We start from the raw sequence: 144,179 nt of genomic DNA on the forward strand, positions 1-144,179 counted from the left end.
CTTCTTAATAGGTCACTAAAATTATGTCATTATGTGTCCAATGTAATATTAGTTTTTTATTAATTTATTTATTACATTTTTACTACTCGTTGTCTACTAATCTAAAATTTGTCTTTAAAATAACTTAAATCTAGGTATGTTATGTATCTAGTAGAACCCATCGGCCCTATCTTAGTTTCTGCTCTAATAATGTTTATATATTAACACTGCTATGTTTCTATTAAATGAGCATCACTACACTACACTAGTCAAGATTAAAGGATTTGATTCTTTTGACTCTGTGCCCTATTCTACTGTTGTCCAAAAGCCTTACTTCTATAGTGACATGAGAATAGAGTCCCTGCTCAAGTCTCCTTGTGATTCTCTTGATTCTACTGTTACTCAGCAGTCAGTATGTGAAAGTATCGGTGTAAGTAATAATTCCTGTGGTATCTAAGTACAATATTTCTCAGGACTTGGTTCTGGAAAATTTGTATTGTACTTATATTAGTTTCGGTGGAATATCCCCATAAGTCAATTTCGTATTTCTATATAGGTTTTTATACCTCCTAATAAATAGCAATTTATTATGTACTTGTAATTATGATTTTCTCTCAATTAACCTACATCAATAATTAATTTCCTATAATATAAATAATATTGGTTGACCTAATTTGTTCATTTATTTTCCCGTTATAGTAAATTTAGAAATCAACATGGATATATAATTGAATACTAATATGATTAAAAGTTTAATAAAATAACTATAAAATTTCTTAATACAAATACTCATTGTGCTTGGAAGCAGTTGGAAGGGAACCCCTACATTTTTAGTTGAATGTTCGTACACCTGAATATATATTTCTTTGGTGGTCCACATAGCCTTTCGAAACCATGTACCAGTCAAATCAATGCGAGAGTCGATCTGAACAAGTAATAATCGGCAAGTTACGTGTCTGTTGAGTACGCGGGTCCAGCAGGACTTTATGAGAAAAATATCGATATATCAATAAATATCAAAACAAAAGTTCGATACTTAAATCGATTTTTTTCCCCTGGTCATACTTTTCCAACCAAAATTCACTTTATGTCCGTAGGAAAACCCTAATATTTTCATATTGATATTTTGCTTTACAACTAAAGCTTCATTTAAAATTAGCGATTGTTCTTATATCGATATATTGATATTTTCTCTGCATCCCTACTTGGCATTATTAAGCTACTGACCATCTTTCAGTAAAGACCTGCCACTATCGGCTCCCCATTACCTTTTCAGGTAACACTGCGCTGTTCTCCCATTTTCTCTTTATATTTTCTACATTTTATATAACAATATATAAAGTTCACTCCATATAACGTTTACTGTTTCATTTTGTATTACTTCCATTCACCGAGCCATAGTCGAGCCATCTCGTTTGAAAATGGTAACAATATTCCAAGTTTTGGTTTTTTCATATCGCTTATAATCATCTAGAAACAGTTAACTCATCAACTATAATTTTTTTGAAAGTTTTTGTGAGTCTTGAAACCGAAAACAACAAATTAAGATATAGTGGAGCAATATCAGCATGAGTTTGTCAAGGCGTTTGATGCGCTCTGACTACAGATTTCTCCAAAATAAACAACAATAGTAATGGATGTCGAAAAATTATATTGAGCGTTCCATGATTATGAGTACGTATACATCGAATAACCCAATAACGCTAAAAATAAAAGTGTTATTTTCTATTGAGACATGTCAAAACAACTGAATTTAACAGTTAGTTTATGTTGTTTAACAGTTTATACACTAAGATTTCGCTTAAATTTTACATTGGAAGATCATCGCAACATAAAATTGACAATTTCTTAAAATGGTACATATAGTCTATTCAAAGTTATTTTGCACATATGTCATTTAAATTTGTGACGTCAAAACGTCGCAATGTTGCCGCATCAACTGTGAGTTTTAGTTCAGTTTGGCTTTGACATACAACAAAATTCTAATCTAAACAAAAAAAATTGAACAAAAGTGTTATCAAATATAATTTATTTTATCATTATAGTACATCAAAAACTACAATTAATTATACAGCCACAATAGTTAATAGGTTAGAGTTATAACCTATTATCACTATTGCTTTAAAGAATTTTGCATACGTCTGACAACTGGACGACTTTGACAGGCTCATTCGTTTACGTGTTCTAACTAATTGAACAGCATTGTGTCTCTTTTTAACTAAAATAAAATCAGAAGGAAAATATTGTCTGATTCTAAAACAAATTTAGAAATTGCGGCAGTCAATAGATTAAACATCGTGATGACGTATATACAAATAAACTTTGAATAGACTATATCATAGTTCTATTATATGCGATATTATATATAGACTGTTATATAGGGGCATTGATTGTTTCTCTTTCCAAGAAGTGCGCTTGATGGTTTTTATCAAATACAATTTACTTTCTCTTTTGTGTATTTTTGACGTGTTCTTTTTCTATCGATTTGATTCTTTTTTTGACTAAATTTTTCTGTAAATCCTTTAGAATCTTCGCTGAAACATCCATCGTTAAATTGAGATAGTCTTATATAATGGAGCGTCTTTTTTCGGACGAAGTCAACGAACGACTTTCGTTCAATCGAAGACATCGTAAACAATAAGAACAAAAGCCGGCGTTGTTCCTGCAGCCCGGTCTACGTTTATCGACTTCGGCGATATTTAATAACTGCAAACCATTCCGATTGTTATAGTATGTAACATATTGGGAAGATTTTTCGGCCCGTAACGGTATCCTCGTGGATAAATAAGATGGCATGACGCTACAGAAAATAAATAATTATTTTCTCGTCGAAGGTCGTTAATCCGCATCGTGAAAATAACACGAATTAATACAATAAGGAAAGAAATTGATTTTTTTCGGAGTAACTACGATCACCCCGTTGATTTGTTGCTTGAATTTAAAAGTAACAGAACTGTTGATATTAAAATTTAACGGAAATTTTTTTCTAAAATGGGTTTGATTTTAAAGAATTTGTCGGTGAAGCTTTGATTGTATTTAGTCAAATGTTCAAGCAACTGACAAAAGTTGTACTTTTCATAACAATAGTATATATGTACGACTTTGTCAGAAATCTACTTCTTGTAGCATAGACAACTTTCTACTGTTCTGTTATATTTGGATCCATTCTATTATAGCTTATACTTCCCGAATTATAATTAAATGAGGTTAAACTTCAGTTAAATTTAATAGTAACCCTTATGAACTTTATAGAAGTTCGTATAGTTTTATTTCCTTCGATCTTCTGATTTCCTTTGTGCTCTCCAGTAGTTACGTTGCTTCTAAGCTGCTATGATTTAGTAGCATTATTTCATGTTTTAGTGCGAAATTCTAGATAAGTTCGTGGATCCTTTTGATGTAGCAGTCATTGTCACAAGTCATAGTGCAGGCACAGGCCATAGTTTAGTTCTTCTCTGACTTTGTAGCATTAACCTTAATAACCGAAGATCTTTGTATTGGTAGTGTTGGAATACCAATCTATATTATGTTTTAGTACAACCAATCTCTTTAATTTTACGTCAAGTTGGAAGTATATTTGGACTAACCAATACAGTGGTTTAATTTTTAGCCTGAACTCATTAACAAATTGTTTAACGTTATTTTGCTAATATAATCCACCAAAAATACCATTTTAAGAAGAAATGCTTTATTCTTTGAACAGTTTATTGACTAAGGCGACCATTGACTGTCCAAAATCAATGATAGTTAAATGGAATCTGGTACATAGGCTATAATGGCTAACCCGACAAGGGTTACTTACCCAGACAATGTCCATTTTTGAATGAATTTTCTGTTCACTCACTCCTTAATCGCCACATCACAGTGATCATTTTTCAATATTTCATAATCAAATACCCTCTTCATATCTAATCATATAGATAGAAGATGCATGTTTTCCTTAGGTAGACGTCCTGTGCTGTAGCCAAGAGGCTCGGTTCACAGAACCTATTAACGATATTTTACAAGCAAGTTTTGCAAGCAATTTTCCTTAAAGTGATCACATCTTTCACGTGTTTCTATTACACATTGCATATAATCCTTCTCACTGCATAAGTTCAAGTAATTCTAGACCGTTATTTGAATTGAGTGTTATTGATTATTGTCATCCTGAACTACAGACGTTTTAATGCCTTAATCAATGTTTTCGTGTCAAATATACAGCGGCCTATTAAAACTTATCAAAAGGACCTTCTATGACGTCGTTTAAGAGACTTTGATTTCCTTATATCTTCACCACTATATATCATATGATTATATATTAGATATATATCATATACAACATTAATAGAGCACTAGATCATATTATATATAATATTTAGATGCACCTGCCTATTATTGTTTTTCTATTTTAATTCATGTTTATAGATAACATAGATAGTGTTAGTTGTCACTAGCTAGTATCTGGTAAGTATCTTGTACCTTTTCTGATGGCATGTGAAAGGCATAAAACAAAAACATGCTACCTCATCTTTTTTTGAACTTATAAGATCATTGAAGAGTACAAATAGAATACCAAAACACTCTTGCAGTAAAATATATAGTAATCTTCATAGAATAATATTGCAATAATAAACAATGCTCGTACATGACAAATATTTGTTATTTTTATTACATTCAGAATGTGACAGAAATATTCGTTACAATTAACGTCTGATGGGTTGGTGAAAGAGCTTCGTGATACTAGATACTTTTTCTTGGATTTCATGACATCATCTATTCTCACCGTATCTAAAAAAAATTGGACAACTCGTAGTCTCCCAAAATGTAGAGCATTCAGAGCGTTAAAGGCAACAACTAAGCCCTGTTAAACCACAGATAAAATATATATGATGCTTAAACAAAAATTATTTCATGGATGTAGCATAGATATTGCCTACGTTCTGATATTATTTAGTTTTCTCTCATTCAAGCAATACATATTTTTTTTATTGTACTGCATAATAATATGTTTTTCTTTTCTGTCAAAATTTAATATACCCTTCTTCAGGGATTAATAGTTTAATTTAACAATATATCGATTGATTTTCTTTGTATGTACGTGTTTTCTATGTTTCTTTGTATCTATTTTGATTAAATATAGTGATATTTTTTTAAGTTATAGGGACATTACTTAGAATATTAAATCGTGAACTTTAAAAGATTCAAATAATAAGAAAACTAAACAATGAAAATTATGACTGTAATAAGTATAAGTAAGAACTTGGGCATTTGTACTAAAAATAATTGATTATAATAACCTTAGAAGGCTCTGAAATTTACGGCCTTATGTAAGATCTCAAAACTGAGATTGATCTTGTTGGAATATCTATATAAGATGTATCTATATAAGACATAAAATATTTATAAATGTTATAATTAATTGTTATTAAGTTTTATTTAAACATAATAGTAAAACTACAAAAATTAAAAATTATTTATCAATGTAAATATTGCTTTAATTCCAAGTTATTTAATATAAAACTATTACAAAATAAAAAATAAAATATAACTAATAACTATGTTTTAATATAAATCTTGCAACCTAACGAATGATAATAAAACGAGTTATTAATGAACTAGTTATTTTATTTGTTATGCATAAAAAGCACATGGCGCCAGAAGTCCCATTACTTAATTCTTCGACTACCATGTACTGTAATAAGAATTTAAAATATTAGATAAGATCGATCTGATTATTCCGCAAAATGATGTGTAACAAAAATATCTAGTTAAACATCGCTGATCTCAATTGCTTTTTGTACACACTGAAAATGGAAGCCGGAGCCTGATGATATACTGTAACGAAGTACTATAACGAAGGCTTAATTTCAAATTAAGATTCGCCTTTATGCCTCACACGCATCAATGTGTCGCAATTTGAATATTCGTAGAATTTGAAAAATCGATTATTTATAATTAATTTTTGTACAGATATTTATCTTGTTTAATACTTAGGCCATCAACATAACAAACGATGCTGCTGGTCTTCCAGAAAATATTTTTAGTTACTTTTTTTCACAACCATATGTAGAACAATCACTGTTCTTTTCTGATTCATTGAGAGTGCAAATATGTCTCCGTCTCTAAATAAATTAGATTTGTAGATTGTAAAAATAGTCGTATAGTCACTTCATAGCTGAGCCGGAGAAATATTTGGCCTTTGAAACTCTATTATCCAACAGAAGCGCTGATATCAAGAGAAAATGATATAGATCCGAACTTCTAAATATCCTGGGTTTGAGTCGAAATTTTACTACCATTTCTAAATTAATTAGCATAGATTTAATTATTTATTTATTTCTATTATATTAAAATATTAAATAATTCAATGTATAGAGATGTTCAAACACCTCGATCGCTCAAAATTACATTTCAAATATTCATTACGTTTACTATTTGATTTAAACAAAATATGCTGCACTTAAAATAAATAAAAACCGAGTTCAAACTCTCAAAGGACTTTCGGACAGCTTAAATGTTCAACGAATCCTGGAAATTTCGAATCGAGTCAACTATTTCCAGATGTATACACGCGACTGGAAAGATTCAAAAGGGTATAAAATGTTTACCAATCAATCAAATCAATAACATCTTATATTATATATGCTTAGTGAGCCCTGTATTTATCAATTAATTAAATGCTGTTGTTCTGTTGTACTAGCATTATTACATAAGCAAGACGAGTACGAGATTAATTCATCAGAATATATTTCCCAAATTTACCAAGTTGCTGTGATTTAGTAATCTTATTTCAAATTTAAAGGCGAAATCTTGGTTTACTTCGTAAATCCATTTTATTTCGAGGTCGTACAGTTTTTCATTGGTTACGTAGCGATAAGCATTGGTAATTAATCGTAGAACTTTGCTTTGGGTGCGTTGGATTTAGTTGTTTTGATGATAGTATTGTTTGATGTAGTGCAACTCCATATTTACACCCCATCCGAATAGCTTTATGATTGACTGATGAAACAATCTCTTTGATGTTATGTCAAATTGAGAGTATATCTAGTATTGAGAGTAGTATGAGAGTATCATCGAGATTAATTCCTAGGTATTCAGCTAATTATGCTTCCATTTTTCAGCGTCTAGTCCATTTGTAGATCCTATTCACTGCTACTTGTATTTTTTCTACAGCTTTAGGCACATATACATGTTTTGCCATTATAACTGTGTCGTCGGCAAATGTTCTAAGTACTCTTTTTTGTAGTTTTGTAGTTTTGTAGTATCAGCAGTGTAGAACAGACGCTACTACAGTAATTGACTGAAATACTATTTCCAACTGTATATAATATTGTAATATCACTATGGTACTATTAACTTAAGATTTGGTATGATTACTTGTAGTAGTCCTATTTCGAAGAGTAATACAATAGGTATAAAAATTTATCCCACTGTTACTTTGAGCATTAAGAGCTTCAATTTACTGAATAAATGATGAAATGGCATATTTACTTATTAGTTTCTTATTGTCTTACCCTATTTTCACATAGAAGTTTACAATGTGCAACATCGTAAATTAATTTGGGTTTGCTGGTCGAGGGTTCACTAATAATTAAAGTGTTATCGTCTTTTCCTCGTGTTGTTGCTTCTCAAAAAGACAAACGATATGAATGTGTTTATGCATTATACATTTGATGCTACCTTTATGGCACTGGTAATTATATAAAATTAAATATGTTTTACATTTGTAGCAGTACCCATATTATTGTGGCAGTACCCAGATAACTGAATATTATTGTTATTTGTTTTCATATTATTTAAAACAAATATCTCTCTATAAGTCCCATAGCAATCTACAAATCTAGTGTTTGTATATTATAACATTTTACTAATAATTTATAACTTACACACGTATTTTTTATATATTTTTGGTTAAGTAATACGTTATTATATAAACTAATTGAAGAGTAATGGAAACATAAAATTAACCTAAATTAAACCCTATAAAACCTAAGCTAAACGTTAACCACCTAACGATTACTCTCATAAAAAATAGTCACTGAAATGATAGATAGAAATACCGAAAATTCTAAAGTATTCAAGTATGCGTAAAACAGCATAAAATGGTGAAGACTATTGCATACCAAAATCTCCTTAGTCGATGATCCACCATTTTCAGATCAATTTAACCAATTTAATTGATTATTAACCCAACACTCTTTTTTTGAACTCTTTTGAACTAATAAATAAATAAAATATCGCAAAACTAAAGATAAGTCGGAATGATCTTACTTCAGATCGATAAGGTTAAACCAGTCGTATATATGATTGATGCACCAATTACTTATTAGATCGATCTTCAAGTGGATAATACATTATTAAATAACATCTGATTTATAAATTAAGATAACATGAAATCTACCATCTAATAAAGTTTATTCATCTGTATATGTGGTGAGTACAAGAAATGTTTTTATATTCTTTATAAATTTATTCGAGTTATTTAATTTTTCATGGAAATATAACTGAAAATGTATTATGAATTGTAAGTTAAAGGGAAAATTTTAAAGACAGTTCAAGTTATGTATAGTGTCGAATTCACTAACAATGCAATAAAATATATTCGAGCATGATTTTTAAAAATGATTGAAATATTCAGTACATCGTTTCGACACATCAAGGAAAATGTCTGGGTCTATTAGTATGAGCCTGAATCGAAATAAAAGAAATTAAGAAGTTTCGGCAACGAAATTCATTTGTGTTCAGAAATCAACTGGGGAAGTAATTGTACCAGTATACATTGTAAGTTGTAAACATTCTTTGTAGACTTAGTTTACAATTAAAAGAACACTGAAATTAGTATTTTAAAGTACGAATTGCTTCAACGTCCAGCCTATTGTTACTTATTATTTACCAGGTGTACGAGATTTAATTTTTTACACAAACTAGCAAATAAATATAAAACAAATTTGAATATAATCTAAATAAAATTATCTCTCCTGTTTATTAATAAGATACACTATATCTCTTATTAAATTAATATTTTCAATGGTAATTTTTGAGAAACCATGTGACAACAATTCAATTAGTCATATTTTTGATATCTTGACGTATCTAGCGAACGTCACCAGGAAAATGTTTTATCTTTCCGCAAAGGCTTCAAGGCTTCTTTTATGAAAATTCGTATAGGAAATAAGCAGCGATTTTTTTTGTGCAAATGAACTTTGAATATAATTGAAATCCTACACAGAGTGCTTTTAAAGCAACCATCCCACCGCACATGTAACTGATTTATATAGGGTGTTTCACGGAATAGTCATTACTATGCAAAGAATAATACTGGTAAAGATAAAAACAATGGATTTTCTTTTTTTGGTGGGTCTGGCCGTTTAGAAACATAAAGAGGATGTATTTAATTATAATTTATTTTCTTATGGGTATTCAAGTTGATTTATTGATCATGACGACTGACAGTGGATGTACTACACAGAGTGAAGTATATTTATTAGATTTTTTAGAAATGTATGAAAATATATCAGACTTGTCTCTCTTATTTCACACCTTTTGGAGTGCCTATAGTCTATTTTCCCTGCTAACTTTTCTAAATAATGTGATAAAATATATTTAAAATCAATATTAGAAGTATTTTAGAAACAAGAGTATCAGTCAGTTACATGAAATTAGATTCAGGATGGTACAAAACTACATGGTACAATAGAGGATCTTTCTACGAAACGAAATAATTTAAAACATTTCTCTAACGGTCAACTAACCTTACTTATTGCAGATTTCTCATTCATCAAAGCGGGAATCTAGTTTGGAATATTAGTATTTTACTAATACTCTAAAAATATATTCTTAACAACACTGCTTCACATTTTCACAGAGAATATATTACGCCAAAGATAGATAAAATATAGTACTTAGTTCAGAATAATAAATTTAATATTCTTCAGATTGGCCCCTGGACAAATCATTTCATCAACACCTTTCATATTTAATAGAATTTAACACGTACAGAATTACAGATTCTCAGAGAATGGTACCAAAATACATACTTCCATAGATATTTAACAATAGTAAAATAACAATTCTCAAAAGATATTATAAATGAACATTTGAATTAATGTTGAATATCTTTTAAATTTAGAATTGAATGTTTTGTAAGAAGGTAAAATAAATACCCTTAATTTGATTACATAGCTGATATAATTTGGGTATTATAGTTATATTAAATTATTAATATTATTTAGAAATATAATAGGCTAAAGATAAATATGACACTTCCATTAGCATTGATTGTTGCTTATTTTAAAATGGTTAAAAGGTATCGTCTATACTATATCTATATTGCATAATATAGAGAAAATAATGTTATAAAAAATCAAATATATTAGCGTTTTTTTTTATGCTGTTATTCATATCGTCTCTATTTCTCTTTTATTAACATTCTCATATTATTTAATAATGTCAGACAAGTATGTCCATTTTCTTTAACCAATTTTGGGATATAGTCATTCGACACTTTATTTCATTCGATTATACCCTTATACCAAAAGTTATGACTAAGAGAAAGTATAATAGAGCAGCATTTTCTCAAAAAAATAGTATTGAGTTATTTTGTCTAAAACAAATTGCTCTATTCTAATATTTCAGGTAGGAGTAATTCAATAACAGCCATCAAAAATCACATAGTATATCTTTGCAAGGCAATTGAGGAACAAGAACTCCACCATTCCAAAATCCATGCTAAATGGTCTTTCGGGATACAATGGTTCCTTTTCCATGTCACAGTGTTTATAATGGATTTGCGAATGCGAATCACAAAATCGGTTGAATGTTTTGCTTTTTTAAATAATACCCTAAATGAAACTGAGCTAGATTGATCATAATTTGATTATACATAAAATTTAGCTAAATCTACTAAGCTATAGGGTTTTTCAAGTTTTATAGCAATATATGATGGTAATATAATTTTGGAGGCATCGGCTTAAAATGTCCATTATTCACTGATGAGTCATTGATGCCAAATGACTAAGATAAGCTGTATAATTGAACAGTACGTCGTAAATTTGCTAAACAAACAAATGAAAAAACTGTAGTTACAGACGAACGTATTTTGAGATGATTAGCTAATACAAATTAAGGATTATGTTTTAGTCATGATCAACATGTCGTTCCAGGAATATGCACATAGTGAGTGCCTCAAGGGACATTTTCATTAACAATTTCATTAATCGGTTAGGAGATATGCCGCGGATTGGTTAATATTTCAAATCTTGTTTCATTCCATTTGAATATCGACCCGCTCTTATTGAATATTCTATTCTGCATGTTAGGTGGTTAGATGTACGCCGATCATTTTGTCACTTTAGTAAGATATTTACTGAGAATAATTTCTAAAATATATATTAATCAAAATATTTTCTGTTAATTTCTACAACAATGTCGACAGAACCATCTTAGTTTAGCAGCACTCCAAACATCATGAATACATTTTAGTACTTCTTTTACATTTCAAAATCCTGTGCTGGATACCCTAATAGTCACTATTACTGCTATTGACGCCATTGACATCGACAGGCATCTGCAATAACAGTTCTATTCGGCTTTAGCAGCATAAATTATACCTTGCTGATTCTATCATATTCAGTTCAAGATTTTACGGAAATAATAATATTCCTGCGGTGCCGATGGGAGTGGTTCTCCTGAACTAACCCATAACTTTTTGTACTTGGGATTGTCGTAACATATCCACTTTTTATCAAGTGGTATTTTTAGTCAGTTTGTATGATAGCCGTTATCCATAGTTTCAGATCTTCCCCATTGCAAATAGACATCTAGAAACAGTGTGTTCATCAACTGCTAAGCTGTCTCTGCTGAATATTCTTTGAGAGTTTGAACTGGGGTCTCGGCCAATAAGTCCAACAGTTCATTGCCTTCGAACTTTTTAAATCCTCCAGGAACTTGTATATCGTTGAAACTAATGCCGACAATTAGGATACGAAAGAACGAATGAATGTCGAAACTACAATGAAATATAATCAAATATTAATCTTACAAGAATATATGAATTAATTAACTTTTATCGGACTTGGACTGATTTAAATTGATCTAAACCCAATTATATTTAATCTGATTTCTGTGTTACAAGCAAAATACAAAATGAAATTTCAAGCAAACTATTTTCTATCAATCTGTGAAGGAAAAAGAATGCAAAAAACGGAGATAGTTTAAACGATTTATTCATCAAGGGTTTAAAACTAATATTTCTCGACGGGATTAAAAGGCACAACCGGCCAGAGCCTCGTGTCTCGCCCTGTATACTAGACGCGAACCTAATCAAAATACCTATGTAGATTAATCGGGTTCCATAAAACAGCCTTGTACCACGTCACTCGCTACGACCTCTGACTCCTTGGCGGGGAAGTCGCCTACCACGCTGATTATTTCGCGACTCCCAGAGCATGCCGGCCCGTGCAGAAGCCGTCCATCGGTGAGCTGGAGTGCGCGCGCTAGTCATCACCGCCAAGTGATAAGGCGACGGTTCCGAACGTGAGACGATCGAGCACCACGTCGAAGAGATTTCCGAACGATCAGTACGACTACGAGAGGGTGGTTCCTGTCAGTCGCCAAATTCTCTAGCCATGTGGAATTACCGGTGTTTTTATATTTTGGTAAGCTTTATTTATATTCCTAATATTATTTAGTATAATTTGATGAAATATTATTAGATAATTATAATTAGAATTAAATTGCAATAAAATTTATTTCAATATTATAATGTATACAAATATAATAATAATATATAATAATTAAACAAATATAATGACAGTAGCAATTGAAATAAATAAATAAATAAATGTATATATATATATATATATATATATATATATATATATATATATATATATATATTATTAGCAACTATTTTAATCATCTGGCATTCCTACAGACAGAACTATTAATGTTATTATAATAATAAGTACCTTAAATTGAAACAATAATTAAACGTATTATGTGTATAAGTGAATAGCAGGATACTTGTTTTTTATAGCAAATAATAAGGTAAAGTATTCAGTATGATTTATTATTTATTTGTACTGTAATCCTAATATATTTAATTAAAATATTAGTAAACATTACAATTGGAATTAAATCGTATTATAATTTGTTTCCATATTTCCATAACATATAATAATTAAATAAAAATGATTACAGTAGGAACAGAAAATATAGTCATAAACTTATAAAAAAATTTAAAATATATATTAATATATATATTTACTGCATTATTTATAAATATTACATATATTACATAAATGCAATACACTTATAAGAAATAAATTATGATCTGTAACGTATGAATATTATTTACGATTATTTGGTTATTAAGGAATATATATTAATTAATAAAATTAAATGGAATTAGGTCCCATAAGATATGAATTTAGAATAAAGTTTAACTAATTAGACATTAATTTTTATGATAAAAATATCCTTAATTAAATTGAATTATAATTTATTTCAATATTATAATAACAATATTATTATAATAATTAAACAAAAACAATTATAGTAGAAACAGAAAATATAGGTCAGGATATAAGTATAATTATAAGCTTATGAAAAAATATTTAACTTACAAATTAAAATATATATTTACTGCATTATCTGTACAAATTTTATATATATATTTATAAATTCAATACACTTATTACAATTAAATTATAATCTGTTAAATTATTTAAGATTATTTTATTGTTAAGGAATATATATTAATTAATACAATTAAATCGCATTGGGTTCTATAATTTATGTATTTAGTGTAAAACATTACCTTGTATTTATGATAATATCTAGTTATATTTATTATTTGATATCTGTTTGTCAACTATTTTAATCATTCAACAATTTTATTACAATAACAAATAACGCGACCATTAAATATATTTTGTATATAATAAATCAATATGGTATTTCTTTTTTCATAACAAACAATAAGTTAAACTATTCAGGATCATTTATCATTAATTAGTGCTTAGAAATTAATTTGATTGATTACTAGCAACAATTTTAATTTAAATAACTAATATAATGCATGATTTATAGAATATATATATTGTTTTAATTAATTATTCTATTCTATTAAGTTAATAGGTTGTTAATGTATATTAATGAAAATTAATAATATATGCATTTAAAATAAAATACTGTTAACCTCGTTCACTATTCACTATGTACATTACTGAATAATTGTCATTAAATTATATCATAATAATTATTTAACTATTTTTTTATTATTATAACTATTTTATAAAGTTAAATCCATTTTTGTCATATATACACATTTTTATTAACTGTTATACACTATTGTTCCAAAAAAAGGTTTATATTGTAATAAAAAAAAACACTTCAAAAATTGTATGTGTTTTCAGCCTCTTTTCTTTTGTATAAAATTTAGCTTAAAGCTCATTATTATTAAATTATAATCAATAATCAGTAAATTATATAATTTATGAATAAAATTATTTTTATTATTTTTAGAAAATAGTTTACTAAAAATGTATAGCCTGTTACTACTGTTAAAAATTGCAATCATTTATAAGCAAATATTAACATTAAGTATTGTTTACTAAAGATGGACAATTAGAGATATAATTATCACCATCATTAGTCATTTACTATCGGCATTTCAAATGAGCATTTCAGAAAAGTATTTCTTATGAATATTTAGTAGTTATCCTCTTATGATTTTTCTATTAAGTATAATCTTAAAATATAATATTAAAATTATTAATAACTTCATAATTATGACTGGTAGAAGTATTTTTCTAGAGGTTAATTCATGATGTGTCATATTTTCTTTGAAAGCATAAACTGTCTCAGATAGGGCATTTTATTTTAGTTACTCCTCAATACTTTGTTCTGAAACCACTGAATTATGTCCATATGGGTTTAAGCATTTTCTTATAAAACAATATTTTGTTTTATGTTGAGAGGGCAAAACTTCTTTCAAAAATAATTGTATACTGATGGTCAAATAGCTACATTTTTCTAAATTTATTGTGCAGTTTTTATTCCTCTTTATATGAGCCTTTCAGTGCAGTTTTGCCACATTTAGAAAAACCGCAGAGCAAATTTTTAATTGTTCATGTAAATTTAGTCTACAGTTAAGAACTTTGATAACCCTCTGTTGTATCATCTATTAATAGAGAAGGTCAATGGATGTTGACTCTTGGGCCACTGCACAGCTTATCGGATGGCCAATACAATATCATCAGGAACTGCTTCATTCTTTCTGATTTTTTCAATGACCCTTCACAGTTGATGAAGTTAAATCATCAATAAGTTCAAGGATAGAAATCCTAATGCACATAACAGTAATAAAACAAATAATATGTTTCTATATTTATTCTTGGAATGTGATGATACACAGTAATTAATAAGAAAATTAAAATGTTTGCATACATTTACTGAATGAATTAATATGTAAATATAAACTAAATGAAATAAAATAATCCAATACCAACCAATACGCATTAAAAATACTATTAGGTATTTAAAATTAACATAGAAAGTTATCTGGGTTAAGTTCAAATAGTTTATAGTTTCAGTTCCATTCGATACAATGCCCTCTCGTTACTATAACAAAGTGTATATCGATTTTTTCACTCACACCGACAGTACCAGTTAGTTTTATGTTGTTTGATCGGCACAATTTTTAACCGAATGGTATCCTTGTAAAATATATATTCATGCTGAAGAAAAAAATATCACTCCTAATGGTTAAAAAATTACATCATCCGTATTTATAATCGGTTTTGTATACATTTTACCATATTAGTGCAAATATTTCAAATATTTGCTTACCCTCAGGTTATACTTCTTCTGCGCCACTAATTTATGTAATATTATTTTAATTTTAATACAATGTTTGGTGAAAGAATGGTTATATATACCATCTTCCTAGTCGGTTATTATTTCTATTTTTGAAATCTTCCTTAAGTCCATTTTATTACGACATTTTCCAGACTTCCGTCCTTTTTAAATTAGCGTAGTCTTTTAGTTTATCCATCTCATTTTCTCTATAAACTCCAGAACTAACTATCGATAGGGTCTTTCATCCTTATAAATCGTCTCTGCCTTATATTCATTCTACCTTCTTTAAATCCTAAACACATTTTTCACTAATTAATATTATATCCAATTCAGCCAATGCCGCCAAAAAGCATGAGATTGGTATTTCAATACATTGTACAGCATTGGATGTATAAGGTGAGGCAAAAGTCCCGCTACCATTTTGAGTGCGTATCATCTTTGTTATGTTACGTCTAGCTCAGTTTTGCTTTAGCCCTTGTATTGTGTAGACATTCAAATTTTATTATGGAAATAATTTTATGAAAATAATCGTTTCATTATTGCCACTCAGCGGAAATTTCATCCATGGTAGCAGAACTCTTGCTCCACCCGATATAACACAGGCATTATATAATGCACTTGCACCAACTTGATAAAATATATCTTTTGGTACCCCCCCCCCTTTTCCAGGCTGAAACGACCTCATTCGTCGTTATAACTGATATATATAATTAAGCAGTTATAACTTTTGTCCCCATACGACAGTATCCAGTCGTGCGTTAACTCAAGTTCGCGAATCAATAGAAACGCCGGGTCCTCGTGCCCAATAACGGCTGCCCGATCAGCGGGTGCCATGTCCCCAAATTCAACGCAGTAGCAGTAGCGATCCACAGGGGTCAGCTGTGAGGCGGTTTCGGTTTAGTGTATTGGTAAGCCCAGAGGCAGTGCCACATAACCCGGTCCAACTTGTCACTCTAGGGCAAGTCTCCGAGACTAGGTATGCGTCATGCATTCCACCGCCTGGTTTTAGGCCAGAACAAAAAAAATTAAAATTGCAAGCGACATCTATTAAAAAATTGCTGTATTTCGTACTCCATCAGTAACTGGAAGTATGAATTAGATGTGGGAAAGATAACAGACCATATGATCAATTCATCCAATACGATGCTATAATGACTGATCTAATTCTAGTTGATACAGATGCTGAGGCTTTTAGAATTTTTAATGACATATTCTAATGACGAAACGATGAAGTAACTAATGAAGAAGAGACCAAAGTATAGACAACTGACGGATCGCCTAGTTAGTGGATCCAGTTAGAGTAAGTGCACTAGTAGCAGTATGGTATAAAGGCATCTTCTACAGAAATAATAAACGCAAACAGCACAGCTGCGATATCTTTTTCTTCTCTAATTGTGCATATGGAACAGAGGAACTATTTCAACACATACATAAAATCCGTATATTTCGAATGCGTATTTTACCATGTGGTTCTAAAACTTGAACACTGTTTCAGTCTGACATTGGTAAGCTTGAGGTTTTTGAGATTGTGATGAGACGTAAACAGAATTGTATGTTAATATTGGACTGTAAATATTTTTGGTAAATTTAAATTTTTAGTCCTATCAAAATAATAATTATGTAATAGTAATTTAGCACATGCCGATAAACCGACTGGAAATTACCGGATGTCATTTGAACACCGATTAACACCAATACGTAAACAGATTGCTAAAATAGACAAAATCATTTCGTTATTCCATCGAACATCTACAATTTCCGTACAGTACTGCTCGATTAGTCCGTTCTAGATCAAAGGCATTCATTTGATTCATTTATAATGCATGTATAAAATAGAGGACACAATATGTAGCGTATTTACGAGAAAACTCAACAAATTACCGATGATAAATACAAACGGCGTATTAAATGCTGTATTCTTCAGTGAAATAGATGCGACATCCTTAGAATAATAAGAGAAAAGTCATTATTAAACTGGTAAGAACTGTTACAGTGACGCTTGTACGTATGATTTAACAACAACCGGATTATTAAGAAGGACAAGGTCCTGGAAAAAATCTATTTGGGTTGTAAATTATCAATAAACCTTCTTATAAGTATCTTTTAACGTTATTTTCTAACTGCTTATATATTTAATTTGTACCCGTTTATGTTTAAATTAATTATTAATTATCATCATTAGAAATATTATTCAAATTTATTTTTTTACAAAGTATAATTAATTTATTGTAGTGATTTTTATAGCTAAGGCCTTCCAATTATTTCTTACTTTGAAATTGAGGCATAATTAGAACAAAATATAGATATAAAATATAACTTGAAGCTAAATATTTTTATAGAGTCTATTTTAACGGGGGTCTTGATTCCGCTAGAGCGTGGTTGTTATTTTGTGTTTGTGATTATTTATAATTGTGATTGTCCATAAGGTAAGAGTGTAAAATCCGACAAGGAAAATCAACTCAATCACGACAGTAACCAGGCTGGGTAAGACCGAATGGCTTCTGGGATTATCTCTTAAATTGGTTACTTACCAGCCAGTAAGGTTAATATCAAGAAGTCTACCATCTTAAGCAATGGATCCAGTACAGATAAATTCAGTTGATAAATTACTTTTAATATATAAAAATAGCTTCAAAATTAATATAATTATTTATACTTAAAAAACAGTTGGTATCATTTAGTTTGAAGATGTAGAACATATTTAGGATGCTTTTGCTTAGCTTCTATTCCTTCGTTTGACAATAAAACTAAAAGGTCAGAAGTAGCTAAATCATAGTAAATAGTACCTACGATTATGTGTTTATAGTTTTGTGGGATAAATCCAATATTAGCTCCGGATTAATTTATTTCTATAGCCAAAATACTGCCTTTACACCTGGTAGAATAACCAGGAGATGATAGTCTATCGCTGTGATTATATTTCAATCATGATCAATTATTACGGAATATTACACTCATTATACATATATCATTTTAAAATCAAAATATTTAATAAATAACGCAACTATAGTTATAATAATTATCACTTTAGTACTATTTTTCTAATTTGTATATACTGATAGAAAAATGTCATATATTAAATACTGTACTGTATTAATTTTATTATTATTAAATATAATATTATATTAATCTTGATAAATGCCACATTATTGTAATATATTTTCCTTTCCTTCTGTATTTATTTTTTTGAAAATATAAACGGAAAATATATCTTTAGATTATTGTTACGAATATACCATGGAGCATCAACAATACCTCGCCGTACCTTGTTTTGATTTTCTTTATGATATTTATAGATTTGGCTGGCATAACCCTAGATTTGAACACCATAAGTCCTTACTAGTTTCAAATTTGCTACTGCAATCAATATTTGGTGACCGTTCACTCTGAACTGCAAATTTCTGTTCAAATTCAAATAAACTATACTAATTTACAACAGCTTCAATCCGCCTTTAGTGTCCTTACATATTGAACTGTGATACATATTCCAACACTCACTAAATAATGTTGTTTTACGATTATCTGTTGATTAACACCGGATTGGTTTATCTCTATACCCAAAATAATGTCTTTATACCTCGTAGAATAGGTGATAATCTATCGCTGTGATTAAAATTCAATTATGTTCAATTATTAGGGAATATTACAATCATTATCTATATATCATTTTAAAACCAAAATATTTAATAAATAACGTAATTATAGTTATACTGATTATCATATTCAGTACTATTTTCCTAATTTGTGTATACTGACATATAAATGTCATATAATAATTTTATTATTATCAAATATAATACTCTATTAATTCCTGTATAGTATATAAATGTATAAAGCATATATTTAAATGATTTTGATAAATTCCACATTATTGTAATATATTTTTTTGCTTACCTTCTGTATTTATTTTTTTTTGATAATATAAATAGCTGCAACGCATAATATTTCTGTAATAATTTTTAGTTAAGATTGATACTATATACAGATTTCTTTCACAGATTGTTGTTACGAATGTACCATGGAGTATCAACAATACCTCGCAGTACCTGGTTTTGAAATTTTTTTATGACTTTTATATTAATTTGGCTGGCACAAGCCTAAAGTTGAACACCATAAATTCATACTGATTTCGAAATTTATTGGTAAAGCTGAAGATTATTATATACTGACAGAGCTGTATATCTACCCAATAACCAATCCGTTTCTTTATACTTCCGCTTGAGTTCTTCACGTTTTTTAATATGTGGCTTCCACCTGAATTTAACAGCAAGGCTTATGGTTTATTATTTTGTTGTTGAAATTAATATGCAATTATTTATTTTGATTCACTTTGATGTGTCATATTTTACTCCAGTATTTTATTTCGGTAGCATCTGAAATTAAAGGACTGGTCCCAATACATCTCCCTGTGGAACACCTGTTTGTATTTCCAAATGTTAGGATCTTCTTGTTTGAATCTGAAGTATCACTCAGTTTATACATGAGGTGGCTTGTCTGGCTTAGGAATCATAATTACTTCAGCCACCTTCATCAGTTGTAATACTAACCATATTGAATTCTGAAGGAGGCATTTATTAGGTCAATGATCTTAATTTTTAAACATTTTTCCGGTTATAACGGAAGCAATTGAATTTTCATCTTCTTCTGTCCTTTGGTACAGTGTAATGATTAATACTTCATAAGTTCATCCATTAATAATAATATTATAATAACACAATGCTATTACGAATTTGTTGGTTCTAAAATGGTAATAAAAGCGTCATTTGCTATGGTATCTGGTCCCAAAGAATTGCGGTTGCTATGGAATGTGCACTCTTATATAATTAACACCAATACGTGCAGTTATTTAGTGATTAATCGAAAGAGTGCACCAATTTAACTTGTCCTCGTCTTGTATCCTGTGAGACCGAAAGGAAAATCAATTCATATGTATGACGACTTGTACAGAAAGCGAGAATGATTATCAAAATGCCCTGCTTAACAATCAAGGCCAGTTTGGTGATAGTCCACGGAAAAGTCGTGTATTATCGCAGGTAACGCCCGTGTCGTCCGTAAAACCGTTTCGCTTTCACCGACACTCTACTACCAACCTAGAGGCGAGCTTAATTATCTTCTCATATTCAGTCGATTAGCGTGAGGTCGCAACGGCAGCAGCATCCTCGTACGAAACAGCACATCTGATGCAAATATCAAGGTCCGGAGAAGCGGGTCCATCGATTGATGGCTATTTAGGCGACATTCAAGCCCCGCGGATAAGAATTCGTATAAACCATCGAACGAATCGGATTGTTTTGATTTGGTGTTAGCGTATTTCTTGTAAAAATAAACGCGTGATGTCACGGCAATGCAGTATTTTGTAATAGATGAATTTAGGAATAAAACGAAAGTCAAAACAAGAGGTTTTGTAACTGCTTTAATGGTTGAAGCGTATATTTTAAAATCTCAATTTAATATAAAGGTTTTATTTAATAAAATTCTACTAACTAATTATTATTATCGAGTTTTACCTTAGGCATTTTAATAACCAAGCTTGTTTGGCGCAGAGGTAAAGGGGACAGGACGGTTCACTTACTGTTGCGATAGTCGCGGGTTCAAATCCTTCTGGGGCACGGTCGTAAATTTATGTTTGTGATTGTTTAATATTTGTGATTGTCCTATGCATGAGTGTAAAATCCGACAAGGAAAATGATCCCAGTAACGTCAGTGACAAGGCTGGGTAAGACCGGATGTCTTCTGATGATTTTTAGGTTGGTCACTCGCCAGTCGGTAGGCTTAATGACGAGGACCGCGGTTCGGATCCCGCGTTAAACTGTAGGTCCAATCATGATAAGGTATCTTATTTTTACCAACTTGGGTTTTAAAAAGTAAAAGGATATTAAATGATAAGATTGTTAAATTTATTTTAAATACTGTTTTACTCAAAGAAAGAAGACTAGTGGAGCTGCAATACAAAACAACACTGACTGTTATTATCTATTGGAAAACCGACGTAACCCATCTCACTCGTTCATCACCCATTCAGATAGCCTTTTCATACAGTCAGATACGTAACGTTTGTATTATATAACCCCTCTCTCCTAAAGGGATGGTCACAGGAAGGCATGTCATTATCCTGTCTAGATGGCTTATAGATTTAAAATTGTTTTTGAGTATGATGGCTTTGAGGATTTTCAATTCACCTTTTCTAAACTTGCAGCTGCGATGTGTTTGCCCAAACTTCACTTAACTACACCAAGGAATGCTTCGAGTAACTACGGAACCAGTGTCTATAGAACATATATCCGTCTTTTCTTCAGCATAATTAATTTGATACCGGTTAATTGAATGAATGCAAAAGAGACACATCAGACGTAAAAGCTTTTGCCAATATTTCAATTTTTTAATAAAAAATACAATGCAGTCGATACTTAAATTTATTTCACATATTTACTACTGTTTTAGTTGTCAATATCGCAATTTTAGCTATAATTTTAGAAATAATTCCAATAAAATTTTCACAAAAACAAATATTATTTGTTTAGTCAGAATAAATATATAGGAGTACCCGTTAGATGAGCAGTTGACATTTCAAAATGCTCATATTCCAACACTTACTAAATAACATTGTGTACGCTGATATTTCATATATAACTTCGACGTCATACCCATGTTTAGAACAATACCAATGACATAAACAATATTTACAAAATTTAAATATTTTATTAAAAGAGCGAGAAATAATTTTAACTTTACTGTTTATATATATATATATATATATATATATATATATATATATATATATATAAAGTCTCCTTTTACAAAGTATGGGTTTTTCTGAACAGGGCCTAAAGTTTAACGTGGCGTAACGTTTAAAGTGAGCTCAGAACCATAGTCCTCAACATTAAGCCTACCGACTGGCGAGTGACCAACTTTAGAAATCATCCCAGAAGAACATCTGGTCTTACCCAGCCTGGTTACTGGCGTGACTGAGATCATTTTCCTTGCCGGATTTTGCACTCTTGTCTAGGTATTATTGTTGTCGAAATTTTGTTAAAGGCACTAATTTTTTGATACAGAATATAACTCAAGGAAAATATCATCAAGACACCTACAAGAATACTAAACACGTAAAGCCAAGGCAGAAAAAATCTATGGAAATTAGCTGAAAACTACGGTCAAAATAAAAATAGTCACAAGGAAGAAAGCTTCTATTTAGTATTATTCTATTGAACATCTGTCTGTATTAATATTCTATAGTGGTCTTGGAAGATGTGTCAACAATTATTTCTAGATCATCTATAAATTGGAATTATATTAGAAGCAAATAGGTTGAAAATCGCATATATTCGCAAATTTTCGAGAAAAGGATAACTTCTTTAACTCCTTTTTTATAGTCATATTATTGCAGCAATAAATAGCATCCAGTAACAAGTGTTCGTGTAATTTAGTTCTATTTTAATTGGGCCTAAAACTCCATAAGACCGTATGCATTTATTGTATAAAAAATAATAGGTTGCACTGTAAAAACTCATGCTAACACTATTTGAATTCCATATCATTTCTTAGCCTCTTTTTGACTCTAGATTCTAGATTCCTTTTCACAGTGATAAAAAAACGTACAAAATATATTATTTTAAATAATTAATGTGCGAATACAACACCAAAACTTTTTTGAAAGTGAACATTCTAGTCAGCAAATGACACTTTTCAATATAATTTTCACAGCCTTTAAACATAATTTTACAAATAATCATTGCACGATTATTTTTCTTATATATAAATAGTAAATCGACAGGTCCAAATAAAATTATATTGAATTATTAAAATTGGTGGCGAATTCCTGACTCCACATTGATTGGTAAGGATGGTTCGTAAATTTATTGAACAATATATTAGTATTTCATACTCGAGAGGTCACTATTTAATGTGTAATCCAAGATAATAAGGTAATTTGCTGATTCTTAATTTTATTTCGTATTCTCGTATATATTCTTAATTTATGTTGGATTGGTTGGCGCACATGTCATAGCAATTGGATGGTCCTCCTACTATTGTGACAGTCGTGGGTTCAAGTCCAGCTAAGGAATAATTGTAAACTATGTCTGCTGACTTAGTTGGCGCAGTGGTAACATGGCGCACGACAAGATGGTCCTCTTGCTGTTGCAATTGTCATGTGTTCGAATCCTGCTGAGGCATTGTCGTAAATCTATGTTTATGATTGTTCAACATTCTCATGTCGTCATGACCCCAGTCACTCCAGTAACCCGGCTGGGCAAGACCGGATATCTTCTAGGATAATCTCAACGTTGCTCACTCTCCAGTTGGTCGTCTTAATGCCGAAGACTGTTGTTCAGAGCCCACTTCCAGTTAAACCCTAGTTGGTAACAAGAAGACTCTAAAATATTAAACAAAATTTTGTCTGTGATTGTTTATAGTTATAATTAATAAGGCAGGAGTGCAAAATCCAATAAAGAAAATCATCTGAATCACGCGAATAACCATGCTGGGTAATACCGAAATCTTCCAAGATGATCTTAGGTTGGTTACTCGCCAATCATGGTCAGGCCATGATTTATATCCCACAAAAAGAAAACTTAAAATATTAAAACAAATTATTTGCTTGTACTTGTAATATTCCGAAATCCAGATACAATAACGAGAGAAAGTATTACATCAACGCTTAAGGTGCAAAATAAACAAACAAACAATCGAATCCAATTTAAAAACAATTATTTAAAAAAAAAGAACGAACACCATGCGTTGTTTTTTTTTATCGTCAAAGATCGCGAACGCCACAGATAAAAAAATCTACCTGACCGACTCTTAAGCGCTATTTAATCGTACGAAAAATTCACTTAATGTTTCCCATTTTGACTTTCTTTGGATTATATAAAACACTTTTACTAGCGGCGCTGTCTTTGGACTTGGGCCACACCCGACCGAAGTTCTCACGAAGTCGATTGTAGTCATTAACGTCGAAAAAAATGAATGTATAAAGGAAAGTTTCTTGAAAAAAAAACTCATGTGCGTGTTTTTTTTCCTCTCTGTTCTTGTCAAGATATTTCGTTAAATATGAATAATCAACGGGTCAGTTAGGACGACCGAGGTGAATTGTTTTGTCGTCAAAGTCGACCGCGTGTTTTATAGTAGTTAGCCCTGAATTATTTTTCTGAAGACTCGACTTTATTAAGAGTCGATTGGTTCTTGTTTTTTTTTTGTTTTGAGAAAATCGGACGGCTTAGAAGAAGATAATCGATGGTTTTGAAATGCTGAAATAATTCTATATAATTAACGGTTCTTTGTTTCAAGAACGAGTCAATAAAATCCCTTATTTTTGAGAAAAAATAAACGCAGTACGGAAACTATTTCTACTTTAATCGGTTATATAATATTATCGATTGGATAATTATTTTTCATGAATATGTAATTAATTGGATTAGTCAGTTCTTTTAATAGCTCAACTATGTCTTAAAATGATATCAGAAGAAACGAAATGTATGTTAGTAGTTAAACATCTGTTATTGTTGACTTCTCAGTTATATCAGCATTCTAAATAAAATTCTTGGAACTTAAGAAATATTGAACAATCTTTTATATTGATATAAACAGTCCTGTATTTTTTACTCTATAACATAATATTATAGAAACTGTAGTAACTTTATGTTGCTCACATTTAAATATTTTACCATGAAACAAGAAGATGAACACACAGAATTACATCCATTATATTCGGTAGTTCCACAAGACGATATACTGAGTCCCATATTGCATCTCCTATATACAGCTGGCCTACATCTTGACATATATTACAATATTAAAGAACCTGCAATCACACCTTAAAATACCATACCTGCGTAGAAGAGCAATATCAACTCCCAGGCAGAACCATATCAGTTATATTGGCTGAAAATGCTGAAATCCAAGCTATAATTTTATTACAAAGTATTGTTGTACTTAGGACTATTTAGTCATATGGAATCCCGCTATGGAGTGCTGCTAACAAGTCCAGTGTAAGTGTCCAAAATATAAATGTTCAAAAATAAAATGTCATCTGTTATTGTCGATGCTCCGTACTCGCTAATATATAAAATGTCCAGCGGGGCGTCAATAATGTCAAGGGATATTTGTCATTATGTGACAAATATCATTCAAATCAAACCGAAAAAAATCAGATATCATCATCGTTCTTATACTACTAATAGCGATTCCAGAAATGTAACTTTTTGTCGATTCATTACCACCAAATGAACTTGATGTAAGTTGACGTTGTTCTATAGCCAACGTTTAAAAAGTGGATTCCCAGTGACTACTCAGTTGATAATAAAGATTTATTATTTCGATTCTGAATAACAACAGTTTAAACAGATATCCTAATTCCAGGAATGATTTTGAATGAATTAAGGATTTTGGAAATACCTGGAGGGTTATTTTTGTAATATGACCTCTATTATTATCTATATATTATTTTATCGATATTATTATTTTTAACATATTACATGCATATAAGTTTTTGTTTACATATATTACTGCTCATTTTTTTCAAATTCAACTTTATATATACAAACTCTATCTACAATATCTAATGTACATAGCCTAGATCAAAAGCCTAGACCTTAAAAAGCCTATGCACATGACAGTTTTATAATACAGTGTTCATTAATTCGTCTCAACAACAATAACAATTAAAAACAATAATAATAAAAACTAGTGGTATATTTTTAGTGATACCATAACTGATATTACATGTTTTCACCAAATTTCCTGCACCTGAGATCTATATATGTTTATTATAATTTTATAAATAACATTTTATGTTTATAAACTTTAGGAATGATCCAGTTCTATAATATGTGGTATCATTCATTCGTATTAACAATAATAACAGTAAATAAGTAACTTTAATAGTGATAATTTTTATTGGATTAAATCTTTAGTACAATAGCTATTATAAATTCATTTCTTGCTACTTTTCATTTGCATTAGAATCAATTCTTAATCAAGACGAGTTCAGAACAAATAGATCAGTTAATGTGGCTTCACGCTCTTCAATCTTCCGTTTATTCGTTCTGTTGTCAAGGTGCAAGTATTTTGAAACTAAATAGTGCAGCAATTTGGAGTCGTCTGACCTATTCAATTTGATCTTTGATGTTTCTTTCATTTAATCTACCATCCAGATAGACGCTGAGACCTTTCGCTGATTCGGCTTGCGGAACTAGGCAGCCTTCAAGTAGTACAATTTTAGGTTGCTGAATTAACATGGACAAACTACGACGATTGCTATTAAGCTGTATTTTGCAGCCACCAAAGAATTTGCGGATTTTTTGGCTGTGTGTTCTATTACTCTAAGTAGACATTTTCTACCAAATGTTCCAAATGGTGTTTGTTTTGTTACTAAATATTTAAAAAACACAAAAGTTAGATTATATGAAGTAATATAAACGAAACAAACTATAAGAATGTTAAAAATATAGCATTAAGCGATGTTATAATAAAAGCAAGTAATGTTAAGCACAAAAAAGTTAGTTCATGTAAGTCAACGTAAAAGAACTGTATAGAATACCGAGTCACTTAAAATAAGCTATGCTTTATCGACTTTTTATCAAAATCACATAAATTCCTTCCCATATTGTTTATACCATAATAACATTAAATCAAAATATTTTCGGTTTGTTTCGTGGCTTTTTTCGAACCTTTTGACACGCCACGCCCTAAAAATAAAAGAAACCCGGACCGTCTTGCAAAAATATTGAAAAACTGATGATTACGAAGCACATTCGGGATGCTTTTTTCCCCATTTTTGCATCATCATCAGAAGGCGGTGGCCAGCATCCCGGGATTCACCTTGACGAGTCGAATATAGATACTATAAACTCAGACAAAAGCATGTTAATCAGCCTCGCGGACAAATAAATAATTCTATGAATTATCCGAAGGTTCCTACCTTATAATTGTACAGTATTCGGTATCTTACTTCACATCGTTTACATAACGTTGTTCTTTATCTATTGTTCTGTCTGATAATGAACAGCGTCGTTTTGTTTTCAATGTTAAAATTGTGCGTTATTACATAACGATATAAACAGTGTTTTTGTCCATAACTGGCGTGTTAAAGATCTCGAAAAGGTATACCTATTCATAGACGGGTTCATATATGAGTAGCCTGGGGATCGCTTTCACTTACAAACTTTTTTCGGGTACCGGATATTAGACGGCAACGTGTTCGAAAAGTGGTTCGACCCGGTGATGTCTATATCAAAAGTTGAATAAGAAAATGTGAGGAATATCGATTGTGTAAACATTGTCTAAATGTTTATTACCTAAATAACGAAATAAACATCTGGTTTCTGACCTACATAAACTTTGAACTATTCGAATATGTCACATATGGTTCTATAATGGTATAAATATCCTAGAAACATAATTGGTTCATTTTTAATATGTTATTCTGAATCTTCACTTATTGTTGTATTTTTGGAGGAATGTATAGATTCTATAGCGATGCATAAAAACCTTTTTTTTTATGGAGAACGTGCTTATTATCTACTTGACAGTAATCAGGGGAATATTACAATTATTCTTTTTAAAATACTTGGATTATTTGTATATTTTTGTTGTTCGAACAATATTAATTTTTTTATACACAATACTATTTCGCTCTCAATTCAGTGGAGACACTCGAACGCCCTTGGTCATGAATTCGAATCCTTCTAGGACATGGGTGTTTTTAATGTATGCTAGTAGTTACTAGCATACATTAAAGTTGTCTATGTTCCGATATAGACTATATCCTAGTTGTCTCAGTAACCAGGAGGTATTAGAATTGATCTTTCCTCCTTTGGACGTAAATTTGGTGTCTCCAGGGACTGTGGTTTTGGAAAGAACGTTAAGCACTCAGTCCAAGTCGAATACAGATATCTGTAAAATGTTTTATTTAACTATCTTTTAATAAAATAAATTTTTTATGCGTTGTTCCAGTAACACTAGATCTTAATGTGTTTATATTATAAAAATAGTTTTCATAATAAATGACAACAGATCTATCATTTTAATGTATAAGAAATCATATTAGAACCAATGATGGTAGCAAATGTAAACAGTAATAGCCCACATAAAAGATCTATGAGCATAGCTCTTAATATTAGAACTATTTCTATTATAATGTTGATATAAAACATCTCCAATATTTGTGGTAGATTAGATATTATGAATGTCGAAAGTAGGTTCTAGTAACATTTACTACGAACTGCTTCTATGTTTTGTGTTGAATTGTTATTTCGAATATTTTTTCTATACAAGTAGATTCAGTATTTTCTATACAAGTAGAAACAGCCCTATTATGTATATTGTATAAATGAGTTTAAATTTATGAGAATCCTACTGAAAATATATTATGTAGCGTTATGTATCTATACGTATTCTTTTTTAGTTTTTAATTGTTCCAACATAAGATATGTTTATGAGAATCTTCAGAAAATTAGCAATTAATAGATACAATAAATAAATGGACCATTTATTTTCTTCGTCAGAGCAGGACAACTAGAAGATTGTTCATCAATGCAAAGACTTTCAACTAGTTTTCTAGTTTTCTAGGCAGAGAAAATGTAATCAATAATTATATGAAATCTACACAGTTTTAGATTGTTGTTATTATTATTGTGATGTAGTAACGAATAAACGAAAACTTACTGAAATATCTTTGCTTAATTAGTAAAACCGTTTCTGGCTTCTTTCAAACCACCAAACTCTTCTCGTACATATTAAAATATTTTTGTAAAATGCTTCTGCTGCAGTTCATACACTTTATGGGTCAACTTCAATATGAATATCATGTAATTTTACTAACAGACATCATACTGTAGAAAGAAGAAAAAGAGAATCTTTATATATAAAAGTACCTTTAAAACGGATAATTTCCGTTCTGTTCCTTTATTTTCAGCACAGCAACACACAAGAAAATTACTTTGAAATGTACTAGCCCCTTCATGTATATAATATTAAAATATAATTTGAAAAACTTTTTAATAATGGTCAAGAAATAGCCTTTAAACACTTAGAAAAACGTTCTGAAATGATGCTATTAACTCAAGCCTTCTTACTTTACTGTAGTTCAAATGTACCTGATACACTTTATCTGCTAAATATATAATTTTTTACCGAAATTCTGGTCTGCTGAAGCTTTTATTGTGTTTGGATCTATATAGACATCAATTCCGTCAAATTTTCTTGCAAGTAGTTAGTTGAATTTCCGTAAACAAAATTAACTCCTTTTTTGGTTTTCTTTCTTGAAATTTTGAAATTCTGAAGTGCTTAACAATCAGCGGTCAAAAAACAAAAATGTAGAAGTTTGCACAGTTTTGCATAAAATGAATTCTATCTTCTAGACTTGTTGAATAAATATAGATATAATGATTTTTACAACAAAATGATTGTAGTTTATATATATTTTATTACGTATAAAGGGTTTGAAATAAAAACACTTTTATTTCACTTAAAAAAAACAATTTGATTTATGGAAAGGTGTGGCGACTGTTAAACGATGAGCACAAAATGATATTGAGAGTACAAATCTATTTTTAAACGACTTCAAAAAAGGAGGAGTTCTATGTTCGACTGTAAATATTTTTTTAATGTATGTTCGCCGATTTCTCCGTCAACTACGGGCCGATTTTCAAAATTCTTTCTTATTCTTTAAAATTCTTATTTCATTGCACCTCCGAAGTAGACCCGTTGGAACCAAATCAGGACCTGTAGGGGTGAAGAAGAGAAATCGAAAGGAAACATCAAATTTTTTGATACAACGATTAATAGGTGCATATTTTATTTTAAAACGTTTTCTTTTGTTTGTTTTCTTTGACATCATTCTTAAACACACATGAATACACAGGGACATATCAATCGCCCAATACAACATCAATATGTCAATCAATCTGAATTAATATCAGTATTATTTATCAATTTTGACTAATCATTTTTATCATAATTTTCCCTCTCTGGAAATGTTCGTTCCATAATTTTCATTATTGAACACACTAATATATGTATAAGTGAGAAATTTAAATTTTAAAATTGTCTTAGTCGTATTTGCTTGATCTGTCACCATGTGGTTACCTCGGCAATAACAAGAAATAATTAAATAGATGACCAACAAATTTGCGACATGAGTCACATCTAGGGTTAACCGAAAAAAAACCTGCATAAATATTAAAACCCCATCTGTTTTTTAACAAGTTAATCATCTCCAAGAATCGACGTACAACGGGCTTAATCATCCGCCTCCCACTAATCGTAATAAATCGATTTTGATTCGAATCACGGCCGACAAACGGTCATCAATATTTCCTCGTCGATTGTTCCTGCAATATCTGTCTGATTAAATATTTAGTTTACTGGGTCTCTTGCTGTTACGCAAACCGTATTGTTCATTGTTGAGATAACGCCGCGAAAATATGTAATGATCGATGCCCATGACTCAAGAACGGTTTTGTGGGCCTCGAATTCGGTCCGAATATGGATCTGATAGTGTATATGGGTTCGATGTATTGTCTTCGTTATTGTGATGTTCCAACCCACAATTATTTATATTTTTAAATCAATTAAATGCTCAAAATGTTCAAATAAAATAAATTAAATTGAGTTTTGGATTGAAAACCATCAATTAAGAATCAAGGTGGTATAACAATTCTTAAAGAGAAACGAATGACATATGGTACTATAATTGAAAGCAATCTTCTTAGTTATGTCTGTCTTAAAATATTACAAAGATTATTTTTATTAAACGACTAGCGACCCGCTCCGGCTTCGCACGGGTGCAATGCTGATACTAAATTAAATACACTACAGAAAAAATATGAACGTTGTATATAAAAACATAGCGGCCCGCTCCGACTTTGCACATAAAATATATATGCCTATGTCACTCAATGAAAACATGATTAAAATCGATCCAGTATTTTTGGTTCATTCATTACTGCCCTTGGCCTGCACGCATTAAATTTGGAGTAAAACAATTCCTCTTCCCCTATACTTAACTATGAAGATTTCCTGCTATCTTTGGAATATCTAAATTCATACAATTTTTATTACATTACACATTTTTAAACGCAAATTTTAAATTTGTAATATCTCCGAAAATATTTGTTTAATTTACATGCTGTAAGGAACCATATTGATCTATATTAATTGCACACTGTATTTAAGGTACTTAATTCGATAAGGATTAATGCCGTATTGCTTAAAATAGCTTCGTAAATAAGCCATTTTCTCACGTAAAAAGTAAACAATAAAAATGGTTAATGTGGGTTATCCCTAAAAGATAAACATATACCATCGCGGACTTTTTTGTAGACCTTTTTATGGTGTACAATACTGTAGTACATTAATTTGATCTAACTCGTAGGGTTAGGCAGCGTTTTTGCTAATTGCTAAATAAGCCTAAAAAAATAGGTTAATTTACGACATCACGTTAGAAACCTCTAAAATTAGCAATGTTGCCTTAGTATATTGTGCATGTATTATACATATAAACCTTCCTCTTGAATCACTCTATCTATTGAAAAAAACCGCATCAAAATCCGTTGCGTAGTTTTAAAGATTTAAGCGCACGTAGGGATATAGGGACAGAAAAGGCGACTTTGTTTTATACTATGTAGTGATTATGATATGATAATTCGAATATAATAAGTATATTTAAAAAATTCTTTGATATATTTTAACTTTTAACCAGAATATTTTTTAAATCTGCTTCAATACTAAAATCGATATCTTGAAAGATAGAACAGTAAATTGCTACCAAAATTACAAGCTATTTGAAGCAAATAATGTTTTATTGGGAATGTACCAATCTTTATAATTTCATCAAATAAATCTTCAAATCTTCAAATGTCTTTTCAGGTCAAAATTTCATATGGTGTTTTTGAAACATAACGAATAATCAACAAAATGAAAGAAAAATTACGTCGACATGTGACATAAAATGAAATATGGAACTATTCTTGTACTCCTCAGTACAACAAATCACGAAATTAGTGAACATCAGTAAAGTGAGTGAAAACTATCTAAAGTTCCAAAAACACACACATCGACTGGATATGTTTTGAGATATGCAAAACTATTTTTATTAAATATTACTTTATTATTGATGACTGAGTGAAAAAAAAAATCAATTAAACAAACTTGAAATACAAAAGAAACTTTCTTCTGATTCTGTCAAGTGGAAAATATGATGATGGAAATTAAATAATTCCTTCAAACTACCTTGTGGTGTTCTTAAATGTTATTTTGATAGTTTGACAAATATTTCTGTAAAATGGTATAAACACGGTATTAAAAAAGCGTTATACTAAACTTGAAAGAGAGTATATTAATGAGTAAAGTTGAATATTGTTATTTAATTATTTAAACCCGCAAATTATAGAATATTTTACATTATCTTCATAACCTGTCTTATAGTAGCTTGTTATCTGTCACTTCTTACATAAAACATAACAGATGCGTGATTTCATTTCTGTAAATTGCATCAATTTACATTTTCCGATATTAAACCACCATTATACCCACATTTTTATCATAAAATGACGCTTAATCTGATAATTATCTATAATTAGAATTAGTCCCTCGTTGCCATTAAGTGCTGTATGCAGAATGTTGTATAACAACCCTGATATGAAACTGATAAGTCGAAATGGCCAGGTATAAGGAAAGTAGGTCACTGTGTTTTCTAGAATTCCGTGGAACTACGCCTTTTTAACATACTAAGGATATATTTTTTATATTTGTTGCAGTTTGCACGTCCTTTGCAATTAATTTAATTGAATTGACATGATTATAATGGGACCAGTAATGTGTGACCTCAACATAATCCCACTTGTTCAATGTCATAGAGCGTCATAGTATTGTACTAAAAGGAAACGAGTTAGTTCTATATTTGGATAGATATTGAATTTATATGAGTAAAGAGGATTTTGTAATATTATCTGGGATGGAAGAAATAAGCGGAATCAAAATGTATGTTAATATTCTATAATAAAAAAGCATAAAATATTAGTTTAAATTGAATTATAATATATTTCTTTTAACATGTATATATATATATATATAATATGATTTGCTGTTAAAGAATGGATATAGCTTTTAGACATAGATACAAAACTTAGACATTACAACACTGTGATCAAGTGCCGGAGTGCCTTTACGGAACTGAAGCTATCACATTAATCAGAGAAAGAGAGAGAGAGAGAGGGAGAGAGAGAGAACAAAGAAAAATTTTTAGATAATTTTTAGGTCCAGAAGGAACAAAAGTTCAGTAAAATATATATTCAGATATAAAAGCCCGGGCCACAGTTTTATGGGCATACTAAAAGAATGGAACCAAGCAGATTGACCAGACAGGTGGAACACAGGTGAAATTTTGCAAAGCTGACAGTCAGGCTAAGGTTGAAATAATAAAATGGATCAAAGGAGGGTCTGAAAGGAGCCAAAATAACATAACAAAAAATATAGGATAGAAAAGCTTTTAGTCGGAAAGTTTGCGACTAGGAGGTGGACTAGGCAAAGAAACCTAGGAAATCTGGAACCAAATGGTCAGATGAACGAAAAAGTGCACAGTCGGGCCCAAACGTGCATAATAATAATATATTTTATAAAAAAAAAACTTGGACACTCTTAATTTTACATGTTTACACTTTAGTATTTAAAGGTATAAATTATATACTAAGGATATGAATACAAGCACTTGGAGTTTTGTAAGAAATTAATATAGTTGTTGGGATCTAAATACTTCTCAATGAAAAAATAGATGTCCGCGACCTTACTGGACAAGCCAATATATATTTTTTGAATTCTATATAGTTTCAAGAAACTAAAAGTTCTACGGGATCCAACATTTCTTTCAATATAACAGGACATTTAGGCGTTTTCAAAATGCAAGTAATTTGTAACAAATGTATTATATATTCTCAATCTTTATCTGAATATTTAATAAATAAGTAATGTTTTCTAATAATCTGAGTAATGTTAAATTTAGTAATTATTTTTTTAATTTCTATACATTAAATATTGTGTTAAAATTTCGAGCATTGTTGATTTGTTCTCTAATTTGTAGTAACTATATTGTATGATAACATTTTAGAACTAAGCTTTAAGAAATCCAACAACCTATTTACATATAAATATAATTTTGATAATTATTAGTTGGTAAAAAAACACTGAAGACACTTGAATTAAAATACTATAATTACTTTTTATAAACCAGGTGAAAGAAAAATGTTTCTCATGGTAGCGATTTTATTATCTATTTTCTATTAAAGATGCTGCATCAGGATGATATAAGATACTCAATAATTATTGAATGGTTTTTTATCTATGTTATATTATTTATTATTAGTTTAATGCCATTGACGGATTTTTTGTATCAATTTATAAGTTGTTTATAGTTAATTTAATCACTTTGACATGTTTATATTGACACCAGGAATATATAACCTCTGCATTAAACCCACACGCTAAAAAAACACGATTTCGTAGTATTTAAGAAGAGGAAGTCTGGTTTAATGCAGGTGAAGAAGACTTTCTAGGAACTCTCTATAATGAGTAACATTTTTTTAAATATCCCATGGTGGTGCCTGGTACATGAGACACGTAAAATGCCTTTTAGTTAATCATGCTTGGTGTTTGAAGATTTCCCCCTTTTTTATGTAAATCAGAGATACAACAGAGGGGGATTTACAATGTTTTTTGTACCAATTTGCTGTGATTTAGCAAGACTCATTGTGGTGTTCTTCGTTGGTTACGTAGCAATAAGTATTAGTAATTAAACAAACAACTTTGCTTCTATAGCGTTGGTTGGAAAGCCAAATTGAAGTCGAAATTGGATTTACTATTGGCTGATAAGTCAATCTCTTAGCTTCAGTTACAAACTATTATTAAATGTCTGGATGATGAACGGTTTTCGTAGGAATTCTTTCAAAAATCCAGGTAATATACTATCAATTCCAGGAGTCTTTTTAGAATTGAGGTTGTTGTCAATTTCCACGGCATTTACCACTAAAGAAACCAGCTATTTTGTATTGAGGCCGATTTTAAAAATTTGTTATATATTATTTATTGTGGTTAACTTGTGGAAAATATTCCTGACAACTTGTGTAACTTAAGTTAGTGTTACTATATTCTTTACAAAAACATTCGATATATGCACTGCTCAAAACTGGAGTGTCGATCTTACGACATGACTTTTGAAACAAATATTCCTTCTCAATTTTACACCCGAAAGCTTCATTTCAAAATATTATTGTATTTATGTTTTATTCAATGAATCATTCCTTCTACATAGTTTCATTTCAAAACTATTTTAGTTGTTTAACGGTTACTAAAAGATAGTTATGAAAACTTTCCAAATTTACTTTTTCCATTCATACCGAATATTTGTAAATAAAACTCGTTAACTTTGATTGCAAAATATAAATTAGATCATTTCGGTTATTTTATTGTTTTCACAATTTCGCTTTTTATACAGCAATTAAGATCAAGTTCGGCTACTGTGTTGCAAACATGTGCTTTTTTGCTGTTGGGTATTTAACTTGAACATTACGCTGCCCAAGTTAATCTTAAATAAACGAGCGATTGTCAAAGGCGGATTCGGACTTTTTATGTCCCGTTGTTCTAACGTGTCTAATTTCACCGTAATTGTGTAGTGGATTGCTACAAAACTGTTACAAGAGGCTGACACTTAACCTTTGATCATTATAAAACAGTAATTTGGTAGTCATTAGTTGTTATTTCGAAGTCTTTAATTAACAGTCTTATAAATTAACGTAGTTAATACTTAGTTTTTATAATGACAATTTCGTCAATCACAATTTCGCCAATTACAATAACAATGGCCAATTAACAATTTTTAAATATACCAATTTATTATTCTTAGTATATTATTATTAGTTGTTGCTGAATAACCTATTTACTGAATGTCTACAGTAGCAATGTTCATGTATTTGCTAAGAGTGCTATTTTATTTTCTTTTGAATACATTGCATTACACTACACAAGATCAAATATTGATTCTTTTGAGTATGTGCCTTGCTATTCAATTTCTTCTTCCCTATATCTAGGTGTACCTATGATGCCTCTTGGGACTCGGGAGGTTAATTTTTTTACTTAGATAGACTTTTTTATTTTTTTGCATATATAAAACTTGCCATTATATTAGTAACTTGGAGCATTATGCAAGATTCTCCTTTTTTCATACCAATTATCAATTATTGATATACTCCTTTATTTTTTTAGTTATTTAAGGTCTTTCTTCTCTCATCTTAAATACAAGAATTGCAAGATTATATACCGTATTAATATATATGTTACTAATATTCATCTAGCATTTATCAATTCCAATCAGAGTAAGTATAAGAGTAAGAGTAAGATTTTTCAATCTAAATCATCCAGGAGTATCCAAAACTATACCAAATTCTTCTTTAGTTTGTAGACTATTTTAATTTATATGCATTCGTTCAACAACATAAATGCCAACTGAAGCGATTTTTGACATGATTGGAAACGTTCAGCAAAGAAATTATCTCAAATTTTGTTTTAAAAATGGATATTACGTTTCCCAAGAATTTCAAGTCTTGAGGGTGTAAATTGTTGATAATTCTATATTTCGATTAAATATCTTTGATTGGCGGATTCAATAGCCCGAATAACGCTGCTAAATGTAGGCGAGGATGAACGTTCTTGTATCTTTTAATATCGCGTCAAGCAAACCAATAATTTTATTGTCATTGAATGATAACTATAGACCTGACTGATACAATCGCTTTGTCATTTGCAGAAATCAATTGATTTTAAAAGGTATCTTGGTTTCAAACTCATCTCCTTCAAAATCTCTAGTTAGTTACAGAAAACTCGTTCTCTTAAAATCGTAATCATTATTTTGGATTATTAAATTATTGTCAACCATTACTACTATAAGAGATGTGCTTGAATGTAGATATATATTTTAGAATTAAGTGAATAACATGCTAAAAATTAATCTAGACTAAGTAATGTCCCCAAAACAAGTTAAAATAATGATGACAGTTTTGTTCATTGGTAATTCCTTCCATCAACTTGTAAGATCAAACTGGTACCAAGGATTAGTATTTGAATATTATGCGTAGTTTGCGTCTTAGGAAGCTGAAATTATTGGTTTTTCCATTACGATAACGATAATTTTTCATCAATATTTTAATTGATATGACTCCAAAACCCACCTATTCATCGGACTGAGTTCTGCCAACTTCATTCATTTTAGAATGTTTGTCATAAGTGTATAGTGATCCAAGCAGGATTACTGAAGCTGGCCAAATTTAATTTGGAAAAATATACAATATGTTCGCGTTTTATGCCAACAGTCCGGAAACAGAAATATTTTGCGTATTCTCTAATCTGAAAGTAGAAAAGTGGAAATAATTATACGTTATTATCAACAGTGTTTTAGTTAATATTTTTTAGATTTTATTTTGATCATCTAGGTAGAAATGATTAATTTCTATATAGTGAGTCAAGAACAACCGAGAAAACAAGAACGTTTTAGTTAATTTTATTTAAATACTGTACTAATCCGTAGTTTTGCTAGTATTTAATTGGATAAAACGAAGTGTTTCGTTGAATTGTTGATCCTTCTTAAACAATCGTCCCCCAAATATGTTTTTCTGAAGATCTTCTTTAAAACTATGCTTCAAAATAAAAATATCATTTTTTAGTTCAAGTTTTCAGCTCAAATATCATTGCTATACCATCATTAAATCCTCAAAACAAGAAATAAAAGTTAATATGCTTGATATGACTTGTTTGGTATAAGTTTTGTTGTTCATAACTAAAAACAAATAAAAAATATATGTGACAGTTTTATTAATAACAAGAATGTCTCGACAGTAACTAATTCTCTGTAACAGGAAGCATTTTGTAATAATAACATGCTGAAACGAGGAAATAAATCACATTATCTATTTTTCGTGCTATATTAATGAACATCGAGATCGCAGCTTTCACCTAACGACGCAGATTTATCGATATTACCAGTTGAGGAAGAATTTCATAATATCGCGAATTTTTGCAACTCTTGTGAACATATTCTAATCGGTACTGGTACGTACTTATGTAAAATAGTAGATGTAAAAATTTAGCGAGGTATTTTGCAATAAATAATGCCAAGAGTGTGTTTCGCTCTATGTTGAGTCGCTTTCCGCTTGTATTTTTCTAGTTAAAACTTATTATCAACTAAGTTACATAACAGAAATCTAATTTAAATTCTGCAGTATATTAAAATAGCTTTACATGCCAAAGAGCGATGTTTTTAGAAACTAGAACTTTGGTTAACCCTTGCTGAGATATTTATAAGTCTGAAAACTTTCTCGATATTAGGCTATTTTCTTGATCTGGTTACCCCAACACTATATAGCCAAGGCTAACTGATTGCGGCATATCTGCATTTCATACATCGGTGATCTCGTCAATCTTTGGTCAGTTTCTTGAAGGTTCAGTTTAGAAACCTACACTTCTAATAATCACGTCAGAATAAGATAAAATGACTAATGTGCAGATTTTGAAACACTCAATAGTATGATGATAGTGCCAAAGTAATGTCTTTGGACTAATATTGTACTTTCTTTATATCACTGTTATCCTTAAATGTGTTCCGATCAAATGGCTGATCAAATTTTCCTGATATTATTGCCTCAATCTTTACAGGTACAAGCCTACATATATGGATTTTACTGTATGAACTGAACACAATAAAATAGTTAGGCAAGACTCAGTAGCCAAGCCCAAATAGAAAGAGCAGATTAAGAAGAAACGAGCAGAACTAGGTATAATGCTCAAAAAATATTAAGCCCGAAATCTTACATTTAGACTTTAAAAACATTCATATTAAAGAAAAACTACCAGCTACTGAATAACTGGTGGTACCATGTGTTTTCTAATTTAGAAAACAAAAGCTCAAGTTCAAGATTATTTCTTGTGTATTATATAATGATAATAACGGAAATGACGGTAACAAAAATATTCTTTCTGTTACCAGTAATAACGCTGCTAACCTTTGAAAAGTAAATGTAAATATTAGATATATTTGTGACATTTTGCTTACTAATAATCAAATAACCAAAATAATAACAATAATATAAAATTAACAATAATAAAAATTGTTCATCTTATTTGGTCATTTACTTTACTGCTGATGTTCAAAGTTATTTTAACTATATAATAATAATATTTGAACCTCCAAAGACGTAAACCGTATCTTCTTAGAACAATGATCAATGTAAATGCTTCTGGTTTTTTAAATGTAAATGTAAAGTTGATAAGCTGTTAAAACGCACACAAAATTATTTTCAAAAAAATATGAATTCAATTGATAACGTTATTCCACATAATTATTTTTAAAGATTTGACATAGTACATTCAAAACAATTAGAGAGGATTTAAAATATCAAATAAACAATGAGATTAGTTGGATGTCAGAATATATAAATATGAATAATAATGTGAAGAAAATCCAGTATGCTATAATTTAATATATGTAATTGCTCGTGGGAGACACATACGTGTTGTTTTCCTATATAATCACTGATACCAACCTACAACGAAGTCACTTATTTGAAACTGCCCACTGTTGTCCTTGCCGATTTTATGTACAGCGTAAATGTTTTTTTTTGTTTTCGTGAAAATTAATATCCAGGTGACGAATATCATTGTGAAATCATATCAATTCGTAGGGTGTAGTGTTAGTGACAACAGAATTAATCATTATTTCAAGACAGGGAACCACCTATGATTATTACGCGCATTATTATGAAATCACTAGTAGCTAGATGTGTGCTAAAAATAGAATATATTTCAGCCTATATGATTTAAGAAAGATGAAGATTAATAATAGGTTAATATATAAAGAGTTATTCAATAATACTTTTTTTTCCGCTAATAATACTTTTTTTTCAATATCCCCTGCAGTAGTCTAATTCTCTAACTTATCAATTACCTCACTGTACTAGTTTTATGGAAATCCGTTTTATGTATGTAGACGTATATATATATATATATATATATATATATATATATATATATACATATATATATATATATGTATATATCGTTACAATATTTAGCCATTTCATTAGTTAGCTTATTATACCAATAATACGTAAAAATATGATTGTCATATTATATATATATATATATATATATATATATATATATATATATATATATATATATCATATCATATATCATCTTGATATGTATGACGAAATGGATGACTGAAGATATATAATGCTCAGATAATGCAATAACTAACACATTATCATAAGAAATGGCCATCTTAATTGGCCACTAAGATAATATGATTTGATATCGCTCTATTTTCGTTGGAAATATGGAATTATTCATTCAATTGCAGCGGTGTTTATAGTATTGTGCTATATAACATTTTGATCTGTAAAAATTACATATTTTGTTTTCGTGTTTAAAGGGTTTTCTCTTGCTTGATATGCTTGATGCCGAAAACTTTTAGCAGTAGGAAAAATATTTTAACATTTTTAAAATCATTATGAATATCTATGTATAGTAGATAGGTTTAATATATTCCAATATAAAATTACTATTTTTCTAATACATAATATTGGGAGGAAATCCCAAGCAAGATGGTTCTGGGATAAACTAACTTAAGCCAAAGTTAAAAATAATATGTATATGGTTGGTGTGCTTTGTTGTCTAATGATTCCACGTTTATGTGACTTTGTAACATTCTTTCATGCTTTATTACGAAATATTGGTCATACGAAGTCATGGTTCAGTCCTTTATTGGTTAAGAGTTGTTGAGCGGCGATAATTAACCGAAAGACTTTTTTTGCAGCTTTAATTACTAGTCGGTTTGATGATTTAGTGCAATCCCGTATTTTCTTCCAATAAGTCCAAATAATTCGAAGTATCTTCCAAGTAACTAGGGCGGTTATTTAATTTTGACTCATTTGTGTATCTTGTTGACTGTTAGCTAAAAAGAGATATATCTTGTGTCGTGAATTTGTCCAAAGAAAATCATCCAAGTACTGTTTCTTTTGTTATTGTTTATCAATTGGACGTTCATAAGTTCGACTTCGCTTGGACAGATCATATTGCAGTTTTAATCTGTTAAATTTTGAATTTTGCTTCAGATTACAATTTTTCTTTTGATATTCCTACATTATTTATTGAAACACTTAAATGTTCATTCATTTGTGATTTTGCTCATTCAGATTTATGTTTTAAGTTAAAGTTGGCCGAGAAATTTAGTTTTCTAATATCCATAAATCAACATTATTTAGTTGGGTAATATCAGAGCTGGGTATTAAATTGTACGGGAAATTGGCTTATAACAAGTGGCTTATCACAAAAAAATTTTTTAATGATTTTCTGCACTATATAAACATTTACTCATGTTAGCTGGTTTATATTAAATTGACCTCACAAACTATTACCAGATATTTTGATTTTTTTATGTATATATAGTTAAAATAATATTGTAAATATATAAATAGGTTTAGGTAGGTATTAAGCAAAATTGTGTGTATATAATAGAATATAAGTGTAGTAGATCGGTTAGATAATTTTTTTATTTTAATTTAGTTATTACAACGATTATTATGTACATATTTTATTTTAAAACTTTTTGTGTGATATTTTTTTACTTTTTAGTGAGTTCCTTATTATTTTTTGAAGTCGCGTTCAATTTTTTTGTTAAAAATATTTTATTAAGAGATTTCAGTACGGGATATCCATTCATAACTTAAATAAAATGTTTCCCTTATATACCCGGCATGATATGGCGAAATGAGCACGAATAATACATTCCACTTCGCGCAATTTTCACCTTTTAATGGTGCAATTTCTATCGGTTTAATAGCAACGAGATAGTGACATTTCAGAAATAGGATTAAAAAGAAAATAAGCTTAGATGGGCGACCGCTCGACGATGATAATGGTTTTATATCATTCCCAAAGGCCAATAAGCTGTTTGGAAACCAGTGTATCTGATTAGGTATTTCTACTTTTACTAATCGGCGTTTTTTCAGTTCAGTGACGTATGCGATTATCACATTTCGTCCGAACTGCAGTGCTTTTCTTTCTCGCTTAATATCTCGCCCCGTTCACTATTATATTGCATTTTAGTTTCTATCTTAACGTAAAGAGAAAATTCGAAAGAAGATTTGAGGAGAATTATTGTTATTAGCGAAAGTGTACGAAAGTTTTCGAATGTTTTTTTTACGGATGACCATAATTGATGTAGTAATTTATGGGAATTTTGTTTACTGTTATTATAAAATAAATATTTATAATAAAAGTATTAGAGGAGATAATTTTTAGAAGATTATATAAAAAACTGCGTCAAAAAACGAATTATTTATGTATAATTAGAGAGGACTGTATATATTTTATTGGTATTGTAAAATTTCCTGTAAAATGTATTTTAACAAGACGAGGTTTGGGCAGTCCATGATGACACGTCAGTCAACTGAACGCCAGTCAGTGACCGAATGATTCAAACTACCCTTCAAAAATATCCGAAATCAACGTCTCGGCGCTGCTGGCACGTGTTCAACATCTGGGATAGTATTTTTTAGGTATTTTGTAGGCCGCTATTCTAAGATGTTAAATTCGACATGCCTTAAGATCATTACAGTATAGTCATGTGTTAATTGACAGAAAACTTGCTGAAAAAGTATTATTACTAAAAATTAAATAATAATTATAATTTATTACATTATTTTTTTCTAGCTTCGTTCTACTATCTTCGTTCTTTGAGTTATTCGAAGCACATAGACAAAGTCAAATCTAATCTGACTCAGATATATATTTAATTCAGCATATATTTTGAAATATGGTTGTAAAATATAAACAAAAGGCTGAACTTCAAGACAGTCTTCTAAATGTAATAGAGTTGATACTTCTCTTATTCTCTGAGATTAATATAATTTAATTATTACCATTGTTTTATGTACATATAATATTTTGTTATGCATAATTAATTAATTCAGTGTGTCAATATGGCATTACACAGATTTTCGTGTAATGTATGTTCAGTGCAAAAGGTATAGATTTTTTTAACAGACTTTGAAAGCTCCTGGTGAATATAAGCGTTAATAACTCCATTTTGATTTGGTTTGGTCCCATTAGATAGAGATATTTATAAAGATATTTATGAGGGCCATTGCAATTATAAAATTAATTAATAAAATCTAATTAATAAAAATAACAAAATTTTACATTTTCGGTTTCACATGATGAAAACTGACGTAATTATTGAGGAGTTCTTAAAAAAAATATAAATTTCTTGGTGACATCTGCATTTTCGCTAACATTTATGTTCTAACTCGGAAACACTCTATTTTATCTAATTTCGTTAAATTAAATCAATTTTTTTAAATAATTAAATTGTTATAACTACACGAATCCCAATAATTAAAAAAATTAATCTTTGACATTTAGATGATGTTTTGTATTGTTAATAACATAATACAAGAAATATGGCAGAAATTAATTATAGAAATTTGGTTGTATATGTTTTTCCTGTTGTTCAAGAAAATATATGTTATCTTAATGATTATATAATATAAAATATTTTTAACAAAAAAATTTAACCGACTTCAAAAAATAGATAATAAACTCACTACAAGTTAAAAAACAATTAAACTTACATTTTCAGTTAAAACAAACGTTTTAATATAAAATATGTACATAATAATCGTTGTAATAACTAAGTAAAAATAAACAAAAACTTTATTTAACCTATCTATTACACGTATTTTATATTCTACAATAGACATAATTTAGCTTAATACCTACTAAAAGCTATTTATCCAGTTACAATTTTATTTTAACTACTACCAACTGATCAGTTTGAAGTCCGTGTAGGTATTTTATTTTTGTCTTTTTAGTGTTAGATATTTACTTAATAAAGTACGTAGTTATGTTATTAAGTATTACAATGGATAGCCCAAGTAAATGTACAGCCCGCATGAGGAAAAATAGATATAAAGAAACAATGATTGGAAATAAGGAGCATTTCAGGCCCCGGGGTCCGCTACCTATTCCAAGTGATTTGACAAATGTTCCAATCAAACTTGTATAAAAAAAGCTGCTGTCCTGTTGGGAATTATATCACCGACCTCCGCATGTCAGCTCAACGTTCTAACCATCACTCCATAGAAACAGTTGCCTACAAAGTTCCTCTACAATGTCTCATATGATATGATTATTGCTGAAAAAGTAAATTGACTGACTTTTACGGGGAACTACTTCCGATTGTTCGTCACATCAGTTCAGCAATAACATTATACACCAATATCTGATTATTTTAGATAAAAAATATATGAAAACACTGTACGTGCTTTTTCCACCTCGAAAGCGCACTCTTTCGAATAAGATAATAATTTTGAAAATCGGTCCATAACTGACGGAGAAATCGGCGAACATACGTTAAAAAATATATATACGGCCGAACATAAAACGTTCTCCTTTTTTTGTAGTTGTTTAAAAATAACTTATTTAGTGATTTAAGGCATACAAGCATTTCATTAGGGCTGCAATATATAATTAAAATAATACTAAGTAGACCAAAGTTAAATAATCAAATACATATAAAATAGGATTCCAACACAAATTTCAAAATTTCAAAATATTCACAAACTACAAAATGCCAAACATTCTATAGGTAAGTTATTGAAATTAAAGTAAATATAAATTCAATATAATATCGATCAATATCAATATAAAAGTAGATACAATATAAAAATTAAAATCGTAAACAAGAAGATAGCTAAAAAAGACATTATACTAGCTTTATCATAAAAAATAGTGCATAAACTATATTATAAAATTTCTAAAGATAATGTTTAATGTAATTAAATTTAAAATAACTGGGGTTAAATAACACATTGTAAACCTATTTAATTAACATAAACAAAAGACTTACCACAGTAATTTGTAACAAATAGTTTTTGCTCTTTTAAAAATATAAAATTTGCTTCCCAAAGATTTATGTTTAGAGAGAACTTTATTATCTTATGTTATGAGGAAAGGTATTGAATGAAAAGTGGCCAAATTCTAGTGAAAGATTCACAATCTAATTCTAATTGGTTTTAACAATTGCAGAAAGCAAAATAATAATGAAACAAAATTCACAAACTACCTGATGATGAGATATATGTAATTTTTATAGATATAATTTTAAGACGTATCTCCAATCTTATTTAAAAATTTACAACAAATAGACGTAATATAATTATGTCGAATGTATATTTGCTTCATAAATATTCTATTCCTACGCCACTGTAACTTGCATCAAGCCATTGCTGCTGTGATATAAACTTACTTTCATACAGGTTAGTGTTGTGTTTTATTACCAACCGTTGAATAATGTAACCGTAATAATGGTTGAGGTCGAATTTTGTTTGGAATAATGAAAATGGCCAAGTTCAAAACGGTTCTACGTCAGATAAGTAGTACGCCCTGAATAATGTGCTTTTCTCCGATTGTTTTTCTTTTGTTTGTCATCTAGTTGCATAGGTTACGCGTGCTTGCGCATACATATTCGGCACTATTGTTTTCTATGTTTATTTGAAAAGCTGATGACGTTATAACAGTTTAAACAAAAATATTTTATGTTCTATAAGAAGTAATAAATTAAATTCATAACCATAAACTGTATTGTTAAGTGTTGTGTATTATGTTAATTATTGCATAAATAATGCAATTATGGACTCCTTTATCACTAAAAGTTAGTTTAACAGGATATACTGTCTATTGAGTTTTAGTTTTATTTAAACTAAGTATTTTAAAAGAAATTTTGTTGTTTTTATTTTACGAATATTAATAGTTTAATACTTCAAGGGTATTTTTTGTCGCATGTTCACAACAGTAAAACTGTTTTTGTTTGGCACTAAAATTGTGGCGATAAAAAGTAGCATAATAGCGAGCAAATAGCGTACTAATAAAAGACAGTTACTTATATCACAATGTATAATGCCTGCGAAAAACTGGTAACTGTAATTTTCTATGAATTGTTATAAATATGAAACAATATTATTACAACCGCTTGGTGCTCAATTAATTGTCTTTTTTAAATTATTAGTTGTATTACTACGATGGAATAATATATCAATTATCTAGTCAGACTAGTGAATAACATTGATATTTCAAGACTAAATCTGAGTAAGATTAATAAAGTATATTAAAACTAAATAAGATTAAAATAAGTTAATATTAAATTATTTATTATTAGAAGAACTTGATGACATACGCATTTTATGCCAACACAACTTTCTTTTACACCAATAAAAATTATCTCACTAATCAATCTTTAAAATCTCTAAAAAATATTCACACATATATTATGACTTGGTGAAAATTAAATAAATTAAAATCATATTTGATCATATGTAATTTTTTGAGATCTAGTGAAAAAATACTTTCTAATATATATATATATATATATATATATATATATATATATATATATATATATATATATATATATATATATATATATATATATATATATATATATATATATATAATTTTACTACCTGTCATTAAAAGTTGGTATAAACATAACTATTTGTTTCAAAATACTTTTTCAGGTGCTTCAATGTATTTGATCAGCGATATCTATTTGAGAAAGTGCTAATTATTAATATAAACAACTTATAATTTATTAGTTTATTTCTTATGTATTTTATTTCTTAAAAAATTTTTATTTAAAAATTTTGTAACTTATCTGCTTTACTAATTTATTCATTAATTAACAACATAATAAAACGCTCGAAATTACATTTTCGATACCCACTACATTTCTTGCTTGATTTGGACAAATCCATTGAGTAAAAATATGAAACACTTAACTAACGATGACGCTGCTTCAATTACAAGTTTTGAATTCAACGACTTGAAAGTGGTGATTCTGATGTCAATGAAAAAGAGCAGCCTGTACGGCAAAAAAAGTTCAAGGCTTAACAGGGAGGAAAATTCATTATTGTAAGATACAAAAAGATCAACAATAGCAAGTAACAGACGCAAAGTCACACCTCCTAAAGGTTGTGAAGAGTATGAAGATTACCATTTCAAATCAATTCAGTGTAGATTGTCTCGCATACGGTTTCAAAATGTTAACAAAATGCGAAAATTTAATCTCTACCAAATCAACATCGTTCTTTGATCACGGTATCTCCATGTTATCAGAAATATTGTAAAAAATTATAGAAAGAGATAGAAAATGTTTTAATTAATATACTGTACCAGTTTTTCTCAATAATTACGTTTTTAAAGTGAACAAATTCTCTCCTTTGTTATTTTGTCCCAAAAATGTGCGGTTCAACTACTTCAATTTTAAGGTAATTATAGACACATTCTCCCGAGCTCCCAGTATATGCTCTGCTTGAACCACAACGATATACCAATAACCATATTCATAATAAGGTCTCTGAATAAGTTTAAGCCATTACTATATATTATTTGCAACTTTTTTAAACCAACAAGTCTTGAAACCAGTGTGGGCTTATGGTGTTGAACTAGCCAAAGCAATGGAAACAAACAAAAATTCTAAAACAAGATACTGCGAGGTATTCTTGATGTTCCATAGTACATTCGTAACGACATCATGTATGAGGACCTGAAAGTAGAAACTGTCGATAACATTATCAAGGACATATCCAAAAACGTGAACAGAGGCTCTATCAGCACATCAATGTTGAAGCTCCTAAAGATAACAAAAACCTATTTGACCTAACTAGGTGTGTAAAGACAAGAAAAAACTTAAGTATTTTGTGATTTTAAACCGTAGCAAATTAGAATACAATCAAATAGATTATTACTATTTACTTGCTAGAGTGATATAATTTTTAAAAAATCTAGATGTTATAAAACAGCGTGTAATAAATCTTCTTCGCAGTTGAATACAATAATAGTACACAGATTTATTGTTGATAGATACTCATGATTTTTCGTCATCTTCTACCAGATGTTTTAGTTAATATTCATTATACATGGAGCAACTTCGTAGCGTATGGCAGGATTTTTCATTTCCGGGGTCCCTTTTACTGTCGTCTTTTGACATAGATCTTAACTTACTGACTCACTGGCATAATGTTGAAGACAGTGGGTAAGTGCCTATGCTAAGCACTAGCAGTACGCAGTATGTGTGAAAGTATATTATGAATATGAAATCGCAAGAAACATTATTTTAAATGAATCGTATACTCTTAGTGATAATTGTCTATATTTTGCAACTAAATTAAGATCTCACTGAATTAGAATAAATAATAAAATAGTTGTTTGTTTTTACTTATGTATTTTAAAGTCTCCTTTTACCAACTAGAGGTTTATCTGGACTGGACTTAGAGTCTAACGTGAGCTCCGAACCACGGTCCTCGGCCAACGGGAGTGACCAACTTAGAAATCATCCCAGAAGACATACGGTCTTACCCAGCCTGGTTACTGGCGTGGCTGGGATCATTATCCTTGTCGGATTTTGCACTCTTGCCTCGGACAATCACAAACATAAATTTACGACCATGCCCAAGCAGGATTCGAGTTCGAATATCGAAACAGCAGGTGGACTGTCCTGTCGCCCTTACCACTGCGTCACCAAGCCGGCAAAGTTAGTTCTTAGGATAACTTGTAGCGATCTTGAGCATGTCGAATTTTACATCGTGGAATAACGGTCTACAAAATACCCAGAAATGTAATCCCAGATGTTGAACACGGGCGGGGTGCCAACTGGAACCCGACAACGAATAGCTGGCGGCAACCCCGAGACATTTATCTGGGATATTATTGAAGGGTATTTCGGGGATTCAGTGCTCAACCCTCGTTTGGTTAAGACGTGCCACCATCGACTGCCCAAGCCTCGTCTTCAGGTAACTCCGCTGCCATCCGTTTTATTATTTGTATTTTCACATTTTTTTTTTATATTGCCAATAAATAACGGTCACATCATGTAAACACCACTGTTTCATTTCGTTTTACCTCCATTCACCGAGCCACATCATTTTTACCCTAAAAACTTAAAGGAGCGTCATTCGTTTACTCAGTCAATTGTTATTGCGCTTTGAATATATATATATATATATATATATATATATATATATATATATATATATATATATATATATATATATATATATATTCAATATTATATATGAATTTCTACTTCTGAATATGGACACATTCGACGCAATAATTGAAAAATATAATGTTGCTGAGTATTCAAATCAATACTAGTGTCAAATTTACGACCATGCCCCAGCAGGATTCGAACCCGCGACTATCGCAACAGTATGTGGACAGTCCTGTCGCCTTTACCACTGCTCCAATCAAGCCGGCAAATAGTTATTGTAACCCTCAACCAACGATAGTATATTTAAAATTAAACAGTTTTCGATCAATTTCACCTGACATTAGAAAGTTAATCGGGTCCGAAAAAAAATCGTTTTCCTCCACCTCATACGATGATGTTATCGCTGTTATTTCAGATCTGTAATGTGTGTTATGGGAAAATAATTATAAATGCGGTCACGGTACGGGTTTGTCGTATTGAATCTCATTACGAACAAAGGCCTTATTACGTGTTCTTTTTTATCGAAATAATGGGAAAAACGGAATGCAATCTGTCAATTACCATTAGATTTCCCGTAAAAGAACAAGACACTCGTTTTTTTTTTCGACCAGCGCACACACATTCACACACTGTTAATAGACGAAATTCCTTGTGCTTCGAACATTGTCGTCGCGAACGAAACAATGGGCCTTTCACGGCGTGTGCTTTTAAACAATAATTTAGGTAGTGTGTGCGTTTTTGTCATTCTAGCGGCAATATGCGATGGAATGCAATCGACAGGTAATATATTCTGTTTAATGAGATCTAATTACTCTAAATACTATATAATTACATTAATAAACATTTTTTTAACACAATTGAAGATCGAAATTAGACTAGATAGATATCCAGAAACCGTATTTTGTGATATCTCTACCATTTTCTTCAGGCTATTAGAGGAAGAAACCTCAGCTAGGATGGATGATCTTTATTTTAAATATACAACATATTAATACTCTAAAGTGCTTTGCCAGATAATGTCCTGTGGTCGAAATTCGGCCACAATTTACTAAATTAATCATGTTTCTTTTCATAGCAATCGCGTTTTTTCTTTCATAAAAGTAAAGGGAATAATTTAAAATATATTAAGTATTGATAAGTTTAAATTACTACACCACTGAATAATATAACAATTTAACCAGAACTGTAACAACTTCAGAGCATCAAATATAATATAAAAAATCAAATATAATAAATGAATTAATACATGTTCGTATATTAATACCAAGAATATATTAATAAAACAATTTTTTAATAATTGAGTGCAAAATATAAAAAACATAAAAATATATAAGTTAACATGATTTTTTCCTTAGGTGCTGAAGGTGTATTTAATGCTACACTATTTGTTAACTGATCGATTCTGAGGGAAGCACTAACTAACTAGATGTAGTATATTTTCGTCTCTGATGTCATATTACCATATTCCATTTCGGATTTTCCTCCATGTCATTTAAACTTTTTCTACTTTGCAATGATGGTGTAACCATTTTGTTACAGACGTGTTACTTTTTAAATGAGCATTTGAGCATTTTTATTCCCGATAGAAAATATCTAATGTGTAAACATTATGAAATGTAAAGAAACCACAAGACTTTTCAACAGCGGTACAAACGTGCACTGCTCAACTATAACTCAAATCTATCTAATATAAACCAAACCATTTAGTCTACTATAAACACACCGTCTCGTTCCTTCTTTGATGATCTCCTCTATTTCCCAAGCTTTTATGACTACAAACCGTACACCCTGAACTAAAAGCTTTTGTCCATATTCTAGTAGGCTATGTTAGTTCACAGCAATTTTAGTCAGCCTTTGCTAGCCTTATATCGTAGACTGTGATGCACGTGTCGGTGATCCCCGAACTAAGGGTGTTCTTCAAAGCATGAATATGTCCTAATTGTAATAGTTTGTGTCTAGGTGTCTTTAAGTACTTTCCACCTTTTGTGACCTTAAAGCTTCAGCTGTAATACCTTTAACTGAACTCGGCTTAACTACACCAAGGAATGCGCGGAGTAACTGTGAAACGATTGTCTCTTTCCAACCTGTCTTCTTTTCTTAATAAATGATTTGATTCCAGTTAATTGAGTGAATTTAGAAGATAACATTATGAAATGTGAAAGCTTCAAAACAACAAAAATGTTTATTTTTATTTAAAACTAATTTATTTTATGGAAAGAAAAGCAATATAAAGGGATATTGCAATATAAATACTTATAACCATACTATATATAACCGATACCGTATTATCCCTCTGAATGCACAAATTCGTATTAGTCGTGCAATATAAGAGAAATATGTTTTGAGGCTTTTTTGTAACTGTTCAAATTTGTTTCAAATTTTTTGAAAATTGTTCCAAGAAAATTAGCATTGTTTTTACCACATGCTAATTAAATTCATTATGTCCTTTCTTCTACTGCTGTTTGTGAAATAAAATGTAAGCAAATCCCAAGATTTATTAACATTTTTTTATTAATCTGTTACTAGTTGTTGCCGACTAACCTACAATTTGTCCTTACAATAACTTAAATCTAGATATGTATATAGAAGGGACCATATTGGCCCTATCTTTGTCTCTGGTATTATAATACTTATGTATTAACAATTAGGTTTTTCTATTAAATGCACCTCACTACACTACACTACATAAGTTCAAATGGTTCGATTCTTTTCAGCCTGAGTACTGTTCTGGTATTCTTGAAGAGTAGTATTACTTCGATATCGATATAAGAAGTTTCCATGCAATTCTCTTGATTTTCTGAGCGATCCTGAGTCGGTATCTGAAGATTTCAGTATAAGTAATCAGTCCTGTACTATCTTGATGCAATACTTCTCAGGACTTTGTTCTAGAAAAATTGCATTGTATTTATATTAATTTTCTCAGAACATCCCCATAATTGAATTCCGTATGCCCATATAAGTTTAAATATTTGCTTGCATAATAACCGCTTATTATGTACTGATAATTGTGATTTTCATCCAATTAACCAACACATTTTTCTCTATTTTAACTCCATTTCCTTCCTTCTAGTGAAGTTTTGCGTCAAGATATTAGTATTTTAAAAAAGTCTAATCATATTTCGTTATACCATGAATCCAAAAGAAGTCTAATGAAGTATTTAATAACATAACGAATCCACAATAATATCGTAATTTTGGAGGGTAAAACTATTTAAAGATTCAGATTTACTGTCCCTTAGTTGAAGAATTACCAAGAATTGTAATAACGTCCAAATCTATGTAATAAAATAATTTTAGCAGGTTAAACAATTTGATATACATGAATTAACCAAGTTATTTAACAGCATCCTATATAAAGGAAGCTTATTTCTACAGTCACTGTTAATTTCAATAACATTTAACTATCTAAAATCCTTTTCCCATGCATTTATTATGCATTCGGTCATATATATAAATAACTCGCAATACTTAGAGCTCCCTCCATATGAACATTCTACCGAGAGATATTCTAATGCACGTGATTATAATTTTTCATAATTAATTAAAATATGTTCACGTCCATATTTCATACTTCAACATCGTCATGTTCAATTACTACACCTTCTCGAAATCTATAAAATAAATTTCTCCATTTTTTATTACAATCAATATTCGATAGAAAACATCAATTGGATTTAATTCGAACGAGATATGCATGAGCTATTCCTTTATTAATATAAAGAGATAACAGTTTTGCTGAAGCGCCCGTCTATCCAACACCAGAAAAAATGTAAACGCCTGTGAAATCGTAAACCATAAATAATCGTCTCTATTTTATCAATGTTATGTTTTTGCTGGTTGGTTTTTGTTTTCCATAACCGTTCTTTGTTGTTTTTAAGATCGAATTCTTCTTTTGCGGTCTATCTCGAGATATTTACAGGGAAATATCGACAAAACACGGAAAAATATCTTTTTATATCACAACAACATTCATTTGTTTATATCCGACAATTTAATATAACAATAGATTAAGAAGAACTATAAAACGACAAAGAAGAAGATCCTACCTCTTTTTGAAGAAAAATATTAGTACATATACACAAACATAAATATTTTCATTGACCTTTTAATGTCAAAGATTTTATGCAAAATTTTTCTTTCATTTCAACCAGATTTTTTGCATATTAACCTTTACTAGCAATATAAATATATTATATAAATACCTAACCATAAGGATCTATAGAAAATCAAACTTCCTATTTTTCAATGATATGCACATTTTCATCACAGGTAATTTCACATAGGTAATTTTGTACTCACAATCATAGAAAATACCATGACGGTCAAAATGAACACGCCAGAATTTTTTTGAAATATACACAAATTATTGTTTACGATTATGCGTTAAATTCTAATTTAAATAATAAACACTCATCAAGGTTATTAGAATAAATGATGTTCGCAACTGGATTTTATGTATTTCTGTTAGAGATGACTGTATATTAATCAATGTAAATTATCTGTAGGACCTATTTTAAAAACATTTTTAGAGTTTTTTTTAATAATTGTGAGCGAAAAAGAATAATATGTTTGCCCTTTCTGAACGAATTATGTAAACGAGAGTTATTTTTATATTTTGAGCTCTGGAAATATTAAATTTTATTAAACTCCATCTGATGTTTCCAAGTTTGACCTTTATAACCATAACCATCAGTTTTATCATTTGAGTAGAACTTTTTATGCGGATTATCAAGACTTTTTTTGACATGAAACATTGATGCTATAGGCCAAATTAAATTGCAAGATCAAGAAGAAGTCATACTAATGGCCAAGATTCTTGGATATTAGTATGACTAGAGTTAATGAGATATTGCATGAACATTTAGCTGTAAAAAGGATTTATTCACGTTCAATAACGCATAATTTGACAAAAGTTGCCTCAATCGAGGAGGAAAAAGCGTTACAAAAATTGATTGAAGCACATGTAAAAGTGTATTTGATGATCATCGAAAATACTTCGAATCGCAGTAAATCTATTTTCGTTAATACATTGATGTCTTTTATGATATTTCATGTTCATTTTATCCTAAAGATTCTTTTCAGTTTTATTTTCAGTTAGCAGGAATTATGTAGAGTGACAATTCATTCGATTATATGTTTTGAAAGATTACAGTAAATTCTTATTGATTTTTGAACTAAATTAATAAACTCTTTGGAATCTCATGAGGTATCCCAACAATCAAACCTAGTTCGATGGTCGGTCATGGACACTATATATGTTACGTTTAATTATACATCTCGCTTTTGAAGTGGAATATTACTTATGTCTACAACCAAATATTCTAAATGATGAATAAATACTCTACAATAAAACCTATTTATCCTCTATTCAACGTTATTATGTACATACGTCATTTCAATTTGTGACATCAAAACGTCGCAATGTTGCCACATCAACTCTGAGTTTAAGTTTGGCTTTCACATACAACAAAATTCTAATCTAAACAAAATAATTGGACACAAATGTTAAATATAATTTACTTTAACATTATAGTACATCTAATAAACTACAGTTAATTATACACCCACAATAGTTTATAGGTTAGAGTTATAACCTCTTATCATCATTGCCTTCAAGAATTTTGCGTACGTCTGACAACCGGGTGACTTTGACAGGCTCATTCGCTTACGTGTTCGAACTAGTCAGTCAGCTTTTTGTTTCTTTTTAACTATAATAACATGGGAAGAAAAGTATTGTCTGAGTCTAAACGAATGTACAAACTAAGGCAGACAAAAGTAAACAACTTGATGACGTATGTAGAAAAAAATTTTGAATAGACTATATTTATATAGAGTAGAATAAATATTTAAATAATGAATAATTGAAAATTTAAATATTGAATAAATGCGAATAGATGCTGACGGCATACTACTAATATTCGGTCGTTATCAGGATGTTAATAAATATGTACATCTATATAATTTATTTCATGATGAATACTATAAAAATAATATATCTTTATGGATTAGTATGCGTAAGGAATATAGAAAATACACCTGTATTTTCTAATTCTACTACACGCTTCAAGAGGGTCAGAAATAGCATTTAGAGTAGTTTAATATTGGATGGTATATTTCTATGCAATGCATCCAAAAATGTATTAAATACTATCGATCTCCTATGATGATTTCGTTCGGTTTACCTCCACCATCTTCCACCGCGTCGAAGCCTGCATCTTCACACTCTTTCAACTTTACTCAGTCTTTACAGCTTTAGTCAGTTTTTTCTCAAGACGAGATTTCTTTGAATTCGCATAATTGTTGAGCTTAGTGTAAGACTTATACACTATACAAATTCATATGTTTAGGTTCACTTCAATATCCTGGTTTCCTGCCTGTTGTCCAATAGCTGTATTGTTTCCTTGCTGCTATTGCTGCGATTTAGTATCCTTCATTCATATCTTACTGCAAAATATTTAATAACTTTGTAAAGTATTGATACGTATTGGTGATTAATCGAAGAATTTTGTTTTGGCATCATTGGACTACTATTTGATATGTTTTAGTGCAACCCCATATTTAGATCAAATAACCCCAAATATGATTTATAACTAACTGATAAATCAATCTCTTTGATATTAGGTCAAATTGGGAGTATCTTCTATCTAAACAGTACATAATAGTTCTTACAAGAACACTGATTTGTTTATATTTGTATAACAGACCATTTAATGTAATAATACATTTAGAACAACGATGATACGACAAAGAATATGATTCTACTTCTTTTTTAAAAACAGTATTAGTGCCTATACACTATACAAGTTCGTGTGGCTTGATTTGCTTCAATCTTGTGATTTCCTGCGTGATCTCCGGTAGCAATATTATTTCCATTCGATTTACTTCCACCAACTTCCAAGTTGTCCAAGTCTGCGTCTTCACACCCTTTCAGCTTTGCTAAGTTTTCACAGCTTTGAGATTTCTACAAAAGAGATTTCTTCTTGTGATTTTACGCGTGATTTCCGGTAGCCATATTGTTTCCGTTCGGTTTATTTCCAAGATCTTTGATAACTTCGTAAATTCACTTGATTTCGACATTATCGAGCAGTTCTTTGTTGTTACATGGCGATACGTATTGGTATTTAACAAAGAATTTTGCTTCGGCATAACTGGACTATTATTTGATATGATGGTTTAGGGCAACCCCATATTTGAACCACATAACCACAAATATTCTACATAATTGACTGATAAATCAATCTCTTTGATTTTAGGTCAAGTTTGGAGTACCTTCTGCCGAAACAGTACAGAATGGTCTCCACAAAAATACTTATTTGTTACAGCACACCATTTAATGCAATAATATATTAAGGAGCACTGTGATACGACAAAGAAGATGATCCTACTTCTTTTTTAATAACAGTATTAGTACCTGTACACCATACAAGTTCGTGTGATTTGGTTTCAATCTTCTGATTTTACGCGTGATTTCCTGTAGCCATATTGTTTCCGTTTGGTTTATTTCCAAGATCTTTGATAACTTCGTAAATTCACTTGTTTTCGACATCATCGAGCAGTTCTTTGTTGTTACATGGCAATACGTATTGGCAATTAATGCTTCGATATAACTGGACTATTATTTGATATGATGTTTTAGGGCAACCCCATATTTGAACCACATAACCTCAAAAATGCTTTATAATTACCTGATAGATCAATCACATTGATTTTTGTTCAAGTTGGGAGTATCTTCTGTCTAAACAGTACAGAATGATTTCCAAAAAACAATACTGTTTAATATATAAAATATATTATAAATAATAAATAGACTATTTTAGGTTATATTATTATGTAATACGCACATTCTTCATATTCATTCATTCTTTGCAATCTTACGACGTAATTATTTCGTCTCTCGTTTTCTCTGCAAGAGATAAATATGTATTAGGTTACGTTTGCGAACACGATAAAGGGATTTTTTCGTAGTGATTTACTTTCTCCTCCAAGTTTAATGTTAAATGCGAAACGAAATCAGACATAACTATTCATTGGCAACGATAGTCGACAAATTATGGAGATATTTCTTTTGTGTGAAGTGAATTAAACATTTTTTGCGATGAAAAACAAACACCGCAAGTGCGATTTGTATAATTGGAGTGTAATGATTTGTCGATCATATTTAATTAGAGGAAATTTAAATTGTTTGAATTTATTGCCGGACACAAAGAAATATCTAAATCAGATATGTGAAGGTAATTATTCTTAACGGTTTAATTATCTAACATTCATTCTTTAATATCAGAGAATGTAAAATGGTTTCGAAAGTGCTAGTGATATTAGAAGTTGATAGTTATTATAATCTAGGAATTATATTATGTAAACGGTTGATAAAAATAAATAAAACCAAATTGTCTTACTCTAAAGAATTTCTCCTGTGATCATATGGGATAAGTAAAAGAGTTTTTGCAATATTATTATCAACATATTTCTTGTAGCTTCAAACAATTAAATTTTTTTGGTATACCTCTGGTTCTTTTTTTCCATTTTCCACGTAGTATCCTAATCAGCTAAAACAAAGCTCTACGATTAATTACCAATGATTATCTCCACGGAATCAATGAAGAGCTGCATAATTGATTATATTATGTATATATAAATTTAGTTATTTTAGGTCAAGGAAAAATGTAATAACAGGTCTATTGAAAAGTCCCCGGCCTGACACATGGATGGTGCCACTAGAATTAAATCCATCTGTTTTTTAGTTAGCCTTAACACTCAAAAATGCGCGTATGAATTTGACAGCGGTCGGATCATTAGTTTGTGAATTAGAGTGAAGCAACTTTTGTTATTTGTGTATGAGAAAGCTCTGTGCAAAGTGGGTGGCGCGCAAGTTCACTTTTGGAAACGTGGCTCCATCATTTCATTCCGAAGTCCAATCGACAGTCATCCGAGTGGATTGCACACGATGAATCCGCTCCAAAGCGTGGGAAAACGCAACAGTCGGCTGGCAAGGTTATGGCGTCTGTATTTTGGGATGCGGATGGAATAATTTTCATTAACTACCTTTAAAAAGAAGGACCATCAACAGCGATTACTATTACATAGCGTTATTGGACCGTTGGAAGGACGAAATCGCCGAAAAACGGCCGCATTTGAAGAAAAAGAAAGTGCTGCTTTACCAAGAGTGTGCACCGTGTCAAAAATCCATGAATTGGGCTTTGAATTGCTTCCTCATCCACCGTATTCTCTAGATCTGCCCACCAGTGACCATTTCCTGTTCGTCGCTGGGAGCCAGATTTTCATCTCAAAAGAATACTCACTGGGGAGCGATATTTTAAGCAAAGAACAAATCGTACACTATACCATAAATGGTATCGAAAAATTGGAGGGTCGCTGTAATCAGTGTATCACCCTTGAAAGGAATTTTGTTGGATAAAAAAACTAATTTTGCCAAAAAATGTGTTTTACTATGGTAGGCCGGGGAGTTTTCAATTGACCTGTTATAGTTTAACTGATTTGAAATTGAATTGATTTACATTCTTGATATAAAGGTAGTCTTTTATTAAATCAGTCAAAAGTTATTTCATTTTGAAAATGAAGATTCCTGAAAGTCGCTTTCGTCAGATTTTGCTATTTTATTAACGCAAACGAGAAAACTTGTCAGTGTCAGACAGTGTCAGATTTTGTTTTTGCAATGGCCATTTCGATATTAAAATTGAACAATTGACTGTACATATCTGGAGGATACAGGGACTTCATAATTGAATGTTTCTAAATATATTTTGCCAATTTGAATAAATGAGATAGATTCTAGTGTCTTTACGTGTATTCTAGAAGCACATAAATTATAGTCGGTAGTGATAGTATTACTTCCGTTCTTCTAAAATCCGACAATTAGTAAACCATGTTATTATTCGATCTTTAACTTAATATACAAGTACTAAGTGTTTAAAAATGTACAAAATGGATTCTTAAGAACAGGTTTTTTTTCAGAAAAATATATTTTTCGAGAAATCAGAGAAAAGGAAACGCTTAACACATATTTAATTTTATTTATAATTTAATTATAAACACTAATATGAAATTATATTGAATTATAAACAATCCGAAATATTGAAGTATAAACCTTTTATATTATAATATTTAACTTTAACTTTTATTTAACTTTTATATTTATAATATATTCGTTAGTTCCAATAACATACATAAAAAAGCGAAAGTGATACAATTCAAATCACCATAAAAACACGATAATAAATCAACGCTATTAATAATTTCTACGGCATTTTATTATCCGAAACTAAACTACGAGGAAGCGTTTTAATTTATTCCTCGATGGTCGCCGTCGTTAATGATCTTGACTGAGCTCGGCACCTTAAGACATTCGCGAATGCCCAGCACGTAAAAAGAAATTGAAATTTTTATCATTTCAGGTCACAACGAACAAATAAACAATGACAAATCTCGCGATTCTGCGTGACATTATGACGATTTCCCTTCCTTGTATAGACCTGATTTTATTGCTCTATTATTTTTAATGTTAATTGGATTGGATTGGTTCGTCATTGAATTATGATTATAATCATGGATGATATAGTTTCGTAGAAATCGTTTATTGCATGGTTTTATTGTAACATTGTTGCAATAATCGCGACGGCTTAATTGAATCCAAGACATACTGAGTCTGTAACAATAATGGGTGCAACAAAACTAGTTTTATTTATAATTTTCATGCATATATTAAATATAGGCCATTTTGATATATGACATTTTGGCACTGTTCTGGTAAATTCATGAGTTCAGTAACTTTGGAGATTTCTGAGCGATAACTTCACTGAACCAAATGCTTTTCTCACCAAACCTTTAGCATTACATTCCTTGGCTTCACTGTGGGCTGTTCATTTCCACTGTATGTGAAGCTTCTCTAGATTGCCCATTGTCATAATCACTCTCTTAAAAAATGGCTCAATCTCGTTTTGTTTCAATAGTAGTTCATAAAAGAAGGCACCAATGTTTCCCTCAGTTACCAACCCTTTTCGTTTAATTATTTGTTCGGTATCTGCTCTTCCTGACTATATCTTAGCTATATCTTAAATGCGTTTAAAAAATCCTAATATCCTAGTAGTTTTTGATATTATTTTCATTCTCAGCATACCATAATACATAAACATTATTTGATCAAAGAGCTTTTCTGTTCCAGACCTGTATAAATATAGAATTATAAAAATTAACTTAAAACCATGATTATATTGCACGTTATCAATTACTATTGTATATTTAACTTTTCACCTAACACCAATTCTGACAATATAATGAAACATATAATTAAAATTAATTGAAATATCAACGGATGATTTTATTTTATGCCGTAATATTTTCATTAATTCAAAAACGATTACACAATAGCATATTTTGCGAAGACCTTGTTAAAATATCAATAGAATTCGATTCGAAATAACCTTGTTTTTTTTGCTCTTTCCTCAACAAATAGTAAGTAATCTCAATTAGCATCGTTTCCAATGTCATTGTCAATTTTTTTCTCCGTCCAATTCCCACGTACCATTGCCGTCCGATCGCCGAAAACCTATGCAAATAAAAACATGAACTGTTTGTTCGCATTTTCTCGGTCAATTTTACTACGGCAAAGCTCGAACGGATCGGTTGATGAAAAAAATCGTAACCGAAAACATAACAACACGTCCAAATATATATTAAATAATCGAACGCTATTAAGGCGTAGGTCGATGTTATCTGTACTCCGTCTAGTGGTGGGTAGGATTTCAAAATTCCCTGTACCAAATATGGGGGACGTCGGCTTGCCTCTCGGCGAGAAACGTTCTACGTTTGTTTTTGCAACTTTTCCAGTCAGCGCAATTGAAGCGGTTTCGTGTTGGGCAACGACGTTCAATTAAAGTAAAAATCTAGTTAGGAATTTCGTAAATATCGAGGAAAAAATCCAGTTCAAGGGCGCTCACTGTCAATGGTTAAAACCCAGCTGGGTTATAACGCAATCACTCTTAAGATGTTAAGCGTAAATATGGTATTAGCAGAACACAAAAATTACCACGTATTTATTCCGATACCACAACCATGTCCATCTTTCTCAGATATGCGATAACATTCGTCTTCTTTGGAGGCTATGCACCTGATTCCCGAACCAATGGAACACTTTCCGGTACTTTCTTTTACTTATACACCCATCATCATATGCGTCTATTATAATTCAACTACTATAATTATAATTTCAGCTAAAGATCTTTGGCAATTACAATTATTCAGTTAAGTATTAACAAAATCAGTGAGTTAGTAAAATTGGTCATGTTTATTCACTTATAGTCCGTCCAATAAAACATGTCAACAATGTTTTCAATCATCAAACGACATAAAAGTTCAATTGAAAAGTCCCCGGCCTACCATAGTAAAACACATTTTTTTGGCAAAATTAGTTTTATTTATTCAACACAATTCCCTTCGATGAATTACTTTAATACCTTAATGGTTATACACTGATTATAGCGACCCTCCAACCTTTCGATACCATTTTTGTAGTATTATTTGTCCTTTGCTTCAAAATAGGTCTCAGTTTCGGAGATCACCTCTTCATTCGACGAAGATTTCTTCCCAGCGAGCATTCTTCTGAAATCTGAGAACAGGAAATAGTCGCTGGGGGTTAGATCTGGAAAATGCGATGGACGAGGAAGTAATTCGAAGCCCAATTCATGGATTTTGCCATTATTTTCACTGACTTGTGACACGGTGCATTGCCTTGATGAAGCAACACTTTTTTTTCTTTAAATACGGCTGTTTTTCGGCGATTTCGTCATTCAGACGGTCCAATAACGCTATGTAATTGTCGCTGTTGATGGTCCTTAATTTTTCAAGATAGTCAATGAAAATTAGTCCATGCGCATGCCAAAATACAGACGCCATAACCTTGCCTGCCGACTGTTGCGTTTTCCTACGCTTTGGAGCGAGTTCATCGTGTACAGACCACTCGGATGACTGTCGATTAGACTTTGGAGTGAAATGATGGAGCCATATTTCATCCATTGTCACATATCGATGCAAAAATTCGGGTTTATTACGCTTGATCATCTTCAAGCACGGCTCCGAATCATCAACTCGTCGTTGTTTCTGGTCAAAAGTGAGCTCGCACCCACTCTGCACAGAGCTTTCTCATACCCAAATATTCGTGATTAATATGATGATACGTTCAGTTGATATCTTTAGAGCGTTTGCTATATTCAGTTTCAATTTACGGTCATTTAAATCATTTTGTGGATTTTTTTAATGTTTTCGTCTGTAACAACCTCTTTTGGGCGCCCACTGCGGTCACCATCTTCGGTGCTAATTTCACCATTTGGAAACATGGCCCACCAGTACTAACCCAAATAGAATTCTATAGACTGATTCAGTTATATATTCCGAGGCATCAGACATTTGTTTTTAACTAGGATAAAATGAGAATGAAAAATCTGCTCGGTGTTTAACAATTTTACAAACTGTAATTGGCATTATTTCATTATTTACAAACAATTTTATTAATATTATCAGCTTATTTACCTCATCTTAGTTTCCAGTCACTATCATTGCATTATACAATTTCTTGCTTTCAGTAAGGATTTATTATTAGAACTGCAGAAGGATTTAATAAGGATCTAATATTAATCTAAATAGTTTGTAGTCACAATATTGTACTTTCTTAATAGCGGATACCTGTGAAGCTATATTATGATTCATGTTGAATTGAGTTAATAGTAAATGTTCGTAAAAATACAATGTATAATAAAACAGGATAGTTTGGTGAATATAATCTCATCTTGTCATCACCTATCGCACCTTTACTTATATCAGCTGCTGTAAATGCATTTATAACCAATGTATAGTGTCGTCCCTTTCAAGAAAATTAACAATGTCTTACAGATAGTATTTAATTTGAGATTATGGTAAGTACAGCAAGCCTATGACATAAGTCAACTTTTCAGTGTCATAGAATGATTCTTAAGTTCATAATATTAAAAGTATTATTTTTAAAGCATCCACACGAACATCGTACCTTAATTTCAACGGATTATTATTTGGGAAGGTTTAACACGAATTTCGAAATTCTATTCTTTCCTGGAACCCATTTATTTTAAATAAAGGGTACTACAAATTCACTTTTTACATAAATCTTACGCATCAGTTAAATAATGTGCTCTAATATGTAATTCGTGATGTGTTCAATATTCAGATTGACCAAAATATATGGCTCGTTAAACCTTGCTTAAGTGGAGATTCAAATCTATAATATTAAATAATTTTGAGGGCTTGTTTTACAAAAACTTTAATCCAAATATAATTTATTAATTTTTATTAATTAATGATTTTTATTTCCCAAGAAATAATTAATTATCAAACAATTGAACAATTGAAAGCAAAGCGGGTTCTGCTACTTAGACGTCATTCTAAACTATCAGTATACAGTTGGCGTATGGAGCCAAATCTGGAAATACGTCACAAAATCCCATTTTAGTCAGGCAGGCATTTTTAAATTTTTAATTCTAATGCATCATGTTACACGTAACATATGACAGCTATCGTATTTATAAGGTTTGTCTGTTGTTAAAACTGAAATTACTCATTAGCCTGCTTGACAAAATTTTTATATAAAACAAATCATTTCTACATTGTTTTATTGGAATGTATTGTCATTCTTAGAGTAGAAACGAAATTATTAGTATCTGATCAAAATACATTAATTTACACTTAGAATGTAATGTTTAGTCGATCTTTCTTAGAAGGAGAAACTTTTTCAACGTTTTCTACAACATAATTGCAAAACTTAAAAGATTAAATTACGTTTTACGCGTAAATTCACTATCTGTTTGAAAAAATATAGTTTCTCAACACACCTTTAATTAAGATACAGATTTCTAATTACTTAGCATGATATAAATATTTAAAAAGTACGAATAGAGATAGAAGTTTCGAAAAATAACAAATAATTTTGTAATTGTTCCTTTTGTATTTCCTTCCTGTTTTATTTTGGTTCTCACTAAATATCTTGCCTGTATCTACAATAAGTTACTTCAGACACAAACACTTAATTTATTTTATTAGCTATCCCCAATTCTAGTACTGGTAGTAAAAATGCTCGTGTACTTACGTAAATCTATTTCATTAAAATGTCTATGAGAATGCGTCATTTCAATTCAGAATATATATCATCCTTATTGCTCTTAAATCTAAAATATAATGGTAATGGAGAATGGCCATTTTGATATTAAAAGGCTTTTTTTCTCTTTTCGTATTTATCATAATTTTCAATATAATGATATATCTTTTCTTGTGCCCAACAAGCCATATTATTAATTATTATTAATTATTGATGACTAAATGTCATTGCAGTTAGATTTAATAGAGTAACTATGAAGTTCCAAAATAAGAAAAAGTATATATAATTACATTCTTGTATTTAAGGCGCCTAAAAATTGAGTTTCTTTATTACATGTCTGTAGAGTGCAATAAATTTAATTGAATTGAAAATCTACAGAATCCGTTGGAGTTGGTTTTATGTGAGTTAATAAATTGACTTAATTAGTACAAAATTGCTTATTTGTTAAATTTTAATTGGTCTAGTTATATGAAATCATATATGAATAAAGTTTTAGTAATTTTTAGGTAGATCGAACAAAATAATATGACCTTATTAGAGAACATAAATACATAAATAGAGAACATGGGTTTTTTTTATTATAAATACCTTGAAAATCGCATATCTCTAATAATACTTGTTCAATGAAGTCATATTATGACACGTTTCCTAGATATATAGGGAGCGTAGTTAATTTAAAATTTACTGCGCCAGTCAAAAGACAATCCACAAAATATTAAAAAAAAAGATTTCAGAAGATAATTCTCGTCAAATTCCTCGTTTGCATATTTACTTCCTAAAAGGAAAACGCCCATGAAGCTTATTGTATGAAATTTATGTTAATGAGTACTTAAGTGAATGCTTTTACTCGGGAAAACATTCAATGAAAATGTTATTACTATATTTGTAGATGACACTGCAACCCTAGCCATTGGAGATTATAATACTAAATCTACTAAAGAGTTACAAAGAACTATTGCCGAAATACAATGCTGAACAAAAAAAAATCGCATCAAGACGAATCAAAATAAATCAATGCATAGTGATTTCACCAACAAAAGAATCAAACACAATCCGGTATCAGCAAGTAGTCCCACATAGAGATACAGTCAAATATCTTGTAATTACCCTTGATGTTAAACTCAGCTGAAAGCCACGTATTAAGAACAGGTATTTAAACTGAAGTAAAAAAAAGTACTGGTTATGTTCATCTCTATCAGCATATAATAGGCTTTTTGGATTATTAATAGGAATTTGGAGTTATGATGTTCAACTCTGGCGTTGTACAAGCCAAACCAATAGAAATACATACATTTATACAAAAATTTCATAACAAGTTACTACGAGATATTATTGATCTATAGATTGATCCAGCTTCTAGATAATGATGGTATAATCAAAATATTAAAGAAAGTAAAACAACTTCGTCTATCTTTAGGCTTTTTTTAGCTTTAAATTAGAATGAAACAAATGGCATAATTTACTAGATTACTTTAATAAATAATTAAAAATGTATAAATAGCAGAGTATATTGTTTTTATCATATACATTTCGTTATCTTATAAATGGTTGAAGGTTTGACACAGGCTCCGTCGCAAATTACATCAATCCAACGGTACCAGAACTCCAAGACAAAAATTACGCCTTTTTTTCGATTTCGTTTCATAACCGTACAAGTCATGAAATTATTCGACATTGCTATTCAGTATAACTGAACAGGCGCATTTTTACCGACCGAAGAAAAACACAATTACCTTTCCAACACCGATATATTGCAATAAATGCATACCGTATTCGTGAACGCCTATTCATAGCCTTCTAAATTTAGTTTATTACTGTGTAAATTTGCTGAAATCATCGAACCATATCGATTTACGCCGATTATCAACAAACGAATAGCTGAAAACAGTTGCAAGGTTGAATCGACTTATTAGTATGTACGGTCAGCGCTAACATTGATTATTAACACACGTTATGGGTCTAATAAGGATGACATTCGACTACAATCAAGAACTACGAAAAAAATATTATGGTGCCGCGTATATTGTGGTTTGTAATGGTCACGGGTTCGATTCTATTTTATTATTCATAGTCGTCAATGTAATGGATGTGTTAAAGTAATTTAATCAGCTGAAACAAACAGAATTTGTTGCAGCCATATGAAATTCTGTACATATATATATTTCGTTTCTAATACCTACACAGGTGTTTATATGTTACATTAATACTCCGAATTTCCATCAACCTTTTATTTATTCCAAGAAGAAAATGTCATATCTTGACGATATTTTGGCAGAATCACATCCATCATCTTCATGTCTTGTTTCTCTTTCGTTATACTTTTCGTTCAGTTCATCATATGACGTTAAGTTACTCGCTTCAACTGATGAAACGAGTAACTTAACGTCATTTCTTTGTACAGGGCAGTGATCTTGGCCCATTGTTATATCTATTGTATACAGCTGACCTACCGACCATATGACGATACAGCGGTTTTATGATCACACGAGAATCCAATATCAGCCACAAGAAATCTCCAACTTCATCTTAACAAAGTCGAATTGTGGTTGAAAACGTGGCGTATCAAAGCAAATGAGACAAAATCTACCCATATAACATTCACCCTTTGTAGAGGAATATGTCCCACACGTTGTTTCACAACACACGTTATGGGTCTAATAAGGATGACATTCGACTACAATCAAGAACTACGAAAAAAAATATTATGGTGCCGCGTATATTGTGGTTTGTAATGGTCACGGGTTCGATTCTATTTTATTATTCATAGTCGTCAATATAATGGATGTGTTAAAGTAATTTAATCATCTGAAACAAACAGAATTTGTTGCAGCCATATGAAATTCTGTACATATATATATTTCGTTTCTAATACCTACACAGGTGTTACATTAATACTCCGAATGTTACATTAATACTCCGAATTTCCATCAACCTTTTATTTATTCTAAGAAGAAAATGTCATATCTTGACTATATTTTGGCAGAATCACATCTATCATCTTCATGTCTTGTTTCTCTTTCGTTATACTATTCGTTCAGTTCATCATATGACGTTAAGTTACTCGCCTCAACTGATGAAATGAGTAACTTAACGTCATCTCTTTGTACAGGGCAGTGATCTTGGCCCAATGTTATATCTATTGTATACAGCTGAGCTACCGACCTCAAGAAACACTACTGTTGCAACATCATCTTAATCTCCAACTTCATCTTAACAAAGTCGAATTGTGGTTGAAAACGTGGCGTATCAAAGCAAATGAGACAAAATCTACCCATATAACATTCACCCTTTGTAGAGGAATATGTCCCGCAGTAAAATTGAATAATCATGGACTTCCGCAAGCAAATAACGCTAAATATTTGGAAATGCATTTTGATCGACTTTTGACATGGAAAAAACATATAGTGACAAAACGCAAACAGCTTGGATTTAAACTCAACGAAATGTATTGGCTGATAGGGTGTAAATCTAAATTATCATTAGATAACAAGGTTTTGCTGTATAAGGAATTCTCTGGTAGCACTAGCAAATATAATATAGATATCCCCAGTGGTTCCAGAATAAAGTGTTGCGAGTCACCGTCGATGCCCCATATTATATGTCCAACAAACTGATTCAACGCGATATCCCCTTAGCATGACGCAATGATAGTGAAGTACATCGACTCAAACGCAAACTACCATACGAACTGATTAATAGACACATAGGGTAAAATTTAATCATCTCTAGAATAACTTAGATTAATCTTTAGACTAAGTTAGCATAGACTTTAAAATAAGTTAGAATAGTATTTAGAATACGATTTATATTATAAGTTGTACAGCAGATTACTTACTGAAGTGATCTTCTACATGTTAATATGGTTATATTATATTATATAACGGAGATCATACAATAATACTTCTAATAATACTAATAATACTTTCCGAGCTAATAGTTCTGCATTTTCTGCTTTTAATTTAATTTTGTAACGTATAATCTCTTATAGTTCAAACTATGTACCCCTCTTCATTGACTGCTTTTGTTCTCGTAATTTATTGTCTACTTTTATTGTCATACAAAGCAGTCACTAACTATTTTTACTCCACATCTCACTCTTCTGTTCACAATCTCTTTCATGTATCCTCTTTTTACCGTCTCTTTCTATAGTCTTTGATTGTCCAATTCTGCTTTTACTTTATTTATATATTAATGGATATTTTTATGATCAAAGAATGTACTTGATTATCATGTTATGCAGAAGTTACAAATCGTTTACCTTATACCATCCCCCTTCCTACTTTACTATTTTAAAATCTCCCAGAATATATATCTTTTCTTCAGATTCATCAGTTTTCTGTGCTAAATCCCCCAGAACATTTTTTGTTAACGATAGTATTGTCCTGTCCTGGAGAGTATATTATTAGATTTTTTTCTTCCATTATTTGTTTTGCATCTTTAATTTTCTCTTTCTTGTTTTCCATCAGCAGTAATATTATTTCTCAATATATTGTTCATTTTTTTATTTCTTGTTTCAGTTTATTAATTCCTCCTCTACTTCTCTTTTCTTACGCGTCAGTTCTAGTTTGTTCCAGCATTCCGCCACCAAATGTTTTCTCAATTTTGTGATTTTATGGTATTTTCTCTCCTAAACTCTCATCTCTATATTGAGCTCGCTTAAATAATACCTTTTGTTGGCATCTTAACAACGCCCCCCAACCCCCCCTCCCCCCCCCGGCACGTTTTCTTCTAATCATTTTCCATTGAATATATCATGTCTCCCTATTGTTTCTTTCCAGTTCAGTAATTTTATTTTATGAAGGAATAATATTTAAGATAAAATGAAAGTTTTTATATTCTTTCTATTCAAACTATTTCTAAATAGTTTAGTTATGTTCACAATATTGAGACATATAATCAACATAAATGCATAATATAATCGACTCGTTTTTAACACAAGAAATAAGTGATTAATTTCCAAAAAAAAATTGATTGATTAAACAAAGAAAGAACATGAAACAAAATGTATACAAAAATACAGTTTCAAGCAGAATATACATTCTCATTGGATTAACAGCGAGAATGAGACATCCTACTAACGTAAATTATGCACAAAAAAAACTAGTCGAAAAGGTCAAACTGGCGTTCTCACAAAATGTCGTGAAAACAATTCTTCCATTTTCATCTCTGACCAAAATATTATATATTTTCGTGCTTATAAAGCATGTTATCGAGACCTTGGTAATAACCACCTGGAAATTAATAAATTCGTGGCCAATTAGATATTCAGAATTTTAACGATGTTTTAGATTTAGTTTTGAATATACTAAGAACGTCAATAGAACAATTCTTCCTAATAAGTTTTAAATAATAATTACGAATTACGAGGGAAAACTTAAGAAATGTACACATGTTTGAAGATAATGAATAAAAAATAGAGCAATTAATTAGTTGAATCTTATATAAGTATTTTGTTATGGATGAGATTAAGATTTATCTCAATGTGTAACATGACACATCCTTGGTAGTTGAGTTCACCTCACAGTGTTAGTTATAATGATTATCATTGAATTTCTTTCGCACCGTTATTATTGAGCCAAATTCCAAACCAAATGCGAACTAAATTATTCAATAATAAGGTTTGTGTGACTTGATGATCATTGTTTGTCGTCTATAGCAGTCTTTAGTTTCTGATAATGACCAATGATCCTAGTTAATATAATATTTTCCTATGATCTATCGATTTATTATAGACTTATCAATATCACTTGATTAATTAATATAGTGGTTTAAAGTATATAAAACGCATCAGCATTTTTGAGAATATCTACAATATATAAAACTAACAAAGCTTGTTTTGAAGCTCATGACGAACATTTAGTTTCAAACAACACCTTCTTTGGCGTAAATGTTGCCTGTTGGAGCGTAATTGTTTCACAGGAATTCACCACTACCTTATTCCCATATTACTGTCGTGCACTTATTTATAGATTTCATATAAAATTTTCTGTGGAATGTTACCTTTCGTACGCGCTAACTATTGGCTTCAATGAGTAAATCTAACCATGAGAAATATAAGTTTAGAGCTAGCAAATATAAAATATCGAAATTACTTATATCTCAACCTTATATATTTCTTGATATTTAACGCAGAAGTTGCTACTCGTGATGTCCAAATTATTTGAGAAATTAATATTAAAACATGTTCAACCATTAAAAACCAACCATATAAAAATAACAGATGTCCTGCTTGGATTTCGAAATCACTCTGAAAAGAAAAGATACACTGCCCTGCAATATTCCTGCAATATATAACGTTTTACAAACTTTTAACCGGGTATAGTATTTCGGTCTAATCGAAAAGACGAGCGATTTTTTACTTTCTGTCAATGCTTTCGAAAGAAAATTTAAAATTTCACATGAAAGAGAATTATTAATATTTGAACCTATTTTTTTCTTGGTTAGAGTTCGGCAGGGTAGTATCTTGGAACTATTCCTGTATCTCCTCTATACTGCTGACATCCCATTAACAAAAGCAAAGAGCAACACTGTTATTATAGCAAAAAACGTATCTCTGCGTAGGGTTATAGAAAAATTATTAGTGGAAATCAGCAAGATCCACAAGTAAACTAGACTTAAAAATATATCTTAATAGCTCTAAATTGCCCATATCACTTTTGAGGTAAAATCATAAAAGTGGAATCAGCGAAATACGTCGGTATTCATCTCGATGTTAGGTTAAATTGTAAATATCAGGTTAGATAAAAAGCAGAATAGATAAAACACACAGTAATACAAAATCAAGTAAGTATACTAATGAGTTGGAAGATACTCCCAACTTGGCCTAATAGCAAAAGAATTGTCATTTAATTAAACCTGGCTGGAGTTTCACAGGGTAGTGTCTTGGGACCACTACCTGTATGAGCTTGATGCTGCTAATATCCTAACAATAGAAGAAATAGGAACATTTACCGACGACACAGTTAACATAGCAAAAGATGTATCTCTGTCTAAAGCTATAGAAAAACTACACAAGCCAAGACACTCTACACTGGTTAGTCGGAAGATACTCTCATTTTGACCTAAAATCAAAGAGATTGGTTTATAAGCCAACTATAAAGCTTATTTGGGCCTATGGGTTTAAATATGGGGTTGCACTAACGCATCAAACCAACTAGTAATCCAACGCTGACAAAATAAAGTTCTTTGATTAATTACCAATGCTTATCGCTACGAAACCTGCAAAGAACTGCAGGATGTTCTCGAAATCAGAAGGGTTTAGGATATTATTCAAGATTTCGCCCTAAAAGTGTAAATGTATTTATTAAATCACAGCAACATGGAAGCAATACAGCTACTGGATAACACGCAGGAAATCAGAAGATTGAAACGAACTAAACCACACGAATTTGTATAGTGTAATGTGTTTATTATTAACTTTATCTTAATTATTAGCCTAATTTAATTTTAATTTTAATTTATCTTAATTTCGTTAACTTTCCAAAAATATTCTAAAAATATTTTACTTTCTTTTCAGTTATTATATTTCGATGTTTTAAACATCGTAAATGGATACGACACACCACAGAATCCTCAATACCATATCCAGACAGACGAAGGGCCCGAAAGATACTTCAGGTACCAGACGTTGAGCGGCCAGTTCCGTAAAGAAAAACGAATGGAAGACGGTACTGTTATCGGTACATATGCTTGGATCGACGATAATGGTAAGATTTAAAATATCACATAAATTATATATAAAAAAGCTTAAGAACAAACGGTTTATTTCGGACTTAAACTGATCCGACAACAAAGCAACAAACTCGAATTTTGAGAAACAGAAGAGCCAACGTCGTCGGCTTTTTTTTTCGTGGGAATTCTGTCCGAATTTGTTACAGATCGGCAGATATTCAAGTCGTACGCTGATGTTCTATAAACCGTGAATAGATATAATATTTCTCTGAAATTGGCGATGAGGGATTTTTTTCAGTTGCGAATAACCGACCAATGAAACAATATATTTTCTCAGCATAAATTAAGAACAAGTTTTTTGGGTATAGCTTCCACTTTTTTGTTTAAATTAATTTTGTGCGGATATTTTAAGATTAATATGTGCCTAATCAAACAGATATTATAACAGATTTAAAACTAGATCAAGAACAAATTACTAACGTTATTTGTCTTCACATGCTTTTAGAATTGCAATATTAGCGTTTCTTCTTAGGGTTTTCAATAAATTTGAATTTGTAATTCTGAAATGACTTTGTTCTTTAGTTTAACATTTCTCCACCTCAATACACATATTCCAATGTCTAGTTACACTTTATATTCGATATGCTTAGTACAATCTTATTTAATAAAATTAATTTTATTGCTATTAGTCTGTTGTTAGTACAAACTTAAACTAAAGTCAGGAACACTTGTGTATATTATAAATTTTACGAACAATTTAATGTTAGTTGTTTCATTTAAATTCTGATTTCCTACGTGTTGCCCAGTAGCTATATTGCTTTCAAATTGCTATGATTTAGAACCTTGTTCCATGTTTTAGATTGAAGTCTTGGATAACCTCGTGAACCCATATGATTTCGAGGTCATTATGCAGTTTTCCGTTGGTTGCGTCACGACAGGAATTGGTAATTAATTGAAGAACTTTGTTTAGGCAGCATTGGATTACGAGTTGGTTTCATGGTTTTGTGCAATCCCATTTTTGAACCCTATAATTCCAAATAACGATTGATAATTGACTGGCAAACCAGTCTCCTTAACCTTAGATCAAGTTGGGGTTATCTTCCGGCTTATCAGTATAGTTGTTTGCGTTTGAGTACTTTGTTGTTATTGTTTGAAACTTTGTATATAAATGAATATACTCCTTGTAAAGAGTTTTGCAAGATTCCTCTCTGGACTGATTTCAGCGATTGATTTCTAAGCTGTGTTTCCATGTAAAATATTGATGGGTGACATACATCCAGATCATATTATTATACATTAATTCTATGAAATCATTTACTGTTTTCTGCAAATATTTTATGGTTTGGTATTCGGCAAATAGCAAACTGACCATTGTCATATCAATTAATTCGAAACAGGTTTATTTTGCTATATATTTTCAAGAAGAGTTTTTGAATAAATTTCTTTAGAATTCTTTCCTTTAAATATTTTAACAAATTAATGACTATGGTTATTTATTTAAGAAATAGTACCGTATAACGTATCTTGAATAACAATATATCTGTAATATTCTCTAGTTAAAAATAGTATTTTTATTTTATATTTGTAGTTGGTTGATAGTTGGTCTCCGCAGTGTCTGTAGATTTAATGCTGAATATTATAGTCCATAGTATACATCAAGCAGTACATCCAAACCCTAAAATAATTCAAACCCTTGGTAAAAATGTAGGCTCTAGAATATATAAAATATTTGTTTAAAATTCATCTAATTATATAGGTACACAAAAGTTGTTAACCCTTTTTTCCATCAAATATCATTTTTGAAACTGCATTCGTTTTTGATGACTTTATTAAAGTAAGAAAACTTAAAGTTCAATGTCCATAATAACCTTTAAATATGTTCAATTTTGTGCTACTAAAAAGAAACAAACAAAACTACATGATTTCGTTTTCTGTAAACACACGTATAGCAAAAACCATCAATAGATGATGCCTTTTTCTGGTCATATTAGATAATTTAGACTTAAATGTAAAATTTCAACATTATAAATATTAATCAATATTATATACATTATGTTCGATGATCGTCCAGTTATCAAATGAATGATTATATAGCATCGATTCTGTTCTCTAACAAATTTACGGAACATTAAGCAGTGACAGTTGCTTTATTTCACGTGTGATTCCAATGGTGACATTTCAACAAATTTATCAAATATAGTCCTTTGCGTCCTTACCTTTGCGTCAATGTGTAAAATATCACATAAAAATTAGGAAACATAAGACACCCTTACGGAAGTGCTTTTAAAATGTCTAAATAATATGTATGAACAGAGCAAAATTTCCATTAACAATTTCTGTTCACCCAAACAATATATAATAAAGCATTTAGCATTTTAGAATAGAAAATGTCAGCGTTTTCAAATTGCAATAGGTTGTAATATCAATAAAATTAACTGCCGTTTTGGCTACATGAATTACTTACAGTGAAACGTTACTTGTTTGCATAATATTTAATATACCAGCCCCCAGGTTGTTCAATGAGTTCCAAAAGCGGAAATTAAAGGCATATACAGGTTTTTGCCATGTAACTGACATAATGTTTTAATGTAATTTCCTTCAGCTTTAATATACCTGTTACAATGGTCTTTCAATATATGGATATCGCATCTGTACTGATTTATACACTAAAATACTTTTACCAGTTTAGGGGTCATCATCATGAATCCATAATCGGCTCTTGGGAAGTATCTATTTCTCTACAAATAACTTCAAACTTTTTTCACGAAATCTCATCACAGTTTTCAGTTGGACAATACTAGTTTCCTATTCGAGCATTGGTTTCTATAATTTTAATCCTTAAGGTGCTCACTGAAACTTTCATCTAAATGATCGATTTCACCACAGTCTATGAGGCTTGCGTCTCTGGACTTCTTTTTTAACTGAGAACTGTTTATTTTCGAATCTTAATCGAATGACTTCATCTCTAATACGTTAAAAATAGATATAGTTTAGACATAAAGTAAAGTCCCAGTCCTAATCCCTAGTCCTCTCGAAGTAAAAATAATTAAATTGTGGATTTTTACTGATATACACAAAAGTTGGAAATAAACAGGAAAAAAAAAGGAAAAGAATGTCTTGTTTTTTTTTGAACGTCTATAATTTGTTGAAAATACTAAAATAAATCGGAACTAGAGATATCATATCAACCACTTCGAACAATTTATTTTAAAGAAGATACAAACTCGTTAAGTCCACCAACCTATTTAAAATTCCGTTTTTAGATACTGCATCACTAAAAGAGCTAAAAATCTCCGAAAAGTCCTCTTAAGGACATATTTGTAAATAGTTTAGCTTTGAAAATATAAATAAAACTATTTTTCAAATTGCTAGACTAGAATATCCCTTTAATTGAGATTTTAGTTCCACTCTTGGGATTATATATTCCTCGAACTCATTAAGCAAGCTAGTATATAGAACGACAAAATAACCGTTTTCTATATAATCTATATAAATATCAGATGATATGTGATTAAATTTTAAATTTTATTTTAGGAATATTGAGACAACGTGACTATATCGCTGATAATGCTGGGTACAGAATCCTGAAAGCAAAGAATCTGTTCGTCGGTCGTGACGTGCCTGTTGCTGATGCTATGAAAATGGCTAAGAAGCACCCCGCTTCTGCTGGCACTTTGGTATCATCCAAGGCCCCAGCGCCACCTGTAGTTTCTACTGTTTATACCCAACCTACAACCACCGGTATGTTAACCAGGTTTTATCACTGTACGGATTTTAAAATTATTTTATTCCAGTTTCTCCAACTCCTGTCTCCGTCACGCCACTGCCCACCATTTCAACTACCGGAACGCCGTGTGCTTCATGCAATACTCCACAGTACACCACTCCTAAATCAGATATACTTTACAGTTCATCCACGCTTGGTCCTCACGTGGAAATATCGAACAACGCTCTGCCATCATCGACGAACTCACCTTTCGTTAGTACGACCGAGAAACCTTACGTTGAAATCACCCCTGGAAGCATATCCAGCACTTTGGGCGTGCTTAGCAGTACTACTGAAGCTCCTGTAACCGGATTACCGTTAGAATACCTGAAAAACGGTGCTCATTCAGTTAATGGACTGCAATATCAAGAAACATCAACGACAAGCCCAGCACCCCTACTTCCAGCAGGTGTACAGTACTCACCATCTCCTTATGATACACTGCCAACGTATACCGAACCAGACCAAAACTCCTTAGACATAAATCCTTATGTTAGTCCATTGAATCACGGATATGTATTCCACAATGGTCCTACGTATCCCATTGATAGAAACGGACACACTTACAGGGGCAACAAACGCTACTCACACCAGAAAATCGGGAATGGTTATGATAAACAGTACCCGGAGTATGACGGAATATCTGTAACCAACGACGGCTTCAGGTACTACATTCCCAGAGCATACCACGAAGAACAAATTAAGCCAGACAATGAAAAGTCCGGTAGTTTTGGATATGTGGACCCGTTCGGTATTAGGCGAGTCATCTATTACAACGCCAAGCCCGGACAGGGCTTCCAGCACCGAAAAAACAATCGCTACGTGGGCTTGAACGGTACTCCTTACGACCCGAGGCCGTACTAAAAGGAAACCGTGACTTCGAGGGCTGTGATTTTTGTATTTTCTTCATCTCCAGATGGTGTGACGCTTACGACTTGCCAGGAAGCCAGATACAATATGGGGTTAATGTTAAGAAACCATTATATTATTCTAGTTTGGGTTTGTACCTAACTATCAGTTAATTGACTTAACTGATACCGAATATTAGGAAATAACGAACAATTTAGTAGTTGACAATTAATTTATTAATGTATTAGAATACATATAGATTATAGAACTTTTAACACGATAATGTTGCTGTAGACTGTAGGTATTTATTTCACAATGTGTCTTAATCGATAGGTGCCATAAAATGGATTCTTCGGATTAAACGTGGATTCCTTTAATGGTCCACAGAGCTCTAATCCAGGAACCCATCAATTGTAGATTTTTGTGGTCAATGTGCCAAGACAGCTTTAATCATCTCGCACGTGAGGTGTTCCAGAACAAAGATCTGCAATCTTGGTTTTGTATATAGAGTTAGTCGCATTAAATATAGTGCACAATGTTTACTAAAATTGTCCCCTCTAGTTGACATTTAAGAAAATTAATCATTGGTCAATAAACAATATACTTTCTAACAAAATTTTGTTATTTTAATGAATAAAAATAGTTTATAACAAAAATATTATTTTATTACCGCATTCTAAACCTGAGTCACCTTATTACATAATACTATTATTATTATTATATTTATGCATATTCACAAATATCAAGAAACAAGCCGCGAATTCCATAAAACGTCAGAATGAATCCTCGTTACACCACAGAATATCAATTTAAGTTTCTAAAACTGTTTACTTTTCGAATGAGTAGCGTATTAATGATTTTGGTGAACTTTCCACATGTGCCGGCTCACGTCTTTCTACTTTTACTTTCGTTGACATAGTCGGTCAATATATCAATTCAATATCCTTGTCTCATTCAACATTATTGAACTATCATGTTATCGAGTAATTATATTACCGTATATTTCATCATAATATATAATCTAATTTGTCCATTTTATTTATAATAAACGTTGTTTATATAATTTCAGTAATTGTAAACAAATCTATAACCAAAAATAAACAATTTTTAAAAATTAGTCATGCAGCGACATCTGTCCCTCACCTGGTACACTAAGCAGTACTTACAGTATTTTAAAATAGATTCCTTTGTTTCATTTAGTTGTATTAGTGGTGGTGGTACCATTAGCAGTATCAGTACCAGAGAAGAATTATTTATTATACAAAATTCATCAAATATACTAATAAGAACAAGTTCAGATTAATAACTACGTTGAAACTATAGACTATATTGAGCAACAAGACACAATATATAATAGAACAGATTCTAGCAACAAGAGATAATCAATGAATCAGATCAAGATGTCAATTACACCCTCGGATTTGGGGATACGATTAAAGAAAGAAGAAAACAATATAAAATCAGAAACCTCTTGCAGACAAAAGAAAATTTAATATATAGATTCAGTAATCAGACGAACCAATTATTAACAAATATACATAGAAATGCTTCGAAAACTTCGATATAATATATAGAGCGGATAAACAGGTTTCTGGTGTAGAAGAGAATTGGAAATAACCTCAAAATTATTACATATATGACATATTAATGCTAGTTTCAATAAATCAGTACTCCTTTTTGTAATATCAACAGTTTGGTTTCATATATTGTCGGTTTTATGCGATGTACCCCACACAATAACTTAGTAAAAAACAAGGACCACGTGGAATTCTTTATTTACAGATACTGGTCCGACACCACACAAGGGGTACCTGGCCGAATACGATGATGCCAATTATACCAGTTGACAATCAACCAGTGTAAAGTATAAGAAGAAGAAATACCCTTCGGTGTTGTCGGTTTTGTTTTTGGGCTTTGTGCGCTGTATAATATGGCTGGTTGTCTAAGCCGCCACAGTATATTTTGCGAAGCGACATCTAACATCGGAGGCTTCTAATACCAATATCTATCAATATATTATAGTTAACTCTATGTGGTACTTAAGTACAGGTACCACAAATACATACTGTTGTAGAGACGTTATACAGATGGCGCTAGTAAAATTGTGTTAAAAAAATGTTTCAAATGAATGATTATAAATTTGTTAATATTCTATGCACAGTGTAACAAGATAGTGAGACACGTTGCCAGCAATAATTACATTAAAGAAGCCCCGGAGGAAATTTCCATAGTGAATATTACTGAAGAAAATGTTGTCTCGAAACAAGTTGTTAATATAAAGACTTTGGGTTTCCAGAAGTATAGGGACTAACTAACAAGATCGGTGGATATAAGTTTTGACTAAAATTATTGAAGAATGTTTAAACATTAAAACTGAAGAACTCTGTAATGACAATGTGAGATAATTAAATTTATAATATATCAAAATTCATTCAGTGGAGTAACATTGAAAGATAATTGGCAAAAAATGATATTGAATATTGTTTAATATTGTCTGTTAACTTAAGTGATACTTAAATTCTTTTACGAAATCAACGGTTACAAGTAAATCCTAATTTAACTTTTTCACGTTCCATGATTTAAATTTTCCTTAATACCAAATATACATTAAAAACAAAGTAATGGTTGAAAATATTCAATAACCACCGCCACTATAATTTCATTCTCTTAAACTTAAACCAAAATTTTCAAGATACGATAAATTAGTTCCAAGTCAATTAATAGGCTGTTTTTCAAGTTTTGCGAACATAAATATATACAAGCTGGAACATCCAAAATTAAAACTCATTCGTATATTTGCGGCTGTTCGTAGTTGAAAAGTAATATTCGAAACGTGTAAAACATAACAAACCATGACAAGAATAACCAAAAGAGGTTTAGTATAAATCCTACGCATATCATTAAACAGTTTGGTTTACTATCATAACCTTTAATGAAAGGAATAGATAGAAATATGAGTGAAATAAGACGAAATAAGAAGAAATAATATATTCGAATTAAGTTAGATTAAAAAGACGTTAGTAATAGTTTCTTTACCACACAAAAGATATTTTATTAGGGATGCATCTTTAAAATAGTAAAACAATAAACTCAGAGAACTTAGAGAACTTTAGAGAAATATTTATAGAAGAAATAAATCTTTTTTCAACTAATGTATCCAACGCACACAATTGATTTTTTTTAAATTTATTTATTATATTGTTACTAGTCGCTTCCAAGTAACCTACAATTTGTCTTTACAATAGCTTAAATCTAGGTCTCTGGTGTAATAATGTTTGCGTATTAACACTGCTGTTTTTCTATTAAATGCACCTCACTACACAAAAGACCAAGTGGTTTGATTCCTTTGAACCTGTGTCCTGTTCTGGAGTTATTCAAGAGTTATATTACTTCAATATTGACATTGAGTCTTTCCTCATATCTCCTTCTACGCAATTCTTTATCTCTGAATGACAGTGGGTATCTGAAGGTCTCGGTTAATCAGTCCCGTAGTATCTGGGTCCACATACACAATTGAATATAACCACTGCAAAAATCAGTGAGTTAAAAGGCCAATTTTTGTGATATTCGAACCACCCTATTCCTCAATTTAGCTCTGTTTAACTTAATCTTTTCCCTTCTCAAAATTCAAGCATGTACAATACGCTAGTTAAACCATAAACATATATAATGAGAAAATGTTGTGTATTAGGTCTTTTGATTTTGATGAAAAAAGAAACTATTAGATTCGATGGTTTTAACATTTTATAACATAAAATATTTGTCTTAAATTTATGTTAAGTCTTTAAGAGTATCGTGGGACGCTTAAAATTGCATTTTGCAATATCATTATTTTTGTTGTTTGTATTGAAGAAATCTGCTTTCGAATACCATCATAATTTTTTTATGATTGTTGGTTTTTGTTTGAACGATTGAACGAAGTGGTGGTTTTGATTGCATTGCAACTAGAATGGAAAGTTATGCCGCGCTCAGCGTAGTCACCAGATATAAAGCATTTTGATTACTATCTATTTAGATCGATGTTGCATAGTTTGACTCGCGAAAATTGTTTTTTCAAAATAGTTTCGCCATATTTCGAGAAATATGAGAAAAAAATCATGGAAAAGATTTTGATTAATGTATATTTACCAGTATTTATCAATAAACGCGTTTTTAAAGCGAAAAAAATATCAGAATAATTGCAAGCACGTAATATTTCCGCGATATTTGTTGATTTTGTTAATAATTATATATATAGAGCTTTTAATTTTACACAATGTTGCATTTAATTCACACGTGAAAGCCCGTATAAGGCATTTCCACCGTGTTTCTTCCTGCATAGCCGACGATTTTCCTTTAAGCAACAAACAATAGAAGCTCACCGAGCAGCGCCATGAAAAAATCGCATACAAAAGAAAACCCGTCGGCGTATCATAATATGCAATTAAAAATTACAATGATACAGTGAAATTCAACCGAATCCGTCGATTAAGAAGGATATTCTACCGTTTCGCGAGCGATTTTCTTTGCCATTTTCACAATCGGCCAGTTAAAAACGTATAATTTTTGCCATTGTTGTAGAAAGTCAAACAATTACCGAGAAATCGGTTAGATCTTGATAGCGGCACTGTATATTTTTTCATTTCCACCGTTGTGTTTAAACCGATCATCTAGCTGAATTAATTAATGTTAAAATGTGCATTTGCGAGGAAAAATTCTAATGGGTAATCAGTTTCGAAGAGAACGGATGGGAAATTATACGGTTCCATCGTTGGTGAAACGGAAAGTATAGAGCAAACATGGGGGAAAATAAAATTCAGAAAACAATTACGATTAACTGTTGGTGTAATTTAAGTTTGAAGTACAAATAGGCATTTTAATTGTAAAATATATAAAAAACGGTTTGGCAAATTCAGTGGTCAAGGTTATAGAAATATCCTTCTGCGGTTGTTGAATGTGATTGTCCATCTCAGCATATCAGTAATCAAGCTGGGCAGCTCTCTAATTTCGTCAGCCAGTTGGAAGCAACCCTGATAAACCTAGTTGGAGAAAGGGAATCTTTTGCATGCTCCAAAAATAGTAGTTAAATAAAAATCTAAAATTAACATTTCTTTCCTTTTTCAAATAACGTACTTTTGTACCAAAAATTCTCTTTAGTAAATTTGAGCTCCGTAACTGCAGTGGTTAAGGCAACAGGACAGCTTTCCTATTGCTGTGGTAGTCGCAGCTTTGAATTTTGCCAAAGCGTAATTATAAATTTACATTTGTAATTATTCAAAGACACTAGTGTAACATCCGACGAGAAGAACCATCCCATTCACGCCAGTAATCAATCCAGTTACTAAAAAATCCGAGAGCCCATGCATCTTTTGGAAGATCGAGAGTTTTAGTGAGAAAACTGAAAGGTACGATGTGAAACTCATATCTTAAAAAAAGCCTTTAGAATCTGTGGCTACTTTAAAAATTTATTTTAATATCGTAAATGATAAGTCATAATATTTAAGAGGCGGTACATATACTGAAATTGGAACGATACAAAGAAGATTAGCATGACCTCTGCGCAATGATGACGCACAAAATTGTGAAGCTTTCCACATTATTATGAAAGAGCGGATTACTTAGCCAAGAAAAGGGAAGGATCACTTACTAGAGATATGAAGCACCACTCTACTAGAATTTTTAGACATGTAGTTATAGACTCAGATAGGATCTCACAGAAAACAGCAAGCTATGGGAGGTGAAAAAAGAGTATTATCAAGGCCTTAACACTACTGAAATCAGCAGACGCAATCAGAATTGCTCACTGCAAACTGACCCATGAGTTTCTCATTAAGGAAAGAACTCCACCACTGTGAGTCGAATGTGGTTCCTCGCCATCTATCAAACATGTACTAATCGAATGCTGAAGATACAACTCGCAAAGATGGTTGATCAACCTGAGAGAGACGATGGACCAGTGTCTTAGGCTAGAGAATCTGCAAAAGCTGATTAATTTTCTAACCGTAAAAGGACTACTGCTAGAAATATAATAATGTGCATCTACGATTATCATGCATATTTGTTTGATTTTTTTGTATCTTGTATCCTTATCACTGCCATGGGTTGTACGACCATTATATTGTAGCATTTACATATTCTACTGGTCATCTTGCAACATGCACCCTTTATCCACACATTTAACCCTAGAGTTTATATTCCAACCATGTATTTATATTGTTCTTTGCATTTTATACTTGTAATAACATTGCATAGTTTAAATGATAACTGATACTGTAAATGTTTTGTTTATTGTATATCTATAAATAGTCCCGGAGGTTGATGGGTCGAAAACATATAAATAAATAAAAAAATAAATAAATATTCAAGACTAAATTATTTAACACTAATGTTGTGCATTTTATAGCGCTTCGGCGATTTTTCTTTTCAGATATGTAAAATAATTATTTATTAGCCAAACAATTTATCATTAGTACCCATCCTAGGTATAATAAACTCTAGAATATTATATAGCTATATACTGCACGTAATACTAATTTAGATATAATTAAAAACAATTTAGAATTTTTATTAACAATTTCCAAAGTAATTCTACCACAACTAATTATATAGAATAATTTATATTTGAGGTATTTCAGCATGAAACTCTATACTCCATAATATACTGATTAATTATTGTTGTTATTCTTGGAGTGACTGGAAGAATGCCCATAATATCAATAATTAAATTACTTTTATATATTAAAATAAATATTATTGTTCTATAAAATCAGAATACTTACATGCATAATGCAATGATTACGTAACTTCTACAATTGTCTTCAATTATTTAGCTGCAGAAATATTTTCCCCTCATGTTCATTCTTCTTTTTGAGATTTCAGTTTAGGGGTATTGGACACCGAAAAAAATATCTTTAAAACTTTTAAAACTAAGTACCTAAATTCACCAGACCTATAAATTAAGTACCAATTTTAAAGGTTTATTACAAGTTATATTTAATTTATTTTGAAAAAACATCAAGAAATATCAGCTAAAAAAATATCGATATATCGATAAATCGATATTTTTATTAAAAAAGTCTACACATAAAATACATCCATTGTTCTTAGAATCACATATAAATGCGGAGTTATACAATACATTATACATATGTATTTTGTATGCTTTGTAATTATAGCAATTAATATTATTATATCATCAAATGAATAATATATTCTTGTGTATTATATTTAAGTTGCTGTGATTTAGCAATTTTATTTTCTTTTGAGGCAAAATATTGGATCACTTCGTTGATCACTCTCCATTTGATTTCGAGGTCATCGTGCAGCTCTGTGTTGGTTACGTAGCGATAAGCATTGATAATTAATAGTAGAACCTTGTTTTGGCTGCGTTGGAATACTAGTTCTTTTGATGTTTTAGTGCAACCCCATATTTGCACTCCATAGGTCCAAATAGGCTTTATGATTGACTGATAAACCAATCTCTTTGAGTTTAGATCAAGTTGAGAATATGTTCCGACTAACCAGTATAGTTGCTTAACTTAACTAATTTGCTCTGCTTCTTGTCTCACATAATGTTGCCAGTTTAACCCACCATGTATATTCCCATGTATTTAGCTGATTCTGTTTGAGGAATCAGGCATCCGTCAGGCGATATAATTAAGTTTTTGTCAATTCGCCGCAACGTAAAATTAACATGGACAGATTTGGAGCTATTAAGTGTTTTCAAGTCTCTAGTCCTTTTGTAGACCTTATTCACCGATACTTGTACTTTTTCTTCAGCCTTAGGCACAGATACATAGATTGCCATGACAACTGTATCATAAGGCAATGTTCCAAATACTATTTATTTTTGTTGTTGTTAGGATATTAGCAGTATAGAGCAGATTTAGGAGTGGGCCAGTTACAACATCCTACAACTCTTCTTTTTCCGTGTTTTCTCTTCCGCGGTACTGATATTGCCGTTACTGATAAACTGATAAGCTGTCTGGAAGTGTTTTGGGAGTTTAAGCTCCAAGCTATCCTGCATTTCATTGACTTCGAACTTCTACTGGCTGTTCTTTTTAAATGACATCGATATCGCCTCTTTAATATCATTGAAACCAAAACTGAAAATTATGATATGACTGAGCAGCATCACCTTAAGTTTGTTAAAGTGTTTCATGGTCCCCAACAGATTTACTCAAATCAAACTATGAAAGTAATGATGTTAAAATGTATACTCAGGATAATTCTATTATACTAAAAGAAAAACCGGTGTTCTGTATAGATAAATGTCAAAATAATCGAATGTAAGAGTTAAGTTAATTTGTTTAATAGTTGTTTACTTAAATTCTATTTTCATCATATATATATCGATGATTAAAATGCATGTAAGAATCTAATGAATATCTAAACTCTTTGGCTATTTTTCTTTATAAATTCGGCATGAAAAAGTGGTAATTACAATGAGACCATATAAACTTCATAACAGCTAAATTGGAAAGTCCCTGGCTTACTATAGTAAAACACATTTTTTTGGCAAAACTACTATTTTTTTATTCAACATAATTCCCTTCCAGGGTGATGCATTGATTATAACGACCCTCCAACTTTTCGATACCATTTTTGTAGTATGATTTGTCCTTTGCTTCAAAATAGGCGATTCAAATTCGGCGATTACCTTTTCATTCGACAAAAACTTCTTCACAGCGAGCATTCTTTTGAGATCTGAGAACAGGAAATAGTCGCTGGGGTCCAAATCTGGAGAATACGATGGATGAGGAAGCAATGAGGAATAGGTCCTTCCTTTTTCAAGATAGTTAATAAAAATTATTCCAAGAGCATCCCAAAATACAGATGCCATAACCTTGCCAGAGGACTGTTGCGTTTTCCCACGCTTTGGAGCGGGTTCATCATGTGCAGGCTACTCGAATGACTATCGATTGGACATCGGAGTGAAATGATGGAGCCATGTTTCATCCATTGTCACACATCGACGAAAAAACTCAGGTTTGCTATTTCATTCAATTTCAATTTACGGTCATTCAATATCCTTTTATGGATTTTTAAAATATTTTTATCGGTAACAACCTCTTTTGGGCGTCCACTGCATTCATAATCTTCGGTGCTCATTTCACTACGTCTAAACTTAGCGTACCAATCCTTAATGGTTAATTTTCTTGGGGCAGTGTCCGGAAACTTGGCATCAAGCCAAGTTTTTGCTTCCCCTGTATTTTTCCCTTCAAAAAGCAATATTTTATCAACACGCGAAATTCCTTTTTATCCATTTTTTCACAATAACAAAAGTTGTTTCACTCAAAATGCTATAATTCACACACTAATGATCCGACAGCTGTCAAATTTATACACGCATCAATGAGGGTTACAGCTAACTAAAAAACATATGAATTTAATTCTGGTAGCGCCATCTATGTGTCTTTTCAGAGACTTTACAAGTGACCTGTTATAATATACTAAACCCTTTAAAAAACAAGTAAAATTTCATTGCCAAAACGTCAAACTCTTGCAATCGAAATCCCATCCCTTCATATAATAATTCACGAACTAATTTAAGGCCCCAATTAATATTATTCCGATCAATTCTAGCCTCCCCGATGGCCTTAACCCTTCCACCACCACCACCCCTACTCTTCGCGCAGACAAAATGATACCGCGCAGTAAATTATGGAGCCCATCAGCAAAGGCAATATCGTATGTTCGGAATTAATAAGACTGTCGTAAAAAGCGTCGGCTTTGTTATTAAGCCCTAAACGAGCGCTTATTATCCTGTTCGTAGCGGCCCGATCGAGAGATAACACGGTAGCCATGGATCGGATTGTGGTGGGGGGTGTTTAGTGGCTGAACCGTGAGGGTAGGGCAGGAGGGGAGCGGCAAAATAGGTAATGATCGTGTTATTTTTGTTTTCGTTTTTCTTTTGCTTAGGTTGACCACTGAAAATAAAAGTGATTATGTCCGTTTGGTTTTATTTTGCAGGATATAGCGAAAGTAAAAAGCAGCACGGGATAACAGGGGATTTTTTGATATTTTGACTGAAGAACATTTTTTATATTTACAGAGTGAAATATAGACAAACAATAAATAACGTTTCAGTTCTTGTTATAGACAAACAATAAATAACGTTTCAGTTCTTGTTACTACTCATATCAGATAGATATAACGTTTTATGTCGATTAATATAGAGTTTGTAGTCTTAACTCTCTTGCCCAATGTAATAATTCTGTCAAAGCTTATTTTTACCTGTCTTGTATACTTTGTTTACTTGCCATATACTCTTTGCCTAAATTTTCTCATCAATTGAGTTGTCTCCTCTCCATATACTTTCAATGTCAAGGCATTTTCTAATTTCGCTGCTTCCCATCTGTCTCTCTTCTCTTGTCATTTTTTGTTGCATCTCTTACTCTTCTAAGGTATTTCATTTTTACTGCCTGCTTGCATCTTGCTTCCCTTTATAACAATATTCATGTCTCGGAACTGAATGTTAGAGTTGGCCTGAAAATTGTTTTGTACATTATCGGTTTAGATTCGTTTCTATTTTCTAATGAATTATTATTTATAGCGAAGTCCGTAAATATTTAAATATATTTACTTGTTCTATTCCTATATCATCAATGTGGAAATCTATTCCTTCCGGTTCTTTCTTCGTTTTCCTTTTATTCGTTATCGTTCCATGTTCTTTAGTCACACATTCCATTTGTTTAAGATATTCTATGAGAGGTTTTATCAGAAAATACTCTTACCGATACTTCTACTTTTCGATATTTTTAAACCGTGATTCATATTATAGGTACTTAAATTCGATTTGAATTTAGAAAAGCATAAATAACTTAAATTACAAATACCCGCTAATATAGAGAATACCAAGCTCAATAATTTTGAGGAAATTATGTTAACATGTTATGTTTTGTATGTTAATTGTTAAAATTATATTTAGTATAATTTTTCTTTACTTGTATATACTGCTTGCAACGATCCTCTAATGCGTTTTCTAGAAAACACGCAAATGCAGCGTTATTATTTCAACATAAATTCGTATAAGCGACGAGGAGCCCAATTCACAACACGCCTTAATTTCTAATTTTGATCTCAGAATCATAACTATAAATCTTTATGGAAACAATAAACATAATCATTTTAGTCTTTTTTGGGACATAGAATAATGAATTGTGAAAGATATAACAAAATGTTTTTTACTTATATTGATATTTATTAACAATCTAGTATCACTACATAGTATAAAACAAAGTCGCCTTTTCTGTCCCTATATCCCTATGTGCGCTTAAATCTTTAAAACTACGCAACGGATTTTGATGCGGTTTTTTTCAATAGATAGAGTGATTCAAGAGGAAGGTTTATATGTATAATACATGCATAATATACTAAGCCAACATTGCTAATTTTAGATGTTTCTAACGTGATGTCGTAAATTAACCTATTTTTTTAGGCTTATTTAGCAATTAGCAAAAACGCTGCCTAACCCTACGAGTTAGATCAAATTAATGTACTACAGTATTGTACGCCATAAAAAGGTCTACAAAAAATTCCGCGATGGTATATGTTTATCTTTTAGGGATAACCCACATTAACCATTTTTATTGTTTACTTTTTAGGTGAGAAAATGGCTTATTTACGAAGCTATTTTAAGCAATACGGCATTAATCCTTATCGAATTAAGTACCTTAAATACAGTGTGCAATTAATATAGATCAATATGGTTCCTTACAGCATGTAAATTAAACAAATATTTTCGGAGATATTACAAATTTAAAATTTGCATTTAAAAATGTGTAATGTAATAAAAATTGTATGAATTTAGATATTCCAAAGATAGCAGGAAATCTTCATAGTAAGTATAGGGGAAGAGGAATTGTTTTACTCCAAATTTAATGCGTGCAGGCCAAGGGCAGTAATGAATGAACCAAAAATACTGGATCGATTTTAATCATGTTTTCATTGAGTGACATAGGCATATATATTTTATGCCCGTGCAAAGTTGGAGCGGGCCGCTATGTTTTTATATACAACGTTCATATTTTTTCTGTAGTGTATTTAATTTAGTATCAGCATTGCACCCGTGCGAAGCCGGGGCGGGTCGCTAGTATAAAATAAACCAGTGGTGTGAGAACGGGACAATTTCTCTACGGATAGGACATCCAGTCAGTCATAGAAGTCTAATATAGAAGAGAGCTTGAGATCGGGAGACCAGATGAGTTATTTATTCTTCTGTTCGTAGCAACAGTAAACAAAGAGGATAAATTAGCCCACCCGAGATTAGGTCTCCAGATTGATATATACATGACGCCACCTCCTGGTCATGTCCCAAGAAGCATCAATTTTCATGTGTCCAAATTTTATGACAACCTGATATTGAGTTTTAATCTTTAGTTGACAATCTATTATGTCACAAAACGATGATCAGCGATGATAAATTGAACAAATTTCGCTTCAAATCTAAGCACCTTTTAGCTTAGATTTGTCTAGATACAATAATTACTTATTACTTAATTTGCTTATTATTACAAAACACGAAAAAGAGATGGACTGACCTAAAATTATCACATTCGAACGAGAATAAATTTGAATTTTGCCTAAACATTTGTATTTTATTAGTTGAGGCTCGCTTTACCTACAAATATTGAAAAAGAAGGGAGAAGTCATTGTGTTTTCTTAGAAAAAACTAACTTGCTTATTATTTATAAATATTATTACCTTGTGATTAAGTAGTGGTTCTTAATAATTTGTTGGAGGGGATGCAATGAACACAATGAACTATACATTTTGCCATTATTTTCTTTTATTCAGTACTAGCGACCCGCCCCGGCTTCGCACGGGTGCAATGCTGATACTAAATTAAATACACTACAGAAAAAATATGAACGTTGTATATAAAAACATAGCGGCCCGCTCCGACTTTGCACGGGCATAAAATATATATGCCTATGTCACTCAATGAAAACATGATTAAAATCGATCCAGTATTTTTGGTTCATTCATTACTGCCCTTGGCCTGCACGCATTAAATTTGGAGTAAAACAATTCCTCTTCCCCTATACTTACTATGAAGATTTCCTGCTATCTTTGGAATATCTAAATTCATACAATTTTTATTACATTACACATTTTTAAATGCAAATTTTAAATTTGTAATATCTCCGAAAATATTTGTTTAATTTACATGCTGTAAGGAACCATATTGATCTATATTAATTGCACACTGTATTTAAGGTACTTAATTCGATAAGGATTAATGCCGTATTGCTTAAAATAGCTTCGTAAATAAGCCATTTTCTCACCTAAAAAGTAAACAATAAAAATGGTTAATGTGGGTTATCCCTAAAAGATAAACATATATCATCGCGGAATTTTTTGTAGACCTTTTTATGGCGTACAATACTGTAGTACATTAATTTGATCTAACTCGTAGGGTTAGGCAGCGTTTTTGCTAATTGCTAAATAAGCCTAAAAAAATAGGTTAATTTACGACATCACGTTAGAAACATCTAAAATTAGCAATGTTGGCTTAGTATATTATGCATGTATTATACATATAAACCTTCCTCTTGAATCACTCTATCTATTGAAAAAAACCGCATCAAAATCCGTTGCGTAGTTTTAAAGATTTAAGCGCACATAGGGATATAGGGACAGAAAAGGCGACTTCGTTTTATACTATGTAGTGATACTGCTTCGTAATATGAATAAACAAGAAACCAACTGCAATCGAACTTAAATAGTCTTTCAACTTTTATAAAATTGTTGAAACAAATAGTTTTAAATAATTTGTTTTTAAATAGTTTAAAGTTAACTTTGAAGAATCAAGGAGAAGCAATTCAAACCGACTTTTGGAGGTAGAAAATGTTAATTTAATTAAAAGAACATTTGAAGCGATGTTTAACTTCAAAGGGAAAGCAGGGAGTCCAAGCATAGAGTAATAGAGATGCAACTCAATAGAGGACTCTGGCGCAAAGTTTTGCTTTGCCCAACATCCAGAGGTCGCATAATTGGCCATTCAAGTAATTTGATTGGTTAATTTAAATCTCCATTATAGGCACCTGTAAGAAAAATATTTTACTGTGAAAACATTTGATTGGCTCATTAGTAATGCTTGGCACGTGACAGCCTGGAGGTTATGTTTAGTTGACCAATAACATTTAAATAAAAAACTATTTTTTTCTGAAATTAATTTATTAAATAAAATTCAATTAAATATAAATATATGTAAAAGTAAATAAATATAAATATAATATAAAAATAAATATATCTCTAAGACATATTATCGACGTGGCAATATCGTGGGATAAAATAAGAGTTTAAAAATTAAAAATGAATCAAAAGAAGAGGTTAAAAGAGCCCTACTGACAGTATAATCAAACCATTTTCCCGGGCATAAGATATTGCCTTGGCTCGTCTATTCATGTAGGATCATCTGGAATTTCAGCTATAGAGTCATCCCCCGCTATTATAATTATTTAAAGAGCCCTCATATTCTTCCTTCTCACAATTTCCTAAAGGCCAATGAGATGAAAAAAATTAACTTATGTTAAACGATTCCAAAACATACTAGCCGAGGATCTGTATTCCTGAATCCATTAGCTTGATCCAAAAAGAAACTGTCTTGGTTAAATAGCCTTAAGCCAATATATTTATATGGATAATTAAACTTTTTTTCTTTAATGAAAAGAACCCCTCAAGTTAGTTATTAAATTGATCTCACTTTAACAAATTTGTTCTTACTTAAGCAATAAATTTTACAGCAATACTAATCGTGTACTGAATATCGGTTGACCTACTCTTAATAAATTTGCATTCAGAAGCTACTATTTATTTTATTGGAGCTGCAACTATTGATCCAAAAAGAAAAGTATATATCCGTTTGCATAGCTTCTTTTGGTAGGGGATTAATTTCTAAAATTAAAGAAATCAATATTTGATGTTTGAATATATGTGAGTAAACTTAGCCCAACTGACAACAACAAAACATGCTATAACGATCATAAATTTCTTTGATACTTAATACAATCGGTTTGGGATTTTTAACATTATCAACCATTGTTTAATGACATCCAAATACTTCTTCGAACGAAAACGATTCTGTATTTCTTCAATATATGTGCATCCGGATACACAACACTTCCTAGATCAATAATTCACTTTACTTTTTGTACTACCGACTTACATATACTAATGAACTAATAATTTAATCTCTAAACGTACTATTCCTTATGACACCCATACTGAAAATGGCTCTCAAAATAAACAAATAACAAACGTACCATAGAAACGAAGTGAGCCTATCATATAGCGTAGCGATTAAAGCAAGTAATAAGTTAAAAGTAGCGACCTCTACATGTTGGATATCGGGAAACATTTCTCCAAAATTTCCTATTAAGTTAAATTTCTGTTTCTCTATGAGTCCAAGCAATTATCATTCTGAATAGGATCTAGTAAATAACAAGTAATAAACCATCATTATAATCAAGTTGTTGCTCTAAATTACTCTAATAAATTAATATTCAGTCTTCTATCGGCTTCTTCTAGCTTTGTTAGGACTATCTGCATTTATATATTGACAATTATATATAAAATAAAACTTCATCCTCAGCGGAGAGCTTGTTGCCATTGACATCATTGTTAGATGTTCTGAAAGGGGTTAAAAAAGACTCCTTGAGAGAAGTCTTTATTTTGAGGGCGATGGAAAATTTTCACAAATCCGGAGAGATGAATTTACCAAATAAGCGGTTTATTTGGTGTATCTAGACTAAGATAGAAATATAGAGCAAAAAACAACAAAGTGTATTAAAAAATATGTTTGAATACCAATTCAAGCAATGAAAAGTTTTTATTACAACCACAGATTGTACAAATATAGTTACGACATTTTTATAATTTAAATTTAATAATATCCTTGATAGAACTAATATTATTTGAGACACAAAAAATAACCTAGCCAAATATTATGACAAAATGTTTATAATTAAATAATATTCGGGCACACTATTCCTACCATTGATACAGCTGACAGAATTTGTCGGTTATTATTTGCTTGATTTTGATTGAAAAACAAATAACTAATTAAAATAAATCTAAATAAAAACTAAGCAGTTTTCAATTTTAAATAAATGCTTTCATTTTTATGTAATTATCTGATGATAAATACTGACGGTAACAAATCACCTTAAATAACTAGCTGCTTTAGGAAACTAATTAAAAAAAAACTCGTATTTAGAATTTATAACTATTTGTCTTTTTAAATTTAGAGTTGAATTAATTAAAATAGAAATTATGTAAATATAAGAACGACTGCCATTTATTCCGTTTTTCGCAAAACTCTCTTAACAGTATAGAGTTAGCTTCAAGAGAAATTTGAGCAAGTCACCTGGTTAAGTTCATCATTCAGAAATATCAGAACTTCTACAGTAACACTTCTATGTATGATTTTACTACGAAAGTGGCAAAAGGTCATCGATATCGGCACATATAAGGACACACAACTGTCGAAACTAGTGTTCTCCTGTTCTTTATTAGATGTATAATATGTTTCCAGATTTCCTCATAAATTAACGCACCAATAAATGACGTTAAAATTGTTTGGTAGATGGCGTTGCAATATAGTTCCAGGATATTATTTATATTCTAAGCATTTTTCGACTAAAAGTACATATCATAATAAAATCACTAAATGGATAATACTGAGAACATTTTATAGTACTTGTGTTATTGTGAGTATGTATTGTACTTGAGTCCGCTAGTACATATAACATTATATTATTGACGACTATTAATAACTGTATTTAATCTCTTTGAAAGTATATATGTACTTGTAAATAAAGATTATTAGAATTATCACAAATTATCTCAGTGTTTAAGATTTCGTTAAATTCTTGGCTATTTTTTTCTAATAGTTATGGCTATATACAGTAAAACAGTTATAAACAAAATATATAAGACATTTATAATCCTACTGAATTATTTTAAAAATTGGCTTCAACATTCAAGTAAATAAAAGTATTAATAGATTTTTCGTGTTACTAAAGGAAAACATAAAAGTAAGTCACATTCTCAACAAAGCCGAATTGAAATCGTTTTATTATATCTTTCCCTTTTTATGGTGAAAAAAAAGTAACTCAGAGCATTGCGTGTATCTGGAAAAAGAGAACAAAAAAGTCTTGCCGGGTATATAAAATATTAGGGTAACATTTAAGGGCTATACTGCATCTTTCAGTTTTTACATAATGCATCTTTTATGAAATCTATTTTGTACGAAAATTTAATCTAACTAACATGATCTCAACTATTCTACCAAGTCTTCTTTATATATTTGTGTTATTCTTCAATACAGTATAAAAATAAAATATGCTTAATTGAGCTGAAAAAATTAGACTTTAATCTAAAAGTATTAGTAAAGAGGAAGTTAATCCTATAAATTAATTGTTATAACAAGGAATAAACATGATTTTTTAGAATTATGTACTTCTAGATAATAAGGTATTTGGGTTTTTATTCAGTTTAATGCACATGAATGAGTGTAGTCGAAAGGGTAAAATTTGTCACAGAATAATTATCTCAGATTAACAAAGCGGTGCCTAAATAATGAATGGTACTACTATCGTTATTGATGTTTTACAACCTTAGACTTAGACTATTAATTTTCTCAACACATAGCAGCCCAACAAATAAAATCTTCACCACTCAATTTTCTACAAGTTAAAATCACTATGATTACATGATCTTTTCTTGATAATCGTTATTGATATAATGTTGTTGATTAATATATTGATATCCATCCAAACTAAATATATTTTCGTCCGAGAAAATTACATGACGACATTTTCAATGAGATATGTTCTTCGGCAAATTACAAGCATTCTTACTATTTTTTTTACTTAAAGATGGTTAGACTTATGAGGTTTATAGGCATTTATGGGCCTCCATTATGATATTTACTTCAACAAAGACACTTTTCACAGCTGAAACGTAATAAACAACTAAAAGCTTACAAAATATCATTCTATTTACATAGCCTAATGTCTACTTATTATGGTTTATGAGATAGATTAATAGTATATGAGATAACCAAACATTATATAACTATATAGAGCATCCCCAATATTCATCATATCGCTCACTACCATTAGATGTGCCTTTTTCGATTTGCTTAAGTCTGTTCACAAGAGGAAATGCGATGTGATATAAAATCTAGAAACATTATTAAAATAACTTCATACGAAATAGAGGTGCTGTTTAATAAGGTGTATTTTAGGTAAGGGAATGTCTGATATCGTCTATATATACAGACACAGACGAAATACACAGCATAAATATGGTGACAACACAACTAACGATGACAAAAGAGTTGGATCTTCGGAAAGGGTAACTAAAGCTTCAGTAACTTTAAAATCAGTGCCTTCTTCTCAAATGCTATTATAGATATCTACTACCACTTCACAACATACCACAGGAACCAACTCCGCAGCAATTTTTTTGTTCTTATTCCAGATTGACCAACTAGAACCAAAAGGTCTTTTGCTGATATCCCTTCGGGTTCGGGATAGAGAAATTTTGCGGGGACAGAGACCCTGGGATACTGTTGGGATTTTCGTAGTTGGTTTAGCTACCGGGATTTGTGAATGCGTATTATTTAATCAAGTTGTTCTTCGAAATTCTTCACCAACGGGACGCCTGATTGGAGGTGAGTGTTGACGTTCCTTATAAACCATGGAGTACTGAGTAACGCGCGGACATTTTTGAACTGAAACACTTTGAGTAGTGCAAGTTGTCTCTCAGACGTACCTGTGCTTCGCAGAGAGAAACTGGACGGTCTAGCATCTTATACAGAGTCGCTTTCTGGGGGATTAGCAGTGTACATTTTCTGTAGAGAAGTGGAAATAGTAGACTGTACACAACATTGTCTTTGCAAATAGCGTGCTGAATTAGAGCTGATCATCACATCACAATACCAAGTCGAGTATAAACAAACAGTACATTTTAACTAGCACAGAATGAAAATAGTTGAAGAGAAAAGGGAGAACTTTTTTTTTGATAAATAATTTTTGCTTTTAAACATTCTTTATTTTTATTGAGACTATATATGTTTGCTATGTTTTAACTATTTATATTTTATATCATCCAGACAGCGTATTAATCAGCAAAAAATTTTTCCAAGAGCTTTTTGTTGGGGTATGAAAATCTGCCTGAATATATACAAATTTTTGTTATATGAAGATTTTGTTTACATTTGATTAGCATTCAAGGATTGTAAGCATTTTGCTTTTATTGTTAAAGAAGCTATGATTGATCACCTTCCCAGTCCGCAACAACTATAAAATCATCATCTTCTTTATTGGTACTATTTTTTGCTTTTTATTGGTACGTTTTTTGTAATTTGCCTTTAAGGCATGAATTGCAGAATATTGAATTCTTTGCTTGTCATCTACTGTAGTAATTTCTGACAACAAACGCGTTTTGTAATTACGGTGGTACAAGAAACCAATGTTCTATTTATTTCAATGCTCTATTTATTTCAGGCGACAGTTCAAAAATTTATCAAATATTATTTCTACGCTATCTTTCGTATGTAATGCAATAACAGCAAAATACCTCAAATTACAATCCGACAGACGATATAATCTAGTTCATATAGTGATTGAAGTAGATATATTAAAGTTTGCCATAGTAACAATTGCTGACCTGGATGTAATCTAAGGTAAAGAAAATGTAATCTATAACTGATAAACTGTTAGTTTTAATCTGAGTTTGATGGATCAGAAGGTTGGATTTACTACTCTCTTCTACCACCCGATTCATCAACATGTCTACAGAGGGAAAGACACCTGAAGACACCGCTTTTCTTTCTTAAATGGAAACGTGTGCTAGTAGATAAAAAAATAAAATTGTTACGACATTCAAACGCACTCCCACTGACGTTTCTACAGCATATGATCGCATAGTTAAAAGTATTATTGATATCACGTTCGAATGTCGATGATATTCGACCTTTATTAATCTCATTGTAAATGATTGACGAGGAGATTGAGTTCTAGGTGAACAAGTGTATATGTTTGTCTAAGTTAATTTCCTACAAGTCGTTATCTGTGATTTGTTAAATAGATCGTATATATAACTTTTATATAAGTTGACAGATTATACTCTTAAATTTCATATTTATACATATAAATAATAAAACAATAAAGAAACCATTAGTATTTAACAAACAACGAATATACTCCGTTACTTCATCTCAACGATTGATATATTTAGCGTTCGCTATTTTGCTTACGAAAACCATTGAGTGATTTTCTGTAGAATGTAGCCGTTATAATAACGCTACATATATTTGTGTCAAAAAATTTTCGAAGCTGTAAGTATTTGAAATTCATTTGAATTTCTTTGAAATGGAAATTACATTTTTAAGAAGTAATTGCAATATAAATACGTATATACAAATTATGTATTTAGTTATAATTATTATTAATTATTAACCATTAGTATTTAACAAACAACGAATATACTCTGTTACTTCATCTCAAAGATTAATATATTTGGCGTTCACTACTTTGCTTACGAAAACCATTGAGTGATTTTCTGTAGAATGTACCCGTTATAATATCGCTACATATATTTGTATCAAAAAAGTATTTTTGAAGCTGTAAGTATTTGAAGTTCATTTGAATTTCTTTGAAATGGAAATTACATTTTTAAGAAGTAATTCCAATATAAATACGTATATACAAATTATGTATTTAGTTATAATTATTATTAATTATTAACCATTAGTATTTAACAAACAACGAATATACCCTGTTACTTCGTCTCAAAGATTGATATATTTGGCGTTCACTATTTTGCTTACGAAAACCATTTAGTGATTTTCTGTAGAATGTACTCGTTATAATATCGCTACATATATTTGTGTCAAAAAAGTATTTTTGAAGCTGTAAGTATTAGAAGTTCATTTGAATTTCTTTGAAATGGAAATTACATTTTTAAGAAATAATTGAAATTTAAATACCTATATACAAATTACGTATTTGTATTTCAGCTGTGTATTTTAAATACATGTAATTAAAATACTGACTAGCACTAGTTGTAGATTTATAAATATAAATTTGTTTATTATTATGTAATGTTACTCATGATACATATAAAGATCTCAGTTTGGACACAATGTGCGGAGTAATGAGAACATATATAAAAAAGAGCTTTCAGCTAATTACTGGATTTAATATTTGTTAATAATTACTGAAGGACAGATAATTAAAAGATTGATTACTAGCAAAAAAATAAATGATTGTAACCTAAACTGTTTTTTTATTTTACTTTTCCTTACATGGGTCCACTTCCATAACTCTCCGATATAGTAGAAGAAACAATATTGTAAATTCAAGATAACAAAGACAAGTTTAAGATTATATACAATTATATACAAATATATGAAAATACAATTATATGAAAAGTGCTTATTTTTTTTCAAAAAAGTTTGCGCCCAATTCATGTCGGACTTTGGGTGCTCTCGCAGTCGAAAGAAACGTAAGAGGGCGGGAGGTAGTATCTCTAGCGTCACTAATATGTGTACCATATTCCGTATTTACTTATTACAGAGGCATGATGTGTTTTACATATTCCTTACAACTGACTCGTTTTGCTATATTTAAGACGAATTTATTTATTAAAATAAGAGAAAAAAAGCTTACTTGTATATTGACATGTTCAAAGTCAAGACATAAATGGGCTCTACATGTGTCATGTCATTCTTGATATCTTCAGTTCTGGAGGGTGAGTTTATTTTATTTTCTTTTTTTTTAAATTTTATGAAGTCATTCATTAAGTTATGCGTTACGTTTTGTAGTAGCCTGGTAGAGTGGTAAAAAACATCAATGAAGTTCGCATTGCCAATAATTTGGAAGAAACCAAGCGGCCAACACACAAAATGTTATTTTTGCATTGCAAATCCACTTAAAGGTAAACATTCAGAAAATATTTCTTATCCAGATCGACCATCGATATTCGCCCCAATACCACAGACAGAAAATAATCCTGAAAATGCTCTTCATATATTGGAAAATCAATGGCTTCTCGAGGTAGCCATCCATCACAGAGTTTATGTATATCAGTGCATCTTAAATAAGAACCAAAATTACCACACCTCGTCAACCCTGAAGATATCAATAACAATAGGATACATAAATCTTCCAATTTAACGGAATCATGGTTAAAATAATGGAATTTCCAGTACACTGAAAGCATGATGGGGGATTATATTTGGGGGTTGATAAGAGAAACTTTTATAGAATTTGATAGGAAAAGTTAAACTGTTCATTTTTCAACACTCGGACACTATTTTAAGACAAATAAAATTTAGATGGAAGAATCATTTTATGTACTTAAATTTCGTAAATTTTAGGTATTTCTTTAAGTTGGTTTTTAACGTTTTTTTCACAAATAACTATATCTTGTTTTTATTCATATTTCTAATTATAAAGGCAACAAAAATTAAGTTCACATGTCCCAAGCGCAAAGAACCAAAATGCTATAGACGGGTATTATATCACAAAATCACTTTTTAATTTAGTTTAAAGCAGAAACACATAACGAGCATCGCCGGCGACTGAAAACCATGATTTTAAATTAAATATACACGCAAATTAATTTGTCGTAAAAATGGACCTCTTAAACCCGCTCGCCTCGTAAAGCGAACAAGGTAAATATTAATTTTCCAGCCGTCCGACTGAAACCGACAAAATGGGAACGGAACAAAAAGAGACGACGAAAAATCCCAACGAGCCTCTCGTTCAATCCAATTACGCGAAACGTCTAAAAACCCCGAAAAGCAGTAAATTCCCGACTACGTACGTACATAAACCCCATTACCGAGAGAGGGGTCCCTAATTAGATTCAATAAAGCTCGCGTCCTGACGACGAAGCGTCCTCTCGCGGCGCGCCGAGACCCCAAAAAAAATATCGGAGGAGGAAAACAGAAAAACTGGAACGCGGACCGGTCATGGCGCGACGCTGCGCACACCGAGCGGACGACGATTGGTGGAGGGTAGGGCGCGGGCGAGTGGTGATTGGTCGACGGCGACGGCATCGCTGAACCGGCCCACGCCGTGCCATTGTTGGGCGGGGACCAATGACGAGCGGTGGGCGGGGCCGAGCCTTTTAATCTTGGGTAAATGTTTTTCCAGGATCAGTTCAAACAGGACCGAAGCTAAACACACACGTACACACACGGCGGTTGTAGTTTGAAGTGAATCTAGTGGTGACATGTTGTGACAGTTCTTTTACGTTGTCGTAGTGCGTTTACTGAGACAATGCCGCGCCCCAGTAGGGACAGTTATGGTGACCAGAAACCTCCGTATTCCTATATATCGCTCACGGCCATGGCGATATGGAACAGTCCGGAAAAAATGTTGCCCTTATCGGAGATATACAAGTTCATCACCGACCGCTTCCCGTATTACCGGAAAAACACTCAAAGATGGCAGAACTCGTTGAGGCACAACCTCTCCTTCAATGACTGTTTCATTAAGATCCCCAGGCAACCGGATCGACCAGGGAAAGGGGCTTATTGGGCGTTACATCCTGCAGCATTCGACATGTTCGTCAACGGTAGCCTGTTGAGGAGGAGGAAACGATTCAAGCTCCTCAAAAGCGACAAGGAAATGTTGGAGAACGAACTAGCAGCATTGACCAACATCAACCGTCTATTCTTCACACCACCAACAAATCCCGCGGAAGTCATAAACCCAGCGGCGTCTCTAGCACCCACTATAGTACCACCCATAGAGCCACCATCACCGACACTAACCAAGACGGTACCCGAACAAACGACCTGTATTCGTCCCAAGAGGGCCTTCACTATAGAGTCGCTAATATCGCCGGATAAACCGACGCCAGTTACACCAAATACCACCCATCACCTTCTCCCGCACGTACACCCGTGGATGTTATCCTCGTGTTATGATCTCAGTGCGTACGCCACCCCCATGTTGATGCAGGCCCCACCCGGACACTACGACTTCGGCCTGCCGAACAGCAGCGAGGACGTCTTCAGGGTGTCTCAGTTATAGTTGTTCTCACCTCCCAGAGACTGGTGCTGATGGGGTATGTGTCCTGATCATCCAAAAACATCTCCGGCTTTCCGAAAAGGAACTATATTCCTCCTCTCTCTATCACAATCAATCATCCGAAACCCGCTCTATAATTTGATATCTCAAAAAGCCGAGATACTAATAGTTTTTTTTTCGAACCAAAGCTACCAATTATATCCACCGCTCAACTAACTTAAAACAAGTTCTCTCCGTTAATACTGATACCCGAGAAACATCATTTTTTAATTAGCCTAGCTCCATTAGCAAATCCGATATTGTTTTTTTTTCTTTGTAAATATTATTCTATTGGTATAGTTCCTTAATAAAAGCTTTATGGGGGGTTTTAAGGAACTCGTCAGTTGTTTGCAGCCCCTCATAACTTTGCATAACTCTGTTTTGTATATAATAATATTATAAAAATCGAAGAAAACAATAACTTAGACTTAAATCAATGTGATAATAATACTTAAGTTATACGATTGTTGTTTTTCTTTAAGTTAGGGCTTTTTCGAAGCGTTCTTTTCCTTGTACATATTACTGTAGAAATGTAATAAATTTTACCGATGCCTAGATGTTCGTTAAATTGAACATGAAAAGGTTTTATGTCGCGTAGCTCTTCGCTGCCGAGTACAGGCGTTAATGAAGTACTTTTATTGTAAATAATGGATAAAGATATTGTAGCTGTATTGATGTTAACTTAGTGGCTCTGTCTCTCTCTCTCTCTATTTCTCTCTATGTACCATAAATCCAAATTGCATCTTATTTAAATATAATGAATTACGATGAAGCTGCTAATTATATTTGTTTTATTTCCTATCCTAATGTATCCATTAGCTGGTCCAACAACAAAATGTATATAATTAAAAAATAGCTTAACTTGAAAGGTAATTTTATATAATTATTATTAAGATTATTTGCTTGTCTCTAGTTCTTTTTTACGTTTAAATAACCTACAAAATATGTATTCTCGATATGTGCACTGGAATTAAATAAATTCCATTACTGAAGTCCCAAAACTAAAAGTTCCTTAATCTCTAACTGAACTATTTAGTTCTCCTTGATTAGATGTGAGTTAATTTCACTTACAACTAAATCTCAGAGTTGCGGTGATCTGTGTTGAATGCGTACATCTGCATCTTCTTTTCCTTCTTTGGAGGAAAACATTTAGACAGCCTTCAGTATAAGAAAGCAGTTTTGTTACTGATTTGACATGATGAGCGTATACAATTTTATTTCTTATTTAGCTAAAACTTCATTAAGCAGATACAACAGTTGTTAACGTACTCTTTTTACTCTCCTAAAATATTTATATCTGTAAAATTCACTGTTGGACATGTTTTATATCGTCATCTTAATCAACACCAACTCGATGCCGACAGTTTATTAATAGTCTCAGAAAATGTCGAAACTAAAATTCAAATTATAAATCATTTTAGGAAAGTGGCCTAGTACATCTTCGAATACATCTGAGTTGAAAATGAAACGGTTTTTTGTTGCGTAGCTCTCCGCTGCCGAGTACAAGCTATAATGAAGTACTTTTATTGTAAATAATGGATAAAGATATTGTAGCTGTATTGATGTTAACTTAGTAGCTCTGTCTCAAATGTATTTAATTAAAAACATAGCTTAATTGGAAAGGTAATTTTGTATAATTATTAAAAAGATTATTTGCTTGTCTCTCGTACTTTTTTACGTTTAAATAACCTACAAAAATATGTATTCTCAATAAATACACCGGAATTAAATAAACTCTATTCTTAAATTCTTAAAACTAAAAGTTCCTTAATCTCCAACTGAACTACTTAGTTTTCCTTGATTAGATGTGAGCCAATTTCACTTACAACTAAATCTCAGAGTTGCGGTGATCTGTGTTGAATGCGTACATCTGCATCTTCTTTTCCTTCTTTGGAGGAAAACATTTAGACAGTGTTCAATATAAGGAAGCAGTTTTGTTAATGATTTAACATGATGAGAGTATACAATTTTTTTTCTTGTTAAATTAAAACTTCATTAAGCAGAAGCAACAGTCGTTAACGTACTCTTTTTACTCTCCTAAAATATTTATATCTGTAAAATTCACGGTTGGATATGTTTTATATCGACATCTTAATCAACACCAACTCGATGCCTAAAGTTTATTAATAGTCTCAGAAATGTTGTAACTAAAACACTTGTTAAAACATAAAATTATACAAATTAACTTGTCACAATTAACAATGCTTTTTACTTACTTAAATTTATAGTCTATACTTTGATGTAACAAAGATCCCGAGAGTCTTCATCTTAATAAAAAATTTCGGAATATTAAATAATGTTAACTGAATTGGAGTGCTTGATAATTGAAAGGATAAAGTTTAGTAAAAATTCTCCCATATTTCCACCAAGTAAATAGTGGATTTTCCAAAATATAATGGAACGAAATCACTTTGCTGCATATTTGCTTCTAATAGCCAATCTTCTTTCTTGCTTCTTCATTGCTCGACTTCAGCATATTAACAGAAACTATCAACTGAAATTTTTTGCAATAATTAAACTATATATAAAATTTTATTATAGAAATGACAGTGTCCCATTAAGATATATATTAAATAAAATAACCTCTGAAATATTGTCCAAAATTGTATATTGACGGCCGTGTATATACATTCCAATAATACTGTCATGATTCATCTTTAAAAAGAACAAATACTATCTCTAATGTTATTAAAACAATATTAGATAGATTTATCTACATTAAATTAATATCATTTGACAAATGCTTTTGAGTGTCTTAATTTTTAATTTTGGAAAAGTATAAAAATTGTTAATGTTCAAATAAATATCATAGATATATCATGTACAGACTGATTTATAGTTATGATAAAAGTGATATAACTGATTTAGTTGAAATATATAAAGGTCCTGTAGTGTATTATCTGATATTAACCGTTCGGCTTCACACATAGTTCTGTTTGGGTATTAAAGATGATAATATCTAAAAGATTAGGGGAGATAGAGATGCATAGCGTTTCCTGAAAAAAATTTATTGAATTTTACGCAGATATTATGTTTTTTATGAAGACAACTTAGTTATTATATTGCTTTTAAGATATAAGCAACATATATTTAGTATACATTATTATATTTAGTATATTGTCAATACCTATTCATTTCACATATATTCTAATCATTTTTGATAACTAGTGTGAATAATGTCACTATCATCAATATTTATACCCTACCGATCAGTGTCAGATAAAATTTTACATTCTCTACCCTTATGTGTGTTTTGAAAATAGCCTTATCTTGGTCATTTTGTTGATATTTTTATTTTTATTCATTTTCTAATTTTACTTGGACTTTAAAATTATTTTTCATTGACAATATATATCATACAAGCAGAAAATTACTAATATTAATACATATTCATAACTCAATTTGTTTCTATGGATTTCATAAAACTTCTACAACCATATATAGTAAATTAACAAGTAAATTAAAGTATAAATATAGAATAGTAAACATAACCAGATGGGTATATTATGTGAAACCAGTGTATTGATCTTCTTGTTGTTTATATAAGTGGTTTGAAACTGTTATCTAATTGATTTTTAATTTGATAGCGATATCGCGAAATGAATAATGACATCAAAAAAGTTTAATAAACTTTTTAAACAATTGTCTGGTTAGGGTGAAGTTCATATTTAACGTCAACATTTTGGGAATGTAAAGAAACAAACTAATTCTGATATCCTGTTCGCTTGAGAACTCATCACCGTAAACACCAAACTATATTCAATGAGTCTGAACGACAATCTTCTCTCAACTTTGTATCTAGGATATTAAATAGACTATTACATTTCAAATACACTATAGTATGGCTTTATTGAATAAGAATTACAAGAGATTTACGATCTCAAAACTATCTACAGGGAAAAAACAAAACTACATTTTCCTCAATCTTGTATTATTTTATATGACACCACGTAACCCAGTGTTCGTTCCATTATCTACATCTATCTTATAAAAGTGCTCCGAAAATGCCTATAGCCACTTCTATTTTTAGTGAATTAAACCTTCTCGTGTGCTCATCGGCAAGTGTTTTTTCAGATATGATGAAGACATTATGGATGTGATATGGCATTTTCACTAAATCCTTGAAGAAGCGTTTCTAGTTCTTGGACAACAGTATTCTTCACTGTTGGATTGTTAACACAACGCCTACCAATTTGCGCATCCGGATTGATTACAAAAATAAATTTGTAAATATTGACGATCAGCATCTAGTAGTTGTAACAGCGCTCCTAATAAGTGATAATGATTGTCTTTGTATCTACAATGGTTTATTCATATTATTTATAATAGGAGCTAAAGCAGGTGTATCATAAGGAAGTGTACTGGGACGAATGATTTATTAGAATATTATGATGGCTACATTTGCTGATGATACTGCGATTATAGCTGTCGGAGACAATAATGAAGAAGCCTCACGAAAATTACAACAGGCAAGTGACAATATAAATAATTGGACACAAGCATGGAAAATAAAAATTAATGAAAGTAAATCTGTACATGTGCAGTTCACCTAAAATCAGACTGTATAAACACCAATAACATTAAATAATACTATCATTCCATATAGCAACAGCGCTGAATATCTCGGAATGAATCTTGATGCAAAACTTCGCTGGAAGGAACATATTAAGAAAAAAATAAAAGAACTGGAATTGAAATATAGGAAAATGTACCCGCTAATTAGAAGAAAATCACAATTATCAGTACATAATAAATTGCTTTTATATAAGCAAATACTGAAACCTATATGGACATACGGAATTCATTTATGGGGATGTTCTACAAAGAGTAACATAAATAAAAGACAAATTTTTCAGAACAAAGTCCTGAGAGATATTGTGGGTGCGCCCAAATACTATAGAACTGATTACCTACATCGAGATCTTCAGATACTCACAGTCAGCCAAGAAATCAAAAGAATTGCAAGGGGACATGAAGAAATACTCCATACCTATGAGAATTTACAATATTAGAATAGAATTTAGAATATTACAGCTTTTGGATACCACCAGAACAGGATACAGACTCAAAAGAATCAAACCATCTGATCTTGTGTAGTGTTATATAGTGAGGTACATGTAATAAAAAATACAGCAGTGACATGTATAAACATTATTTCACCAGAGACTGAGATAGGGCCGATGGGTCCTCCAAGTTATATATCTAGATTTAAGTTATCATATAGACAAATTGTAGGTCAGTTGGAAACGATTAGTGATCGATTGAAAGTGATATTATGTTTTGTACTGTCTTGTATAGTAAGCATTGCAAATGACATTATTTGGAAACAACCATTGTATTTTTTAATGTTGCCCAAGAACTTGTTAATATTATTTGCACAGCAGTAACAGCGACAGTAACACTTTCTTTGGAATAACAAATTGTTGTTATTATTATTTTCGTCGCAATTATGCCCTACTGTCTAATCATACAAACCTTCTCTGGATTTTCACAAATAATTCAAAACCAAAATTAGCCAAATCGCTCTAGCTAATTTTTGTGAGACTAATAGACAGCAATTCCTATCTATAAAAGATGTTATTAGAGGTATAATCCATAATATGTGCACAAAATAGAGAAGTTTCAAAAATATATACGATCTAATCAAGAATGTTTAACAAAAATATGGCAAATGTTATATTCGTAACGAAAATATTTCACAAAAGCCCGGTATAGAAACATAATTAACCAGATAATACTCTAAATTATACAGTCGCTCGTATTAGTAGCTTTAAACTACATTATTAATAAATCAAACTAATCAGGCGTTCGTGTTATTTTCATCTAGCTTATTGTCTTTTTTGATAAATTGCATTTTACTGTCTTAGAAGTATAATATCGGCGTGAAAAAAGAAACGGATTCATAGAGAAATAAAAGACCAGCGGACTGATATTAATTATAAATATGATTGATGGTGGTAAAATATTCCGGTAATTATGATCCGTGGAAATTGTTGATAATATAAAACGTGCTGAATTAGCAACAGAGAGCAGGGTACTGCTTCGTTTCTTGTTTTCGGATCGGGCGGCTATGCAGCGTAATATCGCCTGAATGTGTTTCACGCATTTATAATGATTCACTGATCAATTTGTTGTCGTTAATGGAATTTTAACTTGATATACGGCGTGATTCAAAACTAAACTAAGGTTTGGGAATCTTTTTTGTAATTGTGGAGCATTCAAATAAATTAGTTCAATCTATTATGTTCTTGTACGTATTATGATAATTTTTTCACTTTTACAATATTGTTAATGAGAAATATTAATACAATATATATTGAATAAAATATTTTCCAATTTCCAATTTCCAATTTTTGGCAACATATTCCTATTTTTGTAATAAAACAGCAAAATCGTATTGGAAAAACTATGCTGATTTCATTTTCATACTTCTCTGACATTTCGAAACCGTATGTCAGCCAAGCGTGATACGTCAACCTTAACAAGTGGTGATCAGAAGGCGCTATGTCTAATAAATACGCTGGGTGCTGCAAAACTTCTCATTTGAATTGCAACCAATTATTCCTCACAACTTTTGCAATACGTGCTATTTTTTGTTCATCTGACATCGATAGACATCTGCAGTAACAGCTTCATTTGAACTTAACATTGCTGGTTAATATAACGCAGCAGCAGTACTTTAAGCTTCTAAAAGTGTTCGATGGGCTGCGGAAGCAGATGCCTTCAAATCAAACAACAAAGTAATGAAAGCTGAAAACGCAATTTTGAGCTTCCCTTGATTGACATCTATATACTGAATAACTTAATATTACTATATGCAAAACTAATATTTTATGTAGAGAAATATTAAAACTATCGAGTTTTAAAATTTCTAATAATTAGGTTTGGTTGTTTAACCATACTTACGTTACATACATGCAATTTTCTCAAAAATATTACGGCTTCACATAATTGACGCTATTATTTGTATAAAAATTAATGTTGTAATATTGTAGTAAACTCTTAAAAAAATATTACTATTCATAATTTTAACATAAATTGAAATTTACCTCCAAAAAAATGCACGCTCTTTAAAGGTATATTCAAGAGTTAGTAGCTCTTGAATATAAAACAAACAAAACTGTTTCACTTGGTCGGTATAACCACCAAGATCTTTATGTCATTACTACGGTAGTTCAACAGATATTCAGCAACTGAATATCCCGCTGGAATACATCTATTATAATAGGTAATAGTAAAACACATTTTTTTTTGTAAAATTAATTTTTCTTAATCAACATAATTCTCTTCAAGGGTGATAAACTAATTATACCTATCCTCCAAACTTTTCGTTACCATTTTTGTAGTACAATTTGTCCTTTGCTTGATAGGATGATCCTTGCAAAATAGGCCTCCGTTTCGACGATCACCTCTTCATTCGACGAAAATGTCTTCCCATCGAGCGCTCTTTTGAGATCTGAGAACAGGAAATAGTCGCTGTGAGCCTAATCTGGAGAATACGGTGGATGAGGAAGCAATTCGATACCCAATTTATGGATTTTGCCATCGTTTTCGCTGACTTGTGACATGGTGCATTGTCTTGGTGAAGCAGCACTTTTCTTCAAATGCGGCCGATTTTCGGCGATTTCGGCCTTCATATAGTTCAATAACGCTATGTAATAGTCGCTGTTGATGGTCCTTCCTTTTTCAAGGTAATTAATGAAAATTATTCCATGCGCATTCCAAAATATAGACGCCATAAACTTGCCAGCCGACTGTTGCGTTTTCACACGCTTTGGAGCAGGTTCATCGTGTGTAGTCCACTCGGATGACTGTCGATTGGACTTCGGAGTTAAATAATGGAGCAATGTTTCATCCATTTCATATAACGACGCAAAACTCCGGTTTATTACGCTTGATCATCTTCAAACACTGCTCCGAATTATCAACTCGTTGTTTTTGGTCAAAAGTGAACTCGCGCGGCACCCACTTTGCAGAGAGCTTTCTCATACCCAAATATTTGTGAATGATATGATTTACACGTTCGGTTGATATCTTTAGAGTGTCTGCTATTTCATTTAATTTAAATATACAGTCCTTCGAAATCATTTTACGGATGTTTTTAATGTTCTCGTAGGGTAACAACCTCTTTTGGGTGTCCACTGCGTTCACCGTCTTCGGTGCTCATTTCACCACGTCTAAACTAAGCATACCAATCCTTGACGGTTGATTTTCCTGGAGCAGTGTCCGGAATCTCGGCATCAAGCCAAGTTTTTGCTTCAACTGTATTTTTTGCCTTGAAAAGCAATATTTTATCATCACGCCATCTTTTTAGTCAATTTTTTCACAATAACAAAAGTTGCTTCACTCAAATCTCATGATTGGCGAAATGTTGCCATGGTTACCACACACCTTTGGCATGTAGTGAAAACGTGCTTTTTAAACATTTTTGAGGAACAATGAAGAAATATAAAGAAGTAAGTATGTACAATGGTGAAATTAACAATGTTACAATATATTCTTGTTTTAAATGATAAAAGCTGTAGAAATAAATTTCGAACCTTCATTAACCAATTGAAAGCACTTGTCAATATTTTCTAATTATTCGATCTTGGACAACACACAAAAATATTATTTGTTGTGATTCTCTTAAAAATAAATCCATCAATTACTTATCATAAACGTTTTAATATACTATTCCCTCCATAAAATATAAATTTAACGCCTCGGTCTCCCAGAGAGATCTGAAAACAAACACAAGAAACAAATTGAAATGAACTGGAGCAATCAGAACAATGACTTTAGTTATCTGATAAAAAAGGAACAATATAAGAAGCGAGAAGTTCCACCTGTTAAAAATAAATCAAGTCCGACGCTTAATATCTAAAATATCAATGTCTTTTTATAGGTCATTACCTTTATTATAATTTGTTGTTAAAAAAAACTGTTCCTGCTATATGAATTAATTAAATAAGAGCGTCTAAAATAACGTACTATGAACATGTTTTTTGATGTAGATTTATGTCGGGTTGGTAGTTTAAAAGATTAATTTAACAGTTGCGTGAGACGTACTTTTTTGAAAGGCAGGGGAGAATTTTTTTGGTCATTATTATTTTTGATAAACATTTTCACAGAGTAAAAGGCTATTGAAATTTACTTTATTATATCTTGCAGCAGATATGCTTATTGCAATCTTCATTTAAAAAGCTAAAATCGATACAGAAACCAGACGAGCATTCAATAGATACGTCAGCGTGTTTTCCCAAATTAAAATATTCTGTTGCTCTGCGCATTTTCCAGCAGCTTTATTGCATCCACGTTTTTGTGATTCATTTTGACGTTATTTTATATTTTGAGGCGAAATCTTGGATAACAAAATTTCACTTAATTTTAAGATCATCATTAATTAGCCAAAAAACATTGTTTTGGTAGCAATGAATAACTATTCGATTTGATGTTTTAGTACAACTCCATATTTGATCCACATAAATCCAGAGAGACTTTACGATTGACTGTTAAACTAACCTCTATGATCTTATGTCAGTTTGATAACAACTTTCGCCTAACCAGTAAGCAGTAACCTAGTTCAGTAGTTCTTTGATTTTGAGTCTGATCTGCTCTACTTTTCGTCTAACGTGATTTACACTACTACTGTAATAAATATATCGATAGCATCACAAAAGCAATAATTTTATTTAACTTCCTTTTTAACACAAAAAATGCTTTAGATCCGTCCAATATGAACGAATTCATTATTTATTTAGGTGATACTTTCCTGAAATTATTATTACGATTATCGTTTATTATTTCTACATCTTGAGAATGTCTCTAAAATGATCATTCTATAGTGGATAGAGTAAATAATAAAAAAAGTGTGGTGATTTTAGTAAAGTAACGATGTCATAATATTATTCCTATTAATTGCATATTAACATCTTACCGAGTATATGGTTAACTCATTTACGATACAAATCCTTCTTTATCCACAGATTTTCAACATGGTAGTTCGCATAATTATGCAAGATATCAAAACGCAGGTGTGACATTCAGTACGACGATATATTAACCCCTATGATTCTCTTTATTCCTAATATTACAAATAGTTGTAAAATGCTATAAAATTATGAATCATACATTCTTAATATATTTATGAATATTAAATATTAATATTACATTATTTTATGACAAGATTGAAAATAAATTTGAATGAACCAGTACGTTAACATTTAATTCGAAATATAGTTATTAAACAGTGGTTTTATTCAGAATTACATATAATAATTTGACAAACCTAATAATGGATAGTAAACTGTATAGGATATAGAAGAATTATAGCATATAAAGAAGGGTTAAAATTCCTTCCTTTATTATGCACATTTCCTGTATTATTATGTCTACAACAAGTCATGTATTTCGCTACTTTATTAATATACAAACATGTTTATCATATAATGGTGAAAATCAAATTCATGTTCGTCAAATTCAAACCATCGTATCAATGATGGCGCTAAGCTTAGATGGCTGTTACTGGTGTTCGAAAGTGCAACATGACAACCAAGTTCCTTTTCCCTAATTTGAATGATATTGAGGTGTAAGATAGGTTGTTTTAGGAAGACGTGTAGTCTTTTGTTTTCACTATCACAATCGTCCCCATCTATAGGTCTGTAGGTCGCATAATTCAGTACCACTTGATACTTTTGTATAGGACTATTTGAAATTAAAGCTACAGTCTACAAGTCCAATGTTGAAGGAAGAGATTCAACGTTGTATCAAAGATATTTAACTACATGTACGAAAAAAAAATTATGCTCAAAAAACCTGAGAAACCTGCAGAGCAAGTCAAATCTTATAGACCTATTTCGCTACTACCTGCAATATCAAAGCTATTTGAGAAACTAATATTTAAACGTATTAAAAATTTTATAATAATACCAGATTTCTATTTTGGTTTTCGTAATCACCATTCAACAATCGATCAGGTGCACAGAGTAACTGCGGCTATTGAAAGAGGGTTTGAAGAAAAAAATAATGCCCTGCAATATTCCTGGATGTCTCACAAGCTTTTGATCGGGTTTGGTATTTGGCATTAAGCTGTAAGATGAGCAAAGTGTTACCGCGTAACTATTGTCAATTGCTGGAGCCATATCTTTTCGGAAGAAAATTTAGAGTATCGCAGAAAATGGCGTTCTCGGCATTTAAAACTATTTCGGCTAGAGTTCCACAAGGTAGCGTCTTAGGACCTCTCCTGTATCTACTCTACACTGCTGATATTCCAATAACAAAAGAAACACTACTTGGAACCTTTGCTGACGACACAATTATTATGGCAAAAGATATATCTCTGCTTAGGGCAACAGAAAAGGTGCAAGTGGAAATCAACAAAACTTACAAATGGACGAAAGATGGGAAAATTCAACTTAATAGCTTCAAATCTCTCCATGTTAATTTTGCATTGCGACGAAATCATAAAAAATAATTATATCAATCAATGGATGCCCGATTCCTCAAGCAGAATCAGCTAAACACCTTGAAATCCATCTTGACGGTTGATTATTTTTGAAACATTATGTTAGACAAAAAGCAAAACACATGAGAACCAAAATAAAACAACTATACTGGTTAGTCGGAAGATACTCTCAACTTCATCTAAAATCAAAGAGGTTCATCTATAATACAATTATAAAGCCAATTTGGACCTATGGGGTGCAAATACGCGGTTGCACTAAAAATTCAAATCAACTAGTCATACGACGCTGTCAAAACAAGGTTCTTCGACTTATTACTAATGCCTATCGCTACGTAACCAACGAAGAACTGCACGATGACTTAGGAAATCAAATAGATTTCCTAAGTCATCCATGATTTCGCCTTGAAACATGAAAGAAGATTACTAAATCATATTAACGTGGAAGCAATACTAGCAGTTGTAGCTAGCAGGATGTCAGGAGATTGAAGCGAACGAAACCATAAGATCTTATATAAAGTGTATAGCTTTAGTGTAAACTATAGCTTAAATTATTATAATTTAATAATTGAGGAATACATATGGATATATTTTCTCGCATTCGTCTTGCTTGTGAATTAATCCAAGTACATAGGAAAAGTAGTAATAAATTAATTTTCAGATTGTACTAAGCGTATCTGATAAAGAGGTTATAAAAAAATTATATAAAATAGTTCTCGAAACTTGCAACAAAAGAGGGTGTATATGCCAGTACAGCCGTTGATGCAATTTACACTATGTCCTATACATTTATATACATGATTCAGTAAAAAAAATTACAAATAAAAAACCAATTTTTCTGTTCAATAACTTAAATATTTTATCAATTTCGGAACAACTTATCCAAATATTATGTGAAACCTAATTTGGAGGTTATATGGGTCCTATAATCGGGAAGCCATATTTTGCCTTGCTTTCACACATTTAGCAGATTGACCAAGGAATTACTGGTGGATGGAAAGTCTCTTAGAGCCATTAAGAACACGATAAATTGCAAGTGTGGGCTAAGGCCACATAACATAATAGACATTAGTTTGAAAATGAGTTTAATTTCAAAGTTTGAAAACTAAATTATAATTATAACAACCAATTTTTAAAATGCATCCACAATATATCATTTATAACATACAATACCACTAGCTTAAGACTCCTGTTAATTCCTGTAACTGTAATAGTAACCTACCTATTTACAAGAGAGCTCAATGCGGAAACGACACACGAGTGCAGCAATAACTTTGCTCCTTTGTCTACAATGACAAGATCGATGGTTTAGTAACTGATATGACCACTTCAATTATGAGGCATGTAGTAATTTGTTCAGCTATAGTGAATACAATTATTTTTGTTTCTTTTATATATAATTCCACTAAATAAATGATAAACAAGTTTAACTATACTTATTTACTATATACTTACTTCACAAAAAGATTTTTCTTCACAATATTCTATCTTACTTGGGCAACTATTTGATGTTGAATATATATATATATATATATATATATATATATATATATATATATATATATATATATATATATATATATAATCTTAACATACAAACTATTATACCTGCGTTCTCAATTGTAGTTTTAATATATCTCTTAGATGTGCTATAATATTAAAATAAACTATATATGTTTGATAACATTTTTGATTCATTATTTTATTTAAACTATAATTTTGTTTTATGTCAAAGACAAACTGAACTAAAACTCAGAGTTGATGAGGCAACATTGCGACGTTTAGACGTCACGAATTTAGATTACGTATGTACAAAATAACTTTGAATAGACTATATGTAGTTTTAAGTCACTGTAGGGACAATTTGTAAATTTATAAGTTTGCATCTACAAGTAATAATATATTAATAACTGAAAAAGTGAAAGTGGTTTGACAAATAATTGTACGATTTGTTGTATAATACTCAAGTGTTAACGGCAATATAAAATAAAAAATTATCATCTATGACGAAGAAATAAGATAAGGAAATCATTTTATATTAACAAAAAAATCAACTAAGCACTAAAAAAAGATATTCCAAAAAAAAACTTTGAACTATTGGTCAGATTCTTATATTTTAATTTTTTTTCACCAGAAATATTTTTGCTAGAAAATTTAATTTCATTATTATTATACACATTGAAGCATAAACCAATAAATGATTTATTTTTAAGAAGGCCTAAGATCTAAGATTTCCACATTTTAATCACATTATAATATGGAAACATACGCAGTCTTTTCAATAATTTTCATTAAAAAAGTATTAATTTAGACCCTTAAAGACGGGTTTAATTGCTCATTAATGGCGATTCGTACTGTAACCGTTAATGTCTGCGATATATTAAACAAAGATGAAAACGACTTTTAGTGGTGGATCTATATTTAGAACAAATTCAAAAAACTACAATATATAAAATTTCAATTAAAACCGATCTAATTATTTGATTACGTAAATTTATTTTTAATAAACATGTTTTGAAGGTAAATGTCTCAGTAATTTTAAAAGTAAACTTATGGTAACCATGAAACCCTATTTATAAAATCAACGTTAATATCATATTCTGGCTGGCAAACATTTCGTATCGATAAAGTGATTTCGAAAACTGAAACAGTTTTGAAACAACTGCGAAAGGATATCCGTCTAATCGATGAATTTCACTCGAAACGGCCACCAAACACGCAAACTAATGGGGTTGATTTGAACCGATTCTGTAGAGGGTAGCGTTCCGCAAACAGTCTCACAGTAATGTTATGGAGAGCGCCTTTTTAAAAGGGAACTTTTATTCGTTTGTACAAAGGAGGGCGTTTTTGCTCTTTCATTGCTTCTGCTACATATTTGTGTTGGTTTCAAATTAATTAAAATTTGCTTAATATTAATATTAGTATTAATTTTTATCTGGTCATGAATAGATACTTTAATTTATGCTATATAACAATCAGTCAATTCAAAGTCCACGGCCTGACACATAGATGGCGCTACTAGAATTAAATCCATATGTTTTTTAATTAGCACTACCGCTCAAAATATGCGTGTATAAATTTGACAGCTCTTTAGTCACTAGCCTGTGAATTATAGAATTTTGGGTGAAGCAACTTTTGTTATTGTGAAAAAAAATGGATAAAAAGGAATTTCGCGTGTTGATAAATTATTGCTTTTTCAAGGGAAAAAATAGAGTTGAAGCAATAACTTGCGTTGATGCCGAGTTTCCGGACAATTCCCTAGGAAAATCAATCAACAAGGATTTGTATGCTAAGTTTAGACATGGTGAAATGAGCACCGAAGATGGTGAAAGCAGTGGACACCCGGAAGAGGTTGTTACCGACAAAAACATTTAAAAAATCCACAAAATGATTTTGAATGACCGTAAATTGAAATAGCAGACACTCTAAAGATATCAACTGAATGTTGGTATGAGAATGTTCTGTGCAAAGTGGGTGCCGCGCGAGCTCACTTTTGACCAAAATCAACCACGAGTTGATGATTTGGAGCAGTGTTTGAAGATGATCAAGCGTAGTAAACCCGAGTTATTGCGTCGATATGTGTCAATTGATGAAACATGGTTCTATTATTTTACTCCGAAGTCCAATCGACAGTCATCCGAGTGGACTACATACGATGAACCCGCTCCAAAGCGTGGGATAACACAACAGTCGGCTGGCAAGGTTATGGCGTCTGTATTTTGGGATGCGCATGGAATAATTTTCATTGATTACCTTGAAAAAGGAAGGACCATCAACAGCGACTATTACATAGCGTTATTGGACTATTTGAAGTATGAAATCGCCGAAAATCGGCCGCTTTTGCAGAAAAAGAAAGTGTTGTTTCACCAAGACAATGCACCGTGTCACAAGTCAAGAAAACGATGGCAAAAATCCGAAACTGAGTCCTATTTTGAAGCAAAAAACAAATCGTACTACAAAAATGTTATCGAAAAGTTGGAGGGCGTTATAATCAGTATATCACCCTTGAAGGGAATTATGTTGAATAAAAAGGAACTAATTTTGCTAAAAGCAGTTTGCAGTTTTAATGGCTCTTTAGAAGAACGATTTGAATTTGGTCAGTTTGGACTGTTTTCTTATGTTGTTAACCACTTATCTGACGATATTTTTAATTCAGTTGGGGAATAGTTGGTATGTTGTCACATGTCTTGCACTAAAAGTCATTTCCTTACTTTTCATCTTTTTTACATCCCAGCATTTCCTGAGTTATTTCATTTCTGATTGTATCTTACTTTTATCTTTCTTCAATAAGACGTAGGTCTCACAACCGAAAGTTAGTGTTGATCTATAAATTGTTTTGTAAGCCTTCTTTTAGTTTTGCTTGATTCCCTTTTTATTATTGAATCTGCTCTTTATAGTACAAATTTAAGAATTTTCCAATTCTTGCGTCTGTTTCCATCTCGCGGCTTCTATTGCTTTCGATTTCCATATCCAGATATATTTACCCGCTATTTTTACTCCCTCCATCTGGATATATATTACTACTAGATCTTCCGTCACCATATCTTTTGTTTCGTTTTTATACATTATCATTCCATTCATATTGTTTTCATATTCCATCTGTTTAAGATTTTCTGTAGGTGTTCTGGCCTATTTAGAAAAAATTAAAACTTTGATGTATTTACTTTTTGTGTCTATAAATGTTTAGGTGTATGTTAGTTTGATAAAAACACGTTTATTTAGTTTTTTTATTTTTTAAGTTAGTTGGTTGGTTTTCTTGATATTAACTTAAAGCCAAATTTTACAATTTATATCGATTTGACGTTGATTACAAGATCTGTAAAAATATGATTTAAAAACATCATAATCAATTTTTTATTTACTGTTAACTAAATATTTTTATGTTTTAACTTTATACTTCAAAAAGGATCTAGTAACAGCTGAATATCCAATTGGCAATAAAATTTACTTAATTTTTCCTTCATATTAAACAACATGATTATTTTATCACATTCTTTTCTTCATTTTCTCATCTCATCTCCCTTTCACATCAATGTTTATAATCAAGTATATGAAAATGTGGGCAAGGGTATATATAAGTTTCCTTGTTTATTATATTTAAAATTAACAAAATCTTACAACACTGAACTTATTCTTCAGTAGAATGCTATCGTTTTATCATTTCCAGAACCTATCGTTTATGGCATCATTATCAGTTTTATTTTATCACCCTAAATTCTTTTTACCTCTGGTTTTCTTTTTTTCCTTACTTGTTCATCATAGATTCTTACCTTCATGTTATGCTATACTCTTCTCTAGGTATATTGTTCTCACTTATCTAATCCAAAACTTGGTGGTTACTACACCAAAGAAAATTGATGAAAAAAATACATCGTTATCTATCTCATTCAATATCTCACATGTATATTCATTGTCTTCTTTGTAACTCTTCAGAACTTCCAGGATAAAGTACAAAACAAGATATAGAGCATAACTGAAACTAATCACTAAGATGCGGAAATGAATGCAAGCAATGACTCTGCTCTTTGTGCATGATAGACAGGTTGCATGTTTTAATAACAAATATGATGACCTCAATATCCGAGCAATAGTTATTTGTTAAGTAGCAATAATCTTGATCTTGTTTGGATAGTTTTTTTATAGAAAACATAATTAATAATATCATATATTATAACAAAACCGGATATTGTATTTGAGTTAATATTTCTTTATTATTTATGATTATATTGGAATAACGTGACTATACATTAGATATAGTTTTTTAGTTTTAGTATTTATAATGCATTGAATAATATATTTAAATTTTGACAGTATTTGAAAGCTAATGTGTTTGGTAATTGTGCTTAAATTATTACGTTAATATAAACGTTAATAAATCCGTTTTAATGGATGATCATGTTCATTGTCATAGAATATTGTAATAGAAGAAAAATTTCATGTTTCCTGCTGAGGTTTTCCTGTGTTTCAAATGAAATTTTACGAAAATGCATTGCCTTATTACAGTAACAATATACAAACTGACTTCATCACTTTAACTTATGGATTATACATTATACTGACCAATGATAGAGAAATTTTGCAATAATTTTACCGAATTTTTATGTTATTTGGTGTGAAAATGTTTTTAAATTTTTCAATTTCAGAAACTTGTTCAAATATGTATTAGTACATAACAGAAGGAATTGCGGTTAATTGACAATAATCTTTATTACATTAGCCATAGTTCATTCAATCCACACGAAGACAACTTAAGAAAATATTTTATATTTACAAAGTGTGTAAAAGCTTTCTCTTAAGGGTAGAAAATCTCAACATTTATCTGAAACTTAACTTAAAAAGGGTAACTCTGTTTTGTTGAAGGTACTATCGAAAAAACAATGAGTAAAAAGCAAAAGGAGATTTGGATATCAGTTAAAAAATAAATCACCTGACTAGAAATTTATCGTAGCTAACTTGATACACAGGTTCAAAACTATTATTTCTCTGATGAGCCTTCAAATCCGTTATTGTATGAGATTTTAACCAATTTAATATATTATTGTAATAATTTTCTTTATATTTAGAGATACATCTATCCCTTTTTTTGTATTGATAGATAAAAAATGATTTTTAAAGTTTTTAATAAATGTTTTGAAATTTGTTTAAATATTTTAATTGTTAGTTATTTATTTTAATTACTAAATGGTCCAACATATATACAATTATTAAAGGAATTCAAAGAATTTCTGAAATATTGAATACAATCTTAATATTGCTTTAACATTAGCGATAATAATTACAAGAGCTGGTAACTTTTTTTTTTCTCTAAAATGCCATAACATATAGTCTGATATCAGCTTCGTCATCTCCTGGAGATATGCAAAATACCAATTAACCGTCCCCAAACATAGCCTTCAACTTCTCATTTAATAAACAAGATTAAAATCATTGCTGGCATGATTCGTTCTGAGTTTTAACGTGAATCAAGCGAGAGCAACGTGAATCCGACATAAAGCACGCCGTTTAAATTATTATAAGTTGGTTCTTTCCACTGCGGTACTATCTCCACGGCCGCCATAAATTACCAAACAAGTAATTATTTATTGATATTTCGCGTATTAAGTCTCGCGTTTTGTAATTAGATGTTTTAACGTCTGGAAACGTCAATGTTTCCGATGATATCGTTCAGTTAATTGCCCGCATGTATCAGATAAGGCCCGTCTGATTATTTTAGGTTTAAATTAAATTTGCATAAAGGCTCCGGCAATCCCAGCCATCAGATTGGATAATTCCTTGCGATTTTCGACTTTTTTTTTCGTTGATTTTGCCGCGATTTGTAATTAGGAATAGTAGAGGAGGGTATCGCCCAGGAATTTGACCCTCACTAATTTATCTGCGTAATATTTCGATTAGATCTGGGGTTAACTAATTAAATATTCATATATATATATATATATATATATATATATATATATATATATATATATAACCAATATCGGGTGTCCTTTATCACAAGAGATACATTAAATATTAATAAATAAAATTTCTAAATATATTTTGTAAAATGATAAGTATTTTGCGACCATATTTTGCCACTATATAGAGAGTTATCATTGAGAAAGTTCAAATTTTAAATGCTTAATTGCGTATTCAGAGCATAGTAGAGGGTTCATTTTTGTTGTAAATTTAAGTTTGTGATACTTTTCTTGATATAATTACTTTTCTTTATTAAAAAAAAATGAAAAGTTGAACCTCCAGGACACACTGTACCGAAAACAGTTCAAAATAAATTTTGTATGACAATATCCACAATGTTCATAACAATAACGGGTCAATTGTAAAGTCCCAGGCTTGACACATTGATGGCGCTGATAGAATTACATCCATATGTTTCTTAGTTAGCGCTAACCCTCAAAAGATGCGTGTATAAATTTTACAGTTGTCTAACCATTGGTTTGTGAAATATAGCATTTTGAATCAAGCCACTTTTGTTATTGTTAAAAAATAGATAAAAAGGAATTTCGCGTGTTGGTAAAATATTGCTTTTTGAAGGGAAAAAATACAGTTGAAGCCAAGACTTGGCGTGATGCCGAGTTTCTGGACACTGCCCCAGGAAAATCAATCATCAAGGATGTTTGTTATGTTTAGACATGCTGAAATGAGCATCGAAACGGTGAAAGTAGTGGACGCTCAAAAAAGGTTGTTAACGACGAAAATATAAAAAAAATCCACAAAATGATTTTGAATGACCGTAAATTGAAATTGAATGAAATAGCAGACACTCTAAAGATATCAACTGAACGTGTATATCATATCATTCTCGAATATTTGGGTATGAGAAAGCTCTGTGCAAAGTGGATGCCGCGCGAGCTCACTTTTGACCAAAAACAACGAGTTGGTGATTCGGCGCAGTGTTTGAAGCTGAACAAGCGTAGTAAACCGGAGTTTTTGCATTATGTGATATTGGATGAAACATGGCTCCATCATTTCACTCTGAAGTCCAATCGACATTCATCCGAGTGGACTTCACACGATGAACCCGCTCCAGAGCGTGGGAAATGCAACAGTCGGCTGGCAAGGTTATGGCGTCTGTATTTTGGGATGCGCATAGAATAATTTTCATTGAGTACCTTTAAAAAGGAAGGACCATCAACAGCGACTATTACATAGCGTTATTGGACCGTTTAAAGGACGAAATCGCCGAAAACGGCCGCATATGAAGAAAAAGAAGGTGCTTCTTCACCAAGACAATGCACCGTGTCACAAATCGGTAAAAACGATGGCAAAAAGTCAAGTCTGCAAGGTGTGCAAATGCAAAATCTCAAAAGAATGCTCGCTGGGAAGTAATTTTCGTCAAATGAAGAGGTGATCGCCGAAACTGAGGCCTATTTTGAAGCAAAGGACAAATCGTACTACAAAAATGGTATCGAAAAATAGGAGGGTCACTATAATAAGTGTATCACCCTTAAAGGGAACTATGTTGAATAAAAAACTAATTTTGCCAAAAAAAATTTTGCCGGGGACTTTTCAATTGACCTATTAGTTTGGGTGATTCAAAACCAACGGTTTCTTACATAATACTTTTCTCTACTAAAAATGATATTTTCGTGTTATTTCAATAAAGTTATGTTGTATCATATCAGCTACTAAGAGTTATGCCATTAAATAAGCAATATACAATATTACATACGAATCTCAATAACCATAATTTTTGCCAAACCTTTCATCTATTTAAAAAATAGTTTTTCCTATCAAATTTCTAAGATCCACTATTACAAAAAAAATCACTGTATCCTATTATTTCTGAAAATGTGAAAAATAGAAGTAACTCAATACCACGAATGTCCTTCGAAAAAGCCCATCCAGAATTTTTTTCAAACATTTATAGATTTATAATTTGTTTTCTCTATAAAATTTATTATATTCTGTTTAATATATTTTTCTCTCTATATATAGTATAATGAGAATTTCTAAAGAATAACTTATTCTATTGTCTATATATAATGTATATTTAAGTATTTCTTCATTAAATTACAATAACATTTGTTATATATATTTAGTATTTAGTGTATAGTATAATATATTAACACCTTCATCTTCATTAATCTACAATGTAATTTTTCAGACCTGTGTCTAAAAAGGAAATAACATAAAACACAAACATTTAATTTATATTTATCCAGTGACAATTTGAAAGAGTTCTCTCTCAAAGAGCTCTATGTTCCTGAATTTTCGGCGAATAATTACCAAAATTAACAGTTTCCTCTGAAATCAATGTATTAAATGATGATTATATCGAGAATACAATATCGATAAAAAAGAGTCATCAAGGTGATCTTGATTCGTCACCTGCTTTGCATGTGGACGATTTCTCTTTAGTGAATCTAGAATTATAATGTTCGGTTATTATAATTCGGTGTAGCTGCACCAAATAACATTTTCAATAAAACCACAGCAACTTAATTTCTAATAACATAAATACTTACCATTACCTTGTTTCTTTTTGGAAGAAACTGATTAGCCATGCAAGCTGTTTCTGACTCTGACTATTTATTGGCCTTGACATTCTCAAACACAGTAACTAATTACAAACAGAGTAATACAATATTGAGCAATGGTTTAAATGTTACCAAAACAAAGGGCAATAATAACATTTGACAGTTTACAACCTCTAATTCTTATCATCAATATTTATCACAAAGAATTTTACCGACCTTTATAAACTGAAACAGGGAAACACTCTACGTGGTGATGACGTCAGTTCATTCTTATATTGGAAAGACCATATATGCTAAATTCGAGTTTATACGTGCAGAATTTTATAATAAATATAATAAACAAGTCCTTTAAAGAAATATACTGGCGCTGAAAATATATTATTTTATTATAATTACATTCACAAATCTGTTAATAAACTTTAAGGCAGTTATGGCGACATATAAAACAACTTTATGGAAACATTTATAAAGTAATTCTAAAAGTAACTGAATATTTTTGTCCATCTGATACGCAATAGCTTACCACTTGTCCTAAATACCGTATGTTTTATTACAAGTGAATATATAGTCGTTAGTTTCTGGCTTTGTTACCCAAAAGAAACTACCTCATGTTGTTTTAATTGCGAAATACTTATGAATGTTTATTACCATCAAAGAGCGTTAATTCTAACAATACTACTATATTAGGATTATTTCAATTTGCTGACTAAATGTGTTAAACTCTAAAAGTCACAGATACTACATAAAACTGATTTGTGGCAGACAAAAATGAGATATAATAAAAAATCTTATATTACGATAATATTCCGCAATAAACATCATGTATAGATAATGGCAGAATATGAAAAACAATTAAACTTTATAGCAAAGAGGTGATTGTTTGTTGTTAAACTTTCCGGTTAACAAACTCATGCTGATTCATCTGATTTGTAAAATTTTGTAATATATTTGAACAAGATAAAGAATGCCGCGGACAAAATTCTTTGAGCAGGTTTGGTTCGCACAGTAGCAAAGGTGACAGGACGGTCCTCCTACTATTGCGACAGTTGCGGGTTCGAATCCTGCTGGGCATGGTCGTAAATTTATGGTTATGATTGTGTAACATTTTTGATGGTCCTTAGGCAACATCCGACAAGGAAAATGATCCCCGTCACGGCAGTAACCAAGCTGGGTAAGACTGGATGTCTTCTGGGATGATTTCTAAGATGGTAAAACTTACAGATTTTTAAAATTTTATAATTTCTTTGAACAAGATAAAGAATGCCGTGGAAAAAATAATTTGATCCGGCTTGGTTGGCACAGTGGTAAGGACGACAGGACGATCCACCTACTGTTGCGATAGTCGCAGGAATCCTTCTGGGGCATAGTCGTAAATTTATGTTAGTGACTGTTTAACATTTCTGATTGTCCTTGCACTCTTCAACAAGGAAAATGATCCCAGTCGCGCCAGTACAAGGCTGTGTAAGACCGGATATCTTCTCGGATGATTTCTAAGTTGGTCACTCGCCAGTCGGTAGGCTTAATGCCGAGGACCGTGGTTCGGAGCCCACGTTAAACTGTAGGTCCAGTGCAGATAAAAACCCTCGTTGGTAAAAAGGAGACTTAAAAAATTATTTGATAAAGATTCAAGTGAATTATAGGAACTATCTTCAATAGTATATCATGTCAGTTGAAAATATATAGACGTACTAACTAATGCATCATTATTACTTAATCATCATTCATTATTATTGCTGAATTTTTTAATTTTTTTATACCCTGGAGCTCTTTCTTCCAAGGTCTAGTCTGCAAAGAACCTGTAAATACCGGTAGATCTGGGGATGGGGAGTACGATGTATGAAGAGCAGTTTGCTAATAGATTTCATTGTCTTGTTACACAATACATTATCTTGTTAAAGATTTTATTTCTATTGTATATAAAATCAACTTAAACAAATTGGAATCTGCCTCAAAAATGGAGTAAACATCGTTTTAAGAACAATAAGGGCTTTTTTGAAGCCTTGTTAGCAGCTAAAGTACGTAAAATGGTACTATAGAGATATGGGGCAACTATGTTATTGAAAGAACGTAGTGTAAATGATCGCAGAAGCACCGGATGCAGCATTAGCTCAGTAGTAGTTTGCCCACTCACTAGAAGTTACTTAGGAGGTAATTTTTCATCGGCTAAAAACTTTGGAAATGACTGAAAAAGAAGTATATGCATTCAATTTACACTTCTAATAACTGAAGAGATCTTTGGTGAATTTGACAGCTTTAAATAGTGCTCTGAATCGTCCACGCGTTGGTATTTTTGGTCTGGTATAGAACAAAACACGCCACATACATACAAATTAGCTGATATCTCACACAAATTCGATTACCATTTCTTACTATTATTACTATCCATACTATTTTATGGATTTTTTAGTTTTTGTAGAGCAAATGATAATTTTGACCGATAAGAGCTTTTGGAGTCATCGTTGTACAACTACATTTAGTTTCAACATCAATCAATAATAATTAATTCCTAGTCTAGAGTTTTCTGCAGTCCAGTTCCTAATGCACTCAGGCTACTATTTGTCATGTAACTACTATACTCTTTTAAATATTAGTACCTGGAGTTATATGTCTATACCTCTTTTTAACCCTCTCCATGAGCTATCAATATGCATGCAAATAATTAAGAATAAAGAAGTTGGAGGTTAAAGAAGGTTTTGTTCCGAAGAACGAAATCGTTTTTCGATCTAATTATAACAGATACTAATAATACATTTCATCAGGACTCAATGAAATAAAATGGCAAACAACTTATCGTAGATAGTAATATGAATACTGAGGTAAAACAATATTCATAATGTATATTTCACGCGCATATTGTGTTAGGAGCTGTTAAAATCTGCCGAATATATTAAAACTGAAAACTTTCACCCGCAGATATATCTCAAAAATATCACATAATAGGATTTTTTTTATAGTATTACCAAAAAATATCTTCTTAATACTTCAGCAAGATATAAAAAAACATTTTCAATTAAATATTTGGTGTGCAATAGTTAAAATAAAAAAAATATATTTTAATAATTCTGACTAGAACACTGATGTGAACAATGAACATTATGAAACGTGAACCATTTCTTAACAATTTGACAAATGTTTAAAAAACGATCTTAATTCAATATAATATCGAGTATTGATCCATTTTTGAAATAGAAATCTCAAATTGCCAAATAAAACATGATACAATTTACAGGTGTTTTTGTCTTTATATGCATTACAAAATTCGGTAAACAACGAATTATACGTTGCTTTTTAGTGATATCGAAAACGAGATCAGTTATACTTTTATATTTCTGCGATTGATTAATTTACAACGAGATTATGAGTTTTTTAGTTTGCCTTTGTCTTCTATTTTCTAAATATTGCCAGAATATTATGAATGATGCATTTTTATGAATATTACTTAATCTCCTATAAGAACCATTCAGTACAAGTATTTCACCGTTTCAAATCTAATTAATTTGGATTTATTTAAACGTTTAAAGCATCTACTATATATAATAGGCTGGGGAGATAGAAATGTCGGTGCCTATATAGTGTTATTTATGTACCCATTAAAAAGTTATTCCTTTTAAAATTAAATTTGTATTGATATCTTGTCATATTTACTTTTTAACTTCTGAAAAGAGAAAAAAGCAGTGCAGACATATCGAACATGGTGTGGTTTTGATGGTGACACATATACAGTCATCAATATCTTTGAGATCTTGTGATATTAAGGTAAGCTATGTTAAGGTAATAAGTTGTATATTAAGGTGCTTTTTACAACGAATCAAAATATAAACTTGACACTAGTCTGTTTAATTTTTTATATTAAAGCAGCTTTATGAATCCTAGTAATTCACACATTGACTAAAATGAATGAAGGTTTCCAAAATGTGTGAGCAATGCTAAATATTGATAAGTATTGGATTTATAAAAAATAATGAAACTAAAATAGTCGAATTAGAATGTTATCCAAATCTCTAATTCAATTGGGAACAAATTATTATTGAATCGTATTGGAACAAGAACTTATCAAATAAGAAAGGAGGCGTTCTCCTTGACCACTTGACCATACACATCTTTAGTGACTCGGAAAAATGTGAAAAATTGGTCCCGAATTATTGATGAGTCCACCACATAGCCCGGATATTTCTTGTTTCACTATGTTTTGCGCCCCTGAAAATCTTTCTTCGGTGCGAAAAAACGGGCTTCATAATTGGCTTGTAGCATAGAGAGAAAAAACGTAATACCAACACACCAGTTTGGGTTTATTAACAAGCACTCAACAATTGACCAGGTCCACAGAATAACAGATGTTATTGAAAAAGCCTACGAAAAAGTAAGTAAGAAAGTATGCTCATCTATAAGGTTTGGCATGAAGGCTTTATTCATAAACTACAGAAAATGCTACCAAAACAACACACCGAACTATTAAAATCATACATTACAACCAGAATGTTTAGAGTCAAACAAGAAGAAGCTTACTCTACAATAAAATAATTTAAAGCAGGCGTACCACAAGGAAGTGTACTGGGACCAATGCTTTATCTACTCTACAGTTTTGATATACCACAAACGGAAAATATTACGATGGTTGCATTTGCTGATGATTCTGCGATTATAGCTGTCGGAGACAACAGTGAAGAAGTCTCACGAAAATTACAACAGGCAAGTGACAATATAAAGCTAATATAAATAGCAGCAAAGCTAAATATCTCGGAATGAATCTCGATGCAAAACTTCGCTGGAAGGATCATATAACGAAGAAAAGAAAAGAACTGAAATTGAAATATAGGAAAATGTACTGGCTAATTGGAAAAAAATCGCAATTATCAGTACACAATAAATTGCTATTAGATAAGCAAATATTGAGTTTAATTATCGGGATGTTCTGCAAAGAGTAACATAAATAAAATGCTAATTTTTCAGAACAAAGTCCTGAGAGGTATTGTGGGTGCACACAAATACTATAGTCAGTCAAGAAATCAAGAGAATTGCAAGGGGGTATGAGGAAAGACTCCATTCTCAAACGAATATTGAAATATTACAACTATTGGATACCACCAGAACAGGAAACAGGCTCAAAAGAATCAAACCATCTGATCTTGTTCCGTATTGAGGTGCATATATTCAAAAATGCAGTAGTGACATGTATAAACATTATTTCACCAGAGAATGAGATAGGGTCAATGGGTTCTCCTAGTTATATACCTAGAATTAAGTTATCATAAAGATAAATTGTAGATTAGAAGGAAACGACTAGTAAAAACATATTAATTAAATAATAAAAAAAAATAAATGGCTTGTAAATCATTTCGCTGAATTTTTCTTCTAGAATTGCCAACATTTCTGTAGTAATAGAATTATGGCTTTACAAGAAATGTGTTAAAACATCATGTCATGAGTCAGTCAGCTTTGGGTCTAAATATTGGATAACTCCGTAAATCACTTCGATTTCGAAGTCTTATTTACATGCTTTTCGTTGGTTTGGTAGCGATAAACATGGTAATTAATGGTAGAAAGTTGTTATGGCATCGTTGGATTAATAGTTGATTCAATGTTTCAGTGCAACCTCAGGTTTGAAGCCTTTTATGATTGCCTGATAAATCAATCTCTTTGATTTTAGATCAAATTGAGAATCTTCCGACTAACCAGTACAGTTGTTTGACTTCTGATCTGTCCTGCTTTTTATCTAACATGATGTTTCTAATATAACGTACTATCGAGATAGATGCCGAGGTATCTAGCTGATTCTGTTTGAAAAATCGAGCAGCAGAAGTTATATAATTGTGTGCTTGTCATTTACCCGTAACGCAAAATTAACATATACGGATTTGGAGCTATTAAGCTGTATTTTCTCGGAATTTATATGTATAATCTTACAAAAGGCATCACTGTTTCATGTTTGTCAATACTATTGCTACCATAATAAGCTAAATTTACCTTATGTATCAAGTTCGTTTGAAAAACTCGAGATCCTGATATTTAAGGAAACATAAGGAAAAATTTAATTAATATTTAATGGAACAAACGGCAGTGTAAATTGAACATAATATCAAAGGAAGAATTTAACGTAAACAGAACGTATTACTTAAAACCATACGGAACAGTTCTACCAATCAAAGAATGTTAATAATTTTAGAAAAACTGCGACTAATCATCTGGAGAAGTTTCATGGAATATGGGTGAAAATTCACCAGAAAATGTTTCATTTGAGAAATTTACAATTTCAAAATCTTTCACTGTAGAGGTTTTCAGGGAAGTCCGCAAAATATACAGCAGCGATATAGACACTAGACACTAGATAACACTAGACCTTTAATTAAACAAATTATTAACTTAGTTAACCAACCGAAAAATTCAAAGTCTATATACAACACAACAGAAGAAAAAATTAATAAAACAACAATTTATGATTATGATTTACTTGAATAAAATTATTTCTGTTTTGAATATATACTGTTATGTATTCAAATAATTTACTCACTCTTCGATAAAAATCTATAGCATTAAATAAATAGTTTCATGTTAAAGATGTCTTTAATATATTGTTAGAAGCTGACAACCATCCATTACCAGTCATTACAGTATTGTTCTATTTTGTCATGATCTCTTATTACTTACTGACCATTTTTCGACAGTTTTTTCTTAAATAAAAAAGCTTTTTGGTATTTTAAAATTCAAATTAAAATGTCCAAACACAAATAAAAAATTCTATTGACAACAATAAAATAATCCACTTACTGTTGGTATTATGAATAATAGCTAACATTTTTTTCTAACAACCATTCTACTGTTGGCATAATCGAAATTTACTTTGCATAAATAATCGTTATACTTCTTACACTTTTTGTACAACAATCGACGCTTAAGTAAACCAACTACAATAATAGGTAAAACTGATTTAGTTTGCAGATTTTGTTTATTGGACACACCCCTATCTTTCATGGTAGAATAATTTCGTCAATATGGATACTTTTTAATATCTACCGTTCACCAAGCACATTTTAATATCGATATTCAATTAATAAAATATAAAAGAATAGGAAAGGACTGCGGTTCAAATATAGGAACATTTATGGTTAATTGGAACAAAGTAACAATTATCAGTATATAATAAATTGTTATTGTATAAGCAGGTATTGAAATCTATATAGGCATACAGAATTAAATTATGGGGATGTTCTGAGAAGTGTGCTGAGAAGTATTGTAGGTATACCCACATACTACAAGACTGATTACTTATACCGAGACTTTCAGATACCGACTCTCACTCAAGAAATATTATTTCAACATAGAAGTATTGAGCATAGACATATTGAATATAACTATTAGAGACTTAGAGACTAAGATAGAGACAATTGGTCGTAGGTTCGACAATTGGTAACTCGTAGGTATATATATATATATATATATATATATATATATATATATATATATATATATATACATATATATATATATATACAAATATATATATATATATATATATATATATACATATATATATATATATATATATATATATATATATATATATATATACATATATATATATATATATACAAATATATATATATATATATATATATATATATATATATACATATATATATATATATATATATATATATATATACATATATATATATATATATATATATATATATATATATACATATATATATATATATATATATATATATATATACAAATATATATATTGAATTTTTACATTGTTACTAGTCGTTTCCCACTAGCTTACAATGTCCTTATGATAACTTAAATCTAGGTATATAACCAGGAGGATCCATCGGCCTTACCTCAGTCTCTGATGAAATAATGTTTATACATGTCCGTGCTGTATTTTTTATTAACTGCACCTCACTACTCAACCCTACACAGTATCATATGCTTTGATACTTTTGAATCTGTATCTTGCTCTGATGCTATCCAATAGTTTCAATAGTTCAATATTCTCATGAGAATAGAGTCTTTCCTCATGTTCCCTTGAAATTATCTTGATTTCTTGACTGACTATGGGTATTTGAAGGTCTCGATGTAGGTAGTCGGTCCTGTACTATTTGGATGCGCCCACAATATTCGTCAGGACTTTGTTCTGAAAAATTGTATTTTGTTTATGTTACTCTTTGCAGAACATCCTCATATTTGAACTTTGTATGTCCATATAGGTTTCAGTATTTGCTTATATAGTAGCAATTTATTATGTACTGATAATTGTGATTTTTTCCAATTAGCCGATATATTTCCTATATTTCAATTCCAGTTCTATTCTTCTTTATATGTTCCTTCCAGCGAAGTTTTGCATCAAGATTCATTCCGGGGTATTTAGCGTTGTTGCTATATGGAATGATAGTATTATTTAATATTATTGGGATTTGTACGGTCTGAGTGTTGGTGAACTGCACATGTATAGATTTACTTACGTTAATTTTTATTTTCCAAGCTTGTGTCCGATCATTTATATTATCACTTTCCTGTTTTAATTTTCGTGTGGCTTTTTCACTATTGTCTCGGACAGCTATAATCACAGTGTCATCAGCAAATATAGCTATCGTGATATTCTCCATTTGTGGTATATCACAAATGTAGAGTAGATAAAGCATTGGCCCTAGTACACTTCCTTGGGGTACATTTGCTTCAGCTTCTTTTATTGAAGAGTAAGCTTCTTCTTGTTTAATTCTAAACATTCTGGCTGCAATGTACGATTTTAGTAGTTCAGTGTGTTGTTTTGGTAACATTTTATGTAGTTCGTGAACAAGGCCTTTATGCCAAACCTTATCGATGGCTTGTGCTACATCTAAGAATATAACGAAGCATACCTTTTTGTTGTCGTAGGCTTTTTCAATAACATCTGTTATTCTGTGGACCTGGTCAATTGTTGAATGCTTGTTAACAAACTCAAACTGGTATGTTGGTGTTAGGTTTTTCTCTCTATGAGTATTATAAATAAATAAAAGAAACTAAATAAAATTAAGTGATGAACAAGTTAAAAATATGTAGTCAGGCACAGGTGCTGTTTTTTCAGGCAGCACTCTCAATATTCTTAGCAATTCTCACCTTATTTATTATTATACCCAATTTCAATCAAAGAACGTTTTGAATATATATAAGCAATAATTTTCCTAAAATTTTGGGTTTTAAAGACAGTGGAACAAAAATTTTAGAATTCAAATGATATTTTTACTCCACAGCGAATGTGAGTACAGAAATAATCCAAAAGAATATAGGCATCTGATTTTTAGAATGCAAAATTAATATTAGACAACATCATAGACCATAAAGTTATTTGAGGAGACTGAAAGGATTTCTGATGATTGCATTGGGACACTTCTACTTATTTACGAGTTCATTAGGCTGAAAGCGAAATGTTGATAAACGATGAAAAGCATTCAAATGTTTGGTACTATACAGCTTTAATTCTTCCGTCAGTTCAATATTGTGAGGACACAGCATCTCGTAAAATCTTTGGATAAAATGTGGTGTAATGATGCTGGGAATATGGATAAAATTTGGATATTTAAATTACTTGCGCAGTTCACAACAGATCCCGATCGAACAAAGAAACCAAAATTAATTCTCTCCATGTTTTCTATGATTTTTAATAGAACTTTTTCTTGTCCCCATTTTCATATTTCCAATATAGTACCGTTCTCTTCAGAATTTCTTACCTATTTTCGAATGAAAGAAAGACTCGTCAAATCTAAGACCGAATCTGAATTGCTGTAATCATATAGTAAGCTAAACAAATATTATCTCTCTTTCTAGACACCCTGAAGAAAAAGGACCATCAACATTCATCCTGTTCACCAAAGTTAGCTCTCTAACTTCATATTATTCACTATATCTATTGAAATACAGCAGTTCTTCAACTTAAGTATTTCTTTCAAGAATTTTTAAATCTGTAAACCTTTCTTGTCTGGTTCAAATTAATGGGCGAAAATATTCTTATTACAACCCAATATTTTCTCGTATATAGACACATTATTCATCAACCTGGCACTTCTCAATAGCATGTAAAAAATAGTAAGTAAATTTTACCATCTGGCGAATATTCTTCTTACACAACGTCCTGTTTCATTTTGTCGATACTAGATATATTTTTTATTATTCTTTTTGTGGTTTAAAAATCTACTCATTAGAAAACAATTGTATTTATGATAATTATTATTTATATGTGTGATCTACTGTGCAGAATGTCTTGTTCTAAAATTTGCTCTAAAGTCCATTAATCAGTTATCTTGCTAAATCATTTCACCTATTCCATAATATTTCTCATATTGACCTCAATTCACTATCATTTCCACTTGTTTTACGATGTCAATTAGCATTTCGGAAAAGTCACTGTAAGTCAAGTAACATCAATGAAACTAGCTATGAATGAATCATCATTCATCATCTGACTAAATATATGATATTGTCTTAAAAAGCATAAGCATTACATTAGATCAGTAAAAAACATAATTTAGCACAGGCAATAAATACCGTGAAGAATTTAAAATTATTTTTTGTTTCAATTAAATAATTTTGTCTGAGGCAATTTTTAGATTGTTATATTACTGGTGTTGAAACAACTATATTACCGAATCCTTTGCAGCTATTTATTTAATCATTCCTAATAAATTAAATTAATCAAAACGTATCTAATTCAGATTTTTATTTTGTAATTAATTAGACCAAACTATATCTAATGACAAAAAAAACCATTTCTAGCCATTGAGTTATCGTCTTCGTAATATAATTAAGCAGATATACCTAATTAGTTATTTTTTGTCGTTTCTTTGGAAATTCGCGCTACTTTGCACTAATTATAATATGACTATGGAGGTAGAAAAAAACGTGTTTTGTACAAAATGCGACACTGGTTTTTTTCTTTTAATCTGCCGTTAAATTAATTCAATAATTTCTCCGAAAATTACCCCATGATAGTTTTCATAACGCCTACTTTTGTTTTCTTTTCGCTCTAGAAAATACTGTCCGTGTATTTTTATGATAGTAAAAGTTCTGTACAGTAACTTTTTTATGTCTTTATTTTTTACCTTTTAACAAATTTCATTTAAGCTTTTTGTTGGGTTTTATACGTTTTTAATAAAACTAAAATAAAAAGTTTATTTCAATAAATTTTGAAGAAAGAAACCGTAATGTTTTTCGACAAAAAAAAATGTCTATTCCTCACAAAAAAAATATATTTTAGTGAAATAACGCAAAATATTATAAAAAGTTTAGTTTGTAACGCTTATTTCAAAAGACAGCTAACAATATTGGACCTAAATAGTTATTATAATGTTCATTACACCATGAGATTGATTGAAAAGCTTTTGTCGCTCAGTTGAAGCAAAGGTTTTCTATACTGCATCCTCTCTATAAGACATCGGGTCTAACTCAGCTTGGTTATTGGAGTATGTGTGATTTAGATTTTGTACTTTGCATTCATATATATATATATATATATATATATATATATATATATATATATATATATATATATATATATATATATATATTATTATATATATTATACTTAATTAATACCTTTAAAGTTATTCTAAGGTTGCTCAAAATTAAGCAATTATATATTAGTATAGTAGATAAAACATAAGTAGAAACTTGGAATTTCAATCTTGAAATAAAACACTTACTACTGTACCAGTCTACTAATTACTTCTATTCTTATTCGTCAAGAATGTTTTCCTTTGAATTTATTCAATTAATTAGAGTTAGAAATATTCTTAAAGCACATATTATATTGCCAATATTGCCAAAGGTTTAACAAAATGTCGAAAATTGATAAAAACAATCTACCAGAATAGTTTTTATAATACTATAATTTGGAAGTATGGAAATTTTAGCTAATGTTTAATAAATAGTGTGTTTATTAATTTCTTGAATTTTTCGTTAATATATTATAGTAGTCATTAATATTTGTTTTGTTAATATGAACTTCTAATGTAAAAGGTTTTAAATAATTTTTCTCTTTTTAATTTTTGTGCTTGAAATCTGTCCATGTCAATTTTGTGTTGCGGCGAAATGACGAAAAACTAATTATATCACGTAAAGGATGCTAGATTACTCAAAAAAATAGCAATGTACCTCGGAATCCATGGTAGGTTAATCAATGGTAGGTTAAATTGGAAATGTCACAGAATCAAATAACTATACTAAGTGACCTAAGATCAAAGAGGTTAGTTTAACAGACAATTATAATCAATATTTGAACTTACAGAGGGCAAATATAGGGTTACTATAGAGAATTAAAAAGACTAGTAATCCAATTATGTTAAAACAAAGTTATTGGATTAATTATCATTACTTATCACTACGTAACCAACGTAAAAGTATACAAAGAGCTCGAAATGAAATGGAATTATCCTAGATTTCCCCTTAAAACAGGAAATAAGGTTACTAAATCACAGCAACGTGGAAGTAACACGCAGGAAATCATGATAAGTATTGTTGTATATTATAAGTGTTACTCTTACCTTTATATATAGTGATGTATTTATCACGCACTCATCTTGGTTGTGAATTGATGCAAGTACATGAAGCTAAATAAATTCTCTATAAAATAGTATCCATCGCTAGTTACTACTTGTTCTCGACAATTTTTATTTAATTAACGTTAATATTGAAGCAACAGACCAATCTTTGGATGCAAAAATCCTCTCCTTTTTGCCGTTGAAAGAAAAGATCACAAATAACAAAAACGGTTCCACATTCCCTTCTCGTAAAGAAGCCAATTTTTTTTCCTTCAGAGTAATTTGCAATAATTAGATAATTCTTAGAATAACATATTTAACACAAATCCTCATAGATCAATAGCTTCAATTGTTCACTCAAATGTATCCAATATATATCCAAATCTTTTTACTTAGGAATGGAAATGACGTTTAGTGACGATAAAAAAAGAAGATGAAAGGAAAGGAATATAACAAGCTGCTTCTATATAAGCAAGTCTTGAAACCCATTTGAACTTATGGCATTCAACTCTGAGAGTCAAGTCAACTCAACAGAAGAACAACATCACTAGGAAGTCATCCAGCGCCTCCAGAGTAAAGCTCTAGTGAACATCATTGATGATTGGTTGCACCAAATAAATACTGTTCACCAAACCATTACCAAATTTTACGACCAAATACCACGACAAAAGTTACTGAACTATGCGAACGTTGGGTTTATCTGATTCCAGGATAACACAAACCTAGTAAGAAGACTCAAAAGAATTAAGCCTTACGAGTTTGTAAAATAGTCTTAGTGCAAAGTTAACATACAGGTTAATTTTTTCTATAGTTAAATTACCAGCACACAGGGCTAAACTAGTTAAAAGCTCAGTTTAAGTATGACGTATTCATTTAAGTTAAATACCCTGACCTCCCAATGAAATATATATAAATACATATATATCTTAGAGTTCGGTAAAACCATTCACCGCTTTCATTCATAATTAATAGTAGAAAGTTGTTATGGCACCGTTGGATTAATGGTTGATTCGATGTTTCAGTGCAACCTCAGGTTGAATCCCTTTATGATTGCCTGATAAATCAATCTCTTTGATTTTAGATCAAATTGAGAGTCTTCCAACTAACCAGTATAGTTGTTTGACTTCTGATCTGTCCTACTTTTTATCTAACATGATGTTTCTAATATAACGTACTATCGAGATAGATGCCGAGGTATCTAGTTGATTATGTTTGAAAAATCGAGCAGCAGAAGTTATATAATTATGTGCTTGTCATTTACCCGTAACGCAAAATTAACATATACGGATTTGGAGCTATTAAGCTGTATTTTCTTTATATGTATATGTATAATCCTACAAAATGCATCACTCATTCATGTTTGTCCTTATGTATTACTTTCCCTTTGTTACCTTATGTATCAAGTTCGGTTGAAAAACTCGTGATCCTGATATTTAAGGAAAAATTCAGTGATCGGAATAAAGATAGCATTATTTAATTAATATTTAATAGAACAAACGGCAGTGTAAATTGAACATAATAACGTTTAGTGACGATAAAAAAAGAAGATGAAAGGAAAAGAATATAACAAGCTGCTTCTATATAAGCAAGCCTTGAAACCCATTTGAACTTATGGCATTCAACTCTGATAGTTAAGTCAACTCAACACAAGAACACATCACTAGGTAGTCATCCAGCGCCTCTAGAGTAAAGCTCTAGTGAACATCATTGATGATTGGGTGCACCAAATAGATACTGTTCACCAAACCATTACCAAATTTTACGACCATATACCACGACAAAAGTTACTGAACTATGCGAACGTTGGGTTTATCTGATTCCAGGATAACACAAACCTAGTAAGAAGACTCAAAAGAATTAAGCCTTACGAGTTTGTAAAATAGTCTTAGTGCAAAGTTAACATACAGGTTAATTTTTTCTATAGTTAAATTACCAGTACACAGGGCTAAACTAGTTTAAAGCTTAGTTTAAGTATGACGTATTCATTTAAGTTTAAAATTGCTTATTGATCTTTATAAAAAAGAAGGTTTACCAAATAGAATGCACTAAAATACCCTCACCTCCCAACGAAATATATATAAATACATATACATCTTAGAGTTCGGTAAAACCATTCACCGCTTTCATTCTGCGTAAATTTAGAACTCCTTTACCCAAAGACGATAAAATTATCTATTTTTTTGTAAACCGACAATTTTTTTTATAAACGATGTGGTAAAATTACGACCATGACGAAGACGGATACTTGAAGCACGTAAAACTCGTCGATTACGAAGAAAATAATCGAGTCCGAACGCCCCGTCTCGCTTGGACTCGTAGGGCGCGTCGGATTCTCTCGCACCGTCTCTCTCGCCCGTTTCCACCCAGGTACCAGATTGTCTGGGCCGACGACAAAGGGATTCCTCGGCCCTACTAGCCGCAACCAATTAAAATTTCGTAATCTGGTCCTGCCCAGCATTTAACATACGAGATCCGAAGACGGTATAGATGATTTCTCGCTTCTTTTGAACGAAGCGGCCGGGCAAATTAGCTTTTTATGGGTCCGCGATGGGTCCCATTGTTATCAGTCTTTCGATGCGGCCTCGTCGGCACCTTTCTTCGTCATCCCCTCGAAAAGATATCAATATTTGGTGAACGGCCCATTGTGGAAAAGGCTACGATCAATTCCTACTATAAATCGACTAGTATTCCCACATAACGAAAAAAACAACACAAAGAACAATGAAAATTATATGTTTATTCGTATATTATAAAGTTGAGGAAACATTAATTTTGTTTTTTCGTAGTAGACTCTCTGGTAAAACTTTAGCAAATTACATATTTTTCATTATTTTTGATAAAAAAATTAATTCCTAGCTTATTTACCAAATTATAGGTTCCGCGTAAAATCGTGGTGTTAGAACGATGCGACAAATCTGTAGCACATTACCGTAAATAATCTTTATATCCTTGATATCATATCGAAATAATAATATAAACATAGGTAGAAGCTTCTTCTAGACGACTGTTTCTCTCTTGTTATTTTTGTTTTTATATTTCTTCAGAATATCAGAGTTCAAATATACGAACTGTATAAAAACAGTAAGTAGTTTTTTCAATCGAAACATAATTTAACACAATTATTTCAGAGAAAAATGCTAGTGTTGAAAGTATCCATAAAAAGTTGAAAGATATACAACTATTTGGGGGATGTAGGACCTGTTCATACACTGTTGGGTAGTATATAATTTAAGTGGATAACCCACGAAGAGGTTCAGTGGAACCAGACATTGCTTTTAAAATAATATAATTTTTAAAAACATATAACAAAATCAATGAAGAATTATTATATCAATTTGTAAATTTAGATGAGACATGGATATTTCAGAATGGTATAATGGCAAGACGAAAATAAACATAGTGTGTAATAAAGTTAGTACAAAAGTTGATGGAAATAGGTAAACGTTAGAATAACTATCTATTAGGTTTTGTTAGTCAAAACATTTATTAATAATTCACAGCAGACATGTAGTTCTTCATGCTGGAAACAGGAATGGTTTTATTTCTGGTTCAGAATTAGTGTTTCCCTCTAAGGCCAAGAGTGACTACCATGTAGAAATGAACCATAACTTGGTTTTGCAGTAGTTTGAAAATCAGCGAATGGACAATTTCAAATTGTTACTTGGTAAATATAAATAAAATATTTAATACCATTTTATGTAATTTACTTTTTTAGAAATAAGCCTGAGAAAATATACATGGTTGATCCGATTGGTGAATGTTATAGCTATATGTGTGTATTATGTTAACTGTTTTGCAGATATGGCAAATGCATTAAGAAAATTGCGGTAATTGAATCTAGTTTTATCAATAAAAATGTAACAGTTAGTAACAAAACAAACTATCGAGAAATACAGTGATATCAAAATGACTGTACAAGGAAACATTGCATCGAAGGAAACAAGAACTAAGCGTAAAAGGTTAATATGCTCCCTAATGAAAGTCAAATACATTACTCAGATTACAGATGTTAGTAAGATGGATTAGGCCTGGGGAAGCCACTACATAAAAACACGCGCCTAGAACTACCAGCACCTATACTAGTATGAAAAAGGTTCAATATAAATATAACAAAACAACTCTAGCCTATACATTCTTGTGGCTGTAGAATTAATTGTAGTTTTAATTTCTTTAATAATATCCGCATTAGATGTAGTATAATGTTAAAATAAATTATTTTTGATAACATTTTTGTTTAATTATTTTATTTAGATTAGAATTTTGTCAAAATGTACTAAAACTCAGAGTTGATGCGGCAAAATTGCGTCATCAATTCAGATCACGTAGGTTTATTGCTGTTTTGAATAGACTTTAGAATATTTTCATACCACGTGGTCAAAGAGGGTGGCATAAATGGAGACCCGATTTAGTCCAAGCGTTGAATTATATCTGCGTTCATCCATTATATGGATGATATTAGCGATGGATTTAATCTTACAGTCTTATAATATATAACTATTCTATTCTCTCTTCTCTCTAGCGATGAAACTCAACTTTGATTTTCAACTCTATGCTGAGGCTCGGTTACATACAAAAAACCTGATTGGTGTGCTTTATGGCCTGCCAAAATTATTGGTTCGTTCATTTAAAAACTATGCAGACAATATGTTATAGTAATAATGGTAGACAGACTCATTACCACTAATTGCTCCGTTCCCTTATTAGATCTTGATTTATTAAAGGAAACAACTGGTATAGGTATAATTTTATGTGTAGTACTCGTTGAACTCCTAGATCATGCAATTTAAGCCGACAAATTTAACCGATTTTTAAAGAACCCAAACAAAATATGCGAATTGCAGCTATGGCCAATGGAAAAGTTATGAAGAGTTATGAAGAGTTATAAATTGAGGGTCTAACAGAACAATTGAAACTAAATTTACAAAACCAGCTTTTTTGGCAAGCTGATTTCAATTTTATTGCTATGAATTAGCATTAAGGCATAAGTGTGTTGGTATTATTTAATGTGAATCAAACTGTCAATAAATAATACTATATAAGACTTACACCACACGTTAAAAAAATAAGACTGCTCTTCGCTACATAACCAACGAAGAAATGTGTGATGAGCTTGTTATTAAATAGATCTATGTAGTTATCCCAAGATTTTACCCTGAAAAAATTAATAAGCTTACTAAATCACAACTACTGGATAACGCGCAGGAAATCGGAAGAATGAAGAGAGTCAAGCCATCCGAACTTGTATAGTGCATAAGTGTTCCTTTTGATTCCAACTTAAATAGTGTAATTTAATTTTAATTGGGGAAATACATGGTGATATATTTATCCCGCACTCGCCTTGCTTGTATATTGATGCTAGGACAGCAGAAGAATAGTAATAATTTGGTTTATAAATTACGGTTGTATTGAGTATATGCAATGTGAAATGTAAAAAAAAGAATTATTCATTAGCATAAAGCTATTTATCATACAAGATCGGAATTATGGGTATATAATTCTTAATTTCTACATCACAATGGCGCCTTATCAATTAGCATTGAATTATTGTACTTTTTTTGTCAAAAATACAGCTCACATCATTCCACGAACGTCATATTTGCCTGATTTAATACCATCATAATTCTAACTATTTCCTACTCTCAAAAACTGCTTCGATGACATCGTGTTGGGTCGATTGAAAAGATGAAAGCCTCATTGGAAAACCATTTAAAGGCTATTCTAGAAGGGGTGAAATTAATTTCGAACAAATTGACTTTTGTGTAACTAAATAAATAACTAACTGGAGGATAAACCATGGTACCCGTGGTTCCTTTCTTCTTCAAGCCCTCGAACCGACATCAATATTTGGGGAACGATTCATTGTGCCGACGGTACGACCAATTCCGACTTTATATCGAATAGAATCCCATCACAAAAGACGTAGAAGATGAGGAAGAACACCGAAAAGTACACTTATTAAATTGAATGTATTGTGTTAGAGAAAATGGCTGTCGTATTAGTCGTTTGATATATTACACGATATGTTATATTCAATATTAGTTTTAATAAGCATGTAATGGTTTTTATATACTGGGTGTCTGTTTCGGCGTCAGGTAAAGAAATCGGTTTTTGTTGCATTGAAAGCCTTCGGCGAGATGTTGTAGCGGAGAGACAGGTGAAAGATTGACGCTAGCGATAAAATGGTCCGATCTGAACAATCGTTGATGATGGTACAGCGCAACCATTTTTTACACCTTGACTTAACCTGAATGTTTACTGTATCAAGCAAATCTAAGTACAGTGATGTGAAATTAAGTTAAAGAGCATAAGATTCAGGGGCAAAAAAAAACAGAAAAATCGCCACAATTTAGTTATTGCATCAATTGCTTCTAGTTATTCTAATATTAGACATTTCGTATATATGTAAGATATTCTTCAAATTGTAATCTTTACAACTTCTTTCTTTTAAGTAGTAATAGTAGTTAATCATGAAATAAACCTAACATCCAAATGAAAACATTTGAGATTTCGAACGATTACAGTAAAAATCACCATTAATGAGCGATTAAACCATTCTCTAAGGGTCTAAATTAATATTTTTTTAATGAAAATGATTGAAATGACTACGTATATTTTAATTTTATGTAACACGGAACTCCCCTTACAATGTGAATAAAATGTGGAAATAGTTAGGCTTTGTTAAAAAAAATCATTCATTGGTTTATACTTCACTGTATAAATAACAATGAAATAAAATTTTCATTAAAAATATTTTGGAAAAAATATTTATACATATTCTTCTAATATTGTTAATTTGGTAACTAATGTTGTGTGACAAGCATTCTTAACTAATGTTGAAGAAGTTTTTCTATTATTACTCTTACTGTTTTTACTCAAAAAGTTGCCCAGTGGGCAATAAGCATTTCTTATGATTATATTATATACATGCCATGTAGAAAATCAGTAGTTAGCGTTATTCTAAATCTTATTCTAAAGTCTATATATGTCCTATAATCAGATCAGATGATGTTAAACGTTTTAGTCTATGTACTTCATTATTACGCCCACATTTGTGTTAACTAATTATGCATCAATAATTAATACATTCTCAAGAAAAGTACCATAAATGGAACAATAAGACAAAATAGATTCCGTTCGAAAACGTACAATCGACGAAATATATCTCCTTATTATATTCTGCAGCAACTGAAAAAGCACATCTTAAAGTGATGACTTGAAACTCAGGAAAAGAAAAAAGTCAACCACAACTCATATCAGACAAATACGGTGGTTTTTCTATGATATTTCTTAACATTTTCCCTGAAACTTCGTTCATAGTGATAGGATTCTAAAATGGTATTTTCTTGTGATGCAAAATTCAGTAATTTACTTTCCAAAAATCTGTCCTTCGCACCATGTCCCTTACATTGGCGATATTAACCTCACTTGAAGACGTTGACAACCAATCGGATGGAAACAAATCTTCCACGCCTTACATGAGATAATTGTTAATAAATCTTAATTTACACAAACAAGGCGAGTACGGGATTAAAACACCCATATGTATTTTCCACATTCATACTATCATACGAACATATTTTCGCAAAAAATATTATTATATTGTTATGTAATTATACCAAACAGTACCATGGGAACCTACGAAATTCAATAACGTTGTTCAAATAGAAATTCTTGGAATAGCGATGAAACTTACTCCGAGTAAGTGGTTTACATGCGGCCTCTTTCGAAAACAGCAACAAAAAAAAGGACAGAAAAAGTCACTGTACTAGTTCAATTTAGTCGGATTTTCTCCGGATCAATATCACTCGAACAGGTTAATATGTTAATTTTATAAATATAGCAAGCAGCGTCTAGAAAATGGGAATGAACGGATTGTGAACTCCGCAAGATCTAGTACGAGGGCCATCCTAAAAATTATGGTGCATTACTAGGTACTAAAATGTTTTATAGATCCTGATTATCAGAAGTCTGTCAAATTGAGATAAATATTGTGCGAAAAATAGTTTGTTAAATATTTTTGAATGGTTATTCACTATTTTGTTCATTTTAAAGGCACATATTACAACTAATTGCCTACTGTCTACTATTTATTCCACTATTGTCCTTAAAATCCAGTACCCAAACTGTTGTAGATCAGTTGTACAATCTCACTTGGTATTTTCATACCATTACATTTTATATCATTTCATTATTTTACTGACAGTTGATACCTTTATAATTTTAATTATTATATTCCTACTATTCTCTATTATTCAAGGAAAACATTATCATGTATAAATAGTTCATTATTAGATCCCATTTATAGGTAATACAAAGGTTTTGACCAATTTACAGCTCGATTGAACACAAAATGATTCTTACTGTACTGTTAATGCTGAAAATATTGTTGTAGTGTAGAAGATGGACATTGGAAAGAAGACAATCCTAACCCATGTATACTCCTTCAGCAATTGAGATCAATATTGCTGATTATTTGTATCTGAAAAAGATTGTAAATCGACTTGTATCCCATCATATGATGCACTTGCGAAGAGCAGAATCGATCAAAAGCAGCGAAAGCAATTTGCCCAATGTTTTTTAGATTGTACAAGGAAATTCAAATTTTATTTGAGGATTGTTAAATAATGTTTAAAGTGTACGCTAAATGCCAAGAAGGAGAATCTTGTTACATTATCATAACACCTAATTCCAAAAGCAGCAGTTCAGCAGTTGTAAACAAAATTAAAGAAAGTTGAAGTTATAAAACATAATTACAATTCTTCCAATTCAAAAAATAAAATATAATTCTTATTTTTAATGTATTATTCCGAAAACAACCAAGTCAGCGATT

General features: G+C 31.0%; 2 protein-coding genes and 1 non-coding gene across 3 annotated transcripts; all 3 read left to right on the forward strand.

Moving 5' to 3' along the window:
- Positions 1 to 12,398: 12,398 nt before the first annotated feature.
- LOC143203073 (uncharacterized) lies at positions 12,399 to 77,990 on the forward strand. Its single transcript, XM_076415189.1, has 4 exons — positions 12,399 to 12,614; positions 72,565 to 72,754; positions 76,254 to 76,460; positions 76,514 to 77,990. The coding sequence occupies exons 1-4, from the start codon at positions 12,585 to 12,587 to the stop codon at positions 77,347 to 77,349; spliced, it is 1,263 nt and encodes a 420-aa protein (XP_076271304.1). The 5' UTR covers positions 12,399 to 12,584; the 3' UTR covers positions 77,350 to 77,990.
- A 4,818-nt stretch (positions 77,991 to 82,808) lies between these two features.
- LOC143203277 (U6 spliceosomal RNA) lies at positions 82,809 to 82,914 on the forward strand. Its single transcript, XR_013007303.1, has one exon. It is a non-coding gene; the product is annotated as a U6 spliceosomal RNA (small nuclear RNA).
- A 17,598-nt stretch (positions 82,915 to 100,512) lies between these two features.
- On the forward strand, positions 100,513 to 102,191 carry LOC143202214 (fork head domain-containing protein FD4). The gene has a single exon (XM_076413542.1). It carries the CDS (start codon positions 100,617 to 100,619, stop codon positions 101,373 to 101,375), a length of 759 nt encoding a protein of 252 aa, XP_076269657.1. The 5' UTR covers positions 100,513 to 100,616; the 3' UTR covers positions 101,376 to 102,191.
- Positions 102,192 to 144,179: the final 41,988 nt, after the last annotated feature.

This window comes from Rhynchophorus ferrugineus, unplaced genomic scaffold (assembly GCF_030347505.1).
Source record: "Rhynchophorus ferrugineus isolate W39M unplaced genomic scaffold, kcgeb_rfMv2 rfM9, whole genome shotgun sequence".
Classification (NCBI taxonomy): domain Eukaryota; kingdom Metazoa; phylum Arthropoda; class Insecta; order Coleoptera; family Curculionidae; genus Rhynchophorus; species Rhynchophorus ferrugineus.

Bases quoted from the DNA above. Each gene is read 5' to 3' on its own strand.
- LOC143203073 (XM_076415189.1), top strand. From the start codon at position 12,585: ATGTGGAATTACCGGTGTTTTTATATTTTG. The intron at 12,615-72,564 runs GTAAGCTTTATT...CTTTCTTTTCAG, and splicing joins ACCGGTGTTTTTATATTTTG to TTATTATATTTCGATGTTTT. The intron at 72,755-76,253 runs GTAAGATTTAAA...ATTTTATTTTAG, and splicing joins TGCTTGGATCGACGATAATG to GAATATTGAGACAACGTGAC.
- LOC143202214 (XM_076413542.1), top strand. From the start codon at position 100,617: ATGCCGCGCCCCAGTAGGGACAGTTATGGTGACCAGAAACCTCCGTAT.